This window comes from Moschus berezovskii, chromosome 6 (assembly GCF_049115385.1).
Source record: "Moschus berezovskii isolate FMDL1 chromosome 6, NW_MosBer_1.0, whole genome shotgun sequence".
NCBI lineage: Eukaryota > Metazoa > Chordata > Mammalia > Artiodactyla > Moschidae > Moschus > Moschus berezovskii.
In genome coordinates, this window is record NC_142465.1 from 24,530,477 (window position 1) to 24,674,655 (window position 144,179).

Consider the following 144,179-nt stretch of genomic DNA (forward strand, 5'->3'; position numbering starts at 1 on the left):
TGGGAGTGGAAAATATGTGAAGAGAGTTAAGGTCTGGAATGCCTTGAATCCAGACTGGAAAATAATAGATAATTGAGTAAGCAGAGACTGCTGCTACAGGTTTCTGCACCAGGAGAGACCTAATTATTCTGTGCTTTAAGAAGATAAATATGGAAACCATGAATGGATGAAAGTAGAAAGGGAAACTCAGCAGAAATGTGATGAACAATTGAGGGGTTGTTGTACAACTCGGTAAATATACTAACTCAACTGACTTGTATATTTTAAAAGAGTGAATTTTATGGCATGCGAATAATATATTAATGAAGCTGTTATTTAAAGTAAAAGAGTTAAGGGGGTAGACTACAAAATGGGAGAAGGGCTTTAACTTGGAGACTGGCAGTAAGAGTGGAAAGAGAAGATATGTAATGGTATCTGACATTATCACATGTATTAACAGGGTTGTCTAAGCTAATATTTCCAAGCCTCAAGGTCACCCACTCTTTAGCCCATTACAGTTTTGTTCCTACGTGCCACTGAAACTCCTCTTGTTCAAGTTACTGTTGATGAAAGATTATTATTCACTGGTCTCTTCTCTGTTGCAAAATGTAGGGCTTTCTGTAGCATTTGACATTGCTGAACACCTAACACTTCTTGAAACTCCATCAGTGACTTGGAAGGTAATCTTTCCTGGGTTTCTCACTACCTTTTTTAGATATTTTTTATCAGACTCTGTTAAGGTTCTCTAGAAAATCAGTAGGATATGTGTGTGTGCAAGTGCGTATGTATGTGTGTGTTACAGCTTGAGTTTGAAGACAGCCTAGAGATAGAAATCCTTGTTCTCAGGAAACCTCAATCCAGTTTCTCTTAAGACCAACTGACTGGATGAGGCCCACCCATATTATGAAGGATAATCTGCTTCATTCAAAGTTTACTAATTAAGTGTTAATCTCATCATAAAAAAATCTTCACAGAGATATTTGGTTGGTGTTTGACCAAATATCTGGTTATCATAGCCTAGCCAAATTGATATAAAACATTAACCATTATAGACTTCCTCAATAAATATGCTTTTGCCCACCTATCAAAGTAAGTCTTTTCTAGTTTTTTATTCTTTAATTCTCTTTGCTACCTAAATAATATTTTATCTTTTATTTAGAAATGAATTGTATATATACCCTTTTAATCAGCAACTGCTTGTATAATCACATATCTGCTATATTAAAGTTGATTTCTGTTATCTGCATTGAAGAGATATGGTTGTATAGGTGTGTGTCATAAGATATCAATAATATAAATATAGAGAAGAAAAGAGATTCAAAAACAAAATCGTAGAAGAGAGACAAATTTAGAGATAAAGAGGATAAAGATAGCCATAACAGACAAGAATGAAACATAATAAAGCCTGATGTGTCAGGTGGTGAGAAAAATTAAAGGAGCCAGCTTCTGTGTCAGTGGGGATAATGTCAATAGTTACAAATGAATCAGGAAACTCAGAGAAGATGAAAAGTGAGATAAAGGTAGTCAGATTTGGTGACTAGAAGATAATTGGGGATTTTATTGGAGGGAGGCATGGGTTCTTTGACATAAAGATGTATAGTAGAAAATGACTTCAATATTTAAAAACAAAGAAACCTGCAACAATAGTTGCAAGGGTGGAAAACCTCTAAAATTATTGTGCTTGAATGACAACCTGCTTATGATCTACAAGAACTTGAGCAAACTGACAAGCCATTCTTTCTCAATTTCCTTTTCAGTAAAATGGGATACATATTCAGTTCAGTCAATTCAGTACTTCAGTCATGCCTGACTCTTTGCGACCCCATGGACTGCAGCACACCAGGCCTCCCTGTCCATCACCAACTACAGGAGTTTGTACCTAAACTCATATCCATTGAGTCGGTGATGCCATCCAACCAACTCATCTTCTGTTGTCCCTTTCTCCTCCCACCTTCAATCTTTCCCAGCATCAGGGTCTTTTCAAATGAGTCACTTCTTCGTAGCAGGTGACCAAAGTATTGGAGTTTCAGCCTCAGCATCAGTCCTTCCAATGAACACCCAGGACTGGTCTCCTTTAGGATGGACTTGTTGGATCTCCTTGCAGTCCAAGGGACTCCAAAGAGTCTTCTCCAACACCACAGTTCAAAAGCATCAATTCTTCAGTGCTCAACTTTCTTTATAGTCCAACTCTCACATCCATATGTGACTACTGGAAAAACCATAGCTTTGACTAGACAGACCTTTGTTGGCAAAGTAATGTCTCTGTTTTTTAATGTGCTGTCTAGGTTGGTCATAATATATATATGCATGTATGTATACATTTATGTATGTGTATATAATATTAAAGTGGATATTTAATATAAATATATATTAAAGGATTATAGTAAGTATTTTATAAAATAGGATCCATCGATTGTTTGGTATATAGTGGGACTACCTAATATTGGCCTTTTGGATAATGGAATTTCCTATGCAATAATTTTCTCCCCATAGATACAAATGTTAGCTCTGTCACTGAAGATAAAAACAACTCCCAACTGTTTTACTAGTCATTGAGATATATATCAAGTGAAGAGTATCTGTTTATTATGTGGGGTGAGGGCTTCCCTGGTAGCTCAGTTGGTAAAGAATCCGCCTGCAAAACAGGAAACCCTGTTTTGACTCCTGGCTTGGGAAAATCTCCTGGAGGACTAGGATACCCATTCTAGTATTCTTGAGCTTCCCTGGTGGCTCAGATGGTAAGGAATCCACCTGCAATGCAGGAGACCTGGTTTCAATCCCTGGGTTGGGAAGATCCCCTGGAGAAGGGCATGGCAACCCACTCCACTGTTCTTGCCTGGAGAATCCCCAGGGACAGAGGAGTCTGCCAGGCTACAGTCCATGGGGTCACAAACAGTAGGTCACACACAACTGAGTGACTAAGCAAAGCACATGTGAAATGAAGGTAGTATTTTCTCTCTTCCAGACTACTATGCTTGTATCAGTTTTCTACAAACCAACCCGGGCTGGTACATGTTTGTTTCTCAGATCAGGGTTTGATGATATATAGTTAGGATCACACTGAATGAACATCTCATAGGATTTCTCATTTTGGAAACTGTTGACATTTTGTATTGGATAATTCTTTCTTGAGTGGTGGGGAGACCATTTGGTACATTATTTAGCAGCATATCTGTCTCTACTAACAAGATATAAGTAATAATCCCCTTTAATGTGACAATCTAAAATGTCTCCAGACATGGCCAAATATCCCCTCTGTGTGTGTGTGTGTGTGTGTGTGTGTGTGTGTGTGTGCTCGATTGTTTTCTGACTCTACAACCCCACAGGCTGTCGCCCACCAGGCTCCTCTGTCCATGGGATTCTCCAGGCAAGAATACTGGACTGGGTAGGCATTCCCTCCTACAGGGGTTCTTCCCAACTCAGGGATCAAACCCAGATCTCCTGCATTATAAGCAGATTCTTTACCATCTGAACCACCAGGGAAGTTCCTATGGTAAGTAATAAAATCTCTCCTCTCTCTCAGTTCAGAACCACTGCCCAGTAACCACTCAAATGGACTTCCCTGGTAGCTCAGGAATGAAGAATCCGCCTGCCAATACAGGAGATGCAGGTTCAATCCCTGGGTCAGGAAGATCCGTTGGAGAAGGAAATGGCAACCCACTCCAGTATTCTTGCCTGGGAAATCTCATGGACAGAGGAGCTTGGTGCGTTCCAGTCCATGGGGTCACAAAGAATCAGACACAACTGAGTGACTAAACCACTACCACCACTCAAATGCAGTGCCAAACTATCTTCTGTGTGGTGTCATTTTATGGATGTTTATGTGAATATATGTATATTGCCAGTAGAAAGCATTTTGCCTTTACTTTATTCAAAATTATCTGTGTCTTTCTCATTGACGTGTCTGGCTAGTTACTAAAAATATCAGCCCATAGCTAGTGGTAGGGATCATGGTAGTATCTTTATTTTAGTAAAGTATTCCATTAGAAAGAACAAATTAAGAATTTTGATTGTGGGGAAATCTCTTGTGTCTCCAATAACTATACTCACTAAATAATCCTTGAGTAGCATTTCCTGAATCATTTGTATTAGCATATAATGGTTGTTGCCAGAATCAGTGGAAATATTTTTTTTAGGGAATTTCGGACTATGGTAAGACCAAACATATCCTAATGTGTTTAATGATGTTGAGCATCACATTCTGTGATATTTCTTCAACAGAAAGATTGAAGGTGTTCAAAGTCCTTTAACAAAATGGCAAATGATACTCAATAGATTCATAATACTCAGCTTATATCCTTCCTGGATTTAGCCCTTATCCAAGCCTATCAGCTTCTCTATACCCTCCAAAAACTCTTGAGAGATTTTTATAAATATTTTTTAACAAAATAACATTAAACACAGAGAATCTCAACTTCCTAATTCTAAGTGCCTTCATTTTAGAAGCCCTGAATTTTAAAGTCTAGATTCTTACAGACATTAGATATTGATTATGTCAAAATTAGTTAAAACCCACCAAAAGCTAAAGAGAAGATAATTTTTAAAAGTCAACTTACCTTCTTCATAAGCTAATGTTTAATATAAGTTGAAAACCAAGAGAGTGCTATAATGGTGGCAGGATTACCTTTTGTTTTTTTAGTAATGTTTGAGCAGTCAGTCATGCAATTTCTCTGGCTGAAAATTCTTCTCTGGCAGTTCTTCTCCTTGAAGATCAAACCCATGTGCCGTTCACGGAGCTCTTAATGACGTGCCCTCTGTTTGCTCCATTTCTATTCATTCTCACTTCCTTTACTTTCCATATTCTCTTTACATGCTATCCTCGGGCCACCTATTCTTTATGTGATGCCCTGAACCTACAGTGCACCTCATGACTCAGTGCCTTCCCAGTTTGTTTCTCTCCTTTTTTTCTTCACGGAACTAACTCGATATGGATTCATGGCACAACTCAAGTGTAGGCTCCTCTGGAGAGTCCTCCCTTGGTTCCATTCAACTCTGGATCCAGCGTGCTCCTACAGGTGGCAGCCCTGAGTCTGTGTCTGGCTGACCTCCCACAGCAGGGATCATCCTCCATCTGAAATCCAGCTGCTGTGCTCTGTAATTCATGGCTGCATCTGTGCCAAGGTCACGCTTCTCATAGAGTGTCTAGAGACTCAGGACTCTGCAAAGTCTGGCTTTGCCTCACTGACTCTTGAGTTTGGATCGACCTTCCTGAGACTGCACAGGAGTCCAGGAAACTTTCACCCACTTGTTCCTCCTTCTCTTTGTCAGACTTGCATGATCCAACTGCTTCTCAAATTTCTCCATTTCTTCCCTATATTCATACACAAGCATTTCCCTTGGGAAAAGCTTTGCACATTTAACCTTGTCTTAGAATCTGCTTCTTGGAGGACCCAGGGTAACACATCCACACCCCTGTGTATATTTCTAACTAGGCAACAATTAGGCTGTTTTGCACTTGCACATTTACCAGTTGGTCTTCTACACTAGATTGTCATCTTCTTGTCACTGGAGATTGGGCCTTCTTGTTCTCAATCCTCAGTGCAATATTTAGTAAGGATTCAATATGTGTTTGTCAAATGAAAGGCTCAGTCACTCCCTTTACTGAGTTTTCAATCCTACAGACAAATATGACTAAATCCTTTTTAAAAATTGACTTACTGCAAGGCACTCTGGTTGCTATAGGATACAAAAAGCTATTAAGAGTTCCCCATTTCTCAGCTTATAATTTTAGATCTGGAGATAGAAAAATGTAAATACATTATGCTCATATAAAGGCATGTATGTGTGTATGTGTGTGTGTGTGAAAGAGAGAGAGAAATTGTGCTCTAAGAGATTTAGAGAAAAGAGAGAATTCCTCGAGGTTGGGAAAATTGCACGTTTCCTCAGGGATGGTATTTTACTTGACAAAGTACAGATTGGTTCAGTTCAGTTCAGTTGCTCAGTCGTGTCCAATTCTGCGACCCCATGAATCACAGCACGCCAGGCCTCACTGTCCATCACCAACTCCCGGAGTTCACTCAAACTCATGTCCATCAAGTCGGTGATGCCATCCAGCCATCTCATTCTCTGTCCTCCCCTTCTCCTCCTGCCCCCAATCCCTCCCAGCATCAGACTCTCTTCCAGTGAGTCAACTCGTCGCATGAGGTGGACAAAGTATTGGAGCTTCAGCTTTAGCATCAGTCCTTCCAATGAACACCCAGGATTGATCTCCTCTAGAATGGACTGGTTGGATCTCCTTGCAGTCCAAGGCACTCTCAAGAGTCTTCTCCAACACCACAGTTCAAAAGCATCAATTCTTTGGTAATCAGCTTTCTTCACAGTCCAACTCTCACATCCATACATGACCACTGGAAAAACCATAGCCTTGACTAGACGGACCTTTGTTGGCAAAGTAATGTCTCTGCTTTTTAATATACTATCTAGGTTGATCATAACTTTCCTTCCAAGGAGTAAGCGTCTTATAATTTCATGGCTGCAATCAGCATCTGCAGTGATTTTAGAGCCCAAAGAAATAAAGAAAGGAGTATAAAATAGACAAAGAGAATGGAAAGAATAAAATCTTAAAGATGAGAGTGCTATGCAGTCTTTGGTCATGAGCAGAGTGTTAATTGACAGAGCATTAGTAGAGGGAGATTAGACTAGGGTATCTTTAAATGCCAGGCGAAGGAGTTATTTAAAAAACCTTTCCCCTCATTTCTGTACAGTAGCCACCCACACTGGCTGTCTTACTGTTCCAAGAACATTAAGTATGCTTCTGCCTCAGGGCCTTTTCACTTGCTTAGCCTTTTGTATCATTAACTTTCTATTTTTTCCAGTTTTTACTTAAGAATCACTTTCTCAAGAGTCATTTTCTCCTTTTTTGATCATTTTACTTTAGGGCTCAAACTTATTCCAAAATTTTCTCTCATGCTCCATTAGCCTCATCACTGATATTCTACATATTGGGCTTATTTAGTATTTTTAAGTATTTTTGATATCTCCATTAAAATGTAAGCTTAATGAAAATGGAAAATTGTAGAGACTTGATATGTGAAAAGAATGATAGTTCCATTGAAAGAAATAGTGAAATCCAGAAAAATAATTACAAGTGGAAAAGAGATAATATTTTACAATCATATTATCACCAACTTATCCATCCATCCATCTCTATATATATTTATGTATACACATATTTGTCAATTTTTTAATGTTATACTAATTTTTCAAGTTAAATTCTTTGTGTTTGATCTATTTTTTGAAAATCAGAGTGACAAGTGATGCAGATAGGAATATTTGAGTACTTCAGGGACCTCCTGTCATCAATTTCCCAAAACTTAGTGATATTTAAAATCATCTGAAGCCTATTAATAGCTTCTGTCACAGCTCCATGAACTTCTTAAAATATTTATTTTTATCTCACATCTGAGTTTTTAAAGATGAGAAAGATAGCTGTGACGAATATCTAAACCATGATATCTAGTATAATATCCAAGTGACAATATTTTACCAGGAATCAGGAAACTAAAGTGTGCTCTCAACAAATATTTAAAGAAAGGATTTGAGTAGAAAGAATCAGTTACAATTTTCATTATAGACTGAAGCTGAGAAGAAAACAGTAAGAATCCCACTGATATTTTTCCCAAGTTTGGGAATATTGTTGTCAAAAATATTTCTAGAAATTAACGGAATTTCACAGGCTCAAGATTGTTTGGTATTACCAATAGGAAATCAGCCAGAAAAATAAAGGCCTTTTTGTACTCTTTAAGTTTAATTGCTATTTCCTCCATGATTCTTCAAACCTTAATCAATACTTCAAACCTCAAACTTCAGTAAAGCCTTGTTGCCTTATCTTGACTCACCATTTCTATGGATGTACATAATAACAGTTATTTTAGGGACCAGTTTTTCTAACTGCTCATGCTGCTAAATTGCTATGGAAATAATTTAATTCAAAGAGTGGTTTTGCTTAGAAAATGCAGAGTGCTCAGCTGGCTCTTATTCAGAAGCCTACCGTAGTAACTGCTTCCTTTAGTTCCCATTGTGATATCAGGCTCCTCACATATTTTAATGGGTACTGGAAGTAAAATAAATATAGGTTTATTTGATGAGTGCCTGTTTGGAATTTTCAAATGAAAAGAACAAAAAGCATCCTAGTTTTCATTTCCTCATCAACTATTTTAAAAAACATACAGAGAATGAGATGGTTGAACATAGCTCTTTTTATTGCAAAACTGAGTCATTATTGTTGTTGGAATATTAGCTTTCCTTTCTCATGATGAGTTTTCACACTGAATTAAAAAGGAGCACTTCAATTCAATTTCCTTGATTTATTTAACATGTGATTTTTGTAGTCCCAGAAAATTGCATTCTTATATTCCAAGTCCCCCAATCTTTTTTTTTTTAAGATCAAGTATTCTGAGAAAAAAGTTTTGCTTTATGTACCTAACTAAGCCTCCTCCAAGAAAACTTCAGAGTCATTTTCCTTTTTTGATTACTTTAAGAACCAAGCGCAGTACAAATTTTCAGCCCTTGATATACCAGATTACAGGGGAAAAAATTAGACTATCATACTGCTGCTCAGATGTATAGCCAATGTGCTCACCAAGAGCAAATCACCTCATCCAAGGACAATTTGCAGTCATTCTATTTTCTTATATCACTTTGAATCCCAGGCAACGGCCTTAATTATATCTATATTGTTTCAGTAATGAGAAAGAGATTTGAGAACAGATGAAATGTTTCTTCTCAGAGATATCATCAGCCCCGGTTGCTAAGAGACATTCAGTTTTTCTTAAACTACCGAATTAAGTAAAGTTTTGGTCAGTAACAATCTTTTCTTTCACTTCATTTATTTATTTATTGAAGTATAATTGATTTACAGTTTTGTCTTAATTTCTATGTATAGCATAGTGATTCAGTTGTATATATGTGTGTATCTATATATATATGGACTTCTCTGGTGGCTCAGATGGTAAAGCGTCTGCCTATCTTGCGGGAGACCCGGGTTCAATCCCTGAATCGGGAAGATCTGCTGGAGAAGGAAATGGCAGCCTTTTCCAGTATTCTTGCCTGGAAAATCCCTTGGATGGAGGAGTCTGGTAGGCTACAGTCCATGCAGTTGCAAAGAGTAGGACATGACTGGGCGACTTCACTTTTCTTTCTGTGTATATATATATTCACAGTTATATATATATATAAAAGCCTTGTAATGCTGTGTTAGTTTCTGCTGTACAACGAAGTCAACAACTTTATGTATACATATATCCCTTCCCTCTTGAACCTCCCTCCCAGCCAACCCCCATCCACCCACCATCTCACCCATCCAGGTCATCACAGAGCACCAACCATTATAATCTTTATGACTTTTAGCAATTTAAAATAAAAACATAATTCTGACACATGAATAAAAAGTTGCCAAATGTATAAAACAGCATTAGACATAAAAATAAATTTGCCCTTGTTGGACATGAATAATTATGACATTAAAATTTTATTCTTATGCCTGATTTCTCTTATGTATTATCTGATAATCCTGAGCTTTATTGAGTATTTCCTTCATGCCAGTGTATATACTAAGGACTTAGTGTACAAGATTTTATTTGATATACAAAATCACCTAGTGAAGTAGATACTATTATGATCGCCATCTATAGTTTAATTTTCACAAAACATCACACAATTACTACATAGAGAGGTCTTGATTCAAAGGATGTGGTCTGTTTCCAGAATTCAAACTCTTAATTATTCATTATATTGATCAGCCTTATGAAGAATTTTATAGTAACTTTTTTAGAGGGTGATAAAATGATACAATTATTAAATAAAAGTTATCAAATTGCAAGAGAGCTGCTAAATAACAGAGGTATTATTTTACCTTTGTATTATGAACTTTAAATTATAACACACTATATATTTTCCTTAAAAATATTAAAACATTACTATGATGAAAAAGCCTTCTTTGACTATGCTTCCCAGTACAACTCTACACATGGTGAACATGTTTAGGGTAAATACTTTATCTGGTCAAAGGTCTTGTTAGCAGCAATTCTGGAGACTCCTGGAGAACTTAGGAAGGTACCCACACTGAATTGTCATAGCTTGATTCTTTCTTGGGTTTATCATGTCTCCCATCCTGCAGTATACATTGTATACAGGGCACATCATCAGGTACTCTTGACCATGTGAGGTAGACTCTGGTAGATATCTAGATAAAGAGAAGTACAGGGCTTTTACCTTACTTGGCTTGTAGGCAGAGATTTATTCTCCTAGAATTTAAGGCACTTAAACATTATCATTTGCAGTTGCATACTTGCTTGTGAGGTGGTGCAACAAGTAATTATCCTGATTATGATAATGTCATAAATATAAGATTTACTAATGTCCTACTTTATAGCTTGATATATGCTGTCCAAACACAGGAAAAGATATTTCCCTTCATTAAATCTAAGAAGTTTTTATCAAAAGGAACTAATAAAAGTCAAATATCAAGAATGTGTAAGTAATTCTCATAAATGAGCTTCAAAAAATAACATTTATGAATCAAAATACCATATAATTAGAAACTAACTTCAAAAAATTAGAATCATTTTATGTAATTGATAATTTTTTAAAAAACTAGGTAATTCTTTGGCTACTGAAAAATTGCTGTCCTAATAACTGAATTATAATGTAAGAAATATTTGTTTAAAAGTCTGAAAATAGTAGTCAAAAAACTAATCAGATAGAAATACAGAATTCTAAATATAATTATTAAAATAATTTAAAAATGGAAAAAAACTATATTTTAATGTAACTGGAACAGTACAGTAAAAATGTTAGCACTTGCGATATTATCATTGAAAAACATAAAGTTGAAATCAGAAATTAATTCCATAAGACAAAATAAAGTCGACTGATAAATTTAAAATAATTACTTCTTTGAAAAGAGCAGAAAGTATAAATGATCATCTCAAGAAAAGCAGAAAAAGCCCACATCACTTTGTTAAATAAATAAATACTTGGAGTCTAAACAGTTCACTTTTGAATAATCTGTGGGTCAAAGAGAAGGTCTCAAGGATAATTAAAAAACAATACATTAAATTGAAGCAAACTTTAAATGGAAATACATCATAACAAAGTTTGTGTGACACAGTTAAAGCTACTTAGAAGGAAATTTACAGAACTAAATGCATACATTGTAAAAAAGGAGAAAGTCTAAAATCAATAATCTGAACTCCTATTGCACAAACCTAGAGAAACAAGCTCAAAATAATCACTCCCTTCTAGGAAAAGGAAGAAAATAATAAATATGAGAGTTGAAAGCAATGAAGTTGAAAAGAGATAAACAATGTAAAAATCACTAAGTACAACTCACTGAACTGAAATGGATAATTTGAATAGTACCATGATAATTAAGGTCACTGAATTTATAATTTATAAACTCAAAAAACTAAATAAATAAAAGGAAAATATCCAGGTCCAGATGATTTCAGTGGAGAAACCACCAAAGTTTCAAAAAATAATTAACACTAGTTTTACATAAACTCTTGTAGAAAATTTATTGGAAGAAACCCTTCCCAATTCATTCCATGAAGCAGATACCAAAACTAGCACCAAAACAAACAAATAAAATACAGACCAATATTTCTCACAAACATAGGCACAAAAATCTCTAAGAAAATAGCAAATAGAATTCATCAATGTATAAAAGAACTTATACATCATGACCAAATTGAGTTTACTCTATGATACAAACACTGGTGGCTCAATATTTGAAAATTAATCAGTATAACCTACTATATTAACAGATCAAAAAAGAAAATTATATATTTACAACACAATGCAGATAAAGTATTTGATAAAATTTGACACTAATTCATGGTAAAAATCCTCAGAATAAAATAGAAATAGAAGATAACGTCCATTCTCAATAAAGAACATTTACAGAAAATCTTCGATAACATTATATTAGTGGTAAAAGGCTAAATACTTTCCATTTTAGATCACGAACAAGACAAGGATGCGCACTCTCATCATTCTTACTCAATAGCTCTGGAAATTTTGGCCAGTGCAATCAAGCAAGAAAAGGAAATAAAAATTATGAAGATAGAAGAAATAAAATTCTCCCTATCTGCAGGAGACAATGTACATAGAAAATCCCTAGGAATCTATAAAAATGTACTTATAATTATTTAATGAATTCAATAGAGTCACAGGATAAGAAGTAAACATGCAAAAATCAATTATATACTAGCCATAAACACAGGGAACCCAAATTTGCAAGGCAGTACTATTTACAATCAGAAGATGAGAGTGGCTTCCCAGGTGCCTCAGTGATAATGAATCTGCCTGCAAGCAGGAGAGAGAAGTTTGATCCCTGGGTCAGGAAGATCCCCTGGAGAAAGGAGCGGCAACCTACTCCAATATTCTTGCCTGGGAAATCCCACGGTCAGAGGAACCTGGTGGGTTACAGTCCACGGGGGTCGCAAGAGAGTAGGACACAACTTAGCAACTAAACCACCACCCAGAAGATGAAAAAGAGTGAGGGAGAGGATGAAGAAGAAATGATGGAAGAGAGGGAAAAAGGCTTAGATACGTCTAACAGTATGTATAGTGAATCGATGCAGAAAACTGTATAATAGATGGAAAAGTCAAACAAGACGTAAATAAATAGTCATGTTGTGTTCGTAGATTTAACAGTAAAGATGTCAGTTATCCTCAATTAATATACAGGTTTAACATGAGTTATAACAAATTCCAGGAAGATTTTGTTTTGGTAGACATGAAAAAGTTTATTACCAAAATTATATATTTATATAGAAAGGCAGAGGAACGAGTGTAGCTAAAAGCAATTTTAAAAAGAAGAATAAGGTTCAAGGAATCAGTCTACTGATTTCAAAGTCTGTTATAGTATAAATATTTTCAGCATGGGTATAGAAGCATGAATCAATAGAAAAGGATATAGAAGCAGAAACACGCCCACACAAATGAACCTAACTGATTATTAAAGGCAAAGATGCTAAAGAAATACAGTGAAGGAAGGGTAGTCTTTCCACAAATATGGAGCAGTTTACACATCCATAGGCAAAAATGGGCCACAGCTTAGGTCTGACACTTTATTAAAAGATTACTTCAGAATGGATCACATTCAAATATAAAATGTAAAACTTTATATAAACTTTTAGAAAAAAACAAAACAGAAGAGAAAATCTTTGGGATCTAGCGCTAAGAAAGCATGCTTGTTTCTGAGATTTGACACCAGCAGTACAACCACAATAAGAATAATTGATAATTTAAATGATAAATATTAAACATTTTGTTCTATGAAAGATCCTGTTAGCAGTGTTAGGATTCCCTGGCGATTCAGATGGTAAAGAGTCTGCCCGCAATGAGGGAGACCCAGGTTAAATCCCTGGGTCGGGAAGATCCCCTGGAGAAGGAAATGGCAACCCACTCCAGTGCTCCAATACTGCTATCTCAAGTTAGCAGTATTAAAAAAGACAAACTTCAAAGTGAAAGAAAAACATTTGCAAACCACTTATCCAACAACAACTAGTATCTAGAAAATATAAAGTATCTCAGAATTCATCAGTCAATTTTTTTTTAAATCCCATTTAAAAATACACAAAATACATGAAGAAGCCTTTTACCAAGAGAATACACAGATTTCATTATACAGATAACAGAATATACACACATAAAATATATTCAACATTGTTATCCATTCCAAAAATACAAATTAAATTTGCAGTAAGATATCACTACACAGTCATTGCAATAACTAAAAGGAAAGGGACATAGCGACAACAACAAATGTTAGCCAGAATAGGTAGAACCAGATCACTCAGACATTGCTGATGGAACGTAAATTCTGGATCTACTCTGGAAGGCGCTTTGACAACTTCTTTAAAAGTTAGAAGCGCAACCACTATATGACCCAGCAGTTGCACTCATGGGCATTTATCCCAGAGAACTGAAAACTTACGTTCACATGAAAACCTGTACATAAATGTTGATAGCAGCTTTATACATAATAGCCACAAACAATACAAACTGGATGTGCTTCACCAAATGAAAACCCCCATAGCCACGTGACAACCTGGATTAACCTGGGGAGAGTTATGCTGAGTGGAAAAACTTGATCCCCAAAGAATTACATAGTTTTAATATATTTACATGACATATTGACATGACAAGTATAGAAATGGAAGAGAGATTAGTGGCTGCTTGGGATCAGGAGGAGGGGGTGGAAGGAAAGTGACTGGGGCCTTAAAAGGGCAGTATGAGTGATCCTTGTGGTGATGGGAATTTCTGTATCATAACTCTACAAATGTCAACATCCTAGTTGTATAATAAAAGATATATTATCCTTTTAGGATTATTAGTGACATTGAGCACTAAGATTAATCCATGTAAATGTCAGAATAATGTGGTTATGAAACTCAGTGAAACACAAATTCCTTACAAAAGCAGAGCAATACCGTGAAATGATCAGGTAATACTAATTCTATAAATGAGGTTCCAGAATTATCAACAGCATTAATTGTAGTAAGGATGGTGATGGGGGAGGACAGAATGCTCTGAATTCCTTCTCTCAGGTAAAACTCAGTAAAAGTTCTCCTTTCTATACTTTTGACAATAAGATTTCAGGAAGTAAATACAATATTGAAAATCTTATAAGTATTCATCGGTTAACTGAAAATAAGACATATGCATATTAAATACCAAGCAATATAAGATCAGATAAAGCAAACCATATAGAAAAGAATATAAACACTAGAAATAAGAATAAAATAAAAACCAAAAATCTTAACTATTAAAAGATATTTTTTCTGATTTGACTGCTTTGCATAAAATAATTCCTTTAAATCTCAGACTTTCTGTATGATGTAGGTGTTGTTACAAAGGTCATTTTACAAATGGTAAAGTTTATATTTTGATACAGATGATGGACATTAACTTAAACACTTTATACTGATTATAGGAAAAATACCAACATAATAGGGCTTCCCAGGTGGTTCAGTGGTAAAGAATTCTCCTGCCAATACAGGAGGTGCAGATTCAATCTCTGGGTCAGGAAGTTTCCCCTGGAGAAGAAAAAGGCAACCCAGTCCAATACTCTTGCCTGGAAAATCCTATGGACAGAGGAGCCTGGAGGGCTACAGTCCATAGGGTAGCAAAGAGTCAGACATGACTGAGGAACCCAGCATGCATGCACCAACATAGTAAGCTTTTCTAATTAAACTAGAGCCTCTTAGTTCCAATTATAAAGCATAACTAAACAATATCATAATTAGGAAGAACACAAATTATAAATGTAAAGCATTATGCAAAATGATTTAAGGCAAATGTAAGAAAATTGGAATCAGACAATGATTATAATACACTAGGCAAAATGTAGTCAAGGCAAAAATAAAGATGATTTGATTAATATTTTGTAATACTAAAGGGTAAAAATCCCAACAGAGAAATAATTACCAGAGACTTTTCCTGTGTAAATAACATGGTTTTAAATCAGATAAACCATAATTAATGGAAATACAAGAACTGAACAGAAAAATTGTAATGCTGGAAATAAGTCCATTACACAAATAAGCAAAAATAAATGATGCTATAAAACACTACTTTCATACATTTGAATTCAGAAAAATTCCAGTATTCTGTGGCTCTCAAGAGAATGTCATAGTTGAGCTGATGCAAACATCTGGTCTCCTTAAAAAAAAAAAAAATGCATTGTTGTAAAATACTTAATAGGAGTTTGGTTACATAGTTCAATTTTAATGATTGTTAATCAGGCTTTCCAACTCAAATCTAACATGGAAAGTAGTTAAACACCATTTATATATCTGCTCAGGGAACTTCAAGTAGCTATGGTACATGTGTCACCATTATGCTATTGTGTGACCAGCCAGTTACTCCTCACTGCCTCCCTCTCAACTTCTATAGAGCATCTTTAATTGAAGGAGAATATCAGAATAAAATTTTATCTATATTTACTATTGACAATAGGATGTGCCATCAGTTCCCTTACTGATAGGCTTTGGTTTGTTTTCAGACTTCTACTTCTGTATGTATAGTGTTGTATTGATTTACATTGAACACACACTGTTTTCAAGATATCTTTAGTATGCCATTCGTTCAAAAGTCTACAATTTGCTGGGTTTTATTAGAAATTGAGAATGCATTTCCAATTTAAGATAGCTTGTTTTTTGTTTGTTTTAAAATTTCCTCTTAAGTGTTATGCTTCTTTTTCCTTCATGTCCATCCAGGATAAAAATGGAATTGAATCCAAATCAGTAAGTTGATGATAGACAGATAGGTCGATGATAGCTAGATGAATAAATAGATGCTTTATTCCACTCAAGAGCCTGTGAAAGGCTAAAATAACAATACAAACTAATTGTCACGTGTAGAAGAGATCATCAGCTACTTATAAAAACCCATTTCCTTTCCTTTTCTCACAGGACATAAAATTATACCACATTTTCCAGCCCCTCTTGCAGGTAGATGAGATCTCTTGCCTGAGTGATATTTAATGAGATGAGTAGAAGTATTATGTACTATTTCCAGGACTGGCCCACAAAACCCTTTTAAGTGTGATTACTGTGCTAATCTCCACTCAAATCTGGTCCCCAAATGAGCTGCAGTTTCACCAGGATATTGCTGGAAATGCAAATTTTTGGGCTTCACCCCAGATCTGTTGAGTCAGCAACTCCCAGGGTAGACGGAATGATTTTATTCTAACGTACCCTCTGAGTGATACTGATCAATACCAGCTTGAGAACCATGGCGCTACTTGTTGGCTGAATGCAGAGAAGTATGGAATCCTAAAGGAAAACAGAGCCACATTATGGAAAGTACCGGAATTTCTGAATAATATAAAGGAGACCTTGCTTTAATCAGGAGCACATTCACTTATCTTCAGTCTTGACAAGAGGTGACATATTACTTATAACAAAAACATTTGTAACAATAGGAATGTATTAGCGATCAAAGGTGTTCAGCCTTTGGTTAACATGGCTAATTCCTTATCGTCTGTCAACAGTGTCTCTTCTTGATATCACAGTATGATTATAGATGAGAAGCACCCATCTGGAGTATAAATGAGTAAAAGGAAAAAAAAAGGCTAAATCTCTGAAGTTTAGTAGCCATAACAGAGCAACCTAGGGGTCTTAGTGATCCAGCTATATTTTTTTCATTTGATAATTTTCTTATTTTGAAAGTTATTTCTGTATAAATGGAAAGCCCGTCTTAGTTATTATATATTGGTCAATCCAGGCAGATGATGCAATGTTCCTGCTATTGCTAAGGAGATATAATGATGTCTGCTTTCCACAGGACTTTGAGTACCTGGCTGTTTCCATTTTTAACATTGATTGGCATTACAAGGGTGCCTGATGATATAAACCAAAAACTACTTATTAACAATAAGTAGTCAACTAGGGAACAATGCAACTCTCTTCTTTATCTTTTGCTAAAATATATTTTGGACCAAAACCCAGGTATATTTCTCAGGATACAAAGACCAATTTATGCTATGGAAAGTGAGATAGACATTCCATCAAAGTGTTGACAAGTATTTACAAAGGTAAATACCAATCTTTGTTGGGAGTGTATAAATTTATATATTCCCTCCTGGACATTGTTACTTTTTACTTGACTGTCTAAAAATGCTATAGATACTACAGGTATGCTTTCTATTTTTATAAAAGGCTTTCACCTGTCATTGAGTCAGAAAGTTCTGTACAGGACTGATTATATTACCATGGATAATTAAGTGTCAGATTAAGTTATATTTGGTTCAATAATTACCCTCCTCCTGGAACTTTTGGTAGAACACATCATTCATATACTTAATGGTCATTTCATACAACCTGGTGAATTTAGTCTCATTTTGCATGATGATGTACTAATCACTTTTAATCAGTGACTTGGGATATACTGTCTTATTATTTTGTGCTAAGTGTAGTGAGACACACTACCTTTCACTTAAAAGTAATTATCATTAATCTTTTATTCAAAGCAGAAGGGGAAAGGCCATTGCCATAGAGTTCAGAACATTTAAAATAAAAATGAACAATTGAACTATATTGAACAAAGAACTATTGAATATTCATTGTAAGGTGTATTGTTTGGCTTGGTTGCCAGGAAATAATACTTGAGAAGTAATAAATTACAATTAGCTTGTTAATCCAAGGAGTTCTAATATGTTCTGCTATGATTTATATAATTACATTAATTAAAACCACATTTATGTAGAACTAGCTGCACTAAATACCCGATATAATTATTAAAAATCTCCTGAAATATCTCCACTCCTCACTACTGAAGACAAACATTTTGATCATGGAATTTGAACCTGCCATGTATTTGATAATTGTCAAAGACAAAATTAGAACAAGACTGTTAAGAGAATAAAGGCTAAAGACCTTTCTTTAAGCATGACTTGCTTTGAAATAGAAAAAAACAAAATCTGTATATGTTTTCTAAGGCCAACTTGAGGAAACAGTGCTCCAGGGAAGTGTTTGCAAAAAAATTCTATATTTTCTTTTCAGACATCTATAGGTGACTCAGTGGGTAAAGAATCTGCCTGCAATCCAGTAGGATGATAGTCCAGGGGGTCACAAAGGGTCAGACACAACTGAAGCAACTGAGTACATCACACACACATAAGCAAATGGACAAGGTGGTCTTAACTTAGACAAGATAAAAACTCAGTAGGAAGAACTTCATACTTTGGAAACTTACTACTACCCATTCTAGGTAAATTTTCTTCACAACATTACATTTGGAACCAGGTATTCTCCAAAGAGACATTGTTTTTTGTACTCACTGTATTCTAGATGTCTTGTGTATCTGAAAAAATTATGTAAAGTGCTTCAATATTTCACTCATGAAAAACTCAAATCCTTCTGCATCGTAATATTTAAAGAGCCAGCTTTCCTTCCTGTTTTAGTATCTGGTATTTTACTTGCGTCTAAGTTCTCTTGAGAGTCCCTTGGACTGCAAGGAGATCCAACCAGTCCATTCTAAAGGAGATCAATCCTGGGTGTTCATTGGAAGGACTGATGCTAAAGCTGAAACTCCAATACTTTGGCCACCTCATGCGACGAGTTGACTCACTGGAAAAGAGTCCAATGCTGGGAGGGATTGGGGGCGGGAGCAGAATGGGACGACAGAGAATGAGATGGCTGGATGGCATCACCGACTCGATGGACATGAGTTTGAGTGAACTCCGGGAGTTGGTGATGGACAGGGAGGCCTGGTGTGCTGTGATTCATGGGGTCACAAAGAGTTGGACACGACTGAGTGACTGAACTGAACTGAAGTGCTCCGTACAACCAGATGGGCATCATTAAATCATAAAACAGTTCTTGAAGGTGTATTGCTAGATTGTCTATGATGGCACATTATATCAAAAGATAAACCACAAGACACCAGTCAACCCATCAGTAGTTTTTGTTTCTCTGAATGCTTTAAATTTCATGGAGACTTATGTTGCCAAGAAATACTCATTAAACAAAATTAAAAGTTGATTGATTTGAGACAGAAAATTAGTATTCTCTGTCTTATTAGTAGGATTCAAAACACATATGTAATATACTTAAATGGAAAAATTGCCAATTGAAATAAATTCAACAGAAAACAATGAAGGAAGTAAGCAACAGAAGTGTGTGGTGGGGTAGAAAACCTGAAACTATATGGAAGAAAAGCATCAGGAACAATTAAATAAAAGAAAAACAATTCATTAGTAAGCAGTCATTTTAGAAAATTGTTTCTCATTTGTGGATTATTGAGGACCTCCTTTCATTTATGTCATGAATCTTGCTGTGTGCACATCTTTTCATTCCAATAGTGTGTGTGAGTAGCTTTTTAGTGAAAGTGAAGTCGCTCAGTCGTGTCTGACTCTGCGACCCCGTGGACTGTAGCGCACCATGCTCCTCCGTCCATGGGATTCTCCAGGCAAGAGTACGGAGTGGGTTACCATTTCCTTCTCCAGGGGATCTTCCCGACCCAGGGATCGAACCCGGGTCTCCCGCATTGCAGGCAGATGCTTTAACCTCTGAGCCACCAGGGTACAATAGATTTAAAAAAAAGAAGCAGTCTCTTTTATTTTCATGCTGTTGTTCAGTTGCCCAGTCATCTCTGACTCTGTGAGCCCATGTACTGCAGCACACCAGTAGCTCACCATCTCCCTAAGTTTGCCCAAGTTCGTGTATTTTTATAGCTGGTTACATTGGACCAAGTCTTTTCATGTGCTTAATTTTATCAATTCAGCTAACGTGACTGAAAAACTAATAAACTTTTATTGAATTTACTATTGTTTTTAGATTCATACTAAGTTTTCATTTGAAACTCCAATACTTTGGCCACCTCATACAAAGAGCTGACTCATTGGAAAAGACCCTGATGCTGGGAGGGATTTGGGGCAGGAGGAGATGGGGACGACAGAGGATGAGATGGCTGGATGGCATCACCAACTCGATGCCATGAGTTTGGGGAAACTTCGGGAGTTGGTGATGGACAGGGAGGCCTGGCATGCTGTGATTCATGGGGTCGCAAAGAGTCGAACACAATTGAGCAACTGAACGAAACTGAAGTTTTCATCCAGATTAAGGACTGTGCATCTCCCTAAACACTCAGATCCTACCATAACAAATACAAAATGACTGAGAAGACTAGGAAGTTTTCCCTAAATTCTTGTTCTAATCTCACTTATTAGATTCAGTATATTCACGTATATAGCCAAGAAATATCATCCTTTCTTTAATTAGAAAATTTCAGAATAAGCCTTACATAGTTTTCATTAAAATACTAGTAAATTATTTATACGCTAACAAGTAACAAGCACATTTTTATGTTTATTAATTACCTCATCACATTGTTTTTGCATCCCAACAGTTTGCATTGTTATTTTTCTGAACGAACTCTTTGAGTCAAAACTCATTAGTTTATACAAAAACACAGAAAAGTTACAGGAGGATTGTAATACGCAATCTACTGCCCTTGCTAACCTGGTAATATTTTAGATCTTCATGAAAAGAACTGCATGAATGAACAAGCACTCAACTCATTTTTACATTTCTCATCAATTTTTCTCCCTTACGGACATGAATGAAACATTATCATAAGGATAAGTTCTTTTTCCTGCTTTCAATATTAAGAAATAGAACTATTTCTGTTCACAGACAGCAAGAATGTCTATGTAGAAAATCCAAAAGTCTACATGCAATAAATGCTGGAGAGGATGTGGAGAGAAAGGAACCCTCTTACACTGTTGGTGGGAATGCAAACTAGTACAGCCACTAGGAGAACAGTGTGGAGATTCATCCAAAAATTGGAAATAGAACTGCCATATGATCCAGCAATCGCACTCCTGGGCATGCACACCGAGGAAACCAGAATTGAAAGAGACACGTGTACTCCAATGTTCACTGCAGCACTGTTTATAATAGCCAGGACATGGAAGCAACCTAGATGTCCATCTGCAGACGAATGGATAAGAAAGCTTTGGTACATATACACAATGGAGTATTATTCAGCCATTAAAAAGAATACATTTGAATCAGTTCTAATGAGGTGGATGAAACTGGAGCCTATTATACAGAGTGAAGTAAGCCAGAAAGAAAAACACCAATACAGTATACTAACGCATATATATGGAATTTAGAAAGATGCAAATGATAACCCTGTATACGAGACAGCAAAAGAGACACAGATGTATAGAACAGTCTTTGGGACTCTATGGGAGAGGGTGAGGGTGGGATGATTTGGGAGAATGGCACTGAAACACGTATGTTGTCATATGTGAAACGAATCACTAGCTCAGGGTCAATGCATGTTATAGGATGCTCGGGGCTGGCATGCGGGGATGACCCAGAGGGAGGATAAAGGGAGGAGGGAGGTGGGAGGGCGGTTCAGGAGGGGGAACTTATGTAAACCCGGGGCAAATTCATATCAATGTATGGCAAAACCAACCAATATAATATTGTAAAATAATTTGCCTCCAATAAAAAATAAATTAATTACCTAAAAAAAAAAAAAAGAAAAGAAAATCCCAAAGAATTTACAAAAAACTCCCAGAATTGATAAGTAGATGTAGCAAAGCTACAGGATACAAGTTCAATATGTAAAAATCAATGATATTCCAAAAGTTGGATTAAAGTTCACCATTCAGAAAACTAAGCTCATCGCATCCAGTCCCATCACTTCATGGCAAATAGATAAGGAAACAGTGGCAACAGTGGCTTACTTTATTTTTCTGGGCTCCAAGATTGCTGCAGATGATGATTGCAGCCATGAAATTAAAAGACGCTTACTCCTTGGAAGGAAAGTTATGACCAGCCTAGATAGCATGTTAAAAAGCAGAGACATTACTTTGCCAACAAAGGTCCGTCTAGTCAAGGCTATGGTTTTTCCAGTGGTCATGTATGGATGTGAGAGTTGGATTATAAAGAAAGCTGAGCACCGAAGAATGCTTTTGAACTGTGGTGTTGGAGAAGACTCTTGAGAGTCCCTTGGACTGCAAGGAGATCCAACCAGTCCATTCTAAAGGAGACAGTCCTGGTTGTTCATTGGAAGGTCTGATGTTGAAGCTGAAACTCCAATACTTTGGCCAACTGATGCGAAGAGCTGACTCATTTGAAAAGACCCTGATGCTTGGAAAGATTGAGGGCAGGAGGAGAACGGGATGGCAGAGGATGAGATGGTTGGATGGCATCACCGACTCGATGGACATGGGTAGATTCTGGGAGTTGGTGATGGACAGGGAGGCCTGGCGAGCTGCGGTTCATGGGTTCGCAAAGAGTAGGACATGACTGAGCGACTGAACTGAACTGAACTGATACACCTATGCCTTTTTCCCCTGGAGAAGGGATAGGCTACCCACTCCAGTATTCTTGGGCTTCCCTAGTGGCTCAGATGGTAAAGAATCCACCTGCAATGTGGGAGATCTGGGTTCGATCCCTCGGTTAGGAAGATCCCCTGGAGGAGAGCGTGGCAATCCACTCCAGTATTCTTGTCTGGAGAATCCCCATGGACAGAGGAACCTGGTGGGATATAGTTCATGGGGTCACAAAAAGTTGGACATGACTGAGCAACTAAGGACACACATATGCCTTCTTATAGTAGTAGCATAAATATGACAAGATGCATACGACTCTATAACTTCTTTTTACTTAAAAACATGGAGTCTAAAGTGATAGACACCTGTGTAACACCTCAATTCAGCTCAAGATGTAAGATATTACAGATTCAGCTGAACTTCATGGTATACTCTTCCCATTTGATTCTGCCTCAGTTTATCACTATTTTAGAGCATGACCTTCCCATATTTTTAAAAATAATTACACGGATAAATATTTCTCCACAAATAGTTATTTGTGTTATTTTTGCCTTTTACAAAACATATATAAATAATATAATTTATCCTTTTGAAAATAAATTTTTAATTCACCATTATGTTTACGAGTTTTACTGACATTTATACAGGTGGATTTTGTTCACTTCTTTTAATCAGTCTATAGTATTTATTTGCATAAGTATACTCTAAGTTGTATATCTATTCTAGGAATTAACTTTAAGTCTGTCTCCAATTTTTCACTATTGTAATATTGGTGCAGTGAACAGTCTTTGACATAGCTCATTGTATACATAGGTAACAGTTTCTCCAAACAGTGCTTCTCAACATGTGGGCCCTGGACCAGCAGCATCAATATCACCTGGGAACTTTTTAGAAATGGAAATTCTTGGGGCTCACACTAGCCTTGGGCTTCCCAGGTGGCGGTGGTGGTAAAGAACCCACCTGCCAATGCAGGAGACATAAGAGACACGGGTTCAATCCCTAGGTTGGGAAGATCCCATGAAGGAGGGCATGGCAACCCCCTCTAGTGTTCTTGCCTGGAGAATTCATGGACAGAGGAGCCTGGTGGACTATTGTCCATAGGATTGCAAAGAGCTGGACACAACTGAAGTGACTTAGCACTCACGCACGTATCTTTTCTTAGTGAGCTGTCTTTTCTCTTTGTTAATGGCTTATTTTCTGTTAAATTCAGCCTTTTATTCTGCATTATATTACATACACTCATTTAAACCAGAACATGCAATTCTAGTGCACTTTGTGAATATAGCTATGTTAGAATTCATTGAACAATTTTCTAATTGATAGATATGTCAGTCAAGATGCCAGCTGGAAGTAGATGGCACATAATCTCTGTGAAGATAATTCAATAAAGGGAATATTTTTAAAGGTGTTAGTAAAAAAAAAAAAAGAGAGAGAGAGAAAAAATAAGGCGCTAGTAGCAACAAGGGGCTAGAAACAGAAGGGAATCACTAACACCAGAAAGCTTGAATGGCCAAGAGAAGGGAGCTGAGACTAGAATTCAGAGAAATAACAGAAGGAGGAGTGGCCCTTGACAGAAGCTGTGGTCTTTGGCCAAGGAAGCTAACCAATCCATGGCAGTTTAGTAGGGAATGAACCTGCAAATAAATATTCTGGGTTTATGCTCCTTTTGCTTCCTGTCACTATCTAAACCCAACTAGAAATTTGGTTCAGAATGCAACAGAATCCCTGATACAATTTGTACACTCCCAGGTCATAGAGCAAATTTTAAAAATGGTGAAAGGAGCTGGTTTTCAAATGGCACAATGACTATCAGTCTTTTATTTTTATTCTTCATAATACAAACAACAGTGCCATATGCATTCTTGTTGATTAATACAATATATTGGTACTCTTATATTACATGATTGATCTCCAAACTTAGGATTATGGCGTCAAAATACATTCTTTCTCTCTGTTTTTAAAGATGCGATGCCGTTTTTTCCCCCAAATGTAGGAATTTATATTTCCATAAACAATGTGTGAGAATGTTCTATATATTTGTGATATTTCAAATTTTTCTAATCTGAATAAGGACTATAGGCATTTATTTTAAAAATCTATATATGATATTGACCATAGTTTATTGGTTATTCACATTTCTTCTGTATGTACATTCTTCTTCTGTAAAGATTCTCCTAGACACTGTTTTCATTTTTACACTGGATTTTTTTTCTAATTTTTACTTGGATGTGAAAGTATATTATTGACAGCAACACAGTTTGATTGCCTTAAGAATTGCACATATTATCTCTTAGTTTATTATTTTCCTTTATTTGTGGAGATGACTGTATGGTAGAGCAATATAATAATATCTATGATGAATATTTTAGGTGATTCTTATTTTTAATCACTTAGATTCCAGTTATGTATATCTTTCAGTGTGTGTATGTTAGTCGCACAGTCGTGTCCGACTCTTTGCAACTCCATGGACTGTAGCCTCCAAGCTCCTCTGGAATCCTCTGGAATTCTCCAGGCAAGAATACTGGAGTGGGCTGCTATTTCCTTTTCCAGGGGATCTTCCTGACCCAGGGATCAAACCCCAGTTCCCAGCCTTGCAGGCAGAAGCTTTACCATCTGAGCTACAAGGGAAGCCCATCATTTAGTGGTTTAGTCCAACTCTGGCCTATGTTATTAAGTACAGTAAAACTTTATAATATTAGTGAATGACACCAATTTAAACTTCATTAGTGATGTAGTCTTCTGTCTAGAAAAATAATGTTGGGCTTTTCTTAACATGAATAATTTAAGTGAAAAAGAAACACAGAAGTTTTCATATATGTGAGGAGGAAAGCATTGTTAATATATCTTTTTTTCACTCTGAGAGCATGAATACTAGAGTAATTTATTCTATAAGTGAGACTTCAGACTAATTCTTTCAAAATGCAATTAACAGTGTAATATGGGACTGTGAAGAAATTTTGTATCATTTGTGTTGTATCTCTTGTTTCATTGTCTTACCTATAATTTTCACTGGTGTCAACAGGAGCTATTAGTTTATTGATGTGGAAAGAGATTTAAATGTCTTCACTCATGTCAACTTAAAAAAGATGTACAACTTGAGAGTTGTGAGTTATGTTTTATTTGTGACAAAATGAGGACTGCAGCCTGGGAGGCAGCATCTCAGATAGCTCTGAGAGTCTGCTCCAAAGCAGCAGTGGGAGAAGATCAATATATAAGGTTTTGGTGAAGGGGGAGTTCAATGCCATGAGATTCTCATTTTACAAAAGGTTTTTTGTTAGTCATGAGGATATGATGTCACCATGAAGAGATTTAGTGCTTCTCTAGATATGAGGAGATGCAAGTATTGAGATCATAAATCTGTTCCTAAAAGCATCCAACTATCTAAAGACCTGTCCCACCAGATTCCCTGGAGCACAGAGTGCCCCACTCCACCCTGAACTCTCCCAGGGGTTGATGAAGATCAGCAGCTGCAGGAACATGGGGTTCAGTCTCTGTAGAGGCAGATGGCAGATGCCTTTGTTGTTCAGTCATTGGCAATGCCCTTGCTGCTGCTGCTAAGTCACTTCAGTCGTGTCCGACTCTGTGTGACCCCATAGACAGAAGCCCACCACGATCCCCCATCCCTGAGATGCCCTTAGAAAGTGTCAATTTGTAGTTGATACTAAGTTCTTCAGATCTTCAATTTTTTATAATTTACTGAACATATTAATCTTTTAACCTTTCCAAAGGATTGAGTCAGTTTATAATAAAGTATAACTATAAGGTTAATTTAAATAGAAATTATGCTAAAAAATTAGAGGTAGATAGATGTGAATACATTTTGTTATAGTCAGCACACTGTCTGGTATGTTTCCACCAGACTTCCCTGTGGGCTCAGATGGTAAAGCGTCTACCTAATCCCTGGATTGGGAAGATCCCCTGAAAAAGGATATGGCAACCCACTCCAGTACTCTTGCCTGGACAATCCCATGGACGGAGGAGCATTGTAGGCTACAGTCCATGAGGTCGCAAAGAGTCAGACACGACTGAGCGACTTCACTTTCTTTTCCTTCCTTTCTTCTTTCTGATTTGTTTGCTTTTGAGATTTCTGATACCCAGGGATAACCAGAAAATAAAATTAATATAAGGCTCTTAGCATATGCTTTGGGAATTCAAGGTTTTCCTGTGAGATAATTCTGAACAACTTCGAGATGGACTTTTTCTATCCAGCTTGAACATTTAGCACTGGCCCATAAAACTATTTCCATTTTTATTTTATGCCTCAATAAAACTGTGGAATTGTTTAAACATCCCAAAGGCCATCTTTCATTTATCTAAGGGGTGTTGGTTAGGATGCCATTGGTTTGTTTCCTGTGTTCCTGTTAAGCTAAGTCAGTAATATTGAGAAAGAGTCTGTATTAGGTAACGTCAGAAATGCATTATGCTTATGTAGTTGTTGAGAAGATAACAGAAATAGAACAATGTACAAAATAATTTAATGCTGTAAATAAATTTTCAAGTAAAATGTATTTGTCTTAATGAAAATGTATTACAGTATTACGCTCTTTATTTAGGGCATTTTTCAGCTTTTAAGCAATTTCAATATTTGCCTTTATAAAGTTTTATTAGAAAGTGCTAATTGATATTTATTAACAAACAAATCAATAAGTAGACAGGAAAGCACAGATTACAAAAGAATGAGTTTATTGCTGAGTTAAATTATATGGCAGGAGGTGAAATAAAAATAAAAAGGCAAACATATACGGATTAGGTGGGAAGATTAAGCATTAGTCAGAGTAAAGGTGTTTATAAGCAAAAAGCAGAATCAGAACAGAATACTTGTACATAGTAGCAGACTGTTTACTCTGTGTTTTTAGGAGGCATTGTCTTTGATCATTATTTTCATAATACTCCTTAAAATAAGTAAAGAAAGAGATGAATAATAAAAGGTGACATTATCTTAGTTAATATGTGTCAAACACTTTTCTTTGGCATCCCTTGTGCCTTAGCTGGTAAAGAATCCACCTGCAATGCAGGAGACCTGGGTTTGATCCCTGGTTGGGAAGATCCCCTGGAGAAGGAAAAGGCTATCTACTCTAGTATTCTGGCCTAGAAAATTCCATGAACTGTATAGTCCATTGGGTTGCAAAGAGTTGGTCAGGATGAGCGACTTTCACTTTTCACCACACTTAAATTCAAAAATCCCTATGCATTGGGTGCTATTATTATACTAATTTCACACAAAAGGAAACTTAGGATCAGAGATTAAACCACTTGTTGTAGATTGCATAGATAGTGGTAGAACATGAATTTGAACTGGGGGTACCTGCTTCCAGAGCCTGGAAGGTTACTCACAGTGCTATATAGGTTTTGCAAGCAACATTTCCTGGTTCAAGACTGTACTCCATATTTCAGTTCTGTTATTTAATGCTCACAACTCTGCCAACTTCACGTTTCTATCAATTTTATAGAAGAGAAAATTGAATACAGGTCCTTTCTTTCATGACATAAAGCATGCTAGATAGGCTATAATCCCCACTTGTATCGTAGAATAACCATGGAATGTATGTCCATTGTTTTATGCTCACATGGAGATAAAAAATGAGGCAAGATATAAGAAGGACTTTACCTACTATTTTTAATTTGGACTAGATGACTAAGGAGACAAAACTGACCTAAGCTAACTAAGTTCTTCCTTTGAGCTCCCAAAGAAATTCTCTATATATTACAAATATAGCAATAAAATTGAATATCAGTGGTTTATTTATGAGCCTAATATCTTAAAAAAAAAAAAAAAGTGAGAAGAACCATGCTTTTTCTAATGGCAAACTCCAGAATATGTTAAAATGCCTTGTATGTATCAGATTCTCTGTAGTATTGCTTGTATACCTTCAGCTCAATAAATTAGTGAATGACAACCTCTAGGATCAATATATCGTTCAGAAACAAAAATTAGAGGAAGAAACTGACACATGAGAAAGAAAGAACATGATGTCCCTATTGGATACATAGGGTTTTTATTCTGTAGTATAAAAAACCAGGACTGGATAAGGTGATGAGATTCTTAGTGGGTAAACTTAATACAAGCTTTAGTGTTTACAAAGTGTTCCAGTAAGATCAAGTAACAATCTGGGCACATGTTAGACAAGAGAAATTAAAGCAAGTGTTAGATAGGAGTTCCCAAGATGGCGGAGTAGAAAGACTCTTGAGTTCATCTCCTCTCAAGGCTACAGCAAAATTAGAACTAATTACAGAACAACTGTTGATGAAAAAGACTGGGAACAACCAGAAAAGATCTTCTACATCTAAAGGTATAAAGAAGGAGCCACAATGAGATGGTGTAGACATGCTGTATATTCAAGATCCTTCCTCCCAGGTGGATGGCCCACAAATGGGAGAATAATTGCAATTGCAGAGGCTCCACCAAGAAGCGAGGGGTCTGAACTCCACAAAGTGCTCCCCACCTGGAGTTCTTCACCTGAAAGATGAACCCCCAGAACATCTGGCTTTGAAGGCCAGTGGAACTTACCTTTGGGAGTTGCAGAAGGTTAAGAGTATAAGGGACTCCTGTATTAAGGGGCACACAGAAAAATCTCACATATTCTGGGACCCTGGACAGAAATCATAATTTGAAAGGAGCCTCAATCAGACCTATTGGCTCATTTTAGAGATGAGAGTCTTAGAGAGTCTCCCAGAGAAGCAGAAGGCAACTAGAGCTTGACCTGGGGACATAACACTGACAGAAGCCATTTTGATAAACTCAGTCTACTGCATGAACACACATGCTAGAAAATGCCACTTTGGAATCTTTCTTCTACATTATTAGCCTCAGGACCCAGTTTAGTCCCCAACCACCAGTCTATAAGCACCAGTACTGGAATGCCTCAGGCCAGACCACTAACTGGGCAGGGATATAGCTCTACCCACCAGCAGACAGGCTGCCTTAAGACTCTGAGCCCACAGCTGCCCCTCGGACATAGTCTGGTCAATCAGAGGGTCCAGCACTCAGCCCCACACAGCAGTGCATATATTCCTAAACCTGACCCGAGGCCCTGCAGCCAGAGACCCTGAGACACAACTCTGCTCATCAGCAAGCCTGCTGTAGCCTTGAGACCAGCATCACCCACTAGCAGGCAGACACCAGCCCTAGGACAACGGTACCCCTGCAGCCTGCCATGGCAGAACCTAGTTCTGGTGAACCTAGTTCACCAGCAGACCAGCACCAGCCCTAGGACTGGCTGGGTCCCAGTTCCCCTCACCAAAAGTCAAATACCAGCTTTGGGGCCCCTGAGTCCTGCAGCCAGACCGGTGAAGTGAACTATGAACATCATCATGGATAACAATGATTTTTTACTAATCTGAAAAAGCCATACTTGGATTATTTTATTTACCCAGGTATTCTTCAAGTAAATGAGTAATGAGATGGTATATATTTTTAGGCTTAATAAATTAGCCTCCACCAGGATGAAATAAGAGTATTTCAAAGACAAAATTTAGTTAGTTCCCACTCTTAGAATCAATAACAAATTAGGAATATTCTAGTCTAGTTTGAGAACAGCCTGGAACCACTGTTAAGATTATCTAACTGCATCTTTTCTTTAATTTTTCTCATCATATAATTAGTATTTAAGGAAAACAGAATGAACGAATTTGAGGAAAGTAGTCGTGTGTGTGTGTATATACACATACGTGTGTGTATGTATTTATATGTATATATAATATATATATATAATTTCTGTTTATTAATATTTTAAAATGTGAAGAAAATACCAAAAGCATAATGAAAGAAAACATTGTAGCTAACATGCAAGCAATTGATCAGTAGTTCCAAATTACTTTAATTAGTGTCAAATATAATCATCTAGTGTTTAAAAGTAATTTCCCTGAAGTGTTATAAGTCTATCCTTTGATTATTATTAATATGAAAACTTTCAAAAGCATTCAGGACTGTTCACAGGGCGATAATTTCATACATGGAAAAAAAGAAACTCAATTGTTTTACCTCAGATTACAGAATTGTGTAGCTTCCATGATATCTCCATGTCTAATGTTCTTTGCACTTATAACATCTTTTTGTGACAGGTTAAATTTAGCCTTATAACACTATGGACTCATTTGAGAAGAGAGAAAATAATCCTAAAACAATTTGAAATTAGCACCAGTGCATTGACTAATGTTTTAAAATTACAAATTATTTTAAAAATTGGACTAAAACTACCATTTTTTGGAAAATCTGTAGCTTTCAAATATTAACATAGCTTCTGAATGTTTGATTTTGTAAGGAATTATTCAATGTGAACTCATTTTAATAAGAGTTCAAGTGTGTCTAATCATGACAATTAGTAGTAGCATTTTCTTAATATTACAAAGCAATATATTTTATGAAATTAATTTGTCCTAGGCCTAATGCCTTTGCTGTCAACCAACCAAGTACTCACTTAAATTTTTTTGTCTTTTCTCACAAAATGAGTTAAATTAAAAGTATAGACTTAAAAAATGAACATTAAGATTTGGTAACCCTTAAGAATCTGCAGGAACCTTGTCTCTTCTTTGCTTAGCAATCCCAGAAAACCAGTAGAAGAGCACGCTCTGCTTGGGGATTCACGTACATGCTGCAGTGCAGTGACTTCCACTGTCAATTGAGGTTTCTTTCCCTGAGCTATATTATACCAGATGTCTTTTGACACGTGTATCATGTAACGCAGAGCTGTCCTTGAGTGCAGTAGTACACGTTTCACTTCTTAGCATTCTCCTAGTTTTTTGTTTTTTTTTTAGAATTTATGAACAAAGAACGATTATCATAGCAGGTACTGCATGCATAAATGTTATGCATATATGTTCTGCGTATCCTTGATGCCAACAATGGAAAAGTTTGTTTATTTACTTTTTTTATTTCATTTTTGTTTTTGAGGAACCAAACTAGCTTTATCTGTGTGGTCTGGCATGAAATCAAATACATCTGCATCTTTTCTGAACAGGAGAATATTCACCTACTTACTTATTCAATAGTTCGCTTGTTTTCAGTGTTTCGTTCAGGCACCAGTTAGTGATTGCCTGCAAGCACCAGGCAGCCTTCAAAGTGTAGAAATATAAACGAACAATTTACAGTCCCGATTGTCAGGAGACCAAGTTTATTATGGGAGGCAGATAAAGGGATCTAATTCTGTCACATAGAGTGCCATGTCAGAGGCATATTTGGTTTGATTATAGGCACTGGGACTTTTCCAACTTAGCCTGAGTGTTTTAGGAAATGTCCCTCAAAAGTGGTGTCTGACAGTTCTATAATGGTATTGATTTTGACATCAACACCACCCAAGGCTTATTTTATAGGCAATCTCATTTCATGAAATTCTTCTATAAACAAAGAGCTGATAGCCTTTGAATTCTATTTCAGGAGGATTTTTTTTTTCTTGTCCTATATTCATGCTTTAGGATGATACGTGAGAAACAAGAATTGAGAGGTAGAATTACTAACAGAATGAACTCCTACCTACCTCCTGTGTTTCCAGGGGAAGGCAAGGGAGAGCCCCTTGTAAGTGACTGTACAGTTCAAGTCTTCTTTTACATTTTAAGGTAAATATATTTATACACATGGTCAGTGGAAAAAGTAGCTCAGTAATGAAGTAATTATCATAAAATACCATCCTATTTAAATCACCCAAAGCACTGGTAAATAATTGATTTTTAGAAACTGAAATCTAACACTTGAATTAATCATTATAATCATTTGGAAAGCTCATACCAATTATTGTCCTTAACTTCTAGATGAAAATAGATAATTTTAAGTACCGTGCATAGATCTTTTTATTTGTCCTTGGTTCTAGTGTTATGTTGCCCTCAGTGATCATTTCATATGTTCATTTTCCAGTATCTTGTTCAATATCTTTGCTCATTTCTTCTAGAGACAATAGAGGAAATTGAGTTTGAATCATCTCACGTTTCTGCTGTCCACACAGATAGACATTAGGGCTGGAGTTCCCTTCTTCCAGTCTCTGCTGGTAATGGTTCCTTCATGTCCTATTCAAGTTAATCCACCCCATGTTGATTCCTCTCCCTCTCCTACTCCTGGGACTTTACCGTGTCAGTTATCTCTTCTTCCTGCAAAATCCTTAAGCTATCTTTTTTTTCTTCTGACTTTTTCCCTTTAGCATATGAACCATCTTTTTCATCCTAACAAAAATCAGCAATGAAAATCACTTAACCCTAGAGACATGCCTCTGGCTAAGGTCAAGTAGTTGTTTTCTTTTTCCCATTACTTCTTCAGAAAGCTTGTCTACTTTTGCAGTTTCTGTTTCCTCACTTCTGGTACTGCCTCACCCCACTACAATATGGCTAAAGTCCCTGTTGATTGTCATACTGCCAAACTCAATGTTATTAAAATGAAACTTTCTTTTAAATTTGGCATCTTTGATCATTCTCACCATTAATTGTATTTTTTGTCCTTGAAACTTTATTTACTTTGTTTCCAAGACAACTTCACATAAGCCATAAACCATTACCATAAAACATTAACCATAAAGGCTACTGCAGTAGCCTCTCAACTCTTCTGCAATTTTTAAGACCCACACGTGTCATCTCCTGAGGTATAGGACTAATCTAGCTGAAATGCAGAGCTTAAATAAATTATTTCCCTGATTAAATCAATCAGAGACTTCCCATGACCTAAAGGGTGAAATTCGAATACCTGAAAATGTAAAGGTCAAGTCCCTCTGGATTTGACCTCAACTCTCTCCAGCTTCATCATCTTGTTTTCTTATATTTTTGACTCCTAACTTTAGGTGCTTTCATCCTTTATTTACTATTTTGCTCAGTCAACCACTCTCCTAAATGACCTTATCGACTCTTGGAGTTTTTATCTTTTTGATAATAACTTCATAATTACCTAAAATTTACCATGTCAAAACTTAAATGATTCTTTTCCATCTAAGTATGTTCATTTTTTTGCTTATGTAAGTTATGTAAGGTAAATTATTGTTGTAAGAAACAAACAGCTAATTAAACACAATGAAGTTCAATACAGGGTCAGTAATGAAGCTTTGCTTCTTCGAGTCACTCAGGGATGCAGACTCCTCTCTCAAGTGCTGGGGTCTTGTAATACTTTTTCAAAAACCTATGCATCCAAATGAGAAAAATAACAGTAAGATTGCAAAAGGTTTGGATGAGTTGAGGTCAAAAGTAGCAAACAGCAATTCTAACTATAGTCCACTGGCCGGAACCAAGTCATAAGGCCACTTCAACTGTGATGAAGGCTGGACAATGTAGTGTGTCCATAAGCCTAGGAGGAAAAGTAAAGGGGGATGCTGAACACACAGCATCTTCTGTGCTGTAATGCCTGCCTGCCAAGTTGCTTTTTTCTCCTTTACTTCTTGAATAAATTTCAAAATGTGCTACCACTTCTATTTTTAACCCAACTAGACCCATTCTAGTGGGTCTGTCCTCATCATTTCTCAGAACCACTGCAATAGCCTTCGAATTGCCTTCTGGTTTAACTCTTTCTGTCTATCATCTACACAGCTGTGGGAATAATAAAATAAAATTTTACCTATAAAACCCATTATATATCGGGTGGAAATATCATAGAGTAGAAAAATAAGGGCCTCCTGCCTTGGAATCTGCCTGTTTTACCAGCTTCAGGTCTGGATACTCACTGACTTTTACTTGTGCTTGGCCAAGACGGATAAATTTCTGGTACCCTGAACACTCCATTCAGTGTCTTTGTTCATGCTGTTTCCTAACCCAGAACACCCTTCACCTCACTACTCCACAGCCCCTCAGGATGGAGTAGCTGCCTCTCATCAAAATACGTATAATCCCTGGTTCCTTTATCAATCAGTAATTTACTTAATTATACACAACCATCTGTGCAAGTGCCTAAATAATTCATTAAACTGTTAAGATCCTTGAAAACAGAGGGGGCTGTGTCTCACTTTTCATTCTAGTAGATACTTGGCTAATAGTAATCATCTATAAATATGTCTCAAATTTGTAAATTGCTTATCTTGAAGTAAGAGAGACTTACGTTAAAACTCAGTTGCGTTTCCTGTATCCCTTGAACCCTGCTTATTTCTTCCCATTCATTTGCAAAAGACTAGTTCCAGATCTTCCCTAGTCTACTGACTGGAGTGTGGTTTTGTATGACCAGAAAATACAGGATAATAATTATTGCTCTATTAAATTCCCCACTCTTATACTCTGCTTATATGATTAGATATTCTGACATTATGTAAACGTATGACACGAGCAATATGTAATAAACCCAGGGAAGCCCATCTAAGCATTCTGGAATTGGTCCCTCAAAGCAAATCCATTTCCTTTAGCCCATAATTATCTTGTACAATAGATTCTTGCTTGTAACCCCAGCTACCACTCTAAGCTCATTCAAGTAACCAGTAATGTCTTACAACCAAGGCTGTTTCATGTTCTAACAATAGATACTTTAAAAATATGCATTTCTACCACACAGTGGGATCAAGAGTGGAACAATGATAATAATACAAAACAATGCAAAGCAATTTAATTGGAGCAACAGAAGAATGTGGGCAGCAATCTAAATGAAATTTCCTTTTCTTCTCTGAATTCTAAAATCATTGGCATCAATTGTATATTTTACAAAGCAGCCAAAACTGTGTGGAAAGTGCTCTCCATTCAATCTTCCTCCATTAAGTTTTGGTCCCATTTCAAAATGGTAGAGCCAAGGCTGCTTCTTCCAATACCTTGATTGACAGCTTTCAAATTAAGATTCAGGACCAAGTACATTAGTAGAACTTATGCCTCACAAGTAAAAGTGAAACGTGCAAGTCACTCAGTCGTGTCCAGTTCTTTGTGAGCCCATGGATTATACAGTCCATGGAATTCTCCAGGCCAGAATACTGGAGTGGGTAGCCTTTCCCTTCTCCAGTGGATCTTCCCAACCCCGGATTTGAACCAGGGTCTCCTGCATTGCAGGCGGATTCTTTACCAACTGAGCTATCAGGGAAGTACATCAAGTTTCATTAATTAATGCCATTGAATTAAGTTGAATTATTGGGAAGAAAGGAATACAAGTGCATGACTTAAAATGTCCAGATGTTTAAATATATACTGTTTAGAGGTTAAGTATCTAGATTCTTGAATTTGAAGTAAATTTGATACCTTTCCTGATATGTAGCAGGTGGATAGACATTATTAAAATATCTAAATTTAGGAATATTTTAGGAAACTATTATTTACTTTTTGATTCACTTTTAAAGGAATGTTTAAACAGTTCACTTGAGGTGTTTTTCCTAAAAGGTAACAAAACAGAAGAATGTGTAGATATGTATGCACACACATATATATAATATTACGTAGATATTTGATATATATATATATATTACTTCATATGTCTTTGGAGACTTGAAAAATATATTTTCTAAATCCTATTTAATTATTTAAAAATATATATAGATATAAATACTAACTTTTCTTTTTCAAATGGGGAATTTGATAATTAAATATTTATTTAGATAAATAAATCTACACTTGGGCAAACAAATAGTATGTTTTTCATAACAAAGGCTAACAAATCTGTTTCCAAGGCTATGCATCATACTTTGACCAGTCCTGCTACAAATTCTAACACTGGCCATTCATCTTCTGTGAATTACTTTTATAAATACCATCTCTTCCAGGATTTATAAACAGATCATTCAAAACCAAAATAACCCAAGATTCATTCATTCTGTCTTGTACATTATAAACTACTAAAGATAAATAATCATTCTTGAATTAACTCAGAAAGTAAAATATAAGAAAAAGCATGCAGTTTGATTCTATAGGAAAAGATCTTACTTAATAATAACTCTGGGTGTTAGGAAATAATTTGTCAATGTCAGTATATTTAAATCTCAGATTCCCCAAAGAGTTCAGAAAGTGTTCCATCATGTCTATTTTTCTACCTTTTAGACACACATGGACACAAAATACACCCAAAATCATTCAAGGCAGTTGGTCAACACTCAGGAAACGAATACTCACACAAATTTTTCTAGACTACCCAACACAAGATCATTTTATCCATACAATTGCTAAATAAGAATTACTTGAGAACCATAGAGCCACTTTAAGTTCTGTGAGTTCTTAGGAAATGGAAGGCAGGTGGAAGAGGTGCTAAACTTCTAGAGATGTTATCCTCAAGGGGAGGGAAAGAAGATGGGGAGATTCCAGAGTGTCAGGTTGCTTTCATAAAAAAGGAAAGGAGTAGTTTCCAAAAAAGGAAGTATCTAAAAATTGTGAATATTATTGTTATTTTTACAGACATTAAATGCTTACCTACAAGGCTTCATAAATTTCTTCAGAGTATATAGTCCAGGTGTCATCTCCTCTGTCAAAGTGTCCTAAATCTCCCAGCCTGAGTGTGATTTGACATTGATCTCCTGTGTATTTCTGTAACAATAATATGTTATGAACATGCTCCTTTAGAACACTTATCCCTTCGTTGACTTAAAATTCTATGAAATCTATCTTCATAGACTCTGGGATCCTTGAGAGCAGGAACTGTACCTTTTTTATGCTTGTGTTGCATCCATGGGTGCCATCACCACTACTCCAGTTTGTAGCAGCAGGACAGGCAACAGTAAACATACGTCAGGCTGAATAGTTTAATCGGAATATGAACAACGGGTAGCCAAACAAGCAGCTGTCACAAATTCCAATTCTTGCTGGGTTCCCAAGAAGGTGACAAAAATGTAACAATTTTTTTAAAAAAGAAATAAATCTTTTCTAGTATTAAAAAATGCTACAAAGTAAACTATAAACTACAAGATAAACTATAAACTACAAAATAAACTATAAACCCCAATCAGTCGTTGGTCCCAGTATTAGGGACAGAAGAGGGAATAATGTGTACTATGGCACTGTATTCCTTGGCTCGAGAATACGTCTCTCTCATTTCCAGCCTATTGTAGCGTTACGGAAATCTGGGTTCAGTATCGCTAGATGTGCCAATTTATAAGAAAAGCCAGAAATTAAGTATTTATATTTATTATTATATTATATATCACAGTATTAACATGTTGGCTTTTTTTAAAAAGATGTAGTGTGAGCCAAACCAAATACACTCTGTGAATTTGAAACCGAGACCACCAGAATTTTAATGCCCTCTAAGTGTTCTTTGTAGAACTGACAATACTCAGTATTTTAGTAAGTTTAGTTTCATACCAGGCAGTCTCAACAGCCCAGGCTAGCATGTAAGCATATTCAAGCCCAGCTCCCAAGGTGTTGAATTCAGGAGCATAGTGCCAATAGCTTATATAAATTCATTTAATAATCTTCTGCTGTCTTTCCTGTATTTGAATGTATTTGAATGGACACAACGGCACAGGCGCATCAGTTTAGACACTAGGATCTCTACACTTGACATGTCACTGACCCTTCCTCTTTTCTTTTATCTCTGGTATGGAGTTATTGTTTCCTACTACATTTCCCATAATTCTTCAGTACATTCATTCTACCCAGCCAGCTCTTTTTTTCACCCTTCCTAGATTCTGACAAACCACCGAAATGCCTGATTTCAGAGATGCTCACATTCTATACTGATGTCACCTAGGAGTGTAAATGCCTAATGTCACTCTGCAGAGAAAGGTAAGAAAAATCATTACAGGTCTTTATGTCTTCTAATCTTTTAAAAATTTTTGAAGAAGCAGAAATGTTTTATTTTTTAACCAATATCTTAGTTACGTGTTTTTGTTACATCTGTGCAAATCAAAATGCAATTAAATTTTTGAACGATAGAACAGGAATGTGGGCGCAAAGTGTGACCCAATAAGATTGCAAGGAATATTTAAGGAAGTCTTCCATAAGTCTGTCAATGACTCTGACTCCAACAACATGGATTTGAATATAAATTTTGTACAAATAAGTTAGTTACTAATTAAGATGCTATCCTGCATGATTGATATGCCATGATAGCAATGCAAAGATAAATAAATTCATTTAAGTTAGGCTAGAGGCTTAATTTTTTTCACAACTATCGTCAGAAGCACATAAGTTTGTATTCTCAAATCATTTCATGACATGATTTTTTCCCTCAAATTTTACAGATAGGGAGTCAACATTTAAGACTGAAAAAAAGAAAATCCTGAAATATACAAAGAAAGTTTGAAATGGCTAAAGGAAAATTTGGTTATTCTGTTAGTAATAGGATTTTTTTTTTAAACTAAATGGGAAGATAATCAGATAATCCCATTTTCCAGTTAGTGGATATCGTGGTTCTGTATTAAATGTATGCATTTGAAGAACAGATTTGATTGTTTACTGCCTAGGTTTATATAAAACTGGTATATTACAATATGCCATGTGTGGTTAACCCAGTTGCAAATCATTAAACCATTATACAGTAATTAGCAGTGTTCTTATAAAAAGAATGAGATACACGCATCATTTATTTTCAATACAGCTTTGCATAATTGGAATAATATGCAATTTGATCTAGTAAGATACTAATTAAATTTTGAAAAACTTAATATGTACCAGAATGTTGTGCTCTAAAATTGTGTAATTGTCCATTGTGTGGTCATTTCCTTCGCTGTCCCTTCCTCCAAAGCATGTGAGAGTAATCCATAAATTACATTCAGAAAAGAGAATATTCAGAAACAATAAGAACCACAAAGAAGTCTTCAGTTAGTCAAAAGTGTTATACTTCTCCAGGCAAATAGAAAAATCTAATTTGCCTTCTACCTCTTTTTCAAGCCTCTACTCTGTGCCTTTGAAGATGTGTATATTTAATAAAATAGCCCCAAAACAGAAAAAGGAAAGGGGGAACAGTTTTAAATGGAAATTTTAAATAGAGGATTTCTGAAAAACCAAGAGATTGATTTTTCCAACTTCTATTTATGGAGTCTGTTTTTATAATGATTCCTCTCCCTGGCAAGAGATCACAGTAATATAGTCTTACTTTTTTTTTTTTAAATTTAGCTTCAGTGTGCTATCAAGATGAAATTTTATCACTGTACTCAGAATTTATCACTTTATTCTGTTCAGGAATTTAGTACTGTTCACAGAATCAAATCCAACCTCAAACATTTCTCAAGGCCTTCACGTACTGGCCCATGCTACTTTCAGAATAGTAAGGATGATGGTGGAAAAAAAACCATGCTAATATTTTCCCCTAGGTATTGTGTTAAAAATGTGCCACATTACCTCATTTAATTCACAGAGGTTAAAAACAATATATATTAAGAAACTCAGCCTGTGAGAAGTAACCTAAACTTGGTTTGAGTCTTAACTGTTTCTGCGTTGCAAAGCTGAGTCAGATTCGAGATTATGCAATTCAGAAGCCCTGTTCTTAATCTTCCACCGTGCTACAAACGTCACAATATTCCAACACTCCTCAAAACCTCCTCTGTACTGGCTCTAAATGAATCAGACCAGGCTCTTCCACGTACTTCGTATTGACTTATTCTTTTCTCAATGCCTCAGTTCATGCTGTTTCCTCTCTTAAAGTGTGTACTTTGTCATTTAGCCAAATATCTCTCCTCTTTCAAGGCATGAGTCACATGTCTCCTCCTCCACAGCTCTTTCACCCCAAGTCCTTACCCCAGATCTCAGATTCATTCGTCTTCCCTTTGTGCCTAGTATAGAGATACAAAGGTGACTATCTCTCAATAAATATATTTTCTAAAAGCACTAATAACAAAGACATAACTAATCCATTATAAGACAAAGAATGTTGTCACGTACATTTGATTCCTTGTTATAAAAGATTTGCTGCCAGGCATATTTCCTGTCTAGATTTTCAATCATCAACAAAATTTTCAAAAAAGATTTTCATTCACTGTCTGACTGCCCTTGGCCTGTGTCCAATTTTTTTTTTTTTTAGAGCTTCCAAATTTAATTTTAACTTCAAGTGTTCCTGCTGAATACAAGAAATGCAGAGGAGGATAAGGAATATTTCTTGCAGAGAAATGGGATCCATTTTAATTTAGTGGCAAATGAGGGAACTATCTGAGTTTGCACTTATTATCAGGAATGGTCAGCTCCATCCTTCTTCTAGATTTTCACCTAATGTTCCTGAGTGCTTTACCCTTAACTCAGATCCACTCACACTCTTGGGGCAAGTCCTGGCTTGCCCATGATAGCAAAGGAGAGCTCTTGAGAATGTGGTGCATTCACTACAGCTCAAGCCATTTTTATTATATGTTATCTGACATCTTTACCAAAATCCTAGCCTCATGATGCCAAAAGCTCTTTTTGTCTCTCTGGTGTATTTATTTGGCAGGGGATGGATGACTGCTAAATTGTCAGGCTATTGGCAGGAAGAGGGGCTGCTTTGGACCCTAGGCTGGCCTGACCAGGAGGCACAGTTGCCCTCATTATATTCCAGGCAGCATGAGATATATAAGTATCATTTCAAGGATAATAATTTGGATTTGTTACATAATTGTACTTACAGAAAAGGCAGTATTGTGTAGTGATTGAATGACTCTGGAGCCACACTGCATAAGTTCAAGTTCCAGTTGTAATACTTATAAGCTGTTTGTGAACTTGGAGAACCTTGGACAACTTATTTGAAACAGGGATGGTGATAAATCCTACCTCATAGTGTGTTTGTGAGGAATAAAAAGAGTTAATATATATCAAGCATATACAGCAATGGTAACACTCAACAGCATTAGCTATTATTGTTTAATAATATTCCTTCAGTAAGTAAATAAAAATAATAAACTTATTGTAATTTTTTTTTCACTTGTCTCTTTCTTCAAGATGGAAACTCCTGGAGGGCAGAAAGCAGTTATTAATCATCTTTGTACACTCCCATCATTTTCCAGGAGGATGATATATTGTGTGCACACAATGACCATTTGTTGAATGAATGCAAGTTGTAGTCATTAGAGAGAAAAGGTAAAGCTTGACATTATAAGAGTTCAAATTATTTAGGAGTAGAGACTATGATGTTAGTAGGTTTGTCCCCTTCAGTGTTGAAGTCACACTCATAATGATGTCAGTATTTAAAGTAGAGAGGGGAGTTGTGAATCAGGTGTCAAAGTTCTCAGGAGAGAAAGAAGTATGAGCCAAAATGTAAGAAAAGACTGACATGTAGACTAGCTTAGACTGCTGGCACAAGCTGTCGTTTTCCATGAAGACAAAGTCACATTGTCTGGTGATACTTGGAGAGAAGAGGGATGCTGACAGTACTTATATGGTGTCTGAGGTGTCCTTTTAAGATGTCATTCTAATCTTTATCTCTTCTTAAATTTCCTAAAGTAAATTTCAAGACAAAGCTCTTGGTTTCTTCCATTACTTTCCACCAAAATATATACAAATCAACAGCAACAAGGTTATGGGCCAAACTGTATCCCCTAAAAATTCATGTACTGAAATCCTAACCTCTAGTTCCCTCACAATGGAGTGATATTTGGAGGCAGGGTCTTTAAAGTGATGATTAAAATTACCATTAAATTTGACTCTAATCCAATGTGACTAATGTTCTTATATGAAAAAGAAATTTGGATGTAGGTACAGGAGGAAGACTATATGAAAAGATAGGGAAAAGACAATCATCTACAAGCCAAGGGCAAGGTCTCAGAGGAAACTAACCCTGCTGATACCTAGGCCTCAGATTTGTAGCCTCTGAAACTATGAGAAATGAATTTCTGTTGTTTAAGCCACCCAGTCCATGGTAGTTCATCAAGGCAGCCCTAGTGAACTAATGCAAACAGCAAAACCAATCTGTTCCTCCCATAGTCTTTGTCATTTCAGTAAATGGTATGATCATCTTTACAGCTGTCGAAGTAACAAACAAACAAACATTTAGGAAAATAATTTCCCCTTACTCTGGCTGCTTGTGTCTACTGATAGATCAGCAAACTCTCTTAAATATACTTTGAAATATATCCCACTGTGGTTAAGTGGACTCTACGTTTTGTTTTAAGATACTCTCATCTGTCTCTGTCACCTTTTCAACCACTCTTGACCTCAATCTACTTAGGGACCTTGCTGCTGCCACAATGACTTTTTCCCTTCATATGTGTTGTTCAGTTGCTAAGTTGTGTCCAACTCTTTGTGACCCCATGGACTGTAGCACGCCAGGCTGCTCTGTCCTCCACTATCTCCTGGAATTCGCTCAGATTCATGTCCATTGAGTCACTGATGCTATCTGACCATCTCATCCTCTGTTGCCCATATATACTAAATTCGTAAATGCTAGATTCACTTTCAAGTTTTCACTTGCTCACTACTTATTTCTTCTGCCCACAATCATCTTTGCCCTCTTCCCTCCAGTTCTCCTAACTACTGACCTTTATGGTCACTTGAGTCTCAGCTAAATGTCTTCTCAATGAGAACATTGATAATCTCTGAACCTAATTCCTCTGTCACAAAGCCTTGAATTTTTTCTTCTTATATTTAGTGTTATCTGATATTTGTGTGTATATCATTTGATTGGTATAGAAGGTTGATTGGGATTTACCACTATTCTAGAACTAGCAACTTGACCTCATGGTTGAAAATAAGAGATATTAAATCTCCCTATATTATTTTTGTTAAAGAACATTTTTTAAAAGTCTATAACTAGAGGCAGACAGTTCTCTTCAGGATTTATTCAGAGGTGACAAAACTGACCCTACACTCAAAACCACAACAAAATCATCCCATAAAAATCTACAAAGATGACTAAGCAACAGATAGGGATATCTTTTCCTCATCCCTTCCCCAAAACCAAATATGATCAAATGTAGAAATTGAGGGTGTCTTCAAGAAGGATGTATCAGTATCCCATTCTTATGTCTGTTCAGGCTGTAATGACAATGTCCCTACCTAAAGATGGGGGAAATGACTTGGCAAAAGGGAAGGAGAGACAGCATTGGACCCACCTGCAATCATACTGATGGGTGAGGCAGCTAGGTGGATATTTCTCATGAGCAGATGCCCCATAATGTAGCTGGACTTTATTTTAATAGCATCCCACCCAGTGATAGGCTGTGGAGTGTACCACTGGTGCTGGGAGCTGAAGCAATGAAACTGCTAGTATTAGAATTATATTTTCCCAAATTATTGGGTTCCATGGTCAGAGACCTCAGGATGTCATGTGAAAATCTCATAACATAGCCTGAAAGGAAGAATTTTGATAGCTATCATACAAAAGGCACCAACTGCCAAGCAATACTTGTCAAAAAAGTGACAATAAACAAAACTAGCTGGAAAAAGAGACACTTGTCTCTTTGCCCCTCACCTCCTTACTGCTCCCAAGAATTTGAGCTGTTACGTACAGAAAGAAAGGAGAGCTGTAAGGCTATGGATCAGATATGGGGCTGGAGTTTTAAACTGGAAAAAGCGAACATTTAACAAACAAAATTTTACCACAGACAAATGGAATCTTACCAAGAAAAGATTAACATACAAAAAATGAGTTCAAAAGAATGCAGATAAGAGAAAAAATGTATAAAATGTATTTTTGTACCATAGGTATCCACATGCTTAGAACAGTGTCTGCATGTTGCATTTTGAATGTTGATTGAGAATAATGAAATGAATAGCGAAAGAAGCTAGCTATGGCATCATAAGGGCTTCCCTGGTGGCTCAAATGGTAAGGAATCTGCCTGCAGTGCGGGAGACTTGGGTTTGATCACTGGGTTGGGAAGATCCCCTGGAAAAGAAATGGCAACCCACTCCAGTATTCTGGCCTGGAGAATCCCAAGGACAGAGGAGCCTGGTGGGCTGCCGTCCATGGGGTTGCAAAGAGTTGGACACGACTGAGAGACTAACACACACACATGTTGTAATAGGCACATTCCGATTGAAACTCAAGTGTTCAGATACCTGGTATGATTATATAGCAGTCCACTCAAAGTCCCAACAGAGGTTTTCAGAGAAGTTCTCCTGGCCAAGAGTTCTTAGCATAAATACTTGAATAACTGAATAGCCTTGAGATGGTTCTGTCCAGTGAAATCTACAGAGACCTCTATTGGTTTGGAGGCCTTGGAACTTCAGTGCTAAAACTGAATTGTGATTAGGAATAAATGACCCTTGAAGACACCTCTGCTCAGGTAGTTACAGGGAGAGTTCTGCAGTACCAAGGAGCTCCCTCCTCAGAGTGACTGACAGTGAAGTATTGAGAGAGGACCAACTGGAAACAACTCTCAAACAAGATATGAAGCAGTAATATATGTATTATCATTTTGGTGCCTCCTTTACCTTCCATACTGCCACTGAGCTGCAGCATGAACTTATTTCTCCAGTGTGGAAATATGAGGGAAAAGAAGACAAGGGCAGACTGATGAAGTAGTGATAAAGACTGAGGGTCACCTCAATGGAGTAGGACTGGATGGAGTAGTCGCGGGATAGAATGGATCCTACTCCATTGGAGTAGGATCAGGAGTGCTTACAGTAGCCAGTCATGATTCATCTGCTGTGTAGAGCTACCCATGGCCAATCACTGGCTGGTTACCAGCAGTAGCACCAACAACCAACAAAGAACTCTACACAATGGCCAGTTAAGCAAAGAGATGCCTGCCTCTCCCCTCCCCTTTCCCTACACTGATTTTCCTCAGATTCTTCTGATGTCACATAGAAATGTTTCTAACTAGTGAAAGCAAAGAGGGAAGATGATGAGGGATACACCTGTGAACACAATTGATCTTTTACTCAAATAACTTTCCATCCAAAGTCTTTGATTAAAAAAAAGAAACCAAAAAACTCCTGTTTAACAGTGCCAAGTTTTTAAGACGAACTACAAACTTTGATGTCTCAGGTTGAAATGTATAGCATAATTTTTTTCTTTATTTGTAATAGCTTTCAGTGGTCTCATTTTTTTCAGCAATCCCTTTTATGTGTTACATAGATATATAGCCAGATAAATGAAAGGCAATTTTTCCCCCAGAGGAGTAACAGGAAGGCTCTAACTTAAAGGGAATGGCAGGGTGTGTACTAATGTAATTGACAAACACAGAATACTCTAAGATGTGACTTTTAGTATAAAGTCTATTAGGCATAATCATGGAGGACAATGCATTCATCTATGATGTCAGAAGATTTCCATTCTAATCCTCGCTGAGCTGACTATCTTTTACATACATTTTGGCATGTGTTATATCTTTTCTGGGCCTTAAACATATAAAATGAGGTTCATCTCGGTTCAGTTCAGTTCAGTCGCTCAGTCATGTCTGACTCTTTGCGACCCCGTGGACTGCAGCACGCCAGGCCTCCCTGCCCTCCACTGTCTCCCAGGGCTTACTCAAACTCATGTGCATTGAGTCAGTGATACCATCCAACCGTCTCATCCTGTCTTGTCCCCTTCTCTTCCTGCCTCAGTCTTTCCCAGCATCAGGGTCTTTTCCAATGAGTTGGCTCTTCTTATCGGGTGTCCAAAGTATTGGAGCTTTAGCTTCAGCATCAATCCTTCCCATGACTATTCAGGACTGATTTCCTTTAGGATTGACTCACTTGATTTCCTTGCAGTCCAAAGGACTCCCAACACCACAGTTTGAAAGCATTAATTCTTTAGCACTCAGACTTCTTTATGGTCCAACTCTCACATCCATACATGACTACTGGAAAAGTCATAGCTTTGACTATTTGGAGGTTCATCTAGAAAATATTTAATGTCCCTTCCACGTATGAGTCTGTGACCACTTAGAGCTGGAAATGACCACAGATTATTAGCAGAAGTAAAGAGCCCTCTGACCATTAAGCAGTTTCTCAGTCTGTTGTGTAATCCCTCTAAAGACACTTCATGTCAGATTGAAATATAAAACTGTTTCAAGATAGAATAAGCATCAAACTACAGAGAATATTTAAAAATTTTATTCCATAAAGGAAAATATGTTACAGAAAAATGTTGCAACTAAAATAAAATTTCATGAGGGCAAGAACTAAGTCTCTCTTATTTATTGCTGTCTTTCTAATGCCCGGCTCAGAGCAACATATAAGAAGCAATCAAATAATTACGTGTTGAATGAATGAAGATAAGTGAAATAAGTGTTTTATATATATATATATATACACTTCCCTAGCTTCTTTCATGCTGTCTCCACTCTGTGAGGGTGCAGACATGAGGCAGAGTGGATGTACCAATGCAGTCTCTATCTCAAAATCTCAACAGTCCAAGGCACCATGTCCATGAGGGACCAGGGATCACTGCATTCCTACATTGGATCCCCAGTCATTGAGTGAGGGTATTTAATCCCTGTACAGACTGCTAGGTTTCTACATTAACTAAAGCTTATCCTCTTTTGCTGATAATATCCTCTAATGCCTTATTTTAGAGCTCGAGTCTCCTATCTCCCCATTTTTATGAGCACCACTCAGATTCAGCTTTGTGCCCTGGTCACAGCTATACATCCTGATTTCAGTAAGTTGCCAGCTTCCACCATGCCCCAGTTTTAGTTGGGGATGGGAGTAGCTTTTTCAGAGCCTCTACCTGTGTATAGAAGCCCTTTACCTAAATTCCAATTCAAAGCAAGACTGTGCTGTCTGTGGTCATCAGTCTCCTCCTTCTAATGTTATCTTATCTACCTAGAATTCTGAATATTGCACACCTGTCTTTTCTGTCCCATGGCTCTTTTGGGGTTCCTTCATATACAGCCTTCCTGCTGCCTTGCTCTTGTGATGGAATCTCTACTTATAGATGGGCCTGACATGAAAGTTGGCACAAAACTTCCCTAGCTTGGTTTGTATAAATAAATCATTACATCTGCCAAGTTGTCCTGAATTATAACATTGGTTTCACCTGTGGAAGCAATTAACAATGCTTTCCACATGTGGATTTATAAGAACATGATCTGACATGAGTTATAAGTATTTCGACCCTAAATTTTGAATTTATTAACCAGTGAGAAAAATGTTGTTAGAGCTTCCAGTTTTACCACAAAGAAGTTTTGCAACATACTATTTTTGAAACCAAAAAAAAGGAAAATAAATTTCTTTGATCTTATTCTTATAAAATGATGTTTAGTATTTATCAAATATCTATCATGAGCTAGGGGCTTCCCTAGTGGCTCAGATGGTAAAGAATCATGTGCTAGTAACTGTTATAAGCCCTAAGAATATAGAGGTAAACAACAACAACAGAAACTGCCTTTATGAAATACATTTTGATTGGGAAACCATAGAAAGGAAAGTGAAAAAAAAAAGTAAGTGGTAGAAAGAAAAATAACATTAGGATGGAGAATAGGAATTGTTAGGGGAGTTCATATTGAAATTTTAGATTCTGTAGCTGGGAAAATTTGACAGAGGAATTGATATGTCAAACTACACAAATCTCCAGAAAAGAACATTTAAGAAAAATGAAATAGCAAGAACAAAGTGTTTGAGCTGAGTGTGTGACTTGAATTGTTGAGGACAGCAAGAAGACCTGTGTGGATGGAGTGAAGGCTAAGGATAAAAAGTGATGTTATTAGCCATTGGCAGTGGGGTGGATTGGAGGAGAGTCAAGGATATATGTCAAAATACTTTGACTTTTGGTTTAGGTATATGAAAGATATTTTGGAAGACTTTGAGAAAGAGTAAAATAATCTCAGTCTAGTTTTAAAGGATCATGATGGTTGTCTTGAAAAAGACTAAAGGGGGCTGAGGGTGAGTCAGAAAGACAACAAATATTTTCAGTAATTCAGGCCAGTAGTGCAGGCCTATGAATCCCAGTAATTGAATTTTGAGTATAATTTGAAGGTAAAGCAGGATTTGCTAATGGTTTAGATGTGGATAAGAAACAAATAGGGGATTCAAGAATGTCCCAAAATTTTGAGTCTAAAGAACTGGGAAGTCAGAGTTGTCATAAAGTGAGATGGGAAAACTGTTAGAGCAAGTTTGAGGTGATTTAAAAATCAGAAGTTCAATTTTACACACATGAAGTTTGAGATGCTTTTGCTTTGTTCAAGTGGAGATGTAATTAAGCAGTTGAGTATGAATTTTGAGTCAGGGAAGAAAAGATTCAGAATGGAGCAACAATTCTGGGGGTCGTAAGCATTTCAGTTCAGTTCAGTCGCTCAGTCATGTCTGACTCTTTGCGACCCCATGAACCACAGCACACCAGGCCTCCCTGTCCATCACCAACTCCCAGAGTCCACCCAAACCCATGTCCATTGAGTCAGTGATACCATCCAACTATCTCAGTCTCTGTCATCCCCTTCTCCTCCCACCTTCAATCTTTCCCAGCATCAGAGTCTTTTCAAATGAGTTCTTCACATCAGGTGGACAAAGTTTTGGAGTTTCAGCTTCAGCATCATATTTCCAATGAATATGGACTAATTTCCTTTAGGATGGACTGCTTGGACCTCCTTGCAGTCCAAGGGACTCTCAAGAGTCTTCTCCAACACCACAGTTCAAAAGCATCAATTCGTTGGCGATCAGCTTTCTTTATGGTCCAATTCTCACATCCATACATGACTACTGGAAAAACCATAGTTTTGACTAGATGAACCTTTGTTGGCAAAGTAATGTCTCTGTTTTTTAATATGCTGCTAGATTGGTCATAGCTTTTCTTCCAAGGAGTAAGCGTTTTTTAATTTCATGGCTGCAGTCACCATCAATGGTGGTTTTGGAGGCCCCCAAAATAAAGTCTGTCACTGTTTCTATTGTTTCCCCATCTATTTGCTATGAAGCAATGGGACCAGACGACATGATATCAGCTTTCTGAATGCTGAGTTTTAAGCCAAATTTTTTACTCTCCTCTTTCACTTTCATCAGGTGGCTCTTTAGTTCTTCTTCACTTTCTGCCATAAGGGTGATGTCATCTGCGTATCTGAGATTATTGATATTTTCCTGGCAATCTTGATTCCAGCTAGTGTGTCATCTAGCCCAGCATTTTGCATGTGCTCTGCATATAAGTTAAATAAGCAGGGTGACAATTTACAGTCTTGATGTACTCCTTTTCCAATTTGGAAACAGTCTGTTGTTCCATGTCCTGTTCTAACTGTTGCTTCTTGACCTGCATACAGATTTCTCAGGAGGCAGGTCAGGTGGTCTGGTATTCCCATCTCTTTAAGAATTTTCCATAGTTTGTTGTGATCCACATGGGCAAAGGCTTTGGTGTAGTCAATAAAGCAAAAGTAGATGTTTTTCTAGAACTCTCTTGCTTTTTCAATGATCCAGCTGATGTTGGCAATTTAATCTCTGGTTCCTCTGCCTTTTCTAGTCCATATAGCTAGGACTATATGGAATTTTGTCAATAAAGTGATGTTTCTGCTTTTTCATATGCTGTTTATTGGTCATAGGTCATTAGTCATAGGTTGGTCACAGCTTTTCTTCCAAGGAGCAAGCATCTTAATTTCATGGCTGCAGTCACTATCTGCAGTAATTTTGGAGCCCAAGAAAATAAAACCTGCCATTATTTCCATCTTTTTTCCCCATCTGTTTGCCATGAAGTGATGAGGTTGGATGCCATGATCTTACACTTTTGAACATGGAGTTTAAACCAACTTTTACACTGTCCTCTTTCACCCTCATCAAGAGGCTCTTTATTTTCTCTTCACTTTCTGCCATTAAAGTGGTTTCATCTGCATAACTGAGGCTGTTGATATTTCTCCTGGCAATTTTGATTCCAGCTTGTGCTTCATCCAGACTGGCATTTTGCATGATGCACTCTACATATGAGTTAAATAAACAGGATGACAATATATAACTTTGTCATACTCCTTTCCCAATTATAAACCAGTCAGTTTTTCCACGTAAGGTTCTAACTGTTGAGCTGCATACAAGTTTCTCAGGAGGCAGACAAGGTGGTCTGGTATTCCCATTTCTTTAAAAATTTTCCAGTTTATTATGATCCACATAGTCAAAGGCTTTGACATAGTCAGTGAAGCAGAAGTATATGTTTTTTCTGGAATTCTCTTGCTGTCCCTATGATCCAACTAATGTTGACATTTTGATCTCTGGTACCTCTGCCTTTTCTAAACCCAGTTTGAACATCTGGAAGTTCTCGGTTCATGTACTGTTGAAGACTCACTTGAAGGATTTTGAGCATAAGCTTCCTAGCATGTGAAATGAATGCAATTGTCTGGTAATTTGAATATTCTTTGGCACTGCCCTTCTTTGGGTTGGAATGAAAACTGACCTTTTCTAGTCCTGTGACCACTGCTGAGTTTTCCAGATTTACTGGCATATTGAATGCAGCACTTTCACAGCGTCATTTTTTAGGATTTTAAATAGTTCAGCTGGAATTCCATCACCTCCACTAGCTTTGTTTGTAATAATGCTTCCTATGGTCCACTTGACTTCACACTCTAGGATGTCTGGCTCTAGGTTAGTGATCACACCAGCGTGGTCTACCTGGGTCATTAAGGCCTTTATTGTATAGTTCTTTTGTATATTCTTTCCAACTCTTTTAAATCTTTTCTGCTTCTGTCAGTTCCTTACAGTTTCTGTCCTTTATCATGCCCATCCTTGCATGAGTTAATCCCTTTATATAGCAGGGAGAGATAAGAAACCTTTTTAAAGTGAACAATGAAAAGAAGTAGAGGAACACAATAGAATTGGAAAGAGGAGAGCTCTTCAAACAGTGATTTCAGGAGTTAATTATATATATTATACATGTGTAGTCAAATATATATATATATGTATATATAGTTTCATATATACATATGTATGTGTTCATATAGGAGTCAGTTTTTATTTCATAAAATGAGATCATACTATACTTAATCATCTAAAATCTGCTTTTTAAAAAATTACTTAATCATGGAAAGATTTTTTTCTATCTCTTAAGAGTAAAGATGTTTTATTTTCAAATTTTTGACTTTCCATCATTATTAAAACAAGTGTCATGAAGTGAAGTGAAAGTCACTCTGTTGTGTCTGACTGTTTGCAACCCCATGGACTGTACAGTCCATGGAGTTCTCCAGACCAGAACACTGGAGTGGGTAGTCTTTCCCTCCTCCAGGGGATCTTCCCAATCCAGGGATCAAACCCAGGTTCCCACATTGCAGATGGATTCTTTACCAGCTGAGCCACAGGGAAGCCCAAGGATACTGGAGTAGGTAGCCTGTCCTTCTTCCAGTGGATCTTCCCAACCCAGGAATTCTGCCAGGGTCTCCTGCATTACAGGCAGATTCTTTACCAACTGAGCTTCAGGGAAGCCCTTGAACTATCAATGTCATGATGAACTTTAAGTGTCATTATGAACTTTAAAACCACACATATACTCATACAGGACAATATTATGTGTATGTGTATTAGTCACCCAGTCATGTCTGACTCTTGCGACCCAGTAGACTGTAGCCCACCAGTCTTCTCTATCCATGGGATTCTCCAGGCAAAAGTACTGGAATGGGTTGCCATTTCATTCTCCAGACAATATTATATTGGCTGCGAATTTTAAAGTAAGACTTGTTCTTTTCTATTTGGTTAGCAAAAATTCCCTTCTTAAAATTAAGAAACCAATGAACTAAAAGAAAAAAAATTAAATAAGCTAAGGATAAAGAGTAGGAATCAAATAGGAAAAATATAAAATTGTTCTTATTTCTTATGACTTCTGCTAGTTCATATAATGCATGCTGATTCTCTTAGAATGAGGAAGTAGATTTTGAATAGAGCAGAAATTTTTATGAAAAAAGAAATTGTGAAACGGCTGACAGTTTCTACTGATTATACCAGAGATAAAAGTTTGTTTGTTTGTTTTTAAGATTCAAACATCTGTTGGTTTTACAAAGACAAACTCTGTGGCAACTCTTACCTATGTGGGAGAGTTATGATTTTCATTAGATAGGAGAGATGAAAAATAAATAAATTAACAGTAGTTACAGTGTGTTACTATTTGCACATTTAAGACAGAAACAATATCATGCATTGATTCACTCCATCTGGAAAACAATGAAGGAGTTGAAGTTATTCTACTGGAAAATATGAGTAGTTTCCCACAAAAAAAAAAAAAAAAAAGACTCTTCTCAATGCCTCCCAGATTTCTCCCAAATCAGGGCAGTTTTCAACAGTGAATTAGTTATGTCACAAGATATTTCATCTTCTAAGTCACAAGTGAGAATTAAAGATTTACTGAACGTTGACTACATACCAGAAACTATGGTGAGCACTTAATATCCTGTATAATGTTTCAGATCATTCACTGTTTTTCAGAGTAAGTGTATAGAAATATTCATTTTAAACGAATTATCTCAAAGAGAATAACAGAAATCTTATAGTTCATATTTTGACTTTATTAGTTGGAAGTAAATCCACTGGTCCATATAGTTTTTTAATCAGTGATCCTTATGATTCAAATGTTATAATAGGTGATTTACAAATTTCTGAGTATTTACAGAATGTCTACTGTAAATAGACATACTGTAATAGTAGACATACTATAAAATCACATTAAATTTGTTTAATTTAAGGAAAATCATCACTGAATAAAAATAATAAGGGTGCAAAACATTAGTCTTTTTGTTCTTTGTTTTGTTTTTGGTCCGTTGCTAAGTCATGTCCAATTCTTTGCAACCCCATGGACTGTAGCATGCCAGGCTTCCCTGTCTATCACTGTTTCCAGGAGTTTGTTCAAGCTCATGTCCATCAGCTGCCTATTAAATTCCATTCTACTTCCTCATTTCTATTTTTATTTTGGAAAAACCAGCTGGTTAGAAGTTTATTTTATGTCCAAAATTGTTTGTTCAACAGATTTGTAGTAAACAAGTAAGAAAGGATTGCATATTGTGGAAAATCTTATGAATGAGCATTTATTCAGATAGGACTGTAATCTTGGCTCTGCTTGTAACTGACTGTTTAAACTTGCCATTTAAGTATGCTCTCTGTTCTCCTCTCTGTAAAATAAAGAACGCAAACCATGGCTGTGCTGTCAGTCATGAGAACAAGGCAATGGGATGCTGAGATGCAACTGCTAGATTAAAAGCTAGTTCAATTGGAGACTTTTGTGGGTTAAAGCAGAATATTTTTTGATACCTTAAAATTAAAACAGAAAGTTATCAGGATATATGAGTCTTGTGTCTGTGTTTAGAAATTATAGTTACTCTGTGTGAATCTTTTTTTTTTCCTACAGAAAAATTTTTCTTTTAAAGTTTTTTTGTTTCACCTGAGGATTTTTGTTTATTTTCTGACTATACTTTGCATGTATTTAGGTTAAAATTGCTTTTAGCTTCCATTCTCTTTCCCTGCTTTTATACTGTTGTGCTTTCCCTTCCTCAGAATTGACTTTCTTTAGCATCAATTGTGAAGGACAGCAATGCCTGGTGTGCTGCACTCCATGGGGTGGCAAAGAGTTGAGCATGACTTAGAGACTGAACAACAAGCATCAATTGTGCTCCTTAGCAATAATTGCAAATCTTAATTTCTTATATTATTTTTGGAAATAAGTCTGAAATTATGGTGTTAAATCGTGTGTTTGTGTGTGTATCCCCTACATACAACAAATATTTGTTGAATAACCGACTTCCAGCCCTGTCTCTACTTGCTGATTTGTGTTTCTTCCCTATAAATGCTGATCTTTAATGAACCTTGAGGAGAATATGCAATTGATGTTCTAAATCATCATTCTTTTTTCTTTTTCTTTTTTATTTTTTCAAAAACGATTTTAGGAATCTTTACTTAAAAAACAACCTTATCTTAAAATGGAGTAACTTTGGTTTTACGAGCAGCAAGCAAAGTACAGAAGCAAAAATGTATTACAGGAGCATTAAGTTCTACATTAGGTCACAGCATCTAATCTGAAATCACACCCATAATATCATTTTTCAGGATATCTGGGAAATAGTTATTTCCCAGGATGTCTGAACCAGAGCTACTCTATTTTGACTTTTAATTGTAAAAAAAAAATTTTTTTAATAGCCAAAGCAGATTTCACCACTAATGACGTCAGTGTTTTTCTAGGTATGAGAAGATGCAAGAATTGGAACTCATAAAACCTTTTTCTGAAAAGATCTAACTATCTGAAGGCCTGTTCTGCCAGTTTTTTGTTTTTTTTTTTTTCAGAACACAGAGTGCCTCATTCCTGATTTTCACCCTGAACTTCTTTCAGGGGGTGTTGAAGGTCAGCAGCTTGCAATGGTCATGATGTAATCTTTGTAGAGGCAGCTGGCAAGGACCAACTTCCAGTCAGCAGGGTCCCTTCATAGCCACATATCTGACCATGTGACACCATTTCATGGCCATTGTGTCCCGCAGTGCTGGGAAGGCTCATTCCCAGATCTAGGAAAGTGTGCTAAAATTGGACCAGGCCTTGCAAGCAACAAAAGTCTCTGGACCACTGTCTTACTAGCCTCCTGGTCCAGGAAAATATTTCCTCTTGTTGCTTTTTCCCATACCCAGAGTCACATTATTACAATTATTGATCTCATATGGAACTGTCAGTTCAGCATTATATCACAGGCTCAGTGAAACAAGTGACATAGAAAATAATATAGCCATAGCTAGCAGTTATTAGTAAAATAAGAATTATAAGTCAAGAACTTTCATTAGATAAAGCCTGGTATACCCCAAGTCACCTGACATTATTCGTTAAATGATTATAGTCTGGTGTTAATCTCCTGGTTGTACATTATGGAGCATCCGACCTTTATCTGAAGATCGGTTACTGAGATAAGCCTTAGAAACTAACCTAGAGTGTCCTTTTTAATAACTTAATTAAATCTTTTAGCAGTATCACGTAACAAGGAACTTTCTCAGCAGTGAGTCTTAGTAAACACTGCTACTGCTACTGCTAAGTCACTTCAGTCGTGTCCGACTCTGTGTGACCCCATAGACGGAAGCCCACCAGGCTCCCCCATCCCTGGGATTCTCCAGGCAAGAACACTGGAGTGGGTTGCCATTTCCTTCTCCAATGTGTGAAAGTGAAAAGTGAAAGTGAAGGCGCTCAGTCGTGTACGACCCCTAGCGACCCCATGGACTGCAGCCTACCAGGCTCCTCCATCCATGGGATTTTCTAGGCAAGAGTACCGGAGTGGCTTGCCATTGACATTAACAAAACTAGAAACTTAATTTAACAATTTACAACACTTAATATTCCATGATTTTTCATTATGGAGGCCCTGTAGCCAGGGAGGCTTTAACCCATCAAATAAAGAATGAGGTTTGCCAGGGAGCTGGGAAAAGCCAAGCAACCATCTTGGATTTCCCATAGACCTGACTCTGATTTCCAGCTATTGTTTTTAATTTTCCAATTTAGAAGCAGACTGTTGCCATGGTTTAAGGACATTAGCATGGCACAAGGCTAACAGAGTTTTTGTATAAGCAGAATGAGCTTTTACATGTCTACAAACCCGAAAATTGGATTAATTTCTAAAACTAGCATAGGGTCAGGCCTATGGTAGAAAAGCATTTGATTTATATGCAGAGGGCTAAGAAGTCAAGAAAACATTATAAATGATCATATGCATCAGGTCCAGCATCTTGGGCAAGCTGTCTACCTCTGATGTCGTCGTCTTCTCACCCTGGTGTAGTGTAGTTTCTTCTGAAAAAAGTCCTTCCATCCAGGTTGGAGACAGTCTGTTAAATTATGTCTTTTTTTTTTTTTTTAGTCCTGGTTGCAGGTCACGAGGCATCTGATCTTCATCCAAAGATAGATCACTGAGATAAGCTTCAGAAACAAACTTAGGGTGTTCTTTAAGAATTCAATTAAATTTTACATTAATATCACATAACAGCAAGGAACTATCCAAGAAATGAGTCTTACTACCTCCATTAGTAGACTGCCACTAACAAACTGGGATTTAACATTTATTGAAACATCCTTTTCTCCCTAAAATCACCCTCATTTTTACCAAATATAACCAAATTAAGACTTGTTTAAAAAATAGATCTGTTCTCAATAAACTTGACCTGATTATTTATATAACCATAGACCCCCCCCCCTTTTTTTTTTTTGCTGAGACTTTTATGGAGTCGCAATGTCCTTTTTCATTCAGAAAAATATTTTCAAAATTAAGCTCTCACTCTGATTCTTCATGAAACTTCTTACCTTTTCTACAGCCTCATTTCATTGGTTCACTTGTTTGCTCTGCTTATTCATTGAATATTCAGATACTTTGGATGGGTTGTGATGAGTCTGGATCTAGAATTTGGTGGAGCTGAGACTTTCAGCCCCTTCACTGTGTACTTATTCTGCTCTCAGTTCAGTTCAGTTCAGTCCAGTCACTCAGTTGTGTCCGACTCTTTATGACCCAATGAACCGCAGCACTCCAGGCCTCCCTGTCCATCACCAACTCCTGGAGTCCACCCAAGCCCATGTCCATTGAGTCAGTGATGCCATTCAACCATCTATCCTCTGTCCCCTTCTCTTCCTGCCGTCAATCTTACCCAGCTTCAGGATCTTTACCAAAGAGTCAGCTCTTCGCATCAGGTGGCCAAAGGATTGGAATTTCAACTTCAACATCAGTCCGTCCAATGAACGCCCAGGACTGATCTCCTTTAGGATGGACTGGTTGGATCTCCTTGTAGTCCAAGGGACTCTCAAGAGTCCTCTCCAACACCACAGTTCAAAAGCATCAATTCTTCAGCACTCAGCTTTCTTTATAGTCCAACTCTCACATCCACACATGACCACTGGAAAAACCATACCCTTGATTAGACGGACATTTGTTGACAAAGTAATGGCTCTGCTTTTTAATATGCTATCTAGTTTGATCATAACTTTTCTTCCAAGGAGTAAGCATCTTTTAATTTCACGGCTGCAGTTACTATCTGCAGTGATTTTGGAGCCCAAAATAATAAAGTCTGACACTGTTTCCACTGTTTCCCATCTATCTGCCATGAAGTGATGGGACTGGATGCCCTAATCTTAATTTTCTGAATGTTGAGTTTTAAGCCAACTTTTTCACTCTCTTCTTTCACTTTCATCAAGAGGCTCTTTAGTTCTTCTTCACTTTTTGCCATAAGAGTGGTGTCATCTGCTGATCTGAGGTTATTGATATTCCTCCTGGCAATCTTGATTCCAGCTTATGCTTCCTCAAGTCCAGTGTTTCTCATGATGTACTCTGCATATAAGTTAAATAAGCAGGGTGACAATATACAGCCTTGACATACTCCTTTTACTCTTTGGAACCAGTCTGTTCCATGTCCAGTTCTAACTGTTGCTTCCCGACCTGTATACAGAGTTCTCAAGAGGCAGGTCAGGTGGTCTGGTATTCCCATCTCTTGAAGAATTTTCCACAGTCACTGTGGACTGTGATCCACACAGTCAAAGGCTTTGGAATAGTCAGTAAAGCAGAAGTAGTTGTTTTTTTTTGGTACTCTCTTGCTTTTCCGATGATCCAACAGATATTGGCAATTTGATCTCTGGTTCCTCTGCCTTTTCTAAGTCCAGCTGGAACATCTGGTAATTCACGGTTCATGTATTGCTGAAGCCTGGGTTGGAGAATTTTGAGCATTACTTTACTAGCATGTGAGATGAGTGCAATTGTGTGGTAGTTTGAGCATTCTTTGGCATTTCCTTTCTTTGGGATTGGAATGAAAACTGACTTTTTCCAGTACTGTGGCCACTGATAAGTTTTCCAAATGAATGCAACATTTTCACAGCATCATCTTTTAGGGTTTGTAATAACTCAACTGGAATTTCATCACCTCCACTAGCTTTGTTCATAGTGATGCTTCCTAAGGCCCACTTGACTTCACATTTCAGGATGTCTGGCTCTAGGTTGGTGATCACACCAGTCCATTCTAAAGGAGATCAATCCTGGGTGTTCATTGGAAGGACTGATGATAAAGTTGAAACTGCAATACTTTGGCCACCTCATGCGACGAGTTGACTCACTGGAAAAGACTCTGATGCTGGGAAGGGTTGGGGGCAGGAGGAGAAGGGGACGACTGAGAATGAGATGGCTGGATGGCATCACCGACTCTGTGGACATGAGTTTGAGTGAACTCCGGGAGTTGGTGATGGACAGGGAGGCCTGGCGTGCTGTGATTCATGGGGTCACGGAATGTCAGACACGACTGAGCGACTGAACTGAACTGAACTGAAGATCTTTTTTGTACAGTTCTTCTGTATATTCTGACCACCTCTTCTTAATATCTTCTGCTTCTGTTGGGTCCATACCATTTCTGTCCTTTGTTGGGCTCATCTTTGCATGAAATGTTCCCTTGGTATCTCTAATTTTCTTGAAGAGATCTCTAGTCTTTCCCACTATATTATTTTCCCCTATATCTTTGCACTGATCACTGAGGAAGGCTTTCTTATCTCTCCTTGCTATTCTTTGGAACTCTGCATTCAAATGGGTATCTTTCCTTTTCTCCTTTGCTTTTAGCTTCTCTTCTTTTCACACCTATTTTTAAGGTCTCCTCAACCATTTTGCCTTTTTGCATTTCTTTTTCTTGGAGATGGTCTTGATCACTGCTTCCTATACAATGTCATGAACCTCCGTCCATAGTACTTCAGGCTCTATGGAACTGCACTGATGAGACTATATATATATATCTCAGAGCTGGCTCCCTGACTGTAGTCCTCAGTAAGACCTTGAATAAAATAAACTCACCACTCTTAGGTAGTGTATTTTTCTTTAGGTTGACAGTTTGTCTCCTCCTGTTTGGGAGTATGAGTGACAATTTTGTGTGTCATGGAACTAGAGAGGTCAACATCAAATGTCAGCAAATTGTGCTGAGAGTTCAATATATTTTTCAATCTCTCTTTTAAGTTTGGGGATGTCAATGAGATGAGAAGAGAGGTAGTTCTCTGCTTTGTTCTAATTTATAGAGTGAGGGTGTGGTGATTATTCCAAGGATATATCACTCAACACATAACCGTTGATATGCACTAAATAAGAATAGATCCGTAGACTTTTCAAATTGTTTTCTTTTGTATTTAGTTTACTCTTTTGTTTTCATTCTTGACATTTTAGTCTCTTTGTATAATTTCATGAATATTTACTGTGCAGTTGAGAGAAGGTACATCATGTACCACATAATGTTAACATGTGAACAGAAGAGTTTTTGAAGCTCATCTGAAACCAAAGCCACTCTTGCAGATTCCTCGTTAGATATGTCCATATCTCCTCTAGGCTTTCTGTCACAGTTGTTAGACTGGGCTGTAAAAATTTGAGAGTACATTGAAAAACACATGAAGAAGCACTTTCATAGAGAAATGCAAGGTCATAGCTGTAAAGAATCCAGGTCTCAAATTTTATACTCGTAGTTCTAGGTTCTGAAGCAAAAATATACCAACCCATCTCTATAAAAGTAAAAGGCAATGAGAATAGACAAATTCTTTATCTAAATTTTCAAGGAATGATTTCCAGATTTTCACATCATGTCCTGAATACAACTGTAAAAATGGTTTATATTATTATAAATAAATCCATAAATATAGTAGTCAGAGAAAATATAGTCACCCCATCAAAAGACAGGAACTGCTTTTGTTAATTCATATATATATATATATGACTGTATCACTTTCTATACATCTAAAACTCACCATTAAAAATGATCAGAAAATGTATGTGCTCTTGATTAACATCAGCTACTGCTAATATAATATTTGAAATCAATGGTTTTTTAGAACAATGAAATTCAAGTTTTTAGAATCCAGTGCAACTAGGAAGAATGATACCAAAAATGTGATGAAAATTACATTAAGACATAGTACAGTTGCATTATTGTATTACTTCATTACTGTATGCAATTAAAAAGTAATGCTCAAATATTCTAATGGCTATGTTGCTCTCTTTTCTGAAACTGTGTGAATACAACAGAGAAAATTTTCATTTTTTAATGAATGAGTCTTTTAACTACAGAAAAAAATTCAGTATTTTCAACAATGTTGTAGAAATGTAAGAGCTATTATAAATGAATGACTTTTAAAATTCTTAACTTGTTGCTCTGAAATAACTGAAATAATTTAGCAAACTACATTTCTTGAAGCTGTGCATTATTATGTAGAACAGAAGGGAAATAAGGAAGCCTAATCCTAAATTGGTAGTAAGAAAGTTAATGAACCTCTTTTCTAAATTATACTGATAACTTGAATTGAAATTAGTTTAATAGTCTGTAAGAATATGGAGATGCAAAGCCATCAAATGTATTAATAAAAATCCTATGTCTCACTAAAATTAGTCATTCAAGGAAACAAGGAATTTACAAATCTGGCAGTGGTCAACGACAACAAAGATGAGCATAGTGCAATTGTTATTATTACTCTGAATAACTAAAATATGTGTGGATGCTAGATCATCCAATCACTTCTGATGTAGTAGGCATACCATATCTCTTTAGCATAGTTGTTGCCACTATAAACAGTTTTTATATGTCACAAAGTATAAACACTGTAGCAAAAGCAAATAAATACCTCATGTGGAAAAGGAATATGTCAATGCAATAAATTACATATGGAATGAGGAAGATGTAATTTTTTTTGTTTGTTTGCATGAAATGGTATTTTAACTTACAACATAGTCCATCAGTACTGAGAATTTGGTCTTTGGGTTAAACTAATTGTTTAAACATCACTGCTCCAAAACTAGTATTTTCATCTAAAAGTTATGTAATCTAAAGGCAAACTGATTTTAGTGAATGCATATTCCTAATTACTGTTCTAAATTATCAGTCTTATTTTTCCTGTTATACAAATCAATATGCTACTGAAAACAAAGCATGAAGTATAGCTGATCATAAAGTTACAGTTAGAAATGACTTGATTCTTGAGTCCTAAAGAGGAAGGAAAGAGGAAAATGAGGCATAATAATGAACTCATATGCCAATTTCTTTCTCAGACATTACAAAGCCCCTATAGAATAACTGGGCACCTAAACATAATAACCTCACCACTAAAATCTTTATTAAAATTGAATGGCATTCTGTTCTTCTGAAAAATAGGATACCACCAAAGTTCAATTCTGTGTGCTGTACTGAACAGAGAAACCATTTACAAGATATAATGAAGCAAGAATCTCTTTAAAAATACATGAAGGGCAAATGTGTTTTCTTTATGAGCTTCACAAATTTGATGCACATTCTAATTTCTTTCTGTTGTAGCTTCCAGGGTTCCATTGATCTTGTGGCATGGGAGGACTGTTAACGGTATGAGTCTGTTACCAGGAGCTATATGACAGCATTAATTAAGTTGTGCTTTGGGAAAATGAAAGCAAGCAAGATGCATATTTGCCTTTCTGCCAATAAATGCTTAAGTATAGCAACGTGCAGGAATTCCTGGTACATTCATCAATTTGATTTTTCTTCTTCCTTCTTTTGTTGTGTCTTTTATTCTTATTTTTTCTCTCTTTCTTCCTTGTTTGCTTCTTTGCTTTAGTGATAACTTATACCTTTGTAACACAAGGACAGTTAAAGGGGATAGATATTAGACATGGATGCACTACAATCATATATTCACAGAGAATTTAAGAAAAACACATATAATAAATTGAGTTTCAGAACCACTGGGCCCAGGAGTAACTTTCTCAAAGAATTTGTACTTGTTATATGTGTGTGGTGTTTTGCTTGTGTTTTGTTGGAAGGAGAAAAGCTGTTCTTTATATATGAGCATGACACTATGAAGGATCATTTAGAATCACTGTATTGAGGAAGGTGATCCCTCTTATCATGATCTTTTGTTTCAGAGTATTTCTTCCATTCTTACTCTTATTTCAATGAGAGGTTTAATTTCACTTGCTAAGTCGCCTTTCTTTGGGAGTATCTTCATTTCTCTTTTTTAATGAGTAAGTTCACAAGTTTTTAGAAAAAATAAACACATTTGTGCAGAGGGATAATACATAAAATTTAAGCTCCTTCTATATGCTGGCCTAGTCCTCATTTACCTCCACAATCTTATATCCAGCCCTTCCTCTACATCAAATGTTCCTCTTGATGTGCTTGTTTTTTTAAAAAAGAACATTTTTACCACATTCCATCCTCAACCTCCTTGAGGACCCCTACTCTTTCTTAGCCAGCTCAGCCTCTCTCAAGTAAACTAATCTTTCCTTTTTTGCTATTATAATTTGTTAATGCCAATATCATAGAACTTGTCATGTTTTGTCAGCTATTAATATATGATCTCATCTTGAGCTGTGAGTTCGCTAAGGATAGGAGCTATGTCCTGTTTAATTTTTAAAATAGATATTCTTGTTATAATTGTTATCATTTTACCAAGGAATGCTTGCAACAAATTATTTCCCTATATTTTTCTGTATCTACTGTGCTTTGAACTTCTGTCAAAGCAAATAATAAAACAGACATTCTGTCCTATAATTAGATCAAGAAATATTTATTGAGTGCCTATTATCAGTCAGGCTTCCCTGGTGGATCAGAGGTTAAAGCGTCTGCCTACAATGTGGAAGACCTCTGTTCGATCCCTGGGTCAGGAAGATCCCTTGGAGAAGGAAATGTCAACCCACTCCAGTATTCTTGCCTGGAGAATCCCATGGACAGAGGAGCCTGGTGGGCTACTGTCACGGGGTCGCAAAGAGTAGGACACGACTGAGCGACTTCACTTTCACTTATTATCAGTCAGGGCAGGCATTGCTGTTGGTGATACAGAGATTGTAGTGAACAAGAGTCTCCATTCTCCAAGAAGCTCCAATTTAAGTCTTCCTCACTTGAGGATAGGTTAATTATTAAATGTGAAACTAAATAGTTTTCACAATATCAAGTATATATAATGTTGAAATTTTGTATAAGTAGTGGGAGTGGATTTGAAGATTAAAAAAATCTGCCTTGGTATATCTCACTTCCACTATATAGTCATAAGGGATTTGATTTAGGTCATACCTGAATGGTCTAGTGGTTTTCTCCACTTTCTTCAATTTAAGTCTGAATTTGGCAATAAGGAGTTCATGATCTGAGCCACAGTCAGCTCCTGGTCTTGTTTTTGCTGACTGTATAGAGCATCTCCATCTTTGGCTGCAAAGAATATAATCAATCTGATTTCAGTGTTGACCATCTGGTGATGTCCATGTGTAGAGTCTTCTCTTGTGTTGTTGGAAGAGGGTGCATTCTCTTGGCAAAAGTCTATTAGCCTTTGCCCTGCTTCATTCCGTGCTCCAAGGCCAAATTTGCCTGTTACTCCAGGTGTTTCTTGACTTCCTACTTTTGCATTCCAGTCCCCTATAATGAAAAGGACATCTTTTTTGGGTGTTATTCTAAAAGGTCTTGTAGCTCTTCATAGAACTGTTCAACTTCGGCTTCTTCAGCGTTACTGGTTGGGGCATAGGCTTGGATCACCGAGATATTGAATGGCTTGCCTTGGAAATGAACAGAGATCATTCTGTCATTTTAAAGATTGCATCCAAGTACTGCATTTCGGACTCTTTTGTTGACCATGATGGCTACTCCATTTCTTCTAAGGGATTCCTGCCCACAGTAGTAGATATAATGGTCATCTGAGTTAAATTTACCCATTCCAGTCCATTTTAGTTCACTGATTCCTAGAATGTCGACGTTCACTCTTGCCATCTCCTGTTTGACCACTTCCAGTTTGTCTTGATTCATGGACCTAACATTCCAGATTCCTATGCAATATTGCTCTTTACAGCATCAGACCTTTCTTCTTACTATGCAATATTGCTCTTTACAGCATCAGACCTTTCTTCTATCACCAGTCACATCCACAGCTGGGTATTGGTTTTGCTCTTGCTCCATCCCTTCATTCTTTCTGGAGTTATTTCTCCACTGATTTCCAGTAGCATATTGGGCACCTATCGACCTGGGGAGTTCCTCTACAGTATCCTATCATTTTGCCTTTTGATACTGTTCATGGGGTTCTCAAGGCAAGAATACTGAAGTGGTTTACCATTACCTTCTCCAGTGGACCACCATCTGTCAGACCTCTCCACCATGACCCGTCCGTCCTGGGTGGCCCCACGTGGCATGGCTTAGTTTCATTGAGTTAGACAAGGCTGTGGTCCATGTGATCAGATTGGCTAGTTTTCTGCGATTACGGTTTCAGTGTGTCTGCCCTCTGATGCCCTCTCACAACACCTACCTTCTTACTTGGGTTTCTCTTACCTTGGACCTGGGTTATCTCTTCACGGCTGCTCCAGCAAAGTGCAGTTGCTGCTCCTTACCCTGGATGAGGTCACCCCTCCTGACCTTGAATGTGGAGTAACTCCTCTTGGCCCTCCTGCTTATTCACAATTGAAGGAAATGCTAGAATTCAGTTAGAGGTTTTTTAAAATAAAAATAATTTTTCTCATTTAATTTCATGGTGTCCATGAATTTTACTTGAAGACTGTAAGATTCCATGGTGCTCTGGTTATAAACCCTGACTAGTCCAAACCCCTCATTTTGTGGATAGAAACACTTTACATCCTATGGATTTGTCTATGGATGTTAGCTGGGAAGGGAACCTACTCATGCCCACCCCCTGCCTTATGCCAGTGCTCAAAGGCCAAAAAACAATCTGTGAAGAAAGTCACACAGTAGGTATATAAGGGGCTGTACATTAAAATACTGTTGGACAACATCACATATCCAGTGCTAGAATTTGCAAATATTACCTATTAAATTAACCATCAAAGTACTCTTACCTGATCCCACCACTAATCTCCTTGGGTCACTTACCCTAACTGAAAAAAAAAAAATTCTCTAATATACTAAATATCTTATTTCATGTTTTCATTAACTGTTTTAACTGTCTACCCTTCTGGACTATAAGCTTCATAAAAGCAAGGAATCCCAGTCTCTCTTACCAATGTATTTCTTGAGCAGACAATGTTGCCTAGTGTTCAGTAGGTGCCAACAGCTAATTGTTGAATAGATTAATAACTGAATTGACCAGAGTGTAAAATCCATTTTATTAAAAAAGTCCTTTTATTTGCATTAAAGCTTTCTTAGAAATTCAGAAATAATATATAATGAAATATCAATAAGTAAAATTCAAGGTTTGTCATTGCTAGTTAATAAGGGGGTAATACAAAAATCATGAACTATCATAAAGCTACCAATTCAAAAATATGGAAGTAGAATTCTTGATGATAAAGGATGAAGGACAAACTTACAAATAATGATTATATAAAATGATAAGAAGTTTCATAATTTATTATTAAGACTCAATTTACGGTTGCTGCTGTTCAGTCGCTCAGTCATGTCCAACTCTTTGCGACCATGGCCTGCAACATACCAGGCCTCCCTGTGTTTCACCATCTCCTGGAGTCTGCTTTAACTCATGTCCATCGAGTCGGTGATGCCATCCAGCCATCACATCCTCTGTCATCCCCTTCTCCTCCTGCCTTCAATCTTTTGCAGCATTAGGGTCTTTTCCAATGAGTCAGCTCTTCTCATCAGGTGGCCAAAGTACTGGGGTTTCAGCATCAGTCCTTCCAATGAATAGTCAGGATTGATGGGAAGCATATTCATTTATTACTGGCACTTAGAAGCATATATGTAGAAGGTTGGACTTATCCTTGACTGGAAAAGGAAACTTACCATTTTTCAGAGTAAGTTGGCCTGGGGAAAATATATCTATTTATGTACTAGTTGTTAGAATTCTCTAAGGGAATCTTCCAATCTTCATGCAGGTAGGTGGAAGACGTACTTATTTAAAATAAAGGAAGACATTAGAAAAGCAGGTAGGAGGAATGAGTGAAATGACACAAGCAAGAGCAAAAGCACAGCAGTAGGAAAGAGAGATATTCTACCTAGATGTGGGTGGTGAGGAGTAGGCAGTAAGATGAGTTCTGGGAATTAAAAATAAGAGGTACTTGGAAGAAAACGGAGTTCTAAAAGACCCAGAAATGTCAAATGTACATGGAAACAGCACTAGACCTTGTTCCCAGCTCTAAGAGAGGTGCTGCACACCTGTTCACCTCAGAGCAGGCATGAAGAATTTGTCTGCCACTGTAATTTAGAGCAGTGAGTTCATGGACCCCTCCTTCCATGATGGACACTTGAAATGTAGAATTACTTGATGAAGACTAAAAAACCATTGTTGTTCTTCAATTGCTAAGTTGTGTCCAAATCTTTGTGACCCCATGGACTGCAGCATGCCAGGCTTTCATGTCCCTCACTATCTCCCAGAGTATGCGCAGACTCATGTCCATTTTATTCAGTTGATGATGCCATCCAATCATCTCATTCTCCGTTTCCACCTTCTTCTCCTGCCCTCACTCTTTCCCAGCATCAGGCTCTTTTCTGAAGAGTCAGCTCTTCACATCAGCTGGCCAAAATATCGGTGCTATAGAAAAACTATCTTTTACTGTTTCTTATTAAAGATCACTCTTGATTCTAATGAGGATGATTAGAGTGGTGCGGATTCATGTCAATGTGTGGCAAAACGAATACAACAATGTAGAGTTAAAAAAAAAAAAAGAATAGACATTCACCAATATGGGAAAATAATCTGAAAAGAATGGGTATATATATTTGTAGAACTGAATCACTTTGCTGTATACCTGAAACTAAAACAACATTGTAAACCAACTGTTCAGTTCAGTTCAGTCACTCAGTCGTGTCCGACTCTCCGCGACCCCATGAATCACAGCAACTGTACTTCAATATAAAATTTAATTAAATTTTAAAAAAGACTGAAATTAGATAATAGTGGCTCCATTTCTAGGTGTCCTATTTACCAGCTATGTACCATGCAATTATCAATACTTAGCTTCCCTGAATCTCAGGTTTTACTAGGATGAAATGTTTGTTTGTGTTAGTTGCTCAGTCATGTCCAACTCTTTGTACCCGCATGTACTATAGCCTGCCAGGCTCCTCTGTCCATGAAATTCTCCAGGCAAGAATATAGGAGAGGGTTGCCATTCCCTTCTCCAGGGGATATTCTTGACCCAGGGATAGATAGAACCCTGGTCTCCTGCATTCCATGTAGATTCTTTACCATCTGAGCTACTAAAGTAAAGCCCCAAAAGTCTGTTACTTATTTTTATTTTATATTGTACTATATTTTATTTACAGTGTTGTATTTGTTTTAGGTGTATAGCAAAGTGATGCAGTCATATATATATATATGAATTAACAAAAGCAGTTCCCGTCTTTTGATGGGGTGCTCATGGTTTATAACGTAAATGGCATTATTTTGAGAGAGGGATTACTTAGGTATGGCATTGGGTTTTTATTCTTTTTGCAACTTGAGGCAGTTGTAAAATAATGTAGCTTTTTACAACTGTGTATTCTATAGTATTTTTTCATTTGGTGAAATTTTAACTGTTAATGTTTTTGGCATTGTGCTTTGTACCATTTATTAAATAAAAATTTTAAAAAAAAGTAAAAAGCAAGCAGGGTTAGTATCAGGCTCAGCACATAGATAGTAATCCCCCAATAAACATTGGAAATTATTATTATTTTTATTATTGTTGTCACTGTTTTTATTATTGTGTGTCAGATCCAAATCTATTTGATTTGATTTGGTAGAGTTTTTGCATTTTATTCTAAAATTATTTGTAGAAACTCCATCATTTTTTGTTCAAATATCAGGAAGCTAATATTTTATATAATCCTATTTTACTTCATAACTTGCATTTATATCAGAATGGCTAAATATGTTTCTGTTTACCTGAAATTCAATAATGCAAAGGTTGAAATTGTCTATAATTTGTTAAAAATGTAGAAACAGAATATTACAGTGATTCTACTGATATGTAAAATGATGAAAGTGAAAGTTGCTCAGTTGTGTCCGACTTTTTGCAACCTCATGGACTATACAGTCCATGAAATTCATCAGGCCAGAATAGTGGAGTGGGTAGCCTTTTCCTTCTCCAGGGGATCTTACCAACCCAGGGATTGAACCCAGGTCTCCTGCATTGCAGGTGGATTCTTTAACTGATCCACAAGGGAAGCCCCTGTGAAATGGTAGTTAATATTAAATTGGTTGAACTTTTCCTATACTTAATCAATTACTTGTAGTTTCTTCCTAATCTCCATTATATTTTAACATGACTCTTAAATACACTGTTTCTTGAGGAAGCAGACTTCATTTCTAGGACTTGATTTTCCAAAAAGTTTGTGTAATTTCAAACAAGTAATTTCTCATTTTAAGTATGCTAAAATAATGGTAAAGGGAAAGCGAAGTCGTTCAGTCGTGTCCGACTCTTTGCAACCCTGTCGACTGTGTCCATGGGATTTTCCAGGCAAGAGTACTGGAGTGGGTTGCCATTTCCTTCTCCAAATATCAAAACAGCTGATCCCATTCCAATTAAAACTCCCTGCTGCTCAAAAGATGAAAGAAAAAATTCTGAATCATGAATTAATCCCAGGTGTTCAATATCCACTCTATATTGTTATATATTTTTATGTAAGAGCAACCACTTTTTTTCCTGAATATGTTCTATAAAGGGTTAGAAACTACAACTTAGTTGTTCCACCTGAACTGTTCTTGGCATTTACAGAAAAAAAAAGTACAATCAATATTTTTCAGGCAGCCTATATGTATGACTGATTTATTTATTTTTAACTCACCTTGTTCCAAAAGAGCAAAGTCTATAATCAGGAGCAACCAAAATACTGTCATTGAGATTTATACTGATACATGGATTTTTTTCTGCAAAATTATGAAAACAATAAATTAAAAGATTGATTGAGAACCAATTGAAGATCGAGGATGCTCCTAAAATGGCCTCTTGACTATAAGGTGACTGCCTCTGGATACCGTGTACGTAGGGCCAGAAAATAAAGTAGATGAATACTTGGATGCACCTGGGGGGAATTCATGGCAGAAGATAGTACAATAAAAAATATAAAATGTTTATTTGTATACTCGGGGCATTAAACTTCACTGTTTAATCTGGGGGGGGCGCGGAGAAAGAAGTTGCCTTTCAAAGGACTTTATTTAAATAAATTTTTAAAGTGAAATGAGGTTTTGAAAGTCCACATTAGAAACACAGGTACAAGTATTTTCATAATCTTGTATACAATGACCCCAAAGTAGAAACAGCCTAATGTCATCAAGAGTAGTATTTTTAAGAAATGGGATTTTGAAATCAACAACAATTTTAAAAACAGTAGACGCCAAGAGTCGGACACGACTGAGCGACTTCACTTTCACTTTTCACTTTCATGCATTGGAGAAGGAAATGGCAGCCCACTCCAGTGTTCTTGCCTGGAGAATCCCAGAGACGGCGGAGCCTGGTGGGCTACAATCTATGGGGTCGCACAGAGTCGGACAAGACTGAAGTGACTTAGCAGCAGCAGCAGCAGTATAGATAGGTGAATTATAGTTTATTCTACATGGTATTCAATTGTAAAAATATACTACAATTCACTTATCTTCTCTTTTTTAAATTGTTGTAGATTTAAAAATACTACTCTTGATGACATTAGGCTATTTTAGTTTGGGGTCATTGTATATAAGATTATGAAAATATTTTTATCTGTCTTTTAGGAATTTATGCATTTTCCTAATGTAGACTTTCAAAACCTCATTTCACTTTAAAAATTTATTTAAATAAATTAAGTCCTTTGAAAAGCAGCTTCTTTTCTCTCCCCAAATCAAACAAGGAAGTTTACAGTGGAATGCGATACAGAACTGAGAATATAAAAAACTACTAATATTCAAATCAATGTGAACCAATTTCATGAAAATAAGATTTAAGAAAATAGGATACAAAAAGCATAATGTGTGGTTTAAATAAAGCTCAAAAACCTGCACATGAAAACATGCATTTTGAAAATCTGTACTCTTAAAAGTTACGCTATAGGTTGCCCTGAGAGTGAAAGTGTAGTACCTGACAAGGGGACAGGCAGGGCTTCCAGAATGTTGCTTATGTTTTATTTATGATCTGGGTCCCATGAATGTATCTACTTTGTAAACATGCACAGAGTTGCACTTTTAAATTGAGCGTTTTTCTCCATTGTGTGATAAAAAGTACTTCAACATTAAAAAGGAAGCGTAGGATTATTAATGCCTCCCGCTGAAACACCCACCAGCATAATACGCATTACTGCCTGTGGAAAGGCTGAAGGATTCTAAACTTTTATGTGTCTAGCCTGTTCAGAGTAGGATGACCAGATCATCTAAAGTAGGACTGGTTGACATCTTAAACAAAATTGACATCTTCAGTTGACTCTTTTCTGAAGATTCTAATGTTTTGATTAACAAAATCACTTCCCCTGTGGGTGTTCAGATATCTAACAAGGTCAGAGCAAACTGTGAAATAAAAGTGATTTTAAGTTCTTAGTCATTTTCTTTTCAATTGAATAAGTAAACATTTTAGCCCACGAGTTTTCATACGTACAATATTTTTGACTCACCGAATGCCTTACTTAGACAAATATTTTAGCAAGATAAAATTCATCAGATAATATCTCTATGTTTATTTTAATTGGTTTGCCAAACTTCGGTGCTGTGAAATTGTAAGGTTTCTTAATTTCAGTTCCTCCTTTTACCATATATAAATTTATCAAATTAAAAATAGGAATGTAATCAAAAGAGAGTTGTACAAATGTAACTCTTCTAAAGTATAATTATGAAATTAAATCTAAAAACCATGTACACTCTCAGCATCTAATTTGTTCAGTTCTTCCCATGATTTTGTGGGGATAAGTTTTAATGCTTGTCTATTTTATTTTAAATAAAGCTTTGATTTAATAAAAACTTTCAAAGCCAAATTTCTTTGGTACTCTATTTCTTAAGTACTTTGATTAAATATTTCAAAGAAATTTTAAACACAATGTGGAGGCCTAATATACCAAAAAATTAAAATGCTTTGTAGTATCTGTAGGTTGATTTCAAAAGCTCACATCTGTTTAGAAGCAAACTGATGAGAGGATAAAAGAACTTAAGTCAAAAAGTATACACCATGAAGCTGAATTATCCACTTGTGTTCATTACTTTCATTATGTATATATAAATATAGTTGTATATTTTGACACTGCAATTTCTTTTTGGATTAGTATGTAGAGCTAGTTTATACACAATGGATCACTTATGCAAAGAAATAGAGGAAAACAATAGAATGGGAAAGAGTAGAGATCTCTTCAAGAAAATTAGAGATACCAAGGGAACATTTCATGCGAAGATGGGCACAACAAACGACAAAAATGGTATGGACCTAACAGAAGCAGAAGATATTAAGAAGAGGTGGCAAGAATACACACAAGAACGGTACAAAAAAAGATCTTAATGACCCAGATAAACATGATGGTGTGATCATTCACCTTGAGCCAGACATCCTAGAAGGAAAAGTCAAGTGGGCCTTAAGAAGCATCACTATGAACACAGCTAGTGGAAGTCATGGAATCCCAGCTGAGCTATTTCAAATACTAAAAGATGATGCTGTGAAAGTGCTGCACTCAATATGCCAGCAGAGTTGGAAAGCTCAACAGTGGCCACAGAACTGGAAAAGGTCAGTTTTCACTCCAGTCCCAAAGAAAGGTAATGCCAAAGAATGCGCGAACTACCATACCACACAATTGCACTCATCTCATGTACTTGCAATAATGCTCAAAATTTTCCAAGTTAGGCTTCAACAGTATGTGAACTGTGAACTTCCAGATGTTCAAGCTGGATTTAGAAAAGGCAGAGGAACCAGATATCAAATTGCCAACATCCACTGGATCATAGAAAAAGCAAGAGAATTCCAGAAGAACATCTACTTCTGTTTCACTGACTACACAAAAATCTCGGAATGTGTGGATCATAACAAACTGTGGAAAATTTCTAAAGAGATGGAAATACCAGACCACCTTACCTGCCTCCTGAGAAATCTGTATGCCGGTCAAGAAGAAACAGTTAAAATCAGACATGGAACAATAGACTGGTTACAAACTGGGAAAGGAGTATGTCAAGGCTGTATATTGTCACCCTGCTTATTTAACTTATATGCAGAGTACATCATGTTAAAAGTCAGGCTGGATGAAGCACAAGCAGGAATCAAGATTTCCAGGAAAAATATCAATAACCTCAGATATGCAGATGACATCACCCTTATTTCAGAAAGTGAAGAGAAACTAAAGAGCTTCTTATGAAAGTGAAAGAGGAGAGTGAAAAAGCTGGCTTAAAACTCAACATTCAAAAAACTAAGATCATGGCATCCGGTCCCATCACTTCATGACAAATAGATGGGGAAACAATGGAAAAAGTGACAGACTTTATTTTGGGGGGCTCCAAAATCACTGCAGATGGTGACTGCAGCCATCAAATTAAAAGATGCTTACTCCTTGGAAGGAAAGTTATGACCAACCTAGACAGCATATTAAAAACAGAGACATTATTTTGCCAACAAAGGTCTGTCTAGTCTAAGCTCTGGGATTTCCAGTAGTCATGTATGGATGTAAGTGAATTGGACCGTAAAGAATGTTGAGCACCAAAGAATCAATGCTTTTGAACTGTGGTGTTGGAGAAGACTCTTGAGAGTCCCTTGGACTGCAAGAAGATCAAAGCCATCAATCCTAAGGGAAATCATTCCTAAATTCATTGGAAAGACTGATGCTGAAGCTGAAGTTCCAATACTTTGGCCACCTGATGCAAAGAACTGACTCATTAGAAAAGACCCTCATGCTAGGGAAGATTGTATGCAGGAGGAGAAGGGGATGACAGAGGGTGAGATGGTTGGAAAGCATCACTGACTCGATGGATATGAGTTTGAATAAACTCCGGGAGAACTGATGGGCAGGAAAGCCTGGCCTACTGCAGTCCATGGGGTCGGAAAGAGTCAAACACAACTGAGTGACTGAACTGAACTCTACACAATTGTAAATTAAATGCTCATCACCATTAATTTTAAGTACATTTTTTATTTTAAAAATTTCCTTATTTAGTAAAAACCTGATTTTACTTCACAATATGCTCTACCCAAAATTTTATCCACACTGTCACCTCAAAAAATTCTTCTGTTCCGAGCAATAATTGAGCTTATATTAGCATTCAAAATAATGTCATGTTTCACATTTGATCTAATGAACACCCCAAAACTTTACTTCAATTACAGGAATTGGATGAAACAATATCACATTTATCTGAATTATTTTTTTGATATTTTGTTTGAAGTATCTGATGACACCTAAAATTCATATTATTTGAGTGTTTGTGAAACTCTTCTGTTAAGAAACTAGCATAATAACAGCTATTGCTTGACTTTCCATATGTGCACAAGAAAACTTGGAATTGAAAGCAAGCAATTTGATCTCAATGCAAAATCAATCTTTACAAAATAAATTGTAAACATACTTGCTGAAGTTTTCTGGGTTCTTAAAATAACTCCCAACTTTTGAAGTAGAATGCTGAGGCTTTGCAGCAGTTTCTGGTCTTCATATGTTCAGCAATATCACCGTGGGTCCCATAATAAATGGTAAACATCAGCAAACATTTCATGAAAATTATATGTTTATTAGAAAATTTCTAGATAAATTAAAGGCAGTAGACATTTCACTAGACATTGACTTTTGTTTACTTCACATTCATTGTTTCCAAAAGAGTTTACTGTAAAATAAATAGGTGTTCCCAAAACAAAAAATAAATATTTATAAATTAAGAAAAAATGAGAAAATCACTGAAGTAAAGGCATCAAGCTTTTTCTCTATAGACTGTAGGACAATACTGTACAATGTCGAATCTCCAGATATATTTGGTATATGGTTCAAAAGTATAATTTTCCCCTGTTTCCCATTGGCTTCACTGACTGGTGACCAAGTGACTTAGTGAATCTCATAGGGTACAACAGAAGCCATGGCTAAACTGGTTGGTACATGGCAGGGGCAAAAAAGCCAAGAATTCCTAATCCTACCTAGATTAAAGGAATTAGTTTTATCTGGCTGCTTAATTTTGAGGGTTCTTCTTTTATCTGCTCACACCCTGAACACTGTTCTTACATGCAAGATATTAACTACTTCACTTCTTCCTAACTTAGAAATTTTTCTCTGGTCATCTCTCAGATTTACCTAGTTGCAATAAAAACTCTGCTCACCAGTGTCTCATGCCACTAAATCAGACAATGACCAAAGCTACAGACACATATTATTGATCGATACAACACATCTTTTCTTATCTTAATATAATACCTGACATTAAAAAATAAAAACTCTGGAACAGATGTTAAAATGCATGAGATCCCGGGACACTAAAAGTCAAGTTAAGATCTCTTTAAAGTTTTTATGTTGGAATGCATGTAATCATTTCTTAAAGCACAAAATTTTCTTGATAAGAAGTTCTACACATAAAATATATCCCCATTGTCCCTATAAATCTCATTTTTAGCTATTGCAACAAACTTTTTTCTCTTTCACAGTTCTGTTCAGTATCAGAGTGAAAGAAAATAAAAGATACTTGAAAAGACCAATAGCAGTCCATGAAGACACATAAGCAAATTGATCTTCAATTCAGATAAAAATTCTAGATGGTTTGTAGGATAATTAAAAGTCTAATGAATATATAATATTTTTTACATTGGATAATAGATGCCATCTTGCTTTATTCTACTAAAATTTACAGAAATTAATATGCTTTATCACTGGTACATGTTTCACCAGACTGCTTTCATGGATAATTCAATCATATTTGGTCTCTACTTCGATCTGGTAGCTTTTCCACTGATTTAACATACTTGATGTTCAATTTTACAGATATATGTTCCTTGGGGAAATTATACAGTATAACACCCTGACTATATCTCTAGTACCTTTGCCTTGTGGGATCAGGTCAGTATAACCAACCACCTGTTGACATCTTACTTAATCTGACAGTGTGTGTAGTAAAATAGATATGTGGCAAAAAATAATTGTTTTCTAATTAAATGGCTCAACTCTCAGCTATGATTTTTTTCCTGTGCACTGAACAATCTTATTAGTAACAAAAGCCATTTTCTTTACAGTGATAATGAATTATTATGTTTTGAGATGAATAAAAATTGGTCTTAAAGTATTACAAAATATTACAAACAAACAAAATCATATCTTATATTGTCTTCTGTAAAAAGAACAAATTTGATTCCCAAACTGGACAACTCTTCAAAATATATTAAGACAATTTTCACATTTTCAGACAGTCATTGCTTATTACTCTCATTCCCTCAACCTGGTTCCCCTCATGTATATTCCCTACTGAAATTTAATTTAAGCAATTAAACCAATACATTATCTTCTGTCTTCTTTAATTTTTCAAAATGATTTTCATTTCATAACTTTCATTATGACATGTTCAAGTTAAGCTGAGAATAATTGAGCATTTTGTATTGTAAAAATGGCAATAAGTTTGGCTGATCATCATATAATCATTTGGTTTTTCTCAATGAAGTGTAGCTATTAAGATGGGGAAAATAATTCACGAAATCAGTTAATTACTATTTTTTTCCAGAAATCTAGAAAAGTGTCTAGAGGCAGTTTTTTTTAATTGCTACTTTAAAAATCATATTTTAAATAACATTTTAGGACCTTATTCAGTATCTAAACTGCTAAATTAGGTTTCCATAGGACTTGTGATGGAGTCATGCAGTAGAAATTTACTGGGAAACTTCAGGGAAATAGATGTTCATAACAGTCTTGGGTCAAAGTTCTGATTATGCCACCAATTTGTTCTATCACTTGAGGCATGACATGTCAAGACTCAGTGTCAACCATAAAATGAGGGGTTGATGCTCTTCAAGGTACATTCTAGATCAACATTTATCAACTGAGATCTGAACGAGAAATTGCTGTATATCTGAAGAAACTCTTAATATATTAGGGTGCTTTTTCTACCCCGTATAATTCCACTTGGGCTTCTCTTGTGGCTCAGCTGGTAAAGAATCCACCTGCAATGCAGGAGACCTGGGTTCGATCCCTGGGTTGGAAAGATCCCCTGGAGAAGGGAAAGGCTACCCATTCCAGTATTCTGACCTGGAGAATCCCATGGACTGTATAGTCCTTTGGGTCACAAAGAGTCAGACACAACTGATGGAGTGACTTTCAATTATAAGGATAAGGATAATTGCACTTAACTAGCTAATTCTTTCTGAACCTTCAGGTCTTAGCTAAAATTCTGTATCTTCCCCTTTGCCTCCTCCATTAGTTGCAACTGAGATTGGTGTGCCTCCTATACACTCCTAAAACCTTCTATACTTACTCCCACCACAGGAACCATTGGCCTCAACCATCCATTGGAATTTTTACTTATATATTGTCTTGAGGATAGGACCACATCTTATTCATATTGTGTCTCCAAAATCTAGCATAATGTTAAGCATTAAGAATTGCCCAATAAATGTGTTGAATGAATGAAATATTAACATATATATTTGTTAAAGTAGTTTTTACAAGTGCTACTTTAGAATAAGTACCGAGTGCAATCCAAATAAAGTGAATAATTTTGTACCAGATGCAAGAATTTGAATGTTACTATCGTACAGTAAAATGAAACTAGTAAATGTTGCCACTTAAGTATGGTGGTGGCAGTTTAGTCGGTAAATCATGTCCAACTCTTGCAACTTCTGCCAGGCTCCTCTGTCCATGGGATTCTCCAGGGAAGAATACTTGAATGGGTTGCCATTTCCTTCTCCAGAGGATCTTCCTGACCCAGGGATTGAACCCGGGTCTCCTGAATTGCAGGTAGATTCTTTACCGACTGAGCTATGAGGGAAGCCACTTAAGTGTGCTTTCCTTCAATTTTTTGTTGTTTATGTTGAATAAATGTGGCAAAAGTAAGTGACCAGAAGTTTTGTTACATTTCAGTATGTCAAGTGAATGCTTTCTTATGACATTTCAAACAAAAAAAGCATTTATTATTAAAAATGACTTGATGATATTTTTAATTGTGAGATTTAAATGCATACATGCAATGCTTATATATTCTGCCTGAATAATAACCTAAATATATTAGAAGTATGTAGTCATCTATGGGGTCGCACAGAGTCGGACACGACTGAAGCGACCTAGCAGCAGCAGGAGCAGCAGCAACAAAGTTACTTGTTTAATTGTTTCTGTCTTCTGAATAATAACTAAGATGACTAGAAGAATATATAAAAACAGTAACAGTGCAAAATAATGCTATTTATCTTTGTAATAATCTAAAAAATACATAAGGCATCGTCTGTAATCTAATCCATAAATAAATCTGCTGGGAAGATGTGCTATGCATCTAAATATGTATTTTGTTCAATTGTATGCATGCTCACAATGTTTCTAAAAACTTCTTTTTTCAATGTATAAAACATGACAAGGCACCATAATTTTCCTTGCTCAATCTTTCTTGAAGTACATTCTTTTTATATCAAAGGTCAAACTCACTGGCTTGCTCAGCACAGGAAATGAAAAGCAAGTTCTAAGAAAATAGGTTACGAATGTTAAATGCTTCAGGACATGAGGCGTGCCCAAAAGGAATTTCCTAACAAGATTTGGACTACAGAAACAAAGAAAGGCACAATGCAAATAAAGTAACATTAATCAGAAACATTCCTAAAGGAGTCTTCCCTTGTATGATATAAAAACTTCACATTTAGAGTTATAATAAATTCCTTTTTTCCTGTGAACAAAATATAATAAAATAATATTCTTCTGAGAAGCTGTATTTAATCTAAATCCATCCCCTTTTTGGGTCAAATCAAATATATATATTAGCAAAATTTGAAAAAGCTTGTGCTACTATAAAGTAGACCTAGTAATTGAGTTTTCCATTTTATCTGAACTTGGTATCAAATAATACCAGGAAATTCTGTAGTGCAACTCTACTATAACATGACTTGGAAGCAATTTTCAAGCCATTTCAGACAATTTAAATTTATCAATATATAACCCTGATGGCTTAGATGGTAAAGAATCTGTGTGAAATGCAGGAGACCTGGGTGTATCCCTGGGACAGGAAGATCCACTGGAAAAGGAAACAGCAACTCAATCTAGTACTCTTGCCTGGAGAATCTGATAGGCAGAGGAGCCTGATGGGCTTCAGTTCACAGGGTCATAAAGAGTTGAACACGACTGAGCAACTAACAGCAACACAAGGGAAGACTCTACACATGGACATCACCAGATGGGCAACACCGAAATCAGACTGATATATTCTTTGCAGCCAAAGATGGAGGAGCTCTATACAGTCAGCAAAAAGAAGACTGGGAGCTGACTGTGGCTCAGATCATGAACTCCTTATTGCCAAATTCAGACTTAAATGAAAGAAAGTTGGGAAAACCACTAGACCATTCGGGTATGACCTAAATCAAATCCCTTATGATTATACAGTGGAAGTGAGAAATAGATTCAAGAGACTAGATCAGATAGAGTGCCTGAAGAACTATGGACAGAGGTTCATGACAATGTACAGGAGTCAGGGATCAACCATCCTCAAGAAAAAGAAATGCCAAAAGGCAAAATGGTCGTCTGAGGAGGTCTTACAAATAGCTGTGAAAAGAAGAGAAGTGAAAGACAAAAGAGAAAAGGAAAGATATTCCCATTTGAATGCAGAGTTCCAAAGAATAGCAAGGAGAGATAAGAAAGCCTTCCTCAGTGATCAATGCAAAGAAATAGAGGAAAACAGTAGAACATGAAAGACCAGAAATCTCTTAAAAAAATTAGAGATACCAAGGGAAAATTTCATGCAAAGATGGGCTCGATAAAGGACAGAAATGGTACGGACCTAACACAAGAAGAAGATATTAAGCAGAGGTGGCAAGAATACACAGAACTATACAAAAAAGATCTTCATGACCCAGATAATCACAATGGTGTGATCACTCACCTAGAGTCAGACATCCTGGAATGTGAAGTCAAGTGGGCCTTAGGAAGCATCACTACGAACAAATGGTGATGGAATTCCAGTTGAGCTATTTCAAATCCTGAAAGATGATGATGTGAAAGTGCTGCACTCATTATGCCAGCAAATTTGGAAAACTCAGAAGTGGGCCACAGGACTGGAAAAGTTTAGTTTTCATTCCCATCCCAAAGAAAGGCAATGCCAAAGGATGCTCAAACTATGCACAATTGCATTCATCTCACATGCTAGCAAAGTAATTCTCAAAATTCTCCTAGCCAAGCTTCAACAGTACATGAACCGTGAACTTCCAGATGTTCAGGTTAGATTTAGAAAAGGCAGACGAACCAGAGGTCAAACTGCCAACATCTGTTGGATCATCAAAAAAGCAAGAGAGTTCCAGAAAAGCATCTACTTCTACTTTATTGACTATGCCAAAGCCTTTGACTGTGCTGACTGTCTGGATGAGTGACTGTGGAAAATTCTTCAAGAGATCAGAATACCAGACCACCTGACCTGTCTCTTGAGAAATCTGTCTGCAGGTCAGGAGGCAATAGTTAGAAATGGACATGGAGAAATAGACTGGTTCCAAATCGGGAAAGGAGTACATCAGGGTTATATATTGTCACCCTTTTTATTAAACTTATATACAGAGTACATTATGAGAAATGCTGGGCTGGATGAAGCACAAGCTAGAATCAAGATTGCCAGGAGAAATATCAATAACCTCAGACATGCAGATGACACCACCCTTATTTCAGAAAACAAAGAACTGAAGAGCCTCTTGATGAAAGTGAAAGAAGTGAGTGAAAAAGTGGGCTTAAAAATCAGCATTCAGAAAACCAAGATCATGGCATCCGGTCTCATCACTTCATGGGAAATAGGTGGGGAAACAATGGAAACAGTGACAGAGTATTTTGGGGGCCTCCAAAATTACTGCAGATGGTGACTGCAGCCATGAAATTAAATGATGCTTTCTCCTTGGAAGGAAAGTTATGACCAACCTAGACGGCATATTAAAAAGCAGAGATATTACTTTGCCAACAAAGGTCTGTCTAGTCAAAACTATGGTTTTTCCAGTGGTCATGTATGGATGTGAGAGTTGGACTATAAAGAAAGCTGAGCGCCAAAGAATCGATGCTTTTGAACTGAGGTGTTGGAGAAGACTCTTGAGAGTCCCTTGGACTGCAAGGAGATCCAACCAGTCCATTCTAAAGGAGATCAGTCCTGGGTGTTCACTGGTAGGACTGATGCTGAATCTGAAACTCCAATACTTTAACCACCTGATGTGAAGAAGTGACTGATTTAAAAAGACCCTGATCCTGGGAAAGATTGAAGGTGGGAGAAGGGGATGACAGAGGATGAGCTGGTTGGATGGTATCATGGACTAATGGACATGAGTTTGGATAAACCCCTAGAGTTGCTGACGGACAGGGAGACCTGGTGTGATTTGGTCCATGGGGTCACAAAGACTTTGACACCGAGTGACAGAACTGAATTTAACTGATCAACTAACACACATATATCAATACTTTCTTAATCTTTAAGAAATGTAATACGCAAAGAGCAACTAAAGAGTTAACTCCTAACTATCCAAACACATCTGTAACATAAGTGAAAACACTGAAGCAAAATTGAATTTCTGTTGAAAAACAAGCATAGTCACTGACTTTTGAGGATAATTGCTATCTAGTCGAAGGAGGTTGGTATTGGGAAGCAATTCCTGGCTTTGCATGGCAGTCCGACAATTGACTAGCTGTGTGATTCTGAACAAATTATTAAGATGTTTTTTTCTGAATATTGCCTATCTGAACATGCGGATAAAACAAATGAGGTAACATGTAGCAAGTTTTCTTCATTCAGTTTCCTTTCTTTCCTTTCATGTACAAAAGCAGTATATGATTTAAATTTCAACTACTGAAGCATTAAACCAAAGAGTATTATAAATTTTAGTGTTGTAAACATTTTAAAATTTCTATAAATTTATCTCCATCCTTTCATATGTGACATAATACAAACCCAGGATAGTTAGTTAATTTGGCTAAGGTCACAAGTAGTACAACCAGAAATATAACTTTTTTCACTAAACTTAGTCCCATCTTTTTCCCAGTTACAGCTTCTCTTGAGTTTCTACTGTCTTTGTAAAATTTCTGCATACAGCTTCCTACATAAGCAATTAGTCTATCCAGCAACACAGTCTTGAAAACTCTGTTTGAATTTTATTTTCATCCCTCCATTGGTTTACCCAGCAATCAAGTTCAGTCAAAATTATTTATGGCCATTTCTTCTTCTCTAACATAGAAATACAAATGTTAGCTTCTATAATAATTTATAAAGATTTGCATTCTAGAGATACACATTGCATGTGTCTCAGTTCAGTTCAGTTCAGTCACTCAGTCGTGTCCAACTCTTTGTGACCCCATGAATCACAGCACACCAGGCCTCCCTGTCCATCACCAACTCCTGGAGTTCACTCAAACTCATATCCATCGAGTCGGTGATGCCATCCAGCCATCTCATTCTCTGTCGTCCCCTTCTCCTCCTGCCCCCAATCCCTCCCAGCATCAGAGTCTTTTCCAGTGAGTCAACTCGTCACATGAGGTGGCCAAAGTATTGGAGTTTCAGCTTTAGCATCAGTCCTTCCAATAAACACCCAGGATTGATCTCCGAATGTGGTAATAGCTGAAAAAAGATGCAAAAAGAATTAATGAACTTCAAGATTGAAATTAGAAATGTCAATGAATTGTAAAAGGACACATGAAGGAAATTCTTTTTTTTTTTTAATTTACTTGCAATGTGCTTTTAGCAAACAGTAGTTAATGAAACAAATTAAACAAAATGCAGTTAAAAGAACTTATACTGAGAGTCATCTGAAGTTATTTTAAAATACTTATTTACACATGTCTTCCCCAAATTAACCCTTTTCTGTATATTTATTTTTTTAAAATTTTATTTAATAAATGGTACAAAGCACAATGCCAAAAACATTAACAGTTAAAATTTCACCAAATGAAAAAATACTATAGAATACACAGTTGTAAAAAAATTCTTTTGGATGAAACAGAAAAAGTAAAATAGGAAATATTATGTAACCAACCTATGAACTTTTTCTTAAAATCCTAAAGCCTTGACAGCACCCTGACATAAAGTTGCCTAAAATCTCCTTCTGAAATACTGCTTTATAACTACTTATTAGAATATTGAATATTATGTAGGAGGACAGAGAAGGCAGTCTTTTTATGTTTCATCCCACTTGGAGATAAATTCTCTTCAAACTGATTTATGGAGTCTTCTAGATGAAACCTTTCCCTAAATTTAAAAAAAACAAAATATTTTAGAAAAATTCTGTTAGTTATAACACACCCACGGAAGTTTCCATGGGATATTTCTTCACACAAGATTGCCTCCGTTTTTCCTACATAGAACTCCCTTCCATAAACAAGGTATTATTTCTTGAAATATAGCTCTCTCCACATTTCCATAAAAGAATAAATCATGAACTGTTAAATATTTAAGATCTAAAAAGGATAAAATAGAGTCAGTCATAAGAGTGAAGAATGTTTGAAGAGCATATTATGAAACAGAGAATGCACTCCACTTCTTTAAGTTTCTGAATTTAAAGCTAAATTCAAAATATACACAGTTAGCATGGCAATTAAATGCCAAATTTAACCTGCTAGCAAGATTAGAAATATGTGTTTTTCATTCCAGACAAGCTTTAAGGCTTGTTGAGAAACAGGAATAAATACAATAAAGCACCTTATAACACAGCAGAAATACAAAAATTTTGAGTTCTATCAGCTGAAATTATATTGAAACTCAGGAGGACAAGTTTTATTCATTTTTCATGCGACTTTGGACCAGTGGTTCCTCTCTTCACATGTAATTTGTAAGTCTTCTTAATCAAATATTAACATGTTTACATTACAATGACATGCTTTAACAAGTAATAATGGTTAGGAAATGGATTCTCTACTAATTGTCACCATGATTTTTTACATTTACTTAATTCTCCTTCTCAAAACAGTCCTATGAGATTTGTATCATTATTTGTAGTTTATAAAGGAGGAAATCAAAGCTGAGTTTTAAGTGAATTATTTGCAGAACAGAGTTGGGATGATAGCTTGGTCTGTTGATTTGAGTATTTGCTGTATGTGTTATTTACCTTATAATTTAACATGGATATATTAGTTAACAAATATTCATTTAATTATTTTAGATATAGTTGAAGAATAATTTAGCATCTATAACATGTAGTTTCTTCCCCCCTCACTTAATTGAGATACAATTGATATATAACATTATGTAAGTTTAAGGTGTTACTAACTATATTCTCAATGCTGTGTACTGAATCCCCAGAACTTACTCATATTCTAATTAGAAGTCTGTATGCTTTAAGCACGTCATTTCCACATTTTTCCCATCTCTACTCCTGGTTACTACCACTCTACTCTCTTTCTATGAGTTTAGCTTTTCTGGATTCCATATATAAGTGAAATCATACAATATTTGTCTTTCTTTAACCTATTTCACATGACATAGTATGCTTAGTGTTCATCCAGGTTATCTCAAATGACAGGATTTTCTTTTTCCTTGTGACCAAATAATGTTCTGTTGCATAAACAAACCATGCCTTCTTTATCCATTCATCTATTGACAGGCTCTTAGATTGTTTGCTTATGTTTACTATTATAAGTAATACTGCAGTGAGCATGGGATATCATGGGATTCAGATATCTTTTTCAGTTCAGTTCAGTCGCTCAGTCGTGTCCGATTCTTTGTAATCCCATGGACCACAGCACACCAGGCCTCTCTGTACATAACCAACTCCTGGAGTTTACCCAAACTCATGTCCATTGAGTCAGTGATGCCATCCAAATAGCTCATACTCTGTCATCCCCTTCTCCTCCCGCCTTCAATCCTTCCCAGCATCATGGTCTTTTCAAATGAGCCAGTTCTTTGCATCAGGTGGCAAAAATATTGGAGTTTCAGTTTCAACATCAGTCCTTCCAATGAACACTCAGGACTGATCTCCTTTAGGCTGTACTGGTTGACTCTCCTTTCATTCCAAGGGACTCTCAAGAGTCTTCTCCAACACCACAGTTCAAAGCATCAGTTCTTCGGTGCTCAGCTTTCTTTATAGTCCAACTCTCACATCGATATATGACTACTGGAAAAACCATAGCCTTGACTAGACAGACTTTTGTTGGCAAAGTAATGTCTCTGATTTTTAATATGCTGTCTAGGTAGGTCATAACTTTCCTTCCAAGGAGTAAGCGTCTTTTAATTTCATGCCTGCAATCACCATCTGCAGTGATTTTGGAGTCCCCCAAGCTGATCACCGAAGTATTGATGCTTTTGAACTGTGGTGCTGGAGAAGACTCTTGAGAGTCCCTTGGTCTGCAAGGAGATCCAACCAGTCCATTCTAGAGGAGATCAATCCTGGGTGTTCATTGGAAGGACTGATGCTAAAACTGAAACTCCAATACTTTGGCCACCTCATGCGATGAGTTGACTCACTAGAAAAGACTCTGATGCTAGGAAAGGTTGGGGGCGGGAGGAGACGGGGACGACAGAGAATGAGATGGCTGGATGGCATCACCAACTTGATGGACATGAGTTTGAGTGAACTCCGGGAGTTGGTGATGGACAGGGAGGCCTGGCGTGCTGTGATTCATGGGGTCGCAAAGAGTTGGATACGACTGAGTGACTGAACCAAACTGAACTGAAGAAATAAAGTCTGTCATTGTTTCCCCATCTATTTGCCATGAAGTGATGGGACTGGATGCCATGATCTTAGTTTTCTGAATGTTGAGTTTTAAGCCAAATTTTTCACTCTCCTCTTTCATTTTCATCAAGAGGCTTTTTAGTTCTTCATCACTTTCTGCCATAAGCATAGTGTCATCTGCATATATTTCTCCTGGCAATCTTGATTCCAGCTTGTTCTTCATCCAGCCTGGCATTTTTCATGATTTTTCACTACATATAAGTTAAATAAGCAGGGTGACAATATACAGCCTTGACATACTCCTTTTCCTATTTGGAACCAGTCTTTTGTTCCATGACCAGTTTTAACTGTTGCTTCCTGACCTGCATACATGTTTCTTAAGAGGCAGGTCAGGTGGTCTGGTATTCCCATCTCTTAAAGAATTTTTGACAGTTGTGATCCACACAGTCAAAGGCTTTGGCATAGTCAATAAAGCAGAAATAAATGCTTTTTCTGGAATTCTCTTGTTTTTTCAGTTATCCAGCTAATACTATTCCTCTGCCTTTTCTAAAACCAGCTTGAATATCTGGAAGTTCATGGTTCACGTATTGCTGAAGCCTGGCTTGGAGAATTTTGAGCATTACCTTACTAGTGTGTGAGATGAATGCAATTGTGTGGTAGTTTGAGCATTCTTTGGCATTGCCTTTCTTTGGGATTGGAATGGAAACTGACCTTTTCCAGTCCTGTAGCCACTCTTTCAGATATCGCTTTAAGATTCTGTTTCCGTTTCATTTGGATATATAGCCAGAAGTGGGATTGCTAGAAAATATGGCAGCTCTATTTTCAAGTTTTTGAAGCACCTCCATACTATTCTTCATTGTGGCTGTACTAATTCACATTCCAACTAAGTGCACAAGGTTCATTTTTCTTCATATTCTCAGTGACACTTGTTACCTCTTGATGATATCATTCCAACAGGTGTGAAGTGAGATTTCCTTATAGTTGTGATTTGTATTTCCCTAAAGCAAATCTTGAAAGCTGATGCTGTGAAAGTGCTGCACTCAATATGCCAGCAAATTTCGAAAACTCAGCAGTGGCCACAGGACTGGAAAAGGTCAGTCTTCATTCCAATCCCAAAGAAAGGCAATGCCAAAGAATGCTCAAACTACCGCACAATTGCACTCATCTCACACACTAGTAAAGTCATGCTCAAAATTCTCCAAGCCAGGCTTCAGCAATATGTGAACCGTGAACTCCCAGATGTTCAAGCAGGTTTTGGAAAAGGCAGAGACACCAGAGATCAAATTGCCAACATCCGCTGGATCATGGAGAAAGCAAGAGAGTTCCAGAAAAACATCTATTTCTGCTTCATTGACTATGCCAAAGCCTTTGACTGTGTGGATCACAATAAACTGTGGAACATTCTGAAAGAGATGGGAATACCAGACCACCTGACCTGCCTCTTGAGAAACCTGTATGCAAGTCAGGAAGCAACAGTTAGAAGTGGACATGGAACAACAGACTGGTTCCAAATAGGAAAAGGAGTACGTCAAGTCTGTATATTGTCACCCTGCTTATTTAACTTATATGCAGAGTACATCATGAGGAACGCTGGGCTGGAAGAAGCACAAGCTGGAATCAAGATTGCTGGGAGAAATATCAATAACCTCAGATATGCAGATGACACCACCCTTATGGCAGAAAGTGAAGAGGAACTCAAAAGCCTCTTGATGAAAGTGAAAGAGGAGAGTGAAAAGGTGGGCTTGAAGCTCAACATTCAGAAAACAAATATCATGGCATCTGGTCCCATCACTTCATGGGAAATAGATGGGGAAACAGTGGAAACAGTGTCAGACTTTATTTTTGGGGGCTCCAAAATCACTGCAGATGCTGATTGCAGCCATGAAATTAAAAGACACTTACTTCTTGGAAGGAAAGTTATGGCCAACCTTGATAGTATATTAAAAAGAAGAGACATTACTTTGCCAACCAAGGTCCGTCTAGTCAAGGCTATGGTTTTTCCCGTGGTCATGTATGGATGTGAGAGTTGGACTGTGAAGAAAGCTGATCGCCGAAGAATTGATGCTTTTGAACTGTGGTGTTGGAGAAGACTCTTGAGAGTCCCTTGGACTGCAAGGAGATCCAAACAGTCCATTCTAGAGGAGATCAATCCTGGGTGTTCATTGGAAGGACTGATGCTAAAGCTGAAACTCCAATACTTTGGCCACCTCATGCAACGAGTTGACTCACTGGAAAAGACTCTGATGCTGGGAAGGATTGGGGGTGGGAGGAGAAGGGGATGACAGAGAATGAGATGGCTGAATGGCATCACTGACTCGATGGACATGAGTTTGATTGAACTCTGGGAGTTGGTGATGGACCAGGAGGCCTGGCATGCTGTGATTCATGGGATCACAAAGAGTCGGACACGACTGAGCGACTGAACTGAATGATAGTACCAGGCTTACCTGGTAGCTCAGATGGTAAAGCGTCTGCCTACAATGCGGAAGACCTGGGTTTGATCACTTCACTTCACTTCACTTCAATGGTATTAATGTCGAGCACCTGAGCACCTTTGTTATGTACCCTGTTTACCTTTTACATGTCTTCTTTGAAAAAATGTCCAATTCCACCATCCACTTTTTAATCAGATCATTTGTTTATTTGTTATTGTGTTAAATTATTTATATATTTTGGATATTAACCCCTTATCAGATATATTTTCTAACATTCCATAGGTTGCTTTTAATATTGCTGTTTGGTTTGCTGGGCAGAATCTTTTTAGTTTGATATAGTTCTAATTACTGATTTCTGCTTTTGTTTCCGATGTCATATCCAAAAAATTGTTGTCAAAAACAATATTGAGTTTTTCTTGTGTTTTCTTGAAGGAATTTTAAGTCTTATGCTTAAGTCTTTAATTTATTTTGAATATAGTTTTGTGAGTGATATAAGATAGGAGTCCAATTTCATTTTCCTACCTGTGGTTATCCAATTTTCCCACCACTGTTTACTGAAGAGACTGTCTTTTCCCCATGGCATATTTTTGGCTATCTTGTGAAATATTAGTTAACTATATGTACATGGGGGCTTCTTTCTTCACTCCTGATTCTGTTTTGTTGATCTATGCATCTATTTTTTTTGCCAATACAATACTGTTTTGATTACTTTAGCTTCGTAATGTAGTTTGAAATTAGGAAATGTGACGCATACAGCTTTGTTCTTTCTCAGGATTGTTTTGGCCACTTAAGACTGCTTGTGATTCATATGAATTTTAGGATTTTTTTCATTTCTGTGAAAAATGCCATTGAGATTTTGATAGGGATTGGGTTGGTTCTATAGGTAACTTTGGGAAGTATTTATACTGAATTCACTTTTAAAATCTTAATTTTTTTGGAATTATTATTTATAATATAAGAAATAATTTGAGGCCAGATTTCTGTGCCTTAATTGTAATTGTTATTATAAAGATTACTTTACTAAATATCTCACTTCCCAAAAATGAGAACAGAGATAGTTTCAAATTCTTTTGAGTAAATTGGCAAGTGTAACTGATGGTCTGTTTCTAACAGAATAAGTCTGTAATGATACTTAGAATTCCTCCCATCCTTCTTTCTTCACTGTTCTTAAGACGTATCTTTTAGTAGCATTGAAGGATCTTTGAGCTGAAGGAGATTACAGATTCACCCAATGCAATCTTCCAAGTAGTATGAGAAATCATCTCTTAACTCTTTTTGCCTTAGTTTAGTCATCTAAAAAAAAGGAAATATATTGATACCTACTTAGATGATTTTAGAATGAAGTTCATGTAAAATGCTTAGAATAATTTCTGTTATGCACTTTAAAGGATTATTTGACCATCATTTAGAAATATAAATAGCCTTCTCCAAGTTGGGATAAAATTTTAAGTGTGTGTTGTGTTGTGTGTTAGTTGCTCAGTCGTGTCCGACTCTTTGAGATCCCATGGACTTTAGCCCACCAGGCTCCTTTATCTGTGGGATTCTCCAGGCAAGATTACTGGAGTGGGTTGCCATTTCCTTCTCCAAAATTTTAAGTAATACTGAGTAAATAAAATTTCAATTTCTTTTCTCCAATGAACAGGCCAGTTGTATAGAGTCAATCTTAATACTTCTAATATGTTTAAATGGTTTCCTGCTGAGAATTATCATTGCTTGGCTCATGGGCTGTGATGTCAAAATATTAATTATATAGACCTCCTCTTTTCAGAATTAAACCATTATTTTACTATGTACCAGAATCAGGAAATGTTTTAATATACAGAAAGTTCTACCTTTTATTGATTATACTGATGGGAACTGAATAGCTTCAATCTGAATGATTGTTTTGTAATAGTACTTTCAAGATTTCAGGTTAAGTAGTTTCTGATGTTGAAAAATACAAAAGAGAAATGATCAATAATAAAATCAAATGTAAGTTTAAAATTCAGGAATGAGGATTCTAAAAGCAAATTATGATCTTAGTGGTGATTTTGCAGTTAATCTTGGACATTTAAATTGCAGTGATACAAGCAAACTCCTGGCACCAGTTAAGATTTTTCTGCCCAGGTGTTCCAACTGGAGAAGAGCCCAGAGAAGCTGGCCTTCCCAGAAGCACATCATGAAGTTCTCCTGAAGTAAATGAATAACCGGCCTAATCACCTAACCCACATAGTGCCTCTGTCATCAGTTTTTGAATATTTAAATTTCTATAAGAAATTCTTGCTTGTCTTCTAGTGATTTTTAATGATGATATATTTTATATTTTATTTTATTTTTTTTATTGGAGGCTAATTATTTTACAATATTATATTGGTTGGTTTTGCCATGCTGCTGCTGCTGCTGCTAAGTCACTTCAGTCGTGTCCGACTCTGTGTGACCCATAGACGGAAGCCCACCAGGCTCCCCCGCCCCTGGGATTCTCCAGGCAAGAACACTGGAGTGGGTTGCCATTTCCTTCTCCAATGTGTGAAAGTGAAAAGTGAAAGTGAAGTCGCTCAGTCGTGTCCGACCCATAGCGACCCCACGGACTGCAGCCTACCAGGCTCCTCCATCCATGGGATTTTCTAGGCAAGAGTACTGGAGTGGCTTGCCATTGCCTTCTCCGTGGTTTTGCCATACATTGACATGAATCCGCCCCGGGTGTACATGAGTTCCCCTTCCCGAACTCCCCTCCCACCTCCCTCCTCCCCTTATCCTCCCTCTGGGTCATCCCCGCACACCAGACCTGAGCATCCTGTAACATGCATCGACCCTGAATTGACGATTCATTTCACATATGATAATATACATGTTTCAATGCCATTCTCCCAAATCATCCCACCCTCACCCTCTCCCACAGAGTCCCAAAGACTGTTCTATACATCTGTGTCTCTTTTGCTGTCTCGTATACAGGGTTGTCATTTCCATCTTTCTAAATTCCATATATATGCGTTAGTATACTGTATTGGTGTTTTTCTTTCTGGCTTACTTCACTCTGTATAATAGGCTCCAGTTTCATCCACCTCATTAGAACTGATTCAAGTGCATTCTTTTTAATGGCTGAGTAATACTCCATTGTGTATATGTACCAAAGCTTTCTTATCCATTCATCTGCAGATGGACATCTAGGTTGCTTCCATGTCCTGGCTATTATAAACAGTGCTGCAATGAACATTGGAGTACATGTGTCTGTTTCAATTCTGGTTTCTTCGGTATGTATGCTCAGGAGTGCGATTGCTGGATCATATGGCAGTTCTATTTCCAGTTTTGTGAGGAATCTCCACACTGTTCTCCATAGTGGCTGTACTAGTTTGCATTCCCACTAACAGTGTAAGACAGAAAACCCTAAAGACTCTACTGGAAAACTACTAGAGCTAATCAATGAATACAGTAAAGTTGCAGGATATAAAATCAACACACAGAAATCCCTTGCATTCCTATACACTAATAATGAGAAAATAGAAAGAGAAATTAAGGAAACTATTCCATTCACTGTTGCAACGAAAAGAATTAAATACTTGGGAATATATCTACCTAAGGAAACAAAAGACTTGTACATAGAAAACTATAAAACACGTGTGAAAGTAATCAAAGAGGACACTAATAGATGGAGAAATATACCGTGTTCGTGGATTGGAATAATAAATATTGTAAAAATGAGTATACTACCCAAAGTAATTTATACATTTAATGCAATCCCTATCAAGCTACCAAGGACATTTTTCACAGAACTAGAACAAATAATCTCACAATTTGTATGGAAATACAAAAAACCTCGAATAGCCAAAGCAATCTTGAGGAAGAAGAATGGAACTGGGGGAATTAACCTGACGGACTTCAAGCTCTACTACAAAGCCACAGTCATCAAGACAGTATGGTACTGGCATAAAGACAGAAATATAGATCAATGGAACAAAATATATTTTATATTTTAATATATTTTATTGTTTTGTAAACCAGATTCTAATCAGTGTGGATTTTTTTTTTTAATTCTTCTTTCTATTCTTTTGATTAGAGTGAGCCAACCTAGAGATGGAAGTTTCTGTATTAGCTGTGCCTTCCACAAAAAGGAAGGCAAGATGTCTTTTTTTTCTTTTGCCCAAGCAATAGCTCATAGAACTTTCTTATACTCCCCAGAAAAAGTCTTCTATTACACTCCCAATTTGTTACTATAAAGATTGACATCTATTAACAATTCTGCAGAAAAATGCATTAAAATTTCTCTTAAGGAAGAATCAATAAATAATTTAATAGAAAAATAAATTGATTTAAACAAAATTAAAGACAAAATAGTTGACATATGATTATAGTCTGTCATTTAATTAGTAGTATTATACCAATCTCTTGATTTTGATTATTGTATTGTGATCATGGAAGATGTTACCTGAGGAAGACAGATGAGGGTGAACATGGAACCTTATATTGTTTTTCAACTTCCATGAAGAATTTAAACTTATCTCAGAATAAAAAGGTTTTGTATTCAATTTTAATAACAGGTAGTACACTTGAAATTAGAATATTTTACCCCTAGGCTGACTTATTCAACATGTTCAGAAATAAGGTCATGTCATGATTTTCAACATGCATGTCTCTTGTTAGAGCCATCCCTACTGCCCTATCAATACTCTAGTTAATGAGCTGGCAGTAGGTATTAATAAAAATGATATACTTGGAAAACTATGTGACTAATATCTTATTGTCTTTAGTTCTGGAAAAAAACCAAACAGTCCAGAATATTTCACTAAAATATTTGGGGAGTATAGCACAATGATGCTTCTTTATGTTTCTAGGCCTAGTTTTATTTTTCTGCTGGAAATAAACCTAATTACATTAAACTAACTCCCACTGAAAAGGTATCTAAAGGATCCCTCTAGTGCACCAGTCTTTCCAAAATACTTTTACCATTGTGACTATCAAGAACAAGCGTCATTTTAAGGATTACATAATACAGATGAAAACAATTTACAAACTCTAAAACAAAATATACATTGAGTTGTTGTAACCCTTTCTGTTTGAATCATTCTAACACTGTATTCAGAATGATTCTGAATGTGAAAAAATGGAAAGTACAATGGTTTCTTAGAGGAAATAGAGAAGGCTTTGCAATGGCTCGAAAAAACTTGACAGACTTCAATATTCTTGAATCTCAGTTTCCCATGAAAATAAGGATATGTATCTGGAATTGCTGTGAAAGATTATATTACATAATTATGTTAAATTATCTAGGTCAATTGTTAGAATGGATAAGGAGCTTGCTTATAACAGTTCTCTTCCCTGGCCTGCCTACAAAACCCAGGAATGAAAGCACTGATTGACAAATGGTTACAACATTCCTTGACAGAATTTCTTGATTCATTGGGAGATAATACTTTAATTATTTCTACATTGACTATGGGAAGTATTAACAGTTCTGAAGATGAAGTAAATAGATCATAAGTAACCAAGAAAGATTTCCTTGTTATTGTTGCTACACAGTGATTCATTATATCTATTTGAATTTGCACTATCCTAAATTTTTTTGAACATAGCATAGCATTCTTGGAGAGAAAACTCACTGGGCTCCAAAATCAGTGCAGATGGTGACTGCAGCCATGAAATGAAAAGACGTTTGTTCCTTGGAAGAAAAAATTTGACCAACCTAGACAGCATATTAAAAAGCAGAGACATTACTTTGCCAACAAAGGTTAATCTAGTCAAAACTATGGTTTCTCCAGTAGTCATGTATTGATGTGAGATTTGGACTATAAAGAAAGATGACTGCCGAAGAATTGATGCTTTTGAATTGTGGTGTTGGAGAAGACTCTTGAGAGTCCCTTGGACTGGAAGGCGATCCAACCAGTCAATCATAAAAGAAATCAACCCTGAATATTCATTGGAAGGACTGAGGCTGAGGCTGAAACTCCAATACTTTGGCCAACTGATGCGAAGAACCGACTCATTGGAAAAGACCGTGATGCTGGGAAAGACTGAAGACAGAAGGAGAAGGGGATGATAGAGGAAGAGGTGGTTGCATGGCATCACGTGACACATGGACATGAATTTGAGTAAGCTCCGGGAGTTGGTGATGGACAGGGAAGCCTGGCGTGCTGCAGTCCATGGGGTCACAGGGAGTCGGACACGACTGAGCAACTGAACAGAACTGATAGCATTCTTGAGTAACAAAATCTCTACTAGTCTCTATTAGCTTCTGATCATTTCACTATTATTCACAGTGCCTTTTCACAAACTCAGAAAATGTTTGCGAGATGAATACATGATGAATGAATGAAAAATATTTCTAATGATATTTTCCAATGTATTTGTGAAAAATAATTAAATGACTCAGTGCAAAGATGAGCAAGACATAATTATTAAGAACCATTGTGGAGTTCTATGTAAAACTTTCAAAGAGAATCAAAGTTGTAAAACTTTCAAAAGTGATCATTTAAATCTAGACCACATCTGCTTAAATTTATAACCAACTTCTTTTGTTTTGTTCCAACTTATTTATTTATAGATAGAGAAGAGTGATAGAAGAAATATGTGATAACAATATTAAAAAAGAAACAATTTGCTCAAAGTTATCCAAGTCATCATTTTTTTTAAATGACAGAATTCGATTAACTGGATGTAAGAACTTAGAATTCAACACAAAGTGCTTGCTAGAGAAATGAATTTTCCATGTGAATAAGTAATGAAATATTGATTCACATATTCTTTCCCAAGAGTTCTATCTGTTGTCTTCTATCTTTGCATGCTTCTGGCTACCACAACCCCAACTATAGAACCAATGCCTGACTCTTCAGGATCTGCCCACCGAGCCCTTCAATTGCTGCTTCCTCAGGTATCAGCATCTCCATCACAGGACAGAATAGATTCTCCTAAGTATGTAGTAATCAGATGAGTACCCAGGCTACCCAGGAAGAAAAGACAGAGGATCCAAATAAACAAAATTAAAAATGAAAGAAGAGAAATAATAACTGATGCCACAGGAATACAAAAAATTCCTAAGAAAAAACTATGAACATTATGCCAACAAATTGGATGACCAGGAAGAAATGGGCAAGTTTCTGAAAAACCCAGGGCTTCCAAAATGGAGTCCCAAAGAAACATAATTTGAACAGACCAAACACTATAAGTGAAATCAAATCTGCCTATATATAATATATACATATATTCTATACATATATAATATATGCATGTATATATTTAATAATATACATGTATATCATGGACTATTACTTAGCTGTAAAAAGAATGAAATTCTGCTATTTGCAGCAATGAGTGGACCTAGAGAGTTATACTTAGTGAAGTAAGTGAGAGAAAGACAAATATTATGCAATATCAGTTATGCTGCTGCTGCTGCTAAGTCACTTCAATTGTGTCTGACTCTGTGCGACCCCACAGACGGCAGCCCACCAGGCTCCCCCGTCCCTGGGATTCTCCAAGCAAGAACACTGGAGTGGGTTGCCATTTCCTTATATGTATCATCTAAAACATAATACAAAGGAATTTATATGCAATATAAAACAGACTTACAAAGTTACCAAAGAGGAGCGAAAGGGAAAGAGGGAGGGACTAATTAGGAGTATAGGATTAGCAAATATAAATTACTAAATGTAAAATAAATAAGCAACAATGATTTCCTGTATAACATACGAAATTATACTCAATATCTTAACATAATGGAAAATAATCTTAAAATAATAATAATCCTAAAAATATATTAATATGCTATATGTGTATGACTAAATTACTTTGCTGTACATCTGAAACTAACAACAATATTATAAATCATCTATATCTCAATTTTATAAAATAACCAAATGAAAAGACTTCTAGGAGTCTTATCATGTCTTATAGCCCTGTTAGCCTCAGTCACCAAAAGAAACTCACCCCAATGCTCCCTTGCTGCTGCTGCTGCTGCTAAGTCACTTCAGTCGTGTCCAACTCTGTGTGACCCCATAGATGGAAGCCCACCAGGCTCCCCTGTCCCTGGGATTCTCCAGGCAAGAACACTGGAGTGGGTTGCCATTTCCTTCTCCAATGTGTGAAAGTGAAAAGTGAAAGTGAAGTCGTTCAGTCGTATCCGAACCCTAGCGACCCCATGGACTGCAGCCCACCAGGCTCCTCCATCCATGGGGTTTTCCAGGCAAGAGTACTCCCTTGTAGTCAATTCCAAACCTCCACTGGCAGCATTTCCTCTGTTATAATAGATTAGTTGTGCTTAAGATTGAATTTTGTGTAAAAAGCATGTACTATTTACTTATTTGTGTGTTTTTCTTTGCCAAACAAAAGAGGTTTGAAATTTACCTAGTCTGTTGTTGTGTGTATCAATAACATATTACTTTTATGTTGAGACATGTTCCATATTTTTAACATAGTCCAATCATATATGCATTTTCCTGTTGTTAGATATTTGGATTGTTTCCAAGGTCTGGCTATTATGAATAAAGATGCTATTAATATTTTCTAATAAGTCTTTTTATGGGCATATGATTTTCATTCATCTAACAAATTTCTCTTCTGATTTTTTCCCCCATATTTAATTTGTCTTTTCAATATTGGTATACAACATTCATTTTGTACTTTCTTTCAGAAGGCTTCTATTAGATAACATGTGTACAGATATTATATATATAATATATAGAAATATATAAAAGCTGATATATAAATACTACCCCTATATAAAGAGTATTTAGGTATACTAAAATCTTTATTTTGGGGGGCTCCAAAATCACTGCAGATGCTGATTGCACCCGTGAAATTAAAAGACTCTTACTTCTTAGAAGGAAAGTTATGACCAACCTAGAAAGTATATTAAAAAGCAGAGACATTACTTTGCCAACAAAGGTCTGCCTAGTCAAGGCTATGGTTTTTCCCATGGTCATGTATGGATGTGAAAGTTGGACTGTGAAGAAAGCTGATCGCTGAAGAATTGATGCTTTTGAACTGTGGTGTTGGAGAAGACTCTTGAGAGTCCCTTGGACTGCGAGGAGATCCAACCAGTCCATTCTAAAGGAGATCGATCCTGGGTGTTCATTGGAAGGACTGATGCTAAAGCTGAAACTCCAATACTTTGGCCACCTCATGTGAAGAGTTGACTCACTGGAAAAGAGTCTGATGCTAGGAAGAATTGGGGGTGGGAAGAGACGGGGACGACAGAGAATGAGGTGGCTGGATGGCATCACCAACTCGATGGACATGAGTTTGAGTGAACTCTGGGAGTTGGTGATGGACAGGGAGGCCTGGCGTGCTGTGATTCATGGGGTCGCAAAGAGCTGGACACGACTGAGCAACTGAACTGAAAATTTATTTTAAGACATTTTTATATTCTACTTCCCTATATGTAAGTTGCCGCCTCATGTCTTTAATGTAATCTTTCCATGAAAAAACATTTTAAATTTTTACTCGGTACAAATTTTCATTTTCTTTTCTTTTGTGAATAGTGCTTTATGATTCCTTCCAAATAAATATTTGCCTACGGTGATGGACAGGGAGGCCTGTCGTGCTGTGATTCATGGGTTCTCAAAGAGTCGGAGAGGACTGAGTGACTGAACTGAACTGAACTGAAGTTTATCAAGATATTATCTTACAATTTCTTGTAATTTACTTGTACGTATAGAGTTATGAACCATAAAAATTAATGTTAGATTATGGTAAAAGGTATGCTTTTAAATATACTTTATTCCATATAGAAAGCCAATTTATGCACTATTCATTGTAAAATTAATTTCACATGTAATTGCTTTGGTTGAAAATCAGTTGACCATATAAGTATCAATATATTTTAGAACTGTCCACTCTGGTCCATTTATGTAAAGTTCTAGATTTATCCATACTATTTTGAATACCATAGTACTAAAGTAAGTTTTAAATTCAGGAAGTGTAATTTTTTCCAAGTTTATTACTTTACATGATTGTTTTGGCAATTGCAAATTCTCCGAATTTCCACATAAATTTTAGGATCAGCTTGTCAATGTATACAACAAATATTGATGGAATTTGCATCAAGAGTACACTGAGATTACACATCAGTTAGGGGATAAGTGAAATTTTACCACTATTGAATCTTCAAATTTATGAACATGGTATATCTCTCTGTTGATTCGAGTTTTCTTAAGTTACCTTTGCAATATGTTAGCTTTCAATGCAAAAGTGTTGCATGGCATTTGCTTAATTTACTCATAAGTATTTTAAGTTTTTTTATGTTACTGTAAATGAATATTTATATTTTAATTTTGTTATTCAATTGTTTGAAATCAGCATATAGAAATACAACTAATCTCTGTGTATTTTTCTTATATGCAGTGAACTTTCTAAGTTTTCTTATTAGTTCTGTTATTAGTTTTATAGATTTCCTAGGAGTTTCTTTTGAAACACTTAGTATCAATTATGAACAAAAACAGTTTCCATCCATTCACTTCAATCTGTATCCTAGTAAGGTAATTTGTATCTTTTCTCCTTTTTTGTAAGTAACTATGGAAAACTTACTGATTATTTCAAAAGAACCAAATTTTGGAACTTTGTCTACTGTTTTTGTGTTTTCTGTTTCATGGATTTTTATTATTATATATTATCTTTCATATTTACTCTGGGATTAATTTCCTTTTCTTTTCCTTGATTCTTAAACTAAAAACACTTATATCATTGTTTTAATCCTTTCTTCTCTTCAATACAATCATTTAAGGGTATACATTTCTAAGACATGCTTTTGCTACATCATAATAATTTGTGTTTTCATCATTATTTAGTGAAAATAATACTACTTTAGGGTGTTTTTTCAACCCATGATTTACTTTCAGTTCAGTTCAGTCGCTTAGTTGTGTCAACTCTTTGCTTTAATTTCCAAATATTTCTGTATTTCCTAGATATTTTATTGTTATTGAATTTTTATTTAATCCTATGTTAGTGTTCTAAAGCTGAAACTGCAATACTTTGGCCACCTCATGCGACGAGTTGACTCACTGGAAAAGACTCTGATGCTGGGAAGGGTTGGGGGCGGGAGGAGAAGGGGACGACCGAGAATGAGATGGCTGGATGGCATCAACGACTCTGTGGACATGAGTTTGAGTGAACTCCGGGGGTTGGTGATGGACAGGGAGGCCTGGCGTGCTGTGATTCACGGGGTCACGGAGAGTCGGACATGACTGAGCGACTGAACTGAACTGAACTGATGTTAGTGTTCAGAGAAGAATCTATAATACTTTAATCTTTGTTGCAGGAAGGGGGACCCCTTCCAGGACCTTAAACTGGGCTCTTGTCTAACACTTGGAAATGAATTGTCTGAGGAGACACATGTGCTGACAAAGCAAGAAATTTTATTGGGAAAGGGCACCCAGGTGGAGAGCAGTAGGGTAAGGGAACCCAGGAGAACAGGTCTGCCACGTTTTTATGGTGATGGGGTTAGTCTCCATGTTGTCTTTAGCCAGTCATTCTGACTCAGAGTTCTTCCTGGTGGTGCAAGCGTTGTTCAGCCAAGATGGATGCCAGAGAGAAGGATTCTGGTAGGTGGTCGGACATGTGGTGTCTTCTTTTGACCGTTCCTGAACTCTTCCAGTTGGTGGTGGTTTATTAGTTTTATGTTCCTTACCAGGACCTCCTGTTGTAAAACAGCTAGTGCAAAGTTACTACAGTGCCAGGCCAGGGTGAGCGGTTTCAGTCAGTGTGTTTCCCCTAACAGTTTATCTTGGGGAATTTTTCATAAGTACATGTAAAGTTTATATAGTCTGTTCTTACTGAGGTTGTGTTCTAATAATGTCATTTAGATCAAGGTGTTTGTTCAAACACTAAGCTCCTTTACTTCCTTTTTATCTTACTACTTCCAGCCCATCAATGAATCCTCTTCTACCTACAAATATATTAAATCTGACAACTTATTGCCCTTTCTACTAAAACATCTGTAGTCCAACCATGATATCTTTCACTGACTGCCCTCTCTGCCCCTCTCCTACCCTCTTAACGTCACATCTCAGTTGTCAAGAGACAGAAAGATCTTATTAAATCCTCTGTTGACCCTCTTGCAATCAGAATATCACATAACTCCACTGGCCCCTGCATGTATTTCAAACTTATCTCAATCCACTCTTCTTCTTCATTAATTTCTAGACACAGTGGCTTTTGTTTCCCCCTTCACATGGGAAGTTTCCGGGTTTATCACTTACTCTGTCTTCTACTTAAAGCAGCCTTTCCCCAGATTATCTGATTCTTTCAAGGTTGCCTCTTCCTCTCTACAGAAATCTCAACATGAATATCACCTCCTCAGATGGGCCTTCCTTGTTTTCCCAAATTTAGGTACGATCCACCATCACTTCCTCAATATTATATTATTTTATCTTCTTCATTTCCCCTTTTGTTACCTGAAACTATTTATTTTATGATTTTCCTCATTCCTGGAATATGATATTGTAAGAAAGGAATTAGGTAAATCGAGTTCATAGTTACTGCCATGTATATCATCTTTCTCAGACGGTGCCTGATACATAGTACCCAGTCAGGAAGAATTGATTAATTAATTGACTGACTGAATAGCTACATATCTGAGTTTAGAAAAGAGACCTAAGTGTTTGGCTTAATTATCAATGATATGTATTCATAGATTTCACTAGGTATGTGGCTTCCTCATGGCAAGCTATGAAGGGGATGCTTCCCATAAGTTATTCACTTGTTTTAAATAATTCCCACTTTTTCTGTTTAGCCTAAATCCCTCCATTGTATTTTAAATCAGTTCCTCCTGTTTCTCCCCAGTATGTGATGGAAAACAGCTGTTTGCCTCTCTTTGTACCCTTCTGTCATTCAAAGACCATCAGGAGACCAGGCCTCTTTCTTCTTTCCCGGCTAAGTAATTTTGCCATTTTTAACACTTCCTGAAATTCTCAATGCCTACCCCTGAAATCCTTTCCAGGATTAGCCTTGTCTAATCGCCTTCTGCCACATGGAAGTGTTCTAAATCTGTGCTGTCCAGTGTAATAACCATTAGCCATATGTGTGTGATGAGTACATGGACTGTGAAGAATTAATGGACTGAGTTTTAAAAATTTTATGCAGTTTAATTTAATTGAAATTTAAATATCCATATGAGGTTAGTGGCTATAGAATTAGTACAGCTGTTTTTTGAAGCTGTGGAATATGCTATATGCATTTATGCAGACCCCATTATTTACTAGTTAAAGACTCATTTGGTATGAAACAGTATATTATTTTTAAAGTTTGTGGGGGAAAAAATTCCAACACAGTGTTTAAAGCAAATTTTGAATCTAAGTTGTCTTCAACTTGACTTTAATTTTAAAATTGACATTAGAGCAACTTCTGTGACTTTTCTCATACATGGCATATCTCCTGATGAAATAAAACATATAGAATTACTTGATTTTTCTAACTTTTTAAGGTTAGAATAAGTGGCATAAATTTTTTATGCCACTTTTACTAGATTTTCCTCAGATACAGTTTTTGACACTATGTTTAAACTTCTTAACACTGATAAAATCCTCTGATGTTATATTTATTTTCAGATTTTACAATGTATTAATTAGAGACAGCTGGCAATATTTTAAAGTCAGCCTCTCATATCTGGGTCATGGTTATATCATGATATCTAGTGCATTTTCTGATTGAAATAACTGTGTTCTTTAAACCAGTAAGTGAAATTTATGCCAAATTTAGCTATCAAACACATTTTTGTTTCTGAATTTATGTCATATTTCACTTCTGATTTGGGGGATTAAAATGAGCATTCACCTTATTTTGTTTTTCACAAATGAGAGATGTCTTGATTTAAGAAATGAATGTCTGTTTCTGTCAGCTTATTTAATTGAGCTCTCCGTAATGCATTACCAACTCCAAACCTCATTTATGCTGAATAAATTGGATATCAAATATAAAAGCAATGTCCTTTATATCAAAATTTTAGTACTGCTGCTAGCCACACAACATGCTTATACATTTCTATATCATTTCTAATATGTCAACTCTATTAAAGTCAGAAATTTTTAAAAAATTAAGGGTAGGAAAACCTTCCAGACGTTATCTGTGCTATTTCTCCCCTAGCCAGGAAAGTTGAACATATGTTTCAAAGGAACCAAAGGGAATAATGGATTATCATATTTTAGGGTTCCTTGAATATACCATCTCAAAACTTATTTTATGTTTCCTTCTTTCCTCTTCATAGAATCTGATTATTTCTGACTCAGTGTGAAAAAGTTAACATAAAAATATTAGCAACAGAGGAGAAAATTCTTCAATAGCATTGAAATATCATTTTGAATTCATCATCCATGCTCTGAAATGCTAATGAGCTAAGGGTCACATATTTTACAGTCCTTTCTCTTTGAATCGCTCTCTGTCTGTCTCCCTGTCTTCTTACACACACACACACAAACATACACAATGCAGCTATCAGCTTTAACAAAAGCCAATCTGCTTACTGGGCTTCCCTGACAGCTCAGTTGGTAAAGAATCTGCCTGCAATGCAGGAGACCCCGGTCTGATTCCTGGGTCAGGAAGATCTGCTGGAGAAGTGATAGGCTACCCACTCTAGTATTCTTGGACTCGCCTTGTGGCTCAGCTGGTAAAGAATCCACCTGCAATGTGGGAGACCTGGGTATGATCCCTGGGTTGGGAAGATCCCCTGGAGAAGGGAAAGGCTACCCACTCCAGTATTCTGGCCTGGAGAATTCCATGGACTGTATAGTCCATTTGGGCCCTAAAGAGTCGGACGTGACTGAGCACCTTTCACTTCACTTTCACTTACTTACCATCTAATATGTTCTCAATTTTTTGATAGTACAAAAGAGAAGCTAAAATCTCAGTAAAATAAACATGGTGTGTGGTTTTTGTAAGGCGACAGTCTGCAAATAAGTGGTTTTCTGCCCCCAATACAGATGAGTGTAATACTAAAGGCCACAGATTTCATTAGTGGAAGGACAATTGAAATTTTTAGTTCTCACTGAATATGAGACATTTTTCACCTCCCTTCTTTAATGGTGCAGACAGATGCTAAATTTCATGTGTCATGATGAATAGAAAGCATGTGAGTAGCTGCCACTGTCAAAGGTAAAATTAAGAGATTCATTAGAAAGCTTTCCCCATGAAAGTTCCAAATTTAGTTAAGTGAAATCCATTAGAAAGTATGCCAGAGACACAACAGAAGAAAGAAGCAACTAGTGATACATTTACACATATATTTGGTGAGGTGAAGAAATAACTGTATGTATAATCTCATGTAGGCTCCCAGATGGAGTGTGTGGTAAAGAACCCTCCTGCCAGTGCAGGAGACAGAGATATCGGCTTGATCCCTCAGTCAGGAAGATTCCCTGGAGGAGGGCACGGCAACCTACTCCAGTGTTCTTGCCTGGAGAATTTCATGGACAGAGGAGCCTGGAGGGCTATAGTCCATAGGGTTGCACAGAGTCAGACACGACTAAAGCAACTTAGCACACATGCATGCATACCCACACATGCACACATAGATTTCTTTAAGAAAAACCTCAAACTTGAGAAATCACAAATGTCATATTATCCTTTGTGTGTGCTGATATATAGTATGGCATAGTCTTTGTTTTATCCTGATACTCTATACACATATATAAATATACTCACACACACAAGAGCAATATCTTCATCTTTTTCTTGCTGCGGTTCTTACATTTTTTGACTCATAGAATTCTCACATGGGAACAAATCTGATGGCTTCATATCTTTCTTGAAGCTTGACAAGGGACCTCTCTCTAGGAACTTAAGAGAGAGAGCATTCAAGCATTTCACTATATCTGGCACACTCAACAAAGGTTTATTAAGCTGAAATTTTTTATATCCCAAATAAATCAAACTAATGCATTTTCCTCTAGACATTTTCAACTTCAGAGGTCTCAGGAGCAGAAATCGGAAGATATTTTTTTCTTTTTGGGAAACAAATTTTATTCCATAATATTTAGCTTCCATATTGTTAGTCTTAACTATAGCTTTAAATGCAGAATACATCTAGACCCCATGGTATATTTACATTTTATTGAGCAGAAACAGTTGCTAAAAGTTTCCATATTAAGAACTGAAAGATTATAGACATTAGCTAGTAAAGACCAGTGCAGAATTTAAATTACTCCCCAAAGGTGTATCTATTTTTTTTAAATTTAGGGTGATTTTAAGTCTTTATTATTCTTGCTAAATGTTTGTTGATCTTATTTGTCTTTTTAGTGAGGCAACTTTTTATTTTGTTGACATTCTCTATTCTATTTGCTTTCTACATCATACAATCTGTTGAAAATTTTACTATGTCATTTCTTTCGTTTTATGTATATTATGATTTTTCTAAATTCTTAAAGTGAAATTTTACCTCATAATTTTCAGACTAGTTTGCCTCATTCTTTTTTCTTCCTTTTTGCAAATTAATATGTGAGAATACTTTTAGCAAAATAGAAATAAAGATGGAAGTTAAAATTTACTTGTTACATGAAATTTGGAAGGAGAGAAAAATGTTTAGCAATCACAGAAAATTAAAACTTAGTATTCTAAAACAGTTCAATAATTAGACATAGATGTATGTATTCAAAAGTAGATGAATTTCTAAGAATACCCAATTAAGAAAACAAAAAGACCAAAACTTAAAAGGGCCTCAGATTTTTCTTCCAAAATAATAAATACCAATATACAGCAAATTAAACATCTTCAGGCATCTGAGATGAGAATCTTTATCTATTTTATAATCAGAAAAAAACATTTTAAATGAAATATAATGCAACAGAGAATGATGACAATATGCAATATGAATAGTATCAAGAAATAACAAAGATGTAGTGATACAAAATGAAGCATTCTACTAATTTATATTGGAAGTAAATCCTAAACTATATAATAGACATAGGAAGAAAAAAGCAAGTTTGAGAGTCACTATCATGAAGTAGTGTCATATGGAATAAAAAGCATAAATTCTGAATTATAAATCTCTTAACTCAGCCTTGGCATATCCATCTGTTAAATGGGACCAAACTCACAGGATTATGATAATGTAATACTGCAACTTGCTTACATACCCATCTTCTCTCCATTTAATGAGAAAATGTGTAAGAGGAAGCATTGTAAACTTCCAAGCTATATTCCAAAATCAGGTGTTAGTTACTATTACTTTAATTGCTGATGCTAAATCTGGAGAATTTAGAAACTTCTTTTATCTGGAAAGTGAAAAAGAAGAAATCCCCAAATTATTCCAGTTTTCCACATTAGAACAATGGCAATATTTCCAAGAAAGACTGAGCTTATCATTTTCCAAATAGACTTTGCTTGCTCTTGAATTCAGGTTTATATTCAATGTATTTCTAATAAAAATGTGGATATATAAAAGAGAGGATGGATTAGAGGAGAAAAGCAATTTATTAAACTATGGATGTGTTAACATTAAGATTTTCTGCTAGAACTTTTTAGTAGAGATAAAAATGATGAAGCAAGCATGCAACTATAAATGTAAATGTGGAACTGCTAAGACAAGTTGGATTTACTATTCCCCTGCCATAGAATTGTTAAAAGTCATGATTTCTTAAATATTTAATCTGCCTTCACCCTTCATAGGTACAAAGATTAAGTAAAAGAGCAGGCTTAGAGATAAATAAAAGATGCTTAGTGAACAAATAAAACAAGATGAATAAAATATAGTTCTGCCTGAATTTGTTTGGAAGTTAGAAATTTTTGTTGCTGTTGTTTGTTTGTTTTGATTTTGGAAGACAGTGCAAAATGAGGATAGAAGATCTAGATCTAATATTTGCAAACTTAGGTGGGTCAGTCAAATAACACCAAAGAAAATAAAATGAAACTGTTGTAGAGGCTGGAGTAATACCTTGTAATAAACAAGAAAAGGTGGCAGAGTTGCAAGGGGATGTGCAAAAGAACCAGAAATAAGAGGAAAGTCAAGGAGAAAGAAAATATTGCATTTTTTTTAAAAACAGCTATTTAATTTTGGAACAAAGAGACCACTGGCAACCTTTGAGAGAATGATTCCAGTAGAGCAGTGATGATGGAAGCCAACTGGCATAAAGTTATGATGGTAGAAAGGCAGAGAGGAAACAAAGGCATCAATCCTTGAAGAAAAGTGGATTATTTTTCAGGTCTGTGTTCTAAGGGCCTATCACAGTCCCTGTCATTTAGCAGAAAAAAATCAAAAGCATCTGCTTAAATGATTTGTATTTGAGCGTGAGTTCAAGATGAAGAAACTGGTTAAAGGTCAGGAATCCAGGAAAAAGTAGATAACAGAACTGGTAAAGGCCATAGAAAGGCCACAGGTCACAGAGACCTGGAATTCTGAGCCAAGTGATGATAGATCAGAGAATGTCAGAGATTGAGGTAAAAGATGATGTAAAGACCAAAGGCTCCAGCAAGAATCTGAACACATATGGGGATCCCCCCAAAGTGGTATTCTAATTTTCTCCATCTGGTAAATTCTTTATACTCTTTCTTCTGTACTGAAGCCAGTTTTTATACAGCAATAGATAAGACTTTTAGAGACTTAGGGATAAAAACAGAAAAATGGTATGCTTCTCAGGAAATAGAGTTCAAAGAGAGAAAAAAGACAAAAACAAAATTTGGATTTAGTCAAAGAAAAAGTGTACTAGGTAGGGGACTTATGAACAAATCAACTTTTAAAAAAGAAGAATATGGTAAAATTTTCCAGTCATCCATAGGACAAAGCTGCAACTCTCACATCCATACATGACCACAGGAAAAACCATAGCCTTGACTAGACGGACCTTGGTTGGCAAAGTAATGTCTCTGCTTTTTAATATGCTATCTAGGCTGGTCATAACTTTCCTTCCAAGGAGTAAGCGTCTTTTAATTTCATGGATGCAATCAGCATCTGCAGTCTTTTTGGAGCCCAAAAAATAAAGTCTGACACTGGTTCCACTGTTTCCCAATCTATTTCCCATGAAGTGATGGGACCAGATGCCATGATCTTTGTTTTCCGAATGTTGAGCTTCAAGCCAACATTTTCACTCTCCTCTTTCACTTTCATCAAGAGGTCTTTGAGTTCCTCTTCACTTTCTGCCATAAGGGTGGTGTCATCTGCATATCTGAGGTTATTGATATTTCTCCCAGCAATCTTGATTCCAGCTTGTGCTTCTTCCAGCCCAGCGTTCCTCATGATGTACTCTGCATAGAAGTTAAATACGCGGGGTGACAATATACAACCTTGACGTACTCCTTTTCCTATTTGGAACCAGTCTGTTGTTCCATGTACAGTTCTGACTGTTGCTTCCTGACCTGCATACAGGTTGCTCAAGAGGCAGGTCAGGTGGTCTGGTATTCCCATCTCTTTCAGAATGTCCCACAGTTTATTGTGATCCACACAGTCAAAGGCTTTGGCATAGTCAATGAAGCAGAAATAGATGCTTTTCTGGAACTCTCTTGCTTTCTCCATGATCCAGTGGATGTTGGCAATTTGATCTCTGGCTCCTCTGCCTTTTCTAAAACCTGCTTGAACATCTGGGAGTTCACGGTTCACATATTGCTGAAGCCTGGCTTGGAGAATTTTGAGCGTGACTTTACTAGCGTGTGAAATGAGTGCAATTGTGCAGTAGTTTGAGCATTCTTTGGCATTGCCTTTCTTTGGGATTGGAATGAACACTGACCTTTTCCAGTCCTGTGGCCACTGCTGAGTTTTCCAAATTTGCTGGCATATTGAGTGCAGCACTTTCACAGCATCATCTTTCAGGATTTGAAATAGTTCAATTGGAATTCCATCACCTCCATTAGCTTTGTTTGTAGTGATGCTCTCTAAGGCCCACTTGACTTCACATTCCAAGATGTCTGGTTCCAGGTGAGTGATCACGCCATCATGATTATCTTCGTCGTGAGGGGTGAGTTGCTATTTCCTTCTTCAGGGATCTTCTCAACCCAGGGATCAAACCTGGGTCTCCCGCATTGGAATTAGAGGCTTTAACCTCTGAGCCACCAGGGAAGCTGTCTTTAGCTTTATCTGTGTATAAATACTTTCAGTGTGAATATCCATTTTGACCTTTTACTCAAATTGAAACATTTAATACACAAACCTCAACATTAGCCTGAATCTTAATCAAGTTTTTCTCATCCAAGTTCTGATGGCATTGCCTCCTGTTCCTTATATCATTATTACCCAGCTAACTTGCTACCCTTATTGTCACTCATTTTAGAACCAGTAGCTTCAGCAAATGTTGCCTCTTGAGAAGATGCCATGCACATTTTCACTCCCAGACATAAATATCAAGATGTAACTCATGTGTGTAGATTCATTAATAAATGTAAAATTTGGCAGAACAGGCCCACCTGTTCTGGTGGGTCCCAATCCCACATTATATCCTCTGCCACTTCTTTTATAATATACTCACACTCCAACTATTTTTCTTTAATTCTTTTAAAATGTAGGCACTTGAATAACACTATTATTTTTAAAATGATGACTTTATTTTATCTCTCTTTATTTTATCCTCTTTTCAATTCTTAAGAATGTTGACCTTAGAAGATATTTATCTTGAGAGAGTCAGTTAACTTCTCTGAATCCTAGATTCCTCAGGCTGTAAAATGTGAATAGAGACATCTACTTTGTGGGAATATCTTGAGAATTAAGTTAATATGTGTAAGGCACTTAAGATAATTCTCAGCATTATGCCTGTGGTAACTACCTGGCTTTTAGATTTCAGTGTGGCGCTTCTTGTAGACTTCCAAGCTGTGTCCCTCCTCTCTCTCATTTCATGTATACTGGCCACAGCATTTTACCTATTCTTCATTAAGTATTTTTTGTAGAACCTGACCCTGTCTTTGCCCTCTATTTTTGGAATCTTCAGTATTTTCCTTCTGGGATATTGGCCCAAACAAATATTGCCACAACCAAATATCACCATGAGCCTGATTATTTTCTTCTTGGGCATAAATTAGTGTTTGCTTACTTTATTGACTTAGCACCTGAACTGATTATCTTGTTTTGTTAGAGTAAGGGCTTAACAAGGCAAAGACCAGGAGTTCATTCTCTGTTTAGGCCAGTGGGGGTTGCAATGAAAACACATTTCTTTCATGGTCACAGATGTACCCCTAACCCATGGTCACAGATGTACCCCTAACCCTGACCATCTGCTTAGCAAATGCACAGGAGGAGCATGGTAAGTAACAGTGGACTGTATTATACAACCCAGTCCCAGCACCAAGCATTCTATGCCACTAATCACAGCATGATCATATTTAAAGGCTAGAGCACAGCTGAACAGATGTCTTGGGTGTGATCCAGGAACAACACCAATTGAGGGGGAGAGTGAGAAAAATGACAGTTTTAGTCAACGTGGCCTCCAACAGGGACCCTGATTATACTGACTTATATGTACCTGTTTTACAAATCATTTTAAAAGAAAAGGCAATTTTTCCCTTTAATGATTTCTCAGTTGATTCTCTGCAAGAGGTTCAGGTGAACAACTACTTGAAATTTTTATCTTTAAGTCAATTTTACATTGTAAAATATTATAGATACATAATACATGGAGTATAAGTGAACTGAACTGAACTGATATATATATATAAAAAGCCTTCCTCAGCGATCAATGCAAAGAAATAGAGGAAAACAACAGAATAGGAAAAACAAGAGATCTCTTCAAGAAAATTAGAGATTCCAAGGGAACATTTCATGCAAAGATGGGATTGATAAAGGACAGTAATGGTATGGACCTAACAGAAACAGAAGACATTAAGAAGAGGTGGCAAGAATACACAGAAGAACTGTACAAAAAAGATCTTCACGATGAAGATGATCACAATGGCGTGATCCCTCACCTGGAACCAGGCATCTTGGAATGAGAAGTCAAGTGGGCCTTAGAGAGCATCACGATGAACAAAGCTAGTGGAGGTGATGGAATTCCAATTGAGATATTTCAAATCCTGAAAGATGATGCTGTGAAAGTGCTGCACTCAATATGCCAGCAAATTTGGAAAACTCAGCAGTGGCCACAGGACTGGAAAAGGTCAGTGTTCATTCCAATCCCAAAGAAAGGCAATGCCAAAGAATGCTCAAACTACCGCACAATTGCACTCATCTCACACGCTAGTAAAGTCATGCTCAAAATTCTCCAAGCTAGGCTTCAGCAATATGTGAACCATGAAATTCCAGATGTTCAAGCAGGTTTTAGAAAAGGCAGAGGAGCCAGAGATCAAATTGCCAACATCCACTGGATCATGGAGAAAGCAAGAGAGTTCCAGAAAAGCATCTATTTCTGCTTCATTGACTATGCCAAAGCCTTTGATTGCGTGGATCACAATAAACTGTGGAAAATTCTGAAAGAGATGGGAATACCAGACCACCTGCCTCTTGAGAAACCTGTATGCAGGTCAGGAAGCAACAGTTAGAACTGGACATGGAACAACAGACTGGTTCCAAATAGGAAAAGGAGTATGTCAAGGTTGTATATTGTCACCCTGCAGAGTACATCATGAGGAACACTGGGCTGGAAGAAGCACAGGCTGGAATCAAGATTGCCGGGAGAAATATCAATAACCACAGATATGCAGATGACACCACCTTTATGGCAGAAAGTGAAGAGGAACTCAAAGACCTCTTGATGAAAGTGAAAGAGGAGAGTGAAAAGGTTGGCTCGAAGGTCAACATTCAGAAAACTAAGATCATGGCATCTGGTCCCATCACTTCATGGGAAATAGATTGGGAAACAGTGGAACCAGTGTCAGACTTTATTTTTGGGGGCTCCAAAATCACTGTGGATGCTGATTGCAGCCATGAAATTAAAAGACACTTACTCCTTGGAAGGAAAGTTATGACCAGCCTAGATAGCATATTAAAAAGCAGAGATTTGCCAACATTACTTTGCCAACCAAGGTCCGTCTAGTCAAGGCTATGGTTTTTCCCATGGTCATGTATGGATGTGAGAGTTGGACTGTTAAGAAAGCTGAGCGCCGAAAAATTGATGCTTTTGAACTGTGGTGCTGGAGAAGACTCTTGAGAGTCCCTTGGACTGTAAGGAGATCCAACCAGTCCATTCTAAAGGAGATCAATCCTGGGTGTTCATTGGAAGGACTTATGCTAAAGCTGAAACTCCAATAGTTTGGCCACCTCATGTGACGAGTTGACTCACTGGAAAAGACTCTGATGCTGGGAGGGATTGGGGGTAGAAGGAGGCGGGGACGACAGAGAATGAGATGGCTGGATGGCATCACCGACTCGATGGACATGAGTTTGAGTGAACTCCGGGAGTTGGTGATGGACAGGGAGGCCTGGCGTGCTGTGGTTCATGGGGTCGCAAAGAGTCGGACACGACTAAGCGACCGAACTGAACTGATATATATGCACATATATATGTGTTATATGTGTATGTGTGTTAGTTGCTCATTCATGTCTGAATCTTTGTGACCCCATGGCCTGTAACCCACTAGGCTCCTCTGTCCATGGAATTCTCCAGGATAGAGTACTGGCCTGGAGAACACATATATACAGGCTTCCCTGGTCGCTAGCTGGTAAAGAATCCACTTGCAAAGCAGGAGACCCTAGTTAGATTCCTGGGTCAGGAGGTTCCCCTGGGGAAAGGATAGGCTACCCACTCCTGTATTCTTTGGCTTCTCTGCTGGCTTAGACGGTAAAGAATCCACCTGCTGTGAGGGAGACCTGACTTCGCTCCCCGGGTTGGGAAGATCCCTGGAGGAGGGCATGGCAACCCAGTCCAACATTCTCCCCTGGAGAATCCCCACAGACAGAGGAGTCTGGTGGGCTAGAGTCCATGGGGTCACAAACAGTTGGACACAACTGAACAACTAAGCACAGCACATATATAGTTGGCTATAGTTTGAGTTTCAAAGTGGTGTGCTCTTAGTTGCCTTGTCATGATTTATCTAATTTGGATAATTTTAAATAAAATTTCATTGAATTAAAGAATTTGAATTATAGCCATGAAAGAGATTTTGGCAAACAGTTTAAAAGATCTCCAACCTTTCATTGCCTTCTGAATTCTAATTAGGCAAATATAAATTGGTTCTGCGTCAGAGCAAGCTGCCCAAAGACAAAGCTGCACTATAAAAATCAAAAGGCACAAACGTCAGCAGAAAGCTGAGACATTGGGGTTTCCAATGAGAAAAACCTTCATTAAAAGAATGGTGCTTTTCTCCGAGTTCTATTTTTATCCCCTGTCAGAGAAAATTATGAGAATTGCTATTTTTTCAAAGGAAGAAAAAGGCGTTCACAGATGAATAGCATTTATATATTTGACACTTTATCTTCCAGGGACAGTTTGATCAACTTACTGGTTTATTATCGTTGAAATACTAATGAGATTTTTCCTTACAGAGGAAAGCAGTCGTTGTTCATAAGGATAAAGAAAAGCTTCATTTGTCAAAGCATTTGCTCCAGATGCTTATCTTTTTATTTTCATTTTTTTCATAAAAGTATATACTACCTTTAACATTTAACCATTGAATCAGCAGGCAGTGACCTTTGGGTGTCACATTCCAAATCTTTATTTGTTCACTCTAATATCAGATTTCATGAGCAAGCAATGTAGTTTAATGATGAGGAGATCTATTTATATAATTTAAATATTATTGCAGATAAGCAGGAATAATTTAAAAGAATGGCTTATGATTTTTTTTAATTAAATGAGAGTAAAGCAGTCCATGTGAGCCTTGATTTTGCTTTGTAAAAGATGCACGAGAAAGATCATCTCTTATGGGAGTCATCCTGAGTCATATTTCTCTGATCTGTTATTCCTAAGACAGCTGTTGGGAGCAGGGGCTGTCAAAAGGGAGCATAACACTGCATTTGTTGGAGTCAGGGACTGTTTTATTTCATCTTTGCATCCTCTGTGCATGGTACATAGGAGATTTTAATAATGGTTATTCAATAAATAAATCCAGTTTGAAAGTATCCTTTCAGATATGTTGGTATTGAAGTACTATTGTGCTGAATTATTCTCTCATTTCACCATCAGCCTATTTATCTTTACAGCCCCACATCCATAGAGGTATGAATGAGGCCACCAGTTGTGGTCTCATTTCATAAAACACCTTTAATCTAACCTAATGCATAATCATGGGCTTCCCAAGTAGTGCTAGTGGTAAAGAATCTACAAGACACATAAGAGACACAGGTTCAGTCTCTGGATCGGGAAGATCCCCTGTAGGAGGGCATGACAACCCACTCCAGTATTCTTGCCTAGAGAATTCCGTGGACAGAGGAGCTTGGTGGGCTACAGTCCAAAGGGTCGCAAAAAGTCAGACATGACAGAAGAAACTTAGCATGCATGCACTCAATGTATAATCATATGATAGAGATCATGGATATGTCTTTAATTAAAAATACAGAACAGTAACCTTCCAGATACACACCCTAATAATAAGCCATAGCTCTCAAATATCTAGTACATATGAATATTCCAAATGTGAAAACATGTGTATGTTAATTTTTTTTGATCAAAACAAATAACTAGAGGAATTTTCTCCATGGTTTTGGCCCCAAAATCTAGAAAAGCTGTAATCCTTTAAAATATTAAGTGCACTATAATCTTTAATTGTGTCTTTCTTCTCCTTTTATTTTATCCCTGTTTTAAAATAATTTTTTTATTTAGATTACTTCAAAAGAATTAAAAAGATTACTTTGTCCTTTTGTATTATTATGAATTTTGTAACATCTCAGAGCCTATGAGCAATGAAGATACTATATAACTTCTCTATAGAAGTTATACATTTTCATTTTGCTGACACTGTATGTAGTACAGTGACTAGCACATAATTGCTCAACTAATTGTTTATAGTAGAACTGAACTAATTCAGGAATAGAAGGGTAGTTAACTATTGGAAATACTTGTTCATAGACTACAATAAGTAAATTAGGGCCACAATCCATAAACTCTTGCATTAAAATATGCTCTAATGGTTAAAAAGGACAGCTAAGAGTAATTTCGGTCTTCCCAGGTGGCTCAGCAGAAAAGAATCCACTTGCCAAGCAGGAGAGGTGGGTTCAATCCCTGGGTTGGGACGATCTCCTTTAGAGAAGGAAATGGCAACCCACTCCAGTATTCTTGCCTGGGAAATTCCATGGACAGAGGAGCCTGGTGGGCTACAGTCCATGGGGGTCACAATAGAGTCACACATGACTTAGCAACTAAAACACAACAAAAACAAGAATAATTTAATTAGTGTGACGATCTCATTTTGAACTGAGATGAGGGAAATAATGTATTAAGATAGCCATATCTTGCTTTGGGAGAAAAGGAAAGTTAAAATTAAAAAGTCCATTTTATTTTGAAGATAAAAGTAAGTGAATTAATTCATGAATTCTAAAGGAATAAATTAGTTAAGAATTGCTATATTGTAAAATATTCTGGTAAAATTTTGACCTTGAGTTCTTCCATATGCTGGATGATGATGTATTGTTTATTCATAACAGTTTAATTCTGAGTCAGAATTGCTGACTGTATCAGGTATGATTCACTTATGAAATCAAGTTAGAGGGAAAGGAGGTCTTCCAGCTTTAATGGAACCATGACACAGGCTCTACAGGTAGCTCAGGAAGTTTTCAAGTTAATATAAGATTTCACTGTAGGCTTTTTTATTTTCAACTTTTCTATTATTGATATTTTCAGAAGAAAATAAACTGAAAATGTTGCCTTTTGACACTTGAGTCTAGTGTATAAACTAGAGGAATATTTGATTCTTTTCAAACATTGGTGATTAAATAAATTTATAAGTTTTGTCCTACTTAGTTTCAGATTAATATCTTGAGGCATAGACAAAGAAGGTAGGGAAGTCTTAGTTTAAGAGAACCTCAGATGAAACCACTGGTCAGAGAAATACCTGCATCCTACATTTACTGCCGCATTCTTCACAATAGCCAGAGTTTGGACCTAACATCAGTGTTTATGAACAGATGAATGAATGAGGAAACGTGATTATATATGTGTATATACACACAAACACACACACAATGGAATATTTTTAACCTTAAAAAAGAAGGAAATCCTGCCATATGCAATAACATGGATGTGACTGAAGGACATTGTGGTAAGTGAAATAAGCCAAACGAAGACAGATTATGCATGGGGTCATTTAGATGTGGCACTCCTCCTCCACCCTAAATTGAACTCACAGAAATAGAGTAGGAAAACAGGGCTGGGGAGTAGGGAAAGTAGGGAGAGTGTGGGGGAAAAAAAATGTTGTCTTGTAACCTCAAGAGTTCCCTGGAAATCTAAAATAGGCTCCAATGCAAAGGGAGCAAGGAGAGACTAAAGAGAGAGGCAGACCACTCCCTATTGGTAGGTGGAAGGCTTAATAAGCAAGAGAACTTACATACAAGGCTTATCTTGGGTGACTACAAGAAGAATAGATGTCTGCACCTACCCACCAGAATCTTAAAAGTTCATATGGAAACCTGAACTGGATTCAGTCAAGTATACCATCCAGATGGCCTCAACCACACATTGTACTCTCAAGGCTAAGTCCTTGAAGTTAGCCACCACTGTGGGAAGTAGAACATACATTCCAAGGACAGGGGAGGGGTGAGGAGCCTCTGATTGCCTGGGTTCAGCTCTCAGGTCTACCAGCAGACAGCTCCTGTCCTTTCAGTGACCTCTTCCAACCAAGGGGTACAAATTTTGTCATAAGATGAGTACAGTGAAAATCTAATTTATACCATGGTGACTATAGTTGACACCACTGTATTAGATCATTGAAATTTGCTAAGACAGTATAATTAAATGTTCTCACACACACACAAGGTAAATATATGGAGGTGATGGAAGTGTTAATTAACTTCATGAGGGGAATCCTTTCACAGTATATATGTATATCAAATCATTATATTATATACTTTTAATATCTTACACTTTATCAGTTATATCTTAGGAAAGCTTTACAAAAAACAAAACACAGAATCCCAGGATCTACTTCATAAACCTCAGAAATATGTCACTCAACAGTACAAACAAAGCAATTACAAAGGAAGAGCAAACAAATGTCCATTTGAGACTCTTACAGTTTTTATACTGTATACATTAGTATGAATAAAGACTCTGGATACACGGGGCTCTTATTATACAGAGTGAAGTAAGCCAGAAAGAAGAACATCAATACTGTATATTAACGCATATATATGGAATTTAGAAAAATGGTAACCTGAACCCTGTATAAGAGACTGCAAAAGAGACATAGGCATTTAGAACAGTCTTTGGGACTCTGTGGGAGAGGGTGAAGGTGGAATGATTGGGGAGAATGGAATTGTAGCATGTATATTATCATAAGTGACCAGTCCAGGTTCGACGCATAAATTTTCCTCTGTTCAAAAAAAAAAAAACACAAATAGAAATCCACACATATTCATATAAGAGGAAATAACTCAGGTAATGCATTCTCAATACATTTTAAAATTCATTCTGTTATATTCTTTTTTATTCCCCAAGTCTTGGCAATTTAATTTTGTATTGGTGACCCATGTTGATGTTGTTAAATCATTACTCTTTCATATTTCTATATAATTTTCTTTAGATTTTCACAAAATTTTGTTACATACAGTTGTTTTGAAAAAAAAATAAATAAAAATAAAATTGCAAAGGAAAAAAAAAAAGAGTACACCGGATTTTCAGAAACACTTGCACATAGTCACTGCACTGAATGAACATTTAATTGTGAAACTGAAATGATTCTCTGTTTCTAAAAGCCTCCTTTTGTCTCATAGTCTCTTAGCAGGAATGGAATTAAAATATGTGTGTAAAATCTTTATTTTTCCAATGAAGGATGATTGTTTAAATGATTACAAGTGGGATGACATTGAGGACACTGTTACAGTTTTGAGCTTCTCTTGAGTCAGCCAGATTGGTTTTATATCACAATCTCCCTCCTTACCTAGAAACTCAAGATCCCTGGCATAGAGGTCTTATAATAATAACACTGAAATTAAAAGTAAAATCATAGTGTAATTAAACAACAAATAATCATGACAGTCAAATCATTTGCTTTGCTAAACCCACATAGTAATTGTGTGAAAATTTCATATTCATTCCGTAGATGTGGAAATCGAAGTTTAGACAAATTAAGTAAACTTTTAGGGCTAGAAAGTATCAGAACCAGGATTTAAACCAAATCTTCAGCATCCAAAGGCCATGAAATTCAGCTGGAGACAAGTGTTTCTGCTACTTAAAAGTTTGCAGATATACTCTCATTAGTTTGAGAATTCTGTTTGCATAAACTTGTATGGTTGCCATTAGTTCAGTATTTTCTAGTTAAAAAAAAAAAAAGAACAACTGGACCCCATCTGACATTGTAGTAAAGATAAATTATTTTGCTTTTTACTATTTTCCAAGATACTGATTGACCAGAACATGCTAGTCATTCTGTCAGAAACTGAGGATAGAGAAACTAAGCACACAAAAATGCCTCCACTTGTGTGCATTCTGGTGAGGAAAAACAGATAATAAAATAAAATGCATAGAACTGTAAAATGGTGTTAAATGATAGTGAACAAAATGAAGCAGGGCATAGGGAGGAGATGAGGTGATCTATGAGGTTATGGGGTTATGATTTAAAAGTGGGTGGGAGGGGGGTTCAGGAGGGGGAACTTATGTAAACCCGGGGCGAATTCATGTCAATGTATGGCAAAACCAACCAATATAATATTGTAAAATAATTTGCCTTCAATAAAAAATACTTACTTTAAAAAAATTAAAAATTAAAAAAAATAAATAAAAGTGGGTGGTCAGTGAAACCTTCATTGAGAAGGTCATAGTTAATTCCAGAATTGATTGGGGGTAAAAGCTATGGTTTTTCCAGTGGTCATGTATGGATATGAGAGTTGGACTGTGAAGAAAGCTGATCACTGAAGAATTGATGCTTTTGAACTGTGGTGCTGGAGAAGACTCTTGAGAATCCCTTGGACTGCAAGGAGATCCAACCAGTCCATTCTAAAGGAGATCAGTCCTGGGTGTTCATTGGAAGGACTGATGCTAAAGCTGAAACTCTAATACTTTGGCCACTTCATGCGACGAGTTGACTCACTGGAAAAGACTCTGATGCTGGGAGGGATTGGGGGCGCGAGGAGAAGGGGACGACAGAGAATGAGATGGCTGGATGGCATCACCAACTCGATGGACATGAGTTTGAGTGAACTCTGGGAGTTGCTGATGGACAGGGAGGACTGGCATGCTGTGATTCATGGGGTCGCAAGGAGTCAGACACGACTGAGTGACTGAACTGAACTGAACTGAACTGAATCAGGTAAACACAGGAAGCCTTGAAGTTATCTGGGAACAGAGCAATGCAGGAAGAGGCTGTCTAAGTAGAGTGCCTGAGCTGCAGGGTACCTGCTGTGTTCAAGAACCATCAGAGAGTTCAGTGTACTGGGGCAGACTGAGCAAGGTTAAGGTATTAGGATGGAAAAGGAATAGAACCAGATTAGGTAGAAATATGGAGGCCACCATATAGATTTAGATTTATTCTGAATATGATGGGAGCTACATGGGCTCTGAGTAGAGGATTAAAGTGATGTGAGTTATCAGGGGAAAAGATCACTAGTTACACTGTCAAAACAGATGTAAATGTCCAAAATAAGAGCCATGAGTCAGTTAGGAGCCTACTGCAACAATCTAAGTGAGAAATAGGTTGGTGGCCATATATAACGACATGGCTGTGGAAGAAAAGATTGAAATTCTGAGTAGTGGGTATAGGGAGGAAAGAGTATAGAGATGACTAATGCCTAGAGCTCTAATTTTAAAGGTCAGAGAAATTAGATAAATCAATAAAGGAAAGTGAGAAGAAGACACAAGGGAATTGGCATGAAAAGCAAGAAGGGTATGGTATATGGAAAGCCAAGTAACGTGTATGTTTCGAGAAATGCAGTCATCAACCATGTTAGATGCTGCTGGTTACTAAATACGATTAAGTTTACAAATGACCACTAGATTCACAATTTGGGGTCACTGCTAAACTCAACAAGCAGTTTCAGTTGAGTGGAGGCCTCCAAGCTTGATAGAAAGAACTTTATATAGGGTAACATATTAATTTCTTAATTTATTTAATAAAATAAATGTGTGATTTGTTATCTCAGGCATTTTATGGTTGAATTTTTATTTACTTCAAGGAAGAAATTTTAATTAGGTAAAAACTTTAAAATCTTCCTGGGTTACATTTGGGGGCACACTTTTAGATTGATGGACTTGTTAAAATAGCAATTATTAGATATAAAAATTATTCATGTACAAAAAGAACAATACAGCTTTGATAATTTTATAGATTTGCTCTTTTTAATTTGAAAATACAGTTTTACAATTTTTTAGATCTGTAAACATAAAGAGTTTATACGTAGTATGTTTGACCATATTTATTTAAAATTACAATGAAAGAAAATTGTCAATAATGACTAAATTAATTGAGTATCTGAGAGCTATTTTCTGTGGGAAAAGAGGAGAACATTGCTCAATATTGATGAAGTCTGAAACATACTATTCTATCTCTAAACAGGCACCAATCTAGTTTGGAAGGGAAAGAAACTATTATTGATATCAACTGTAAAACTTCACAAAGTAGTAACTTAATATAAGTTTTTAGAACATACATGTTTATGTTCCATACAACATATGTTTGCTATTATTATTACTGAGAGTTTTAGAGATAATTGACTATTTAAAGAACTTCAAATATTATTTTACAGTTAATTATTTAGTAATATAATTCTAGCTTAATCATAAATTTTACTTTCTTTTCTTATTTTTTATAAACAAAGTAAAATAATTAGATCCCCAAAACAGATTATTGGGTATAACAGATACTGAACTCACTTTACAAAAAAATATTTATATATGTATTGTAACTTGGAACTCTTAATGTCTTATTTTGATCTTAATTTATGACTCCTCAGGTTAATGAATTTTCATAACTGGCTTAGTTCTTGCTGCTTCATATTTCATCCCATTATATGAATGAATTGACATTTTATGAAAGAATTTGGCATCTGCTAGTAATATATATTTATATATAATATTATATGTATAATTTATAGATTTGTATAACTTATATGTACGTATGTAACATAATGTATAATATACTATACATTTATATTTATGCACATACATGCTAATGCATAGTATGTGTGTGTGTGTGTGTGTGTGTGTGTGTGTGTGTGTGTGTGTATACACATTGTGAGTGTGAGAAGATATGATTTTGAATATGAATATATGTTTATATTTATTTATAATCTGTATGTATTTATATATAAAGCAATTAGCTTTCAGTATTATATATAGTGCAATCTTTTAATGTAATTCTTTTGCATAGATAAATGGTAAACTTGAAATTACAATTTTAAAAGATAAATGCACTATTCTTGGTTATTTTAATAGAGATTCCGTTAATAATACCTGATTTTTGCCACAGTGATACATTTACTTTAAAACATATGGTGAATATTTTAGATCATATAATCTATAGTGCTTTCAGTCATGAGTCTGAATATTTACACAGGATTCCATTTCTCTCCCCCTACAACCAGGCTTTCCTTATTATACCTTTAATATATTTTATTTGCATACTGAAGGATAGTGTAGATTGAGGTCTTTGAAACAATTGTAGCTTCAGTTCTCTGTCTCTGTATTCTCTGTATTTCATGGACTGCTTGAGGCCAATTGTATGTGAAAGATTCCCAACTGTTATTACTTTGTTGGAAGAAGCAAAGGGAAAAAAGAATGCCTTAAATTAATTTTTCAGATCATACTTAGTCCAGATTTTCTTTCTTTTCATATTCTCTTCTGCTTTTTGGTATTACTGAGGTTCTTTAAACAAGACCTTGAGCTATTCACTGCTAGTGATTCAGTTAAGTGATTAACTAAAATGATGTTTTGTTAAAGTATTTCATTTTGGTTCAAGGAAAAGGAAACTATGAAACTGGCCATTCTCTTTTGAATCATCGTGTTATCACTGAAAAACCAACGTTTTAAACATTAGAAAGAAAGGTTTAGTTAAGAAAACATATTGCATAGATAACACTTTTAATTGAAGAGTTTTCAGCCTCCAAGTTATCATGTTTTTAGGTAAAAATGTATTTCATTTCCAATCTTTTTGTATTCAGTCTTTGGGATTTTCCCTGTATAAACTTGGCTTTGTAAAAATTGAGCTATTCAAATATAGATTTCCTTCAAATTAAATATTTAACAATTTCACATTCCCATTCTGTTTTCTATACACATTTAAATTTCAAAATATATTCTTATTCAACCCAATTGCTTATTTTTCTTTTGGACATCTCATATTAGAAAACGCAAACTAGCACATGCACTCATAATTTTAACCTGTTTTGCATTCTGCTTCATTTGGTCTTGTTTTCTGAGCTGAACTCTGGCAAAAGCATGCAGTAGTTCTTGCCTCACATGCTTTGTACATGTGTACTGCTTTATTCCTGTAAATGTAGCAGAAATGTGCAGTCAGTGTTTTAGCCCTTTGGGCACTCATCAAGCACCAATTGTTTACAGAAGTGAACTGGGTAGTGAGAATGTAAATTGCCTTGAAATCATTAGATGACTAGCTTTCCCTTAAGTTCCATGCTACCCTGAACAGGCTTTCTGAAGAGCCCATTATATTCTTCTTCCCCTGTTACTGATCAAGGAAAACAAAAATAGAAACATCATTGAGTGCAATGTTGATTTTGAGACAAGCATTGTTTAAAAGGAGAATGCTAGGAAACTGCTATAAAGTACAAACATTTATTCAGGCATAAAAGACAATGCCAATTGTTTTGCCTCAAAAGTCCAGTCCTTTTTTAAAAGGCTCTCTTTTCAGTGAATAAAATCTCAAGAGAAATTGCTGAGATTACTTCTCTAAATGATAAGCACACAGATGTAGCATAGTAAACTCACTTTTTCTTGTGAAAACTGTTCAAGGTGTTGCTAAATGATGGCAATACTGGTTTTATGAAGCAAATAAAACTGCATGCAAATAAAAGCTGATTTAAAAATTTTATCAGTAAGAATCTTCTATCAATAAAAATAATGATCAGGCCCATGTAAGCAGTCAAAATTAGAAATAAGATCTGCACTCTTTAAAAAAAAATTCATTATAGGTCCATAAGGGGTTAATTTACTGTGATAGTCTCTGAATATATGCTGTTCTGATTACTGGATGTAAAATATGAAAAGAGACATTTTAACTACTTACCGTAATGTTGGGCTTGTATTTGGAGTTTGGGAACTTGGATAATTAAGCTTATGTAACAATATCATTAAATGGAATCTTTTTTTTTCTCTCTTGTAAAATGAGTGTTGAAACAAGATCATTAATCTTTTTTTTCCCCCAAAGTAGTCCATACAAAAATAGTACTTATATCAATGTCACTTTTAATACACTTTCTTCTCCGTATTATCCCCACAAACAAGAAAAATGTCCTTCAACCATTCCAGTCTTAGAAATATACGTGAAGAAATCTACATTTGTTGTCCAAGAAATGAGAGTGTGATGTTGTTATTTGTTGCTTAGGGTAGAAGAGTAAGAGTCAGTGGTTGTTAAGAAGTATTAGCATTCACACAGATGCTGCAGATCACAGAGACTTCCCAGAAAAAGGCCTTTTATAGGACTTATATGTCATTTCCATTTCATTAATGTTTTACAATGTGATAAAAGTCTTATTTCTAAATGAAGTCCATGATCATTCTAGATATTAAGTGTAATTCCACCAGCTCGGTCTTTAGTAGACAATGAGAACAAATGGGCCCAAACAGAATAACAATCTCATAGATTTTAGCCAAAAATGTTTGTGTTATGATTGTGTTTAAGGTTATGATTATTGTTGACATTTTTGTCGAGAAACCACTCATGTGGAAGCTCAAAAAGATTCTACATGGGGACCAAATTTCAAATTATGACAATATTCAATTCAGTGATACTTGAGCACATCCCATTTGGAGCTTCAGGTTTCTTCTACAAGGTAAAACCTAGTCCCGATGCCTTTTGCATTTTTGAAAAATATACTTCAATGCCTATGAATTTGAGCCAAAAGTCATATTCTGCCCAGCTTGTTAATTGCCAGATAAACTTGAGAGTTCCAAAAGCCTGTCCCTGAAATGCGAACTTGCACTTAAATTAACTAATCAGTTTATTAGTTTGCCCATTTGTTTCAAGAATAATGGGAGGAAATTTAACTGATGTTTCCCCATTCTATCATGTGCTGGTAATTTATCAAGTAGCCTTTTGTGGTCTGTTAGAATGACACAGAGACTAGCTAAGAATTGGGACAAAATGGATGTTAAGGCCTGACCAGCTTCCTTCCTTTTCCAGTGGCTGCCTCCCAATCATCCAGATATCCAAAAAATCAGCAAAACTACATGTATTGTTAGGGAGGAAGAAAACTTCCTGTGCCCTTCTATATTATTCTTGCAGATCTGAGAATTAACCTGTGAGAGATTAGCAGGAGAAAATCAAACAAAGTTTAATAACATGTATACATGGGAGAGACCCATGAAAAACTGAGTCATTTGCCAAAATGGCTGAAACCTTCACCGTGTATACCATATTCAGCCAAAGACATAAAAGGATGTTTTTGAGTGGTGGCTAAGGATTTCAAGGTAGGAAAACAAATCACATGAAGATGGAAAAACATTTAGTAAATAAAGGTTTGTTGGGCAGGCAGAGAGAATGGGACACAGAGGATTTTAACAAACAGACTTTGCTAGGTTCCTCCCTGTCTGCCATACCGGGTTCACACCCTAGTTATCTGTGGTCATAACACCCTTCATGGAACAGGTCTTCTATCTATTAATATCTTCTTTAGGCAGTTAGAGGGAAGGTCTAAGTTTCTTCATGAGTCACAGGGCCTTAAAAATAATCAACCTAAATCAGTCTTCCTGCCAAAGAGACATTTTGGGGTGGCAAGCTTTATTACCCTACAATATAAAATTAGGGAATTATCATATATCTAAGGTTATAGGAAGAATTTTCCAGTTGGGCTTTGAGAAATCCTAATGTTTCTGAAGGCCTGGCATGCTGTGATTCATGGGGTCGCGGAGAGTCGGACACGACTGAGTGACTGAACTGAACTGAATGTTTCTGAAAAACCTTTTATTTTCAGCTTGACTATAAAGAGCAGAGACCAAGAGACAAGTAGGCAGCTCCCATTTCAACCCAACCACGTCCATTTCCTTCTTTTATATCTTGAGATGCAGCTGCTTCAAATTATTTGTATGCTTGATTTGAGGTTAGAGAAAGGAAGAAGGAAGGATAATGGAAGGGGAAAGAAAGAATCTTCATGGCAGAAACCAATTGTCTAAAATATGCTTTTAAAAATTTGTTGAATAATATTATTGGAGAAATATCAATAACCTCAGATATGCAGATGACACCACCCTTATGGCAGAAAGTGAAGAAGAACTAAAGAGTCTCTTGATAAAAGTGAAAGAGTAGAATGAAAAAGTTGACTTAAAACTCAACATTCAAAAAACTAAGTTCATGACATCTGGTTCCATCACTTCATGGCAAATAGACAGGGAATCAGTGGATACAATGAGAGACTTTATTTTGGGGGCCTCCAAAATCACTGCAGATAGTGACTGCAGCCATGAAATTGAAAGATGCTTGCTCCTTGGAAGAAAAACTATGACCAACCTCAGTCAGTCAGTCAGTCAGTTCAGTCGCTCAGTCGTGTCCGACTCTCCGCGACCCCATGAATCACAGCACGCCAGGCCTCCCTGTCCATCACCAACCCCCGGAGTACACTCAAATTCATGTCCACAGAGTCGGTGATGCCATCCAGCCATCTCATTCTCCGTTGTCCCCTTCTCCTCCCGCCCCCAACATTTCCCAGCATCACAGTCTTTTCCAGTGAGTCAACTCGTCGCATGAGGTGGCCAAAGTATTGCAGTTTCAGCTTTAGCATCAGTCCCTCCAATGAATATCCAGGGTTGATCTCCTTTAGAATGGACTGGTTGGATCTCCTTGCAGTATAGACAGCATATTAAAAAACAGAGACGTTACTTTGCCGACAAAGGTCTGTCTAGTTAAAGCTATGGTTTTTCCAGTGGTCATGTATGGATGTGAGAGTTGGACTTTATTATAAAGAAAGCTGAGCACTGAAGAATTGATACTTTTGAACTGTGGTGTTGGAGAAGACTCTTGAGAGTCCTTTGGACTGCAAGGAGATCCAATCAGTTCATCCTAAAAGAAATCAGTACTGAATATTTGTTGGAAGGACTGATGCTGAAGCTGAAAGTCCAATAATTTGGTCACCTGATGCAAAGAACTGACTCATGTGAAAAGACCCTGATACTGGGAAAGATGGAAGGCAGGAGGAGAATGGGATGACTGAAGATGAGCTGGCTGCCATCACTGACTCAATGGACATGAGTTTGAGCAAGGTCTGGGAGTTGGTGATGGACAGGGAAGCCTGGTGTGCTGCAGTCCATGGGGTTGCAAAGAGTCAGACATGACTGAGCCACCGAAGTGACTGAATATTATTGGCAGTTTAAATTAGTTGGCATTCTTACACAAATCTAGTTTGTGTTATGTTTTCACTCATTTGGTCTTTGTATTTGTCTAAGAGCCACATCTCACCATTTGAAAACAAAAAATAATAAAGAATCCATTTCCAGTGATGGTAAATAAACCATCTTACCTAATCTCATGAACTAGTGGCTCATATGGTAAAGAATCTGCCTGCCATGCAGGAGTCCCCCGGTTCAACCCCTGCATCAAGAAGATCAGAAGAAGGGAATATCAACCCATTCCAGTATTCTTGCCTGGAAGATATCATGGAAAGCAGAGCCTGGATAGTCCATGGGCTCACAAAGAGTCAGACAGTTCTAACACAAAGAACTATTTCAAACCTCAGACAGTGAAAGAGTTAGTCACTGTGTACTTTATAGAGTAAGTTAGTTCATTAGTGCTTTTAAACTAACATTACGTTTAAAGTATGTTAATGTAATTTTCTGTTTTTACTAGTAATGTTTAGTGGCAAAGAGCAACTGAACTGAACTGAGTGGTAAAAAACCTGCCTGCCAATGCAAAAGACATAAAAGACACAGGTTCAATCTCCAGGTCAGGAAGTTCCCCTGAAGGAGGGCATGCCAACCCATTCCAATATTATTGCGTGGAGAATCCCATGGACAGAGGAGCCTGGTGGGCTACAGTGCATAGGGTAACGAAAGGTTGGACATGACTGAAGTGACTTAGCACACATACAGAAAAAAAAGGTAAATTAGAGAAAATCATAAAAGCAAATCACCAAATAATTTTTAATGTTGTCAGAAGGGGGATGGGCTGGAGAGTGAGCTTTGTCTAGCACCGGGAAATAAATTGTCCAAGGACACACATGTACTGACAAACCAAAAGACTTCATTGTAAATGAGCACCCAGGCCAAGAGGGGCTGGGTAAGGGAACCCAGGAGAACTGCTCTGCCATGTGGCTCACAGCCTCAGGTTTTATGGTAATCAGGTCAATTTCTAGGTTGTCTCTGGCCAGTCATCTTGCTTGGCCCGTATTTCCTCTAACTCATATTTCATTCTTCCTGGTAGCATGAGCCTCTCTCAGCCAAGATGGATTCTAGGGTGAGGGTTTCTGGGGGTTTAGCAGGATATATCATCTCTTCCCTTCTCTTTTTGCCCCTCTAAAATTCTTTCAGGTTAGTTTTGCAAGACATATTATGGGTGGGCATGTCTTCCCTCCTTTTGACTCCTGAATTTTCCCAGTTTTTGGCAATAGGAAAAGGGACCTCCTATTGTGAGACAGTTCAGGCCAGTGGTTATTGTTCTTGGTCAAGGCAGCAAGTTTTGGTTACTGGTTCCCTAATGGTATTATATGAAGATACTAATATTACATTCCCTAAAAGCAAAAATATACTCTGAATAAAATCACAGAAGCAGAAACTTGTTTACTAGTAACCCACATTTTTTTAATCATCTGATTATAAAGAAATAATTTTTATCCATACTTTAAAGAACTTTCCCATCTTGAACTTTATAAAACTTATCTTTCAGAAATCAGGAATGGAGAAGAAATAAATCCTCAGCAGCCTTTTTTGGCCTATCAACTTATCAAAGCATTCCAACAGGAACTCCCAGATTTTTTTCTGCTATAACCAGGTTCTAGTCAAGCAGATGTCTTTACTTCTTATAAAAATGATACTGATGGGAAGGAAGAAAACTTCTCCCTATCCTTCATAATTCCTCTGGCTGGCCTAAGAATTAAATTGATACGAGACAGATTAACAGCAGAAAATCAAATTTAATGATGTATCAGTGGGAACCCCACATCCATGAGCAGGTCAGAAACTCCACTTGTATGGGAAGTTCAAAGACAGAAAGGTAAATGAGGTATACAGGCCATCCTGAGCTAAGCAATAGATAGGGGCCTCGAGTTTTGTTCACACAGGTTCATTCTGGTGTCAATTCCCAGTCCCTGGTGACAAGAATGTTCTTTTCTTTCTGGCACAGAAAAGGCATCTTTCTCATGGGAAGTTTTATAATCTACTTTTGAGATAGAAAGCAGGAGGTCAGAGAGCCCTTTATGCATTTGGTGTTTCTCAAGTACTTTCAGCTCAAAATAATCAACATGCCAAAGAAGTCTACTTTGGATAGCAACATCTAAATCTCTTCAGTTTCATCATTAAGGAAGTTATATGTCTATATCTTTTTTTGGGTGTTAGTTCTAAAAGGTCTTGTAGGTCTTCATGGAACCATTCGGCTTCTTCAGCATGGTTCCAAATAGGAAAAGGAGGATGTCAAGGTTGTATATTGGCACCCTGCTTATTTAACTTATATGCAGAGTACATCATGAGGAACGCTGGGCTGGAAGAAGCACAAGCTGGAATCAAGATTGCCGGGAGAAATATCAATAACCTCAGACATGCAGATGACACCACCCTTATGGCAGAAAGTGAAGAGGAACTCAAAAGCCTCTTGCTGAAAGTGAAAGAGGAGAGTGAAAAGGTTGGCTCGAAGCTCAACATTCAGAAAACTAACATCATGGTATCTGGTCCCATCACTTCATGGGAAATAGATGGAAAAACAGTGGAAACAGTGTCAGACTTTATTTTTTTGGGCTCCAAAATCACTGCAGATGCTGATTGCAGCCATGAAATTAAAAGACGCTTACTCCTTGGAAGGAAAGTTATGACCAACCTAGATAGCATATTAAAAAGCAGAGACATTACTTTGCCAACCAAGGTCCGTCTAGTCAAGGCTATGGTTTTTCCCATGGTCATGTATGGATGTGAGAGTTGGACTGTGAAGAAAGCTGATCGCCAAAGAATCGATGCTTTTGATCTGTGGTGTTGGAGAAGATTCTTGAGAGTCCCTTGGACTGCAAGGAGATCCAACCAGTCCATTCTAGAGGAGATCAATTCTGGGTGTTCATTGGAAGGACTGATGCTAAAGCTGAAACTCCAATAGTTTGGCCACCTCATGCGATGAGTTGACTCACTGGAAAAGACTCTGATGCTAGGAGGGTTTGGGGGCAGGAGGAGACGGGGACGACAGAGAATGAGATGGCTGGATGGCATCACCGACTCGATGGACATGAGTTTGAGTGAACTCCGGGAGTTGGTGATGGACAGGGAGGCCTGGCATGCTGTGATTCATGGGGTCGCAAAGAGTCGGACACAACTCAGCGACTGAACCGAACTGAACTGATGTCTATATCTTGCCTCCACACCTCCCTGTCAGTTCCCCTCAGATTGGGCTGAAATTTTTGTAAGACTTGGCAGTTAAGCATGAAAAGCCCTCTTAAAGGACGACATATACATGTATTATTCCAGTAACCCTGGAGTGCTAGTTCCTCTGGTCTCTACAGTGAAGCTGGATGTCAGGTATCTTCTAAAAGCATAAAGCTATGTGATTAAATTCATTACTCTGAACCACTCAGATGACCATTATTGAAGACTGTTACTCTAAGTGATTTACCCCACTTAGAGTCTGTGTAGCAGTTTTGCCTAAGCAAATTCTTCATGAAAAAAACAGAGTACAAATAACAGTCTACCAAGCCTCATACCCCTAGACTTCAACTTAAATCTTGAACTTCATCTCTATTCTCTTACCCCCAAACAAACTTCTAATTATAATAATCTACCAAAGCTCAACTTCATTGACTTTACTATGAAGACTTTCTCTTGAACAGAGTTATTAGACGCTTCTATTTCTTCAACAGTCTGTTATTATTAACTAGCTGCTTGCATTTCTGTCTCCCAACCTAGACAGACACTGAGTACCTGAAGGATAAACTCTGTATCCCTTAATCTCTTCATCTCTAGCACATAGGATAATCCCTGGCATACAAATGATACTTACTATTTGTTTATTACAGGAACAAAAAAGAGGATTGAATTATTGAATACATGAATGAATAAAAATGACCTTGTAAAATAATGCTCAAAATTCTCCAAGCCAGGCTTCAACACTATGTGAACTGTGAAATTACAGATGTTCAAGCTGGATTTAGAAAAGGCAGAGGAACCAGAGAAAATTGCCAACATCCGTTGGATCATCAAAAAGGCAAGAGTTCAAGAAAAAAACTTCTGCTTTATTGACTATGCCAAAACCTTTGACTGTATGGACCATAAAAAACTCTGGAAAATTCTTCAAGATATGGGAATACCAGACCACCTGACCTGCCTCTTGAGAAATCTGTATGCAGATCAAGAAGCAACAGTTAGAACTGGACATGGAACAACAGACTGGTTCCAAATAGGAAAAGGAGTACGTCAAGGCTGTATATTGTCACCCTACTTATTTAAATTATATGCAGAGTACGTTATGAAAACTGCTGGGCTGGATGAAGCACAAGCTGGAATCAAGATTGCTGGGAGAAATATCAGTAACTTCAGATATGCAGAAGACACCACGCTTATAGCAGAAAGTGAAGAAGAACTAAAGAGCCTCTTGATGAAAGTGAAAAAGGAGAGTGAAAAAGTTGGCTGAAAACTCAACATTCAGAAAACTAAGATCATGGCATCTGGTCCCATCACTTCATGACAAACAGATGGGAAACAATGGAAACAGTGACAGACTTTATTTTGGGGGGCTCCAAAATCACTGCAGATAGTGACTGCAGCCTTGAAATTAAAAGATGCTTGCTCCTTGGAAGAAAAGTTATGACCAAACTAGACAGCATATTAAAAAGCAGAGACATACTTTACCAACAAAGGTATGTCTAGTCAAGGCTATGGTTTTTCCAGTAGTCATGTATGGATGTGAGAGTTGGACTATAAAGAAAGCTGAACCCTGAAGAATTGATGCTTTGGAACTATGGTGTTGGAGAAGACTCATTTATTGACTATGCTAAAGCCTTTGACTGTGTGGACCACAACAAACTGTGGAAAATTCTGAAAGAGATGGGAATACCAGACCATCTGACCTGCCTCTTGAGAAATCTGTATGCAGGTCAGGAAGCAACAGATGTGAAGAACTGACTCATTGGAAAAGACCCTGATGCTGGGAAAGATTGAAGGCAGGAGGAGAAGGGGATGACAGAGGATGAGATGGTTGGATGGCATCACCGACTCAATGGGCATGAGTTTGAGTAAACTCTGTGAGTTGGTGATGGACAGGGAAATCTGGCGTTCTGCAGTCCATGGGGTCACAAAGAGTTGGACATGATTGAGCAACTGATCTGAACTGGACTGAACTGATGGTATATTTACTATTATTCCACTTTGGAGATGAGAACACCTTCTGTTTATAGACGGCTTTCCACTGTTTAAAGCTTTTTCAAAAGCACTTGGTATTCATCACTTCACTATGAAGCAGACAGAGCTGATATCATTTGTCTTATTTTAGAGAGGAGGGCATTTGCTTTCAGAGCAAAAGAGATTAACCTCTCTAATATACAACTAGACCAGAACTCAGGTATCCTGACTTCATGAATAGCAAAATATAAAGTGACCTTGTAGTTTATATTATCTGCCACATATGGACAAGGAGAAATTGAGATGTCTACTATGAAATAAAGTGAACTATCCATCTTGAATTCAAAGTAGAGAAGAAAGAAGTACCAAATAATATGGAATATATCCCTGCAGATAAGACTCAATTTGTAAATATTACAGAGAACGTTCAAAATGATAACTTTTAAACTCTTGTGAACACATTATCTATCAGCAGCATATCTTCAGGAAATCATTTTCAGTTCAGCTCAGTCTCTCAGTTGTGTCTGACTCTTTGTGACCCCATGGACTACAGCACATCAGGCTTCCCCTGTCTATCACAGCTCCTGGAACTTGCTCAGACTCATGTCTTGCTCAGACTATTGCATTGGTAACGCCACCCAAACATCTCATCCTCTGTCATCCCCTTCTCCTGACTTCAATCTTTCCCAGCACCAGGGTCTTTTCCAATGCATCAGTTCTTCAATTAGGGAGTCAAAGTATTGGAGCTTCAGCTTCAGCATAAGTCCTTCCAAGGAATATTCAGGACTGATTTCTTTTACAGTCGACAGGTTTGATCTCCTTACAGTACAAGGGACTCTCAAGAGTCTTCCCAAACACCACAGTTCAGGAGCATCAATTTTTCAGTGCTCAGCTTTCTTTATAGTCCAACTCTCACATCCATATGTGACTACTGGAAAAAACACAGCTTAGACTAGATGGACCTTTGCTGGCAAAGAAATGTCTCTACTTTTTAATAAGCTTTCTAGGTTGGTCATAGTTTTTCTTCCAAGTAGCAAGCGTCTTTTAAATTCATGGCTGCAGTCACCATCTGCAGTGATTGTGGAGCCCCCAAAAATAAAGTCTGTCACTGTTTCCATTGTTTCCCCATCTATTTGCCATGAAGTGATGGGACCAGATGTCATAATCTTAGTTTTCTGAATTTTGAGTTTTAAGCCACCTTTTTCATTCTCTTTTTTCACTTTCATCAGGAGGCTCTTTAGTTCCTCTTTACTTTCAGCCAAAAGGGTGGTGTCATCTGCATATCTGAGGTTTGATATTTCTCAAGGTAATCTTGATTCCAGCTTGTGTTTCATTCAGCCTGGCACTTCACATGATGTACTCTGCATAAGCAGTGTGACAATACATATGCTTGACATACTCCTTTCCCGATTTGGAACCAGTCTGTTGTTCCATGTCCAGTTCTAACTGTTGCTTCCTGACCTGAATACAGGTTTCTCAACAGGCAGGTCAGGTGGTCTTGTACTCCCATCTCTTCAAGAATTTTCCACAGTTTGTTGTGATCCACACAGTCAAAGGCTTTGGCATAATCAATAAAGCAGAAGTAGATATTTTTCTGGAATTCTTTTGCTTTTTCTATGATCCAGTGGATGTTGGCAATATGAACTCTGGTTCCTCTGCCTTTTCTCAATCCAGCTTGAACATCTGGGAGTTCACAGTTCATGTACTGGTGAAGCCTGGCTTGGAGAATTTTCAGCATTACTTTGCTTGCATGTGAGATGAGTGCAATTGTGAGGTAGTTTTAGCATTCTTTGGCATTGCCCTTCTTTGGGATTGGAATGAAAACTGATCTTTTCCAGTTCTGTAGCCACTGCTGAGTTTTTCAACTTTGCTGGCACATTGAGTGCAGCACTTTCACAGCAACATTTTTTAGGATTTGAAATAGCTCAACTGGAATCCCATCACCTCCACTAGCTTTGTTCATAGTGATGCTTCCTAAGGCCCACTTACTTCGCAATCCAGGGTGTCTGGCTCTAGGTGAGTGATCACACCGTCGTGGTTATGTGGGTCATGAAGATCTTTTTTGTAGAGTTCTTCTGTGTGTTCTTGCCACCTCTTCTTAATATTTTTTGCTTCTGTTGGGTCCATACCATTTCTGTCCTTTATTGTGCCCATCTTTGCATGAAAAGTTCCCTTGGTATTTCTAATTTTGTTAAAGAGATCTCTAATCTTTCCCATTCTATTGTTTTCCTCTATTTCTTTGCAGTGATCATTAAGGGAGCCTTTCTCATCTCTCCTTGCTATCTTTGGAACTCTGCATTCAGTTGGGTATATCTTTCCTTTTCTCCTTTCCCTTTAGTTTATCTTCTTTTCTCAACTATTTGTAAGTCCTCCTCAGACAGCCATTTTGCCTCTTTGCATTTCTTTTTCTTGGGGATGGTCTTGATCCCTGCCTCCTATACAATGTCATGAACCTCCATTCATGTTTCTTCCAGCACTCTATCAGATCTAATCCCTTTAATCCATTTCTCACTTCCACTGTATAATCATAAGGGATGTGATTTAGTTCATACCTGAACAGTCTAGTGGTTTTCCCTACTTTCTTCAAATTAATTCTAAATTTTGCAATAAGGAGCTCATGATCTGAGCCACAGTCAGCTCCCAGACTTGTTTTTTCTGACAGTATAGAGCTTCTCCATCTTTGACTGCAAAGAATATAATCAATCTGATTTTGGTATTGACCATCTGGTGATGTCCATGTGTAGAGTCTTCTCTCGTGTTGTTGGAAGTGTGTGTTTACTATGACCAATGTGTTCTCTTGGCAAAACTCTGTAAGCCTTTGCCCTGCTTCATTTTGTGCTCCAAGGTCAAATTTTCCTGTTACTCCAGTTATCTCTTGACTTCCTACTTCTGCATTCAGTCCCCTATGTTAAAAACGACATCTTTTTGGGGTGTTAGTTCTAGAAGGTCTTATAGGTCTTCATAGAACTGTTCAACTTCAGCTTCTTCAGCATTACTGGTTGGGGCACAGGCTTGGATTACTGTGATATTGAATGGTTTGCCTTGGAAAGGACCAAAGATAAATTTGTCATTTTTGAAACTGCACCGAAGTACTGCATTTCAGACTCTTCTGTTGACTATGATGGCTACTCCATTTCTTCTAAGGAATTCTTGGCCACAGTGGTAGATATAATGGTCATCTGAATTAAATTCACCCATTCCAGTTCATTTTAGTTCACTGATTTCTAAAATGCCATTGTTCACTTTTGCCATCTCCTGCTTGGCTGCTTCTAATTTACCTTGATTCATGGACCTAACATTCCCGGTTCCTATGCAATATTGCTCTTTACAGCGTCAGCCTTTACTTCCATCTCCAGTCACATCCACTACTTGGTGTTGTTTTCACTTTGGTTCCACCCCTTCATTCTTTCTGGAGTTATTTCTCCACTCTTCTCCAGTAGCATATGGGGCACCTACTGACCTGGGAACTTCCTCTTTCAGTGTCCTATCTTTTTGCCTTTTCATACTGTTCATGGGATTCTCAAGGCAAGAATACTGAAGTGGTTTGCCATTCCCTTCTCCAGTGGGCCACGTTTTGTCAGAAGTCTCCACCATGATCTGTCTGTTTTGGGTAGCCCTACACGGCATGGCTCATAGTTTTATTGAGTTAGACAAGTCTGTGGTCCATGTGATCAGTTTGCTTAGTTTTCTGTGATTGTGGTTTTCCTTCTGTCCACCCTCTGATGGAGAAAGATAGCAGGTTTATGGAAGCTTCCTGAGAGACTGTGGGGAAAACTGGGTCTTGTTCTATCGGGCGAGGCCATGCTCAGTAACTCTTTAACCCAATTTTCTGTTGATAGGTGGGGCTGTGTTGCTTTCCTGTTGTTTGACCTGAGACCAAACTATGCAATGAAGATGATGGCAAACTTTTCCTAAAGGTCTGGTGCACGCCCTGCCTAACTTAGTGCCCCTGAGCCTGCAGCAGCCACCACCGACCCAGGCCTCTGCCAGAGACTCCTGGGCACTCATGGACAAGTCTGGGTCAGTCTCTTGTGGGGTCATTGCTGCTTTCTCCTGGATTCTGATGAGCACAAGGTTTTGATTGTGCCCTCCAAGAGTCTGTTTCCCCAGTCCTGTGTAAGTTCTGTAATCAAATCCCACTGGTCTCCACAGTCAAATTCTCTTGGGTGTTCTCAGTCCCTTTGCCAGATCTCCAGGTTCAGAAATCTCTTGTAGGTCCTAGAACTTTCTTAACAGTGCAAGAATTTCTTTGGTATAATTGTTCTTCAGTTTGTGGGTCATCTGCTTGGTGGCTCTCAATTCAGTTCAATCACTCAGTTGTGTCCAGCTCTTTGCGACCTCATTGACGTCAGCATGCCAGGCTTCCCTGTCCATCACTCCTGGAGCTTACTCAAACTCATGTCCATTGAGTAGGTGATGCCATCCAACCATTTCATCTGCTGTCATCCCCTTCTCTTCCCACCTTCAATCTTTCCCAGAATCAGGGTCTTTTCAAATCAGTCAGTTCTTCACATCAGATGGCCAAAGTATTGGAGCATCAGCTTCAGCGCCAGTCCTTCTAATGAATATTCAGGACTGATTTCCTTTAGGATTGACTCGGTGGATCTCCTTGCAGTCCAAGGGACTCGCAAGAGTCTTCTCCAGCACCACAGTTCAAAATCATCAATTCTTCGGCACTCAGCTTTCTTTATAGTCCAACTCTCACATCCATATATGACTACTGGAAAAAACATAGCTTTTACTAGATGGACCTTTGTTGGGAAATGCCTCTGCTTTTTAGTATGCTATCTAGATTGGTCATAACTTTTCTTCTAAGGAGCAAGTGTCTTTTAATTTCATGTCTGCATCACCATCTGCAGTGATTTTGGAGCCCCCCAAAATAAAGTTTCTCACTGTTTCCATCATTTCCCCATCTATTTGCAATGAAGTGATAGGCCCATATGCCATGATCTTATTTTTCTGAATGTTGAGTTTTAAGCCAACTTTTTCACTCTCCTCTTTCACTTTCAACCAGAGTCTCTTTAGTCCCTCTTCTCTTTCTGCCATAGGGTGGTGTGATCTCCATATCCGAGGTTATTGATATTTCTCCTAGCAGTCTTGATTCCAGCTTGTGCTTCATCCAGCCTGGCATTTCGCATGAGGTACTCTGCATATAAGTTAAATAATCAGGGTTGCAATATATAGCTCGGTGGGTCTATGATGGGGTTAATGGTGACCTCCTCTAAGAGGGCTTATACCACAGGCTGTGTGACCCAGGTAGCTGCACCCAGAGCCCCGCCCCTGTGTCCAGCCACTGCTGACCCGTACCTCTGCAAGAAACTCACACACAGGTCTGGCTCAGTCTCTGTAGGGTCCCTGGTGCACACATGGTTTTGTTTGAGCCCTCCTAGCATCTCTGGCGGGTATGAGGTTTGATTCTAAACACGATTTTGCCCCTCCTACCATCTTTCTGGGGCTTCTCCTTTTCCCTTGGACATGGGGTGTCTTTTTTTGGTGGGATCCAACATTATCCTGTCAATGGGTGTTTAGTATCAAGTTGTAATTTTGGAGTATTCACAGGAGAAGATGTGTGCACATCCTTCTACTCTGCCATCTTTGCAGTTTCTTTAGAAAATGATTTTAAGCTTTCAACATACAGCACTAAGTTTAAGGCATACAGCATAGTTACTTGGTTTACATGCATCATGAAGTGATTATCACAATAAGTTTAGTGAATATCTATCATCTCATATAGGTATGAAAATGAAGAAATAGAAAAAACTTTTTTTCTTATGGTAAAATCTCAGAATTTATTCTCTTAACAAGTTTGATGTATAACACAGCAGTGTTAACTATATTTATCATGTTACACATTATATTTCTAGTACTTATTTATTTTATAACTGGAAGTTTATCTCTTTTGACTGTCTTCATCCAATTCTTCCTCTCTCCACACCCACACCCACTGATTCCATCTCTTATAACTGCATTTCTGATCTTTTCTCTATGAATTTGTTTGTTTTTGACATATACTTGACCTACAACACCATATTAGTTTTCATTGCACGATATCATGATTTGATATTTCTACACATTTCGAACTAATCATCATAAGTCTGTTTAAGATGTGCCACCCAAGGTATTACATAGTGATTATGTTTCTACATTATAGAGTTATACTTCTTAATTAAAATAGATTTCATTATTAGTTTATAATCTTTATTTATTTATTTACAAACAGTAAATCTCTCCCACTTAAATGTACAGTTATAGAAGTTTTGGTGACTGTGTACAATTGTGGAACCACTACCACAATCAGTACACATGAGAGTTCTATCTCCTTCAAAATTTCCTCTTCCTCCTTTGCTGTCTGTTCTCAGCTGCTGTACTTGGGTACCACCAATGTGCTTTCTGCCATTACAGTTTTGTCTTTTCTAGTATTTCACAAACAAAATCAAACAGCATGTATTCTTTTATATTTAATTTACTTATAATAACGCTTTTAAGATTTGTGCATGTTGCTGAATGTGTCAATACTTTTCCCCTTTTCATTACTGTTACATAAATGAAACAAGGACAGACCCTGTATGTTGACTCCTAAATTGTTTGTTTCTTCACAGCATGTTGATATCCATTAGCTCAAAAGCCCACTGGCAGTAAACTCAAATTTTTACACATTCAATTGTTTTTAAAATAACCAAGCCAGCATGTTTTTAGCCATTTAGAGAGTCTGCCTGTATTATATACTCTGAGAAACTGCACCGAGCACCTGCTGACCATTAATAAGATAGAGCCTATGGTTATAAGAACCCAAGACTCTATTGCCATTCAGAGGTCACTGGTCACTGATTCAGAGACTCCTCACTGTGCTGTTGAGAGACATCTCCTAGATGAAAGAGGCCTCTCTCTGATGCCCTTATCCCCTGGCAGTACCTTGCCCTCCTCCCCTTCTAAATGCTAAACCCATCATTGTATGCCTCAGGACAGTCTCAATTGGAAAGGAATTCTCACAGGCAGAATTTTAAAAGAGCCACACAATTTATAAAGTAGCATACCATGTTATAGATAATTATCACATTTTAGTCTGTCACCAGTTGATGACCAGTTGAGTTGTTTCTAGTTTGGGCTATTATTCACAATCCTGCTCTTAACATTTATGTACAAGTCTTTATGTGAGCATATGTTTCCATTTGTAATGGGAAAAACAGTGTGCCTGAGTCATAGGCAAGGTATATGTTCAACTTTAAGAGAAACTACCAAATGGTTCCCCACAGTGGCTGTATGCTACAGATTTCACCAAGAATACAGGTTTTAAATGCTCTACATTTTCTCCAGCACATGCCATTGTCAGTTCTCTCAGTTCAGTTCAGTCGCTCAGTCGTGTCCGACTCTCCACGACCCCATGAATCACAGCACGACAGGCCTCCCTGTCCATCACCAACTCCAGGAGTTCACCCAAACTCATGTCCATCGAGTCGGTGATGCCATCCAGCCATCTCATTCTCTGTCGTCCCCTTCTCCTCCTGCCCCCAATCCCTCCCAGCATCAGAGTCTTTTCCAATGAGCCAACTCTTCGCATGAGTTGGCCAAAGTAGCATTTCTTGTGGATGAAAAATGGGATCTTATTAAGATTTCTATTTGCATTTCCTTGGTGATTAGTGATGTTGGCTATATTTTCATCAGTTTATTGGCTCTTCTGCTGCTGCTGCTAAGTCGCTTCAGTTGTGTCCAACTCTGTGCGACCCCATAGACAGCAGCCCACCAAGCTCCCCTGTCCCTGGGATTCTCCAGGCAAGAACACTAGAGTGGGTTGACATTTCCTTCTCCAGTGCATGAAAGTGAAAAGTGAAAGTGAAGTTGTTCAGTCGTGTCCGACTCTTAGCGACCCACCCCATGGACTGCAGCCTATCAGGCTCCTCCTTCCAGGGGATTTTCCAGGCAAGAATACTGGAGTGGGATGCCACTGCCTTCTCTATATTGGCTCGTCAGGTATCTTCTTTTGTAAATTGCCTGTTCAAATAATTTTCTCTTTTCAAAATGGGTTGTTTGATTTATTACTGAGTGGTTTAAAATTTTGGTTTTATTTTTGGTTCTCGTAAAAATATTCTGGATTCAGTTCACTTCAGTTCAGTTCAGTCACTCAGTTGTGTCCGACTCCTTGCGACCCCATGAACTGCAGCACGCCAGGCTTCCCTGTCCATCACCAACTCCCGGGAGTCAACACAAACCCACGTCCATTGAGTCAGTGATGCTATCCAACCATCTCATACTCTGTCATCCCCTTCTCCTCCTGCCCTCAATCTTTCCCAGTTCCAGGGGCTTTTCAAATGAGTCAGCTCTTTGCATCAGGTGGCCAAAGTATTGGAGTTTCAGCTTCAACATCAGTCCATCCAATGAACACCCAGGACTGACCTCCTTTAGGATGCACTGGTTGGATCTCCTTGCAGTCCAAGGGACTCTCAAGAATCTTGTCCAACACCATAGTTCAAAAGCATCAATTCTTCAGTGCTCAGCTTTCTTTATAGTCCAACTCTCACATCCATGCATGACTACTGAAAAAACCATAGTCTTGACTAGACAGAACTTTGTTGACAAAGATTATCTGTCAAATATGTATTTTGCATTATTAATTTTCTTATAATATCTAGCATGCACTTTCATTTTCTTTACTGATATCTTTTGAAGAGTACATGTTTTTAATTTTAGTGAAGACCATTTTATCAAATGTTTTCTCTCATAGTTTGTGTTTTTTAAAGTCCTGTTTAAGAAATTTGTGCTTCACTCAATAGCACAAAATTTTCTACCATATTTTCTTTCAGAAATGTAATAGCTTGGGGTCTTATATTAGGTCTATGATATATTTTAAGTTAGTTTCTCTCTGTGGTGCTAAGTAAGGGTCAAAGCTCTTTTTTTTTTAATATATATAAACATAGCCAATTGCTCTAGCCCCAATAGTTGAAATGACAGTCTTTTTTTCTAATAAGTTATCTTGGCACTTTTGTCAAAAATTAATTGATAGCTGAATTTTCTGGCTTGACTTTAATGATTCATTCTGTCACACTGATCCACATAAAATGTAGCATTAATACATGAAGGATTTCAGAAATGACACTCAAAATGTTTTATTTTGGCCTGTTGATTATTTTGAACTGAAGGTACTTGAGTAACAGCAGATGTCAGAAGGGATCTCTGATTTTCCTTTTCTACCTAAAAGCAGGTTATAAAATTTCCCTTGAAAAAGGTGTCCTTCCTGTACCAAGAACGGGAGAACATTTGCACCAACAGAGACTGGGAGTCAAAACCAGAATGGACCTGTGCAATGAACTCACTAGAATATTCTTATTATCCATTAGTGACACTCCCTGTTCTCCACATATTTCCTAGTCTCTGCCTCATAACCTGCTTCCCCAAGCCCTTTTGCCTTTTAAGAGCCTTAAAATTTGTCCTTTGTTTAAAAGAGCATATAAGCTTTGGGGCATAACAGCTTCTTTGGGTCTTCATTTTTCTTCATTTTCCTATCAAAGACTCCCACGTACACTTAAAAATATTAAATAAAATTTGTTTTTTTCTTATTAATTTATCTTATATTAATTTAATTCTTAGGTTCAGACCTAGGAAGGCATTGAGAAGAGTTTTCTCCCCTACATATGTCATTTTCCTACGCTCAATCCTTCTATGGTTCCCCACTCACCATGGAATAAATCTAAGTCATATTTACATGATTTGTTACTTTTAGAATTTTGGCAGATAGAAGAGGGCAGAAGGATAAAGAAAAAACTGTGTTATGTGCAAAGAAGTAGAAAGTTTTAAAAAGTATGATAATTTCAGAGCTCTCCAGGTACATTTGTATTACTGTAGTATAGGCCTTGAGCTCTGATGTATATTTATCCAATTAATAAATTTCTCTATCTTTATTGTTTACAATTCATATTCTCTTTCATAAGTTGTCTTTCTTCATCTTTATAGAGTTTTATCTTAGTGCCATGGTCTACTTCAGTCCAATTCAAAATATTCTTTTCTTCCCTGTACACCAGCCCCGAGCATCCTGTAACATACATCGACCCTGAACTGGTGATTCGTTTCACATATGACAACATACATGTTTCAATGCCATTCTCCCAAATCATCGCACCCTCACCCTCTCCCACAGAGTCCCAAAGACTGTTCTATACATCTGTGTCTCTTTTGCTGTCTCGTATACAGGGTTATCATTTGCATCTTTCTAAATTCCATATATTTGCGTTAGTATACTGTATTGGTGTTTTTCTTTCTGGCTTACTTCACTCTGTATAATAGGTTCCAGTTTCATCCACCTCATTAGAACTGATTCAAACGCATTCTTTTTAATGGCTGAGTAATACTCCATTGTGTATATGTACCAAAGCTTTCTTATCCATTCGTCTGCAGATGGACATCTAGGTTGCTTCCATGTCCTGGCTATTATAAACAGTGCTGCAATGAACATTGGAGTACATGTGTCTCTTTCAATTCTGGTTTCCTTGGTGTGTATGCCCAGGAGTGTGATTGCTGGATCATATGGCAGTTCTATTTCCAGTTTTGTGAGGAATCTCCACACTGTTCTCCATAGTGGCTGTACTAGTTTGCATTCCCACCAACAGTGTAAGAGGGTTCCCTTCTCTCCACACCCAGAGGGAAGATAAATGGAGGAGGGAGGTGGGAGGGGGGTTCAGGAGGGGGAACTCATGTACACCCGGGGTGGATTCATGTCAATGTATGGCAAAACCAACCAATATAATATTGTAAAATAATTACCTTCCAATGAATATAAAATAAAATAAAGTTTGAGACTCCATAAAAGTCTCAGTAAAAAAAAAAAAGGGGGGTTCTATGGTTATATAAATAATCAGGTCAAGTTTATTGAGAACAGATCTATTTTTTAAACAAGTCTCAATTTGATTATATTTGGTAAAAATGAGGGTGATTTTAGGGAGAAAAGGATGTTTGAATAAATGTTAAATCCCAGTTTGTTAATGGCGGTCTACCAATGGAGGTAGTAAGACTCATTTCTTGGATAATTCCTTGCTGTTCTGTGATATTAATGTAAAATTTAATTAAATTCTTAAAGAACACCCTAAGTTTGTTTCTGAAGCTTATCTCAGTGATCTATCTTTGTATGAAGATCAGATGCCTCGTGACCTGCAACCGGGACTGGAAAAAAAAAAAAAAAGGACATAATTTAAAGGACTGTCTCCAACCTGGATGGAAGGACTTTTTTCAGAAGATACTACACTACACCAGGATGAGAAGACGACGACATCAGAGGTAGACAGCTTGCCCAAGATGCTGGACCTGATTCGTATGATCATTTATAATGTTTTCTTGACTTCTTAGCCCTCTCCATATAAATCAAATGCTTTTCTACCATAGGCCTGATCCTATGCTAGTTTTAGAAATTAATCCAATTGTCGGGTTTGTAGACATGTAAAAGCTCATTCTGCTTATACAAAAACTCTGTTAGACTTGTGCCATCCTAATGTCCTTAAACCATGGCAACAGTCTGCTTCTAAATTGGAAAATTGAAAACAATAGCTGGAATTCAGAGTCAGGGCTATAGGAAATCCAAGATGGCTGCTTGGCTTTTCCCAGCTCCCTGACAAACCTCATTTTTTATTTGATGGGTTAAAGCCTTCCTGGCTACAGGGCCTCCATAATAAAAATCATGGAATATTGAGTTTTGTAAATTGTTAAATTAAGTTTCTAGTTTTGTTAATGTCTAGTGTTTACTAAGACTCACTGCTGAGACAGTTCCTTGTTACGTGATACTGCTAAAAGATTTAATTAAGTTATTAAAAAGGACACTCTAGGTTAGTTTCTAAGGCTTATCTCAGTAACCAATCTTCAGATAAAGGTCGGATGCTCCGTAATGTACAACCAGGAGATTAACACCAGACTATAATCATTTAATGAATGAAGTCAGGTGACTTGGGGTGTACCAGGCTTCATCTAATGAAAGTTCTTGACTTACAATTCTTATTTTACTAATAACTGCTAGCTATGGCTATATTATTTTCTATGTCACTTGTTTCACTGAGCCTGTGATATAATGCTGAACTGACAGTTCCATATGAGATCAATAATTGTAATAATGTGACTCTGGGTATGGGAAAAAGCAACAAGAGGAAATATTTTCCTGGAACTGACAGTTCCATATGAGATCAATAATTGTAATAATGTGACTCTGGGTATGGGAAAAAGCAACAAGAGGAAATATTTTCCTGGACCAGGAGGCTAGTAAGACAGTGGTCCAGAGACTTTTGCTACTTGCAAGGCCTGGTCCAATTTTAGCACACTGAGTGGCCCATCACTTCCCTAGACCTGGGAATGAGCCTTCCCAGCACTGCGGGACACAATCGCCATGAAATGGTGTCACATGGTCAGATATGTGGCTATGAAGGGACCCCGCTGACTGGAAGTTGGTCCTTGCCAGCTGCCTCTACAAAGATTACATCATGACCATTGCAAGCTGCTGACCTTCAACACCCCTTGAAAGAAGTTCAGGGTGAAAATCAGGAATGAGGCACTCTGTGCTCTGAAGGAGAAAAAAAAAAAACTGGCAGAGCAGGCCTTCAGATAGTTAGATCTTTTCAGAAAAAGGTTTTATGAGTTCCAATTCTTGCATCTTCTCATACCTAGAAAAACATTGACGTCATTAATGGTGAAATCTGCTTTGGCTATTAAAATTTTTTTTTTTTTACAATTAAAAGTCAAAATAGAGTAGCTATGGTTCAGACATCCTGGGAAATAACTATTTCCCAGATATCCTGAAAAATGATATTACGAGTGTGATTTCAGATTAGACACTGTGACCTAAAGTACAACTTAATGCTCCTGTAATGCATTTTTGCTTCTGTACTTTGCTTGCTGCTCGTAAAACCAAAGTTACTCCACTTTAAGATAAGGCTGTTTTTAAGTAAAGATTCCTAAAATTGTATTTGAAAAAAATAAATAAATAAAATAGATGGAAAAAAAAATCTTAGAAGGAGAATACAGCACTGAAAGTCTCCACTTAAGGTCACTGAAGAAATGTGTTTCAGAGCTGCCACTAGCTTCTGGGCCTCCTGAGATCTCTTCCAAAGGATTTTGTGTTCAATTTCACTGATGACCTTAATTAGGAAAATGTACATGTATTTTCAATCAGGAGCCATCTGGTCAACCAAAATATCAAAAAACCTTAGCAAACACTTATGTTAAAACATAAAATATGTCAAGGTATTATCCACCTGTTTCTTGTATGCCAATATACTGAGTTAAAAAAAATATATTGTTTTCTTGACAGGGATTATCAGCACTACTTGGTAGACAGAAAAACAAATCTCTGCTCATACTATAGACCTACTTAATCAGAATTTTTGAGGGTAAAATCAAGAATACTTGTTTTCAGAAGCCCTCTTGTTTACCCTTATGCATGGACATGGTTTTTGTTAAAAAATAGAAACAAAACAAAACAGAAACTTCAGTTAAAAAGAGTTGGAAAAGCAGCTGGTGGAGAATTAACCTCCTAGATGACTGAGCCCAACAGGAAGAAGGACTTCTCACCTGCAGAAACCCAGTCAGTGAGATACTGTCACTATTGAGCCAATGAAAAGTTACTATACTTTAAAATCTCAGTCCTTCCAATGGACTCTTTGTTTATTACAGCCCTCCCCATATTATTATAAAAGAGTCCTGATTTCCTTGTCACATAGGTACTTGAACAAGGCTTACCCAAGTTACAAGTCTTTGTTCATCCAAATAAACACATTTATTTTGCGGAGAAATAACTGGCAGTCTTTGTTTTAGGTCAGTATTCTTTAAGAAATATCTTCTATTTCTTTAGTGTTTGTTCTACGATTTCTAAGATTTCTTGCACATGGTCAGCAATTTTTATGTCCTTAAAATAATTAAACCATTCAGAAGTCCACATTCAGAGAATATTCAGAAATTCTTGTTGTAGCGATGAATTTGCCTGTTGCATTCCAGTATTAACTTTACTAAATTAATATGTAGTTTTCACTCAAGTAATGGATGGTTAACTATTAATTTACTAGGGTTTAAAAACCATACTGTGTGAATTCTTGAGGTAACAGATGAGAAAGAAAATAAGAGCTGTGTTTTAAAAATAAATATCATATTTAATATGCCCTTCTTTATTTTTGAAACGTTGACAATAATGATACAAATTTTCTACTTCAAAATGTTACTATTGTAAAATACATTGGTGTGTTTTCTAAAGTTAAATGATTCCTAGATGAGCTTTTCCTGACTACAATCTGTTGCTACTTTTATCTATTCTGTTGAATTT